This window comes from Pyrgilauda ruficollis, unplaced genomic scaffold (genome assembly GCF_017590135.1).
Source record: "Pyrgilauda ruficollis isolate IOZ18807 unplaced genomic scaffold, ASM1759013v1 scaffold190, whole genome shotgun sequence".
Taxonomy (NCBI): Eukaryota; Metazoa; Chordata; class Aves; order Passeriformes; family Passeridae; genus Pyrgilauda; species Pyrgilauda ruficollis.
Window position 1 is genome coordinate 218,416 of NW_024518096.1, and position 144,179 is coordinate 362,594.

The 144,179-nt window shown below is 40.6% G+C and overlaps 3 protein-coding genes across 9 annotated transcripts in view; 1 reads left to right on the forward strand and 2 right to left on the reverse strand.

The window, feature by feature from the left end:
• Positions 1 to 345: 345 nt before the first annotated feature.
• On the reverse strand, positions 346 to 66,648 carry TMEM255B (transmembrane protein 255B). Its single transcript, XM_041465745.1, has 9 exons — positions 66,587 to 66,648; positions 59,525 to 59,667; positions 54,721 to 54,783; positions 37,748 to 37,837; positions 16,554 to 16,634; positions 12,586 to 12,671; positions 9,715 to 9,874; positions 3,651 to 3,794; positions 346 to 829 (listed from the first exon to the last, which is right to left on the reverse strand). Exons 1-9 carry the CDS (start codon positions 66,645 to 66,647, stop codon positions 662 to 664), a joined length of 996 nt encoding a protein of 331 aa, XP_041321679.1. The 5' UTR covers position 66,648; the 3' UTR covers positions 346 to 661.
• Positions 66,649 to 94,531: 27,883 nt separating this feature from the next.
• On the forward strand, positions 94,532 to 100,799 carry ATP4B (ATPase H+/K+ transporting subunit beta). Its single transcript, XM_041465747.1, has 7 exons — positions 94,532 to 94,643; positions 96,079 to 96,207; positions 97,404 to 97,517; positions 98,325 to 98,524; positions 99,825 to 99,887; positions 100,387 to 100,479; positions 100,641 to 100,799. The coding sequence occupies exons 1-7, from the start codon at positions 94,532 to 94,534 to the stop codon at positions 100,797 to 100,799; spliced, it is 870 nt and encodes a 289-aa protein (XP_041321681.1).
• A 10,153-nt stretch (positions 100,800 to 110,952) lies between these two features.
• TFDP1 (transcription factor Dp-1) overlaps positions 110,953 to 144,179 on the reverse strand; it is a 37,560-nt gene continuing 4,333 nt past the window's right edge. For 6 of the 7 annotated variants that reach the window (XM_041465740.1, XM_041465743.1, XM_041465738.1 and 3 more), the window contains exons 3-12: positions 134,162 to 134,228; positions 123,637 to 123,743; positions 120,593 to 120,714; positions 119,028 to 119,193; positions 118,689 to 118,835; positions 116,500 to 116,568; positions 115,034 to 115,185; positions 114,308 to 114,474; positions 113,662 to 113,743; positions 110,953 to 111,501 (exon numbers count right to left, since the gene is read on the reverse strand). In XM_041465740.1, coding sequence (XP_041321674.1) covers positions 111,354 to 111,501; positions 113,662 to 113,743; positions 114,308 to 114,474; positions 115,034 to 115,185; positions 116,500 to 116,568; positions 118,689 to 118,835; positions 119,028 to 119,193; positions 120,593 to 120,714; positions 123,637 to 123,743; positions 134,162 to 134,228 — 1,227 coding nt within the window. In that variant the 3' untranslated portion in view covers positions 110,953 to 111,353. The remainder of the gene's footprint in view (positions 111,502 to 113,661; positions 113,744 to 114,307; positions 114,475 to 115,033; positions 115,186 to 116,499; positions 116,569 to 118,688; positions 118,836 to 119,027; positions 119,194 to 120,592; positions 120,715 to 123,636; positions 123,744 to 134,161; positions 134,229 to 144,179) is intronic. The other variant, XM_041465744.1, reaches the window with a different exon arrangement.

Below are 144,179 nucleotides of genomic sequence, written 5' to 3' on the forward strand. Positions count from 1 at the left end.
TATGAAAACTAGACTGGCACAAAGTTCAGCTAAAACAGTCCAAATAGAATTAGCCTTTCTATCTGAAACTTGAAAAGGGAAACTATTTGGTAATGCACTTCTTCCTCTATTCTTTTGTTTTCCTTTCCTTCCAAATATACACAGCCTTAGGATAGTATAAATATACACAGTGAACTTTATTGTAAAATAATTGCAACACTTTATTGGTACAACACTTTCACCAGAAGAGTTATTAAACACTACAAGCAAACAAACTCTTGCTACCCGAAATTACTGACTCTGGGAGCTCCCAGCTACCCACTCAGACAACACAGGCTAAAACCCCTCAATACTAGTTCATGAAAGCAGAACTGGAGTGTTTTCTTCATTTTTCCTCTTGAAGAAAATCTATTCTGCAGTGGACTGGGAGGGAAACATCTCAAGCTTACAGCAGCCAGAAAGTTCTGCTACACCTGACTGCAGGCACACTGAGTGGTGGCGTGCCTGCCCTCACAGCTCCAGGGCTCTGCCCTGCTCACAGGGAGATGTGGGTAAAAGCAGAGTGGCAGTAACACTCTGTGCTGGGCTCCTTTGGGAAGTCTAGTGCCTGCACAGCACAGTTTCCAGAGGTTTCTTTAAAACAAAATAAAAGCCTACCAGCTACTAAAATAATTTCTTTGTTCTATGGTGCATATGGTGGAGGCTTTTCTCCAGGCAAGCAGTAAGTTGGTGTGTAGAGGGCTGGAGCATTCGGGGGAAGACCATAGCTGGAGCTGGACTGAGATGGAGGCTGAGTTTCTTCTGATAAGGAAATGTCAGTAGATGATGTTCCTGGAAAATTGCTGGCAGGCTGTATCAGACAAGGAAAAATAACTTCTTCAGTAAAGGATTACAACCCCATTGCAGCTTTGTGTTGTTTGCCATGTGTTACATATAAGCCCCACGATTAAATTTCTCATACATTGCAGCACAACATTGACTTCAGTTCTAAAGCACCTGCTTATGTGTAGCAATGATGGTGTCTAGTGAAACAAGAGATTCCATCTGTAACCCAAGTAATTTTTAATAGACATTGTGCAGACAGCTAGGCAATACAGCAGAACAGGAATTTCTGCAGGAAAAGATGCTTGGCTTCCTGGGTGAGGCACAGCACCTGACTGACTGATTAGGTTATGTGTAGCTGCTCCTTTCCAGGCCTCACTGTGAAATTTAAATTACCTCAGATGTAATTAATCTCAGTTATAATACTTGCATAATTATTTGCCAAATGCAGATCCCTCTTAAGAGAAAATTTTACAGGTGGACACGTGTCTCCCTCTTTGGCAGTCAGCTATGATGGGGATTTGCCTGAAAAAGGCACAATAAATAAACAGAGCTTGGGAAGTGGCCCATTTTCAGGAACAAGCAGGGTTCATGAAAACAAGAATGCATGCAGGGAATAATATTCTGGATAAAATCCTACTACTGCTTTAAATCAAGTTTTGTCACTAATTTCAAGAGGGTGAGGATTTTACTCCTTCTCTCATATGCCAGCATGCACCAGGCTATGGCCTTCAGCTGAAGACTTGGGCTCAGCTCCCCTCAGGTTCAGACTTTTAAGTGACCTTAAAGTGCCTGAAATTTAAAAACAAGATAAAGTAATCATGACATTTTTTTCAAGGAAAATGAAAAATCTGGGCAAGTGATGTTCCCTGCTGCTAAAAAAAATTAATAGCCACAATCTAGAAGGCCAGGGCCAGGGCAGGCCCTTGGATAATGACATTCCAGAGCTGTCCAGGGCTGGCAGACCCCATGCCAAGGTGTTTGCTTCCTCCATGGGGCTCCATGTGAGCAAGGGCTGCTGCCCTGGGTCAAACCCTCCTGGCAAGGAGAATGTTGTCCTGCATTTGTACCACACAGTGACTTAGTGAGTGAGAATGGGGACATCCCAGTGGGAAGGCTCGTTTATGCCCTTTAACTCTCTGAGGCAGTGCAGGTACACTGACAGACCTGCTAGATACATCACCTCCAAAATTAGGTGTTGTGGTTCTGGATTGGCTTGGGGTTTTATTTATTTTGGAGTAGTTGCTTCCCTCCCCTCTCAATCTGCAACCACTGCTTCCATCTGTTTGCCTGGAATTGTTTCTGCAGTGAGTTCTTTAGCAGGAAAAACTGGCAAAACCCATAACTGCTGTCATCACCACCAGTCCCTGCCCAGCTAATCAGGACCATTACCTGCCCAGCTGGCTGGCCTGTTACCAAGACTAGTTGTGGCTGAACTGTACCAGTAAGGGATGTATTATTTTGTTGGCACATGTCACAGTAAACAAAAGAAATGCTGGATGCATCCTTTTAAAATGCACTCTTGCTATCACCATTTCTTTTTGCCATTTTATTTAGAGATTATTTTATATTTATATTTATAGATTTATTTTATAGACTTTGCCTCTCTGGCAAGCATTTATTCAGTGAGATACTGGTTTCAGGACCAGGAATAAATGTCGTATATCTTTAACCTGAGATAATTCACAGGTGACTCTAAAGGGTAGATGAGCTCAGTCAAGGTCTTCTGCTCTGTGGACTGCTAAAACTTAAATTCAGTTTCCCACATCTAAGTGTACAGCCCTTTTGGGATGCCATGGGATATCCCAGATGTCTCTCTGCATGACCTGGGGACAATGGGACCTGAACCTGGACCCTCTCAGAGTAGCAGCAGGCGTCAGGTGGCTACTTGATCTCATTATCAGGCAGTACTAGATCCCTACATGCCAACAGCCCCTGTGTTCAGCCAGATGAATCCCAGACCCAGACTGGGATTAAGGACTACAACCATCTGAGCAGGGCTTGTGAGAGTCTGAATCCAGCAGCTTGAAGCTCTTAGATGGAACATGAAGACCTCGGACCTCCAGCTCCATGGATTCAGCCCACAGCTCCCAAGAAATGGAAGCAGATAACAGTTAAGCTTCTGGCTGTTCCTAATCATTCCTGCTTCCCTCATTCACAATTTGTACCTCTGAATAAGTTTATTATGATTTTTTAAAATTCATACACTGATGCAGAAATTACTTCTCTCCAAACTGCAACATAATGAGTTCATACATACAGGGAGATGGCTTGCTTTGACTTTTTTCCCCAGGAATAGAGTTAAGTTTTCCCATTGTTTCTTAGTAACCATCCCAGTGGATTCCAGTGTTTCTTACTAACATCTCCTGACTTGGGGACAGCTGGTGGTGTCTGCCTCTGAATGTTGTGAAAGTGAAGGAAGATAAAGGAACACACTTATTTGAAAAAGTAGAAATCTAAGAAAATAACAGTGTTTATTTTGGAGTGCAGATAAGAATTTGGGGTAAATGCAATGTATTTCTGTTTCTCAGTGGACACAGGACTGAACAGTCACTATGGATCCTCATGACTACTCACATGAATCTTTTCAGCTTAATTTCATGTGTTTCTACCCCCTTCTCTCTCTAGTCTTGGATATGCTAGCCTCATCAGCAGGTGAGAGTCCAAAGGACAGCCAGAGAAATCCTGAGGTCTGAGAAGAGACCAGAAAACTAGGCACAGACTAAGTCATCCCACAGGCAAACCTGGGAGCTGGGATCCTGTGCAGAGGACCTGCCTCTGCAGAGTTTGTACTGAGTAGCAGCCAATGCTTTTCTGATGGTGTGAGAAGGTGTGTGCCCGTCCTGTACCTGAAGAGGCAGTGGGTAGGACGGATAGGTAGAAATTGTTGCTGCAGAGGGGCAGAACCCAGCGTAGGTCAGGATCTGCTGGGCAGGATTGTACAAGATCTGAGGAGGAGGTGCAGCACTGAAGGCAATTTGGGACAGAGGTACCTGTTGAGCACACAAGATAACAATTTATCAGTCCAGTGTAGAGGAGGCTGGAGCAGGAGCTGCTCCTAACACAAGCAACAAGACATTTTAACAACTTTCTATTTTCCAACACAATACCAGTAGTACAAAAAACCAGCAGACAGAATGAGAGGAGGGTGTATCCGGAATGAATTTTCTGAGTAAAAATACACAGCTATTTTAATCTTCTTCCCTTGGAAAAAGGCTGCTGGTGCTTCCCTAGCAACAGTTACAGAAGCTCTGGCAGGACTCCAGATCCAAGACACCCTGAACTGCACAGTGTACAGCTTTGGCTGCCTCTTCTTATTCATCCAGCACCAAACACCAAGTCCTTCACCAGTTGCTGCAGGCTCCTTCCAATAGTAACAATCTGATGCCCTCAAGACTTTTTTTTCTCTGCTTTCCTACACAGATTTACCTAGATCTCCCTTTCCAGACCAGCTGCTCCTCTTTCACAGCTCACTCTCACTTGGGAAATGGAGTTCACTGCTGGCTCTCCAGCATCACTCACAATGTGCTTACCTCATTCCTACTGCAGAAAATCCTTCTCTCATGGCTTTATTGGCATGTCTTTTAATTACAAGGCAAAATGAAGTTTGAATGAAGAAGTAACAGCTCACATTAAAACAGCTAAAAAATCTTGGTCAGGAAGAAAGATCAAAACCTGAATGTGAAAGAGGGTTTGTGTTAAACTCTAAAACCCTGTGCCCTGTGCTATATAACAATTTGTGAAGGACAGCAGAGCAACAGAGCTCTGTGAAATATTTTCATGAGATAAATCCAGTGGTTTCTTTTATTTCCTTTGTTTTTGTTAGCAGATTCCTCCACATGAGAGAATGGAATTTTCACTGAAATAATAAAATATGGTAGTTGCCAGACAAATGCTGAAAGCAGCAGCTAGGATTTTTTTTTCACTTCCTTTCAAATTTATCAGTGGGAGATATAAACTACTGCACCCTCTGGAGACACTGTGAGATCTCTCTGTGATTGAGAAAGAAGTATAATAATTGTGTTTGTACATGGAAAACATCATCTAGGTCACTCATGTACCACATAAGGTTACTGAAAAATCTAGGCTTTAGTTTCCTGGGGAAATCTGGCATTTCAGGAGCTGGCATGGAGAAAGGCTGGGATCAAAACAGAGAGCTTATTTCATGAGAGAAGGCAAGTCTCTTATCTTCAAGGCACCCTCCTCAAAACGCTCTCATCTGCAAGGTACTCACCTTTCTACCTGCCCTGCTGGGTGGATAAGGTGGGGAGACATGAAAAGACACTGCCTCAGGAGCAGGGAGGAGCAGGTAACCTGCTTGCTTCAGACCCAAAGGTTTGGGGCCAGTGCACAGTGCGCCCTTCCTCCCTCAGAAGAGGGACAAAATCAGATCCCTCTGACATAAATGAGTCAAGAAACTTTACCCACAGATGTGAAATATAGATGCCTATTCTGCATCTGTCACCAAATTTCTGGTGTGGTCTCTTTGGATGCTGCTGTGTGACCCCCTTTGGCTTCTTCTCTTAAGAACCTCTCTCAGTCCTCTCACATTCCATCACCCCACAGAGCAATGCTCTCTAATTGCTAAGGATGAACATCTCAACAGTCCTAGAAGACAAATTTGGGGAGTCATCCACACCACACCTACTAATTCCAAGCACCTTATAATCATCCTATCTGGTCTCAGCCCAGGGCCAGCAACAATTTGTGGTTCCTGAAGCTGGTTGGATGCTTTTATCAAGTATTCCAGTAACTCTGTGTTAAATTACTCACCTAAAATACAGGGGTGGGTTGAGACATTCTAAACTGCATCAACACCCAAGTCAAAGAGATAAGGAGCTATGAACTAGCCAGGGAGTGCTTACAGTGCCAGCTCACTGGCCTCACACAGACCTGCCAGAGCATTTATGTCTGAGCTCCAGCTTCTTTTCACATCACCTGTAGCTGCATGAGTGCTAAGACATAAACCCATGGCAAGTAGCTCAGTAATTAGGGGCTCATTTTGCTTTCCTTTTTAGAGCAGGGTGAAGGAAGAGTAGAGGGGATAAAGCAATGCCATTTAATCTGTTGAGATTCCTTTAAGGACTGCAAGAAGGAGACTAATTAACAAATTTTAAAAGGCATCCCCTTCCCGCCCCCCCATTCTCCCCTCAGGACTATCAGTAGTTCAGATTAATGCAGCCCTAAACTTAGGGCAGGCAGATTCCTTGGCAAGGTGTGTCAGAAAAACATCCAGAAGTCATCAAATGAACACCAGGACAGAGAAGGGAGCTTCTAGATTAACTCCTCATCAGCAAGTGAAATTTTCTATGTAATTTTCTATGTAATTCTTTACCTGCAACTTCTGTAAGAAATAATCACATTATGTTATCATTTTGGGTATCTCAACTACATCTCTTGATGTAATATCTTGATCAGGTTTTTTTGTTAGAGGTGACTTTAAGGTAACTGCCTCCATGTCCTATATCCTAGCATGCTGTAGATCTTAAAAGGCTATCAGGGGAGTGTGCCAGGGTCTGCAGGGAATTTGTCACAAGGAAGAAAAGCCGAAATAACCAAAACAACACTTTTTTTTCCTGTCCAGGAAATATGATGGGTTTAAAGGAAAGGGCACTGTTTTGCAAACTCTCCCCTTTGTAACGTGGTTTGGCTGCCAGCATTCCCCAGAGATAAACATGATGTTTTTTGTTTGACTAGTCAGCCTGGCCTTGTGTTTTCTGGAAGTCAATCCCAAAGCAATGCTGTGAGGCATTTCAGGGGGCTTTGCAGTTCTCCCTGCAAAATGCCAGTGACCATTTATGTGAGAAGGTGACATCTTAAAGCAAAGTAAATAGTTCTCTCACATACTTTAAAGGGTTTTGGGTTTTTTTTCTCTTTTTATTTCGGTCCCATGCCCCTTTCCTTTCCTCTTCTACTTGATGTTTTCTTGGCCCCTGTCTTCCCCCAAGAATTACTCCTTTTGTAAGGAAAGGGAGCAGCAGATTAGCAAATTATTTCTGGTACTAACTCAAAAGAACCCTGAGAAAGCACAGGCAGGAGCAAGGAGCGGTCATTGCATTTTGGATTGCTGCTTTAGTAAGACTTTCACAAGCATAGCTGAGGTAACTGACACAAACTCATCTTTCCCTTGAACTATGACATCCTTTTCCTGCTCACACTCAGTGGAGATATTGAACAGCTTATTCAGATGAGGTTTTTAGCTGGAGCCCTGACAGACTCACTGCAGCTAAGCCTGGGGTCAAGCTGCACATCCACTGCTGCTGTGATTTCCCTCCATAGTTTTATGCCACCCAGTCAGAGGACCCAGACCACGACCCAGGCTCTGCCTCTCAGCAAGGGAATGTGCAGGATCATGGAGACTGCAGTTCTCCCAGGAACATCTCCTTGGCTTGATGTTCCTCACGAGCAGTGCAGTGATGGCCCTGCAAAGCACAGAGCTGTATCAAAGCATCAGTCCAAATCTCATGTAAGCTTAGGTTTGAGCAAGACAGGTTAGGTGCACTCAGGCTGGCTCTCTGCATGCTTCCCACAGCTGCACTCACACCCATCTGCTAGGCAGGAGAAAACACTTAGCGGTACTAAGCTGCAGTGCTCTCCCAAAAACTTGCTGTAGATGAGAGCTGCCTTCACTCCACATGCAAGCTGCTCTTCCCCTCATTTCATGGTTGTTTCTGTTCCCCTTCTCCTCCTCTCACAGGGAGGGGATGAATTAAGATGGGAAAATTACTTCTACTCCCTTTGGGCAGCTGCAACTCTTCAGTAGCTGGCTGCAATCTGTTACCAATTCCTTGCAGGAGTCCCCTGCACAAAGGAGAGCTCAGCTGCACATTTCTTACATGCTGGACAGAGGAATATTTCCAAGAAACATTGCAACTCTTAACAAAGGTGAATTTCAAACAATTCATACGGTCCTGCTCTACTTTAAACATGGTTTTAAGCACCCAACACATTGTAGATATCCTGGGCATGCTTCCTAAGGAATGCTGGGTGGTCAGAGCTGTCAGACCTGACGGCCTCGAGTCTGACTGGGTCTTTGGCTCCGAGTGGGTGCAAGTTCTGAGCAGCCCCTTCCTGCCAGTCTGCTCCCCCTCCTGTCCTGATGTACATCTCAGCTCTCTTGCCTTCTCTTTCCTGCTCTCTTTCTCTTTTTTTTTCATCTTACCCATCTTTCCATTTTCTTCTCTGCAACAGTGACCAGACACATAATGGATCTAAGATGCCCTGTGCTGCTATCACACCTCCCTTTGGTTGCTGCATTTCACCTCCATCTCCATGCCTCTGCCCATTTAGTTCTACTGCTCTCCTGAGAGCCTAGCAAATCATGAGCCCCTGGCCTGGTCTTCGGGCATTGCTTTAGCAAACAGGGCCACTGACAGTGATGATCCCAGGAACAGCAACTTCACCCTTTAACGTGTCAGTAAGTCCAGTCGAATGAGTGGGCTTTACTCCCACCACACAGTCTCTTCTGAATGCTGTGATGCACATCAACACAACACGGTGGTGTGGCACAGGGAGTAGTTAGAAGGTGGCATTCCTTACTGAAACAAAAGAGGATGTTGAAGTGTCCTGAGCACACAACTGTTTAAATAAAAATTTAACTGGTATTTCAGAATTCATCCCCATTCTTAGGGAAAAGAACTACACAAGGCTGAGCAGTCACACGTAGGACTTGACTTTTACATGTTAGCTACAAACTAGCATCCTCAAACTCCATGCTGCCCCACACATTAGTGGCCACTCACATCAGGGATGAATTAGAAGGGAAAAAAATATGCCACTAAGGGAATTGCCAGCATTTGTTCACACTGTTGTGGTATTTTTCTTCCATTCATGTATTTGACCGGGCTTGACCCACTTAGCTGTGAACAGCTGGCAACAGCTTTGCCTAAAGGTATAAATCCATGAGAGAGGCTGAATCGATGACTCAAAACATTCCCCCATTTGTTGAGACCCCAAGGGGCTCAGCTGAACTGGAGGAGGTGAACTTTTGGGTGTGTAATGGCTAAACCTCTGATCTGATAAGACACAGGGTGAATGATGGGCAGTGAGATAGGAGCTGGATCCTGTGGAGATGGATTGTTCCCATTGTCATGCTAATTTGTGCTCTCTAGCACAAACCACTGGGTTGTGGGGATCCCCCTCCTCCCCCCGGGGAAAGTACCAGGGAATTCAGGACTTTTGCCTGTGACCTCAGCATCTTTGTCTCTGCAGATGGGACATAACTGACTCAACTGCTGCTGGGATGGGCAGCTGTGCTGTCTTAGAAGGTGTCAAGGATTCCCAAAGCACCCCATAATTTACATTATTATGTTAAGCTGTCCGCCTAGTGGGAGGTACCTGAGCATTCCCACCTGAACCAGAGTGAATATAGACCCACTAGATGCTATGTTCTGGGGATTTCTCTCCACCACCAGACAGATGTGATCAGTGACCACCACTTTGACCAAGACTGCGCAGCAACCAAGTCTTGTCTCTTGTGGGTGGTGAGATCCTCACACTCCTGTCCCCCCATTCTCTCTCTCTCTCTCTTCCTTTCTCCTTGTGATGTGGTTGCAGTTTCATATTGCTATGTTTTAATCTTGTATTACAATAGATAATAACCCCCAAAATGGCTCCATAGCTGTTTTCCTTTGCTACCAAACTGGTCTGTAACAAACCCTACATTGTTTATTTAAAAGCAGTGACATTTAGTGTTGTTTCATTCCAATCTGCTCCAAGGGAGCTATTAACAAGAACCTGGGTTATACTCTTGGTACCTTCTGCGGTGGCTCATAACATTCCAGACTCCCACAACACCCAGGAAACACATTTAAAGCATCTCCTTTGTACATTTATACTTCCTTGGTCTTAACTAATTTAATAATGCCAACAAGCAGAAAGCCCTCACATAAGGCAAAAGACTGTGGGCCTTACCATGTCTTTAAATGCCCCGAGAATAGCTGCTGTGATAATCCCCAGGAACAAGCCGATGATGTTGAGGACTGTGGAGGACCACAACAGTCTGTACAGGTGGAGCACGTCCTGACAGCTGCTCACACCAAGAAATTCATAGTAGCTGGAGGACTGGTCTGAACTGAAAGAGAATGCAGACAATGTCACTGCAGTGGGAATGGTTTCACACACAACACAGAGCACTACAGAATCTGACTCCTTCCTGCTGGCTTTCCTCTTTGGCAAAGTACTACACCCATGCTCCCACCAAAAACTGCTCAGAAGAACTGGAGAAAGCCCTGCTGAAAAACTGGCTCTGCTAAGGCCAGTATCAAAGGTAATCCAACTAATACCAACCCTAGTTTGGCAGAGTGGTGATGATTACCAGCATGGACCCTTTATTTTTTTGTTCAGCGTCTCTAAAGAGAGGCATAATCTTGGTATATGGAGGCTGCCCTTTCCATTTAGCTACCAGATAAAGCTTGCTTAGCTTTGCTTTTTTTCCAGCTCACCTAGAAATCTGCTGGCATCTCAAAAATTGGGGAAGGCAAGCTGCTTAAGCATTTATTCAGCTACAGGAAGGGAGATATTGCCAGCTAGCTACATTTGTTTATGGTGTCTGTGGTTCCAAATTAATGTAGCACAGTACAGTATAAAGATGTCTTTACACTCGGGTTTGTACGATCCAGAAATCTTTGTTCATATTTCTACACCACATTGGTTATTGTAAATCAGGCATGTGGTGAAGTTACACCTCACTGTCTTGCCAAAAGCCAGAAATATCCTACTGCAAAATTTGAAACCACAGGTTCCTGTAGTTCTTTCCAGTACCTGCCCTAATTTCAGCCCACTAATGAGCTCCTAGGGCAGCTATTTGAATTGGAAAGATTTTTTAAATGCCAAGCCTGTTTTTCCACTGTTAGGAAATTGCCAAATTGCCATCAGATTATGGTGGAAACCAGAAGTGGGCAGTCTGTGTTCACTCTTCTGTTCCCCCATCCCCAGTGCATGGGCCAGCATGTGCACGTGTGGTTAGGGAAAGCTCTGCAGAGCAGTCCACAACATTTCTGAGAAGAACCAAGCCAGGCACAGTAACTTCTGGAAATATCCAATCAATGGCTTCAGTTCATGGTTCTGGCACTGAAGAACCACTACTGTTGAGATCACCTGGGCCCTGCCATGAGCCCATCTTAACTACTAAACCTACAGCTTCAGCTGCCATGAGGCTGAGGAAATTTGATTTACAATCCTACCTTCATATCAGTCTATTCTATGGCTGATAACAAATCACTTTGTGGGCCTGTGCCTCCTCCTACTTCTCTCTAGCCAGGCTGTGAACTGGAATTGCCAAGTCTCCAGAGCAGCATGACTGCTTGTTTACCCTGGATTCGTCCATGCCAGTGCCATAAGATCTTGCTGTCCACTGTAGAATGTTGACAATAGCAGAACACACACATTTAATATATCATTGGATAACATCACAGCAGTGAACAGTCCCAAGTGTTTCAAACAAACTCAATGTCTTAGAAAAATGGCACTGAGGATCCCCATCTGAAAGGGAAATATGCCTGATCTCTCCTTGTGGTTACTTTAAGCAACTGTTTCAGTCACTTTTTTTGACAACTCCAGATACTTTCACCCCTTTAACTGCCCTGTTCTTTTCTGTGTTGAGTTGGGCTGTTTGGTTCAGTGTTAACGTGCAGGCATTAGCTGTGTACTACAGAAGGAAGCATTCTCACATATTGCATTGCAAATACAATGTTCCATCATCTGTCTGTCACAAAAAAGGTACCAAAATTCAGCAGTCTCTACCTTTCCCAAGACTCTACATAGGATTTTAATCAATTTCATAGACCATTCACTCTGTGTCTCCCATCTGCATAAATCACTTCCCTCTGGCCCCAAATGTTCTTTTACTTCTCTAGCTGGGATATCACCTGGCTAAAAGCTTTTTCATGCAGAAGCCTTGTGTAGAAGCTCGATTGTTCCCACCTTGTTTCCCTACACCTAAAATATTTGTGTCTGGCATCATACAAGCCAAGTCCTACAGAGGACTGGGGTTATTCAGGGCTGCTAGCATGTGAAGAGGAGGCAAAACCAAAATAAAATAGGTGTAGGAAGGAAGAAAGATGAGAAATATACAGGGGGGAAGAAGGAAAAGTGACTGTGGCTGAACTGTAGAGGGTTGCAGAGATTGCACCAGAGTGCATAGCAAAATGATATACAAGGGCAGGTAGAGATAAGACAAGGGAGAATGGTTTGAAACAAAACGAGGGAAGATTTAGATATTAGGAAGAAATTTCTCAGAGTGAGGGTGGTGAGACAGTGGAACAGATTGCCCAGAGAAATTGTGGATGTCCCATTAGTGGAAGTGTTCAAGGCCAGATTGGATGAGGCTCTGAGCAGCCTGGTCCAGTGGAAGGTATCCCAGCCCATGGCAGGGAAGTTGGAACCAGATGGTCTTGAAGGTCCCTTCCAACCCAAACCATTCTGTTATTTTATGACAGTGACATGTGCTAAGGGTGAGCCAAGCAGAAGATTCAGTAAATCTAATGGTAAAAATGCATTGCCAGACCAACAGTATATCTGAACAGGGATGTAACTGAGTGATCAGCTTTGATCACACAGCAAAAAAATTATGGGCATATTCAAAGAAAAAGAAACTGAAATAATATCAGCAGTAATGAACAACTCCTGACATACTTTGTGCTGGCATCAGGACTTCAGTTGCAGAGGAACTGGATTTCTCAGCACACAAGCTCCCTGTGTTACTTCTTCAGGCCCTACCAGTTACAAGTAAGGACAACCAACCAAGAATTTTTCAGAGGCCACAGAATGCACACAGGTACTTACTTCTCACAGTTGTACAGATCACAGCAATAGCATGTGTTACTCTTCACTTTCAGCTGGCACTTGCTGTTTAAGGTATGACATGTAACCTGCCAAAAAAGCAGAAACTTACTTTTATGCTCAATGTTTCAGGGTTGTGTGAATCATCCTACTGTACTGACCGCAAAAAAAAAAAAAAAAAAAAAAAGAAAAAAAAAAAAAAAAAAAAACCCAAAAAAAAAAAAACCAAAAAAAACCAAACCAAACCAAACCGTTTTTTTTTTTTTCCCTGAGAGTTTTACAACATGTGTTTAAAAAAAGATTGTCAAGTTGTATTACCAGTTGTGCAGAAAGATCCTGGGATTCCAAAATTCATGACTGGAAGCCAGAGGCAATCCCTGAGCTCACAGGAGTGAGTCTGAGGGAATTTTCGCTATGGAGCCCAGGGCTCCCAGGACCAGCCTGCAGCCAGGGCTGCCAGAGTTTTCAAGCACTTTGTTGCATTGCCTGGTGCTATTCTGCTGAGACTCAGAGTGTGCAGCCAGGAGACTCAGATCTCTACAGCTGTGACAAGCTGACTGTGGTCTGGAGAGATACACTACAGCAAACACTGGAGTGGATAAGAGAACGACTCTGTTATAGTGGGGAAATGGCAAGGGAGCCAATTTATCTGAACAGCTTCCAATAAATGGGAGCTCTCCCCTTTCAGTGAAACCCTCCTGAAGAAGGAAGTAATTATGGACAACAGCAAGAATAATCTTCAAACCCACAAACAGAATAATTCAGAAAAGACCCAAGCACTCCAGCAAATAAGTCCCATTTATTGCAGGCTCTCGAATTCAAAACTGGAAAGGTTTATTTATGTGAGGAGGAATTGCAGGGATGGACAGATGTTAGAACAATAAAGGCAGGCACACGTAAGCCACTCTCCATCCAGACACAAAATCATTTTAATGACTCCTTAAGTATGGTAAGCATTAATCACTTCTATTTGGCACTACAGACCAATTGAAATACTTTATATATAAGGTTTTGGAGCTGGTTTTTTTTTTTTTCCCTGAGAGTTTTAGCTTATTGACTTTGAAATCCTGGAGAGCTGTCAGGTTTTAAAAGCTAGCAGTCAGAAAATACATTATTTCTACAGCTTTTATTTGATATGAAAAAAATCTCTGTAACCACTGAGAACTATTTTATTCACAAAATGCAATTAAAATATATTATTGAATGGAAAACTCCTCATAGTGAAAAAGTAGAAGGAGCATGCATAGGAATACATGCCTGCTTTTGACAAGTTTATCAGACAGCTCTGGCTTAGCCACGAATGTGTTACTCGTTGGAATAGTCCACAAGAGATGTTAAACTAGATGTTTCTCATTTCCTAAGTCCTGGATCTGTGTATCCTTTTAGTATGAAAACTGCCACTGTTGATAAGCCTGTACTCCTCATGTGCTTGTTCCCAGAAAAAAGGAAAGCCTTAAGCACACACACTCAGCAACAGAGCAAGTTCATCTCACAACCGGTCTCCAACTTGCCACACTTGTCCTTAGCAGGATTTGATCAAGCAGTGGAAGATGGGTGACAAAACTAATGTCAGAAGAAGATTTAAATGATTCCTTGGAACTGCTTTGCTGCTCAGGACAAGGCTGTACCTGTGGTTAGTGTCTCATACAAATCAGCTCTTCTATCCCAAAATGGTAGGTTATAACAGGACAGTCTCAGTCTAGGATGCCATCTGGAAATGGAGCTCACAGTTTGATACAGACACATCCCACTTGTCACAAGGACATCTCACCCTGAGACAGGACCTTGTTTCACCACCATTGCTCTGCAGAAGAGGAGCACTTACTGACACTGACAGCTTAATCAAGGCAGTGACTGAACCATCCCACATGGCTACTTCTCAAAGCAGGTTGAAAACCAATCCTGGAGCACAGCCTGGAGCAAATCCCTCAGCCATTTTGTTGGATGCCCTATACTTTTGCATTCAGTGGATCTTCAGACTTTGGTTTTGACCTCCTGTATGCAGTGAAAATGGCCCAGGACCCACAGAGTTAAAACACCCTTTTCCCATCACATATGCATGATTGGGATAGGAGGGCTTTATAAGATGGAATGGGCTGCAAAGAAGTGGTTTGATCTGATGCATGGTTTGGGGACCACTTCTGATAGGAAATAAAAGTAGTTTTCTCTCTCCAAGCAATAATAAAGCCAGTCTGCCTGTTCTAATGGAGAAGGCTAGAAGTACAAAACAGGGAGATCAGCATGACCTTAAACATGTTTTTGGCTGCTTCTACACTATCAGACACATATTATTGGCCAAGGAAGTTACTGTAGTTATCTATTTTTATCACTGCATTTTTAAAACATGCATAGCACAAGACACTCCTTTTTAGGAGAGCAGTGAATAAACCAAAATAAACAAATTAGTGTGTGGTGTGAGCAAGGGTGGTGGAAACAGGCCGTTTGTGGGTGTTCTGCATGTCAAGACCTATTATTTCATTTCAGTGACCAGACACACAGCTTTTTCATGTCCTGGACATTTGTTTGTGATTTATTCTCTCCTCAACACCAACTGAAGATATGTTCTCTTGTAATGGTAATTGCCAGTAAATCAAATTCTTTCTGCTTTGAGCAAAGAGAACAGAAACAGGCAGACCAAATGAGCTAGAGATGGTTTACAGGTGAGAGATGTCAATCAAAAGGAAACTTGCAGTCAGTAAACAATCTGCTTTCCTAGTTAAATGTTTGCCTGGCATGCAGAGCATGTCCCCTGCTCACTACCTGGCAACCTCTGGAAAAGCAAAAGCTAAGTATAAATGCTATGAATTCTTAACTCTGAATTAGTATGCACTGACTCTAAATCAGTGAACAACCAGACAAGAATGTTATTACAAACTACCTACGCTTCTAAAAGATACGGGGTTTGGTTTTTTTCCAGAATAGAGGAAGGAGCTCTGGGTGGCCCAAGTTTAGACATTCCCAGAACCAGCAGAGCTGTGGAAAACCATCTGGCCAGAAGCCTGAAGCTGGGGTCACCTGCAAGGAATTGTGGTCAGTGGGGCACCAACCACATTCTCATTACAGGAATCAGAAGCATTTCTCAGGCCATGTCTGAGTCTGAGTGTGCATGCACACTTTAGAAGAGGAAGGAGTAAATCTTACAGGAAAGGGTGCTGTCACACTTAAGAACTTTGTCTGGGTCGGTCTTCTACATGAGATCAGTGAAATATTTTTGCCATACATTTTCTGGAATCGACAGCAGAATGCCCTAGCAGCAAGACTTAAGGAGTTGCTTAACCTGGTAGCATATTTTGCTAAGCTTTCTAGAAATATTAGTGGTACCATTCCCCATACACCTTTTGCTAGCCTTTGCAGGAATGGTGACAAAAAACTAAAAGTTATACCACTGTTTAGCTGTTCTCCATTTCGCTTTTCTACTCACTTCCACCAATTTACCACAATAATAAAATAGGAAAAGAAACTAAATCTGGACTTCTCAGGAAGCTGGCCATTTGGATATGGGCACTTTCCTGACCATGTTAATGTCATTGAGATAATAAAAATGCTGCATTCAAATACTAATGTTTTTGACCTATGCTGGATAAATACAGAGATTTGAAGTCTTCTGGATGATACGAATGGATTAATTTAGATATTTCCTATTCCACTTGGAGTCTATAAAAGCCTTCTTAGAGGAAGATGCCAATGTGACAAACACATTCCAGACAGTTATTCTACAGCATGGATGGACTAGGAATCATTCCAACCCCAGAGTAAAGTACTGGATACAAACACTGATGATGACTCAAAACTGCACTGACTAGTGATTTTAAATCATCAGAAGCTTGGACAAGCAGGGAGTAATTCGTAGGAGAAAAACAATGGCATTTCTATCTATCCATGATCTACATGCATGAACATGCTCTCAAACATCTCCCTTGCTCCTCTCCAGCACAGCAGAAATGAACACATGATGAGGTGAATTTGTTTACCTCAGTCTGGTAGGCATCATATAGGAATCCTATTCCACTTGAATAAAACTGGCATCTTTTGTTATACAGAGGTCTGGGTTCCTGTAAAGAGAAAAACAGCCAAAAAAGTGATTGGTTTGGAGGAAGTGGAAGGCACTATGTCCCATGTCCCCATGAAGATGCTTACAGCTCTGTGGAGCTGAAGCAATTGCAGTCACTTGGGTAAAAGGCCCACACCCCCTGTGTTGACTTTCTTTTTGGAATGGCTCTCCTCAGGGCTACATTTTCCATCCTCACTCCACCACTAAGCTATGTGAGTATCATCTATTTTTCTCTCAAAGACATCACCTCTGGCATTTAACCACTTGACGTCATTTAACCACACTCAACGTCAAATAGTACTGCTCGGACAATGGTCCAGTCATTCTTTTTTCTGTAACAGCTTCTTACCTAAGAACCAAGATCAATTTTGCAGGTTGTTTTCAAGATATGGGACTTTCTTTTTAAAGAATTTCAACAAAGTCCATGAAAACAAAGTAAAGTAGATAATAGTTTGAGTAATCCACTTATAATACACACCTCAAACCCCAGAAGTAAAAAAAAGAATAATGAAGAAATTGAGGCATAAAGGGAAAGCAATTTACATTGTTTGGTTTTGCCTTATTTTCCATTTATGCTATTGTAAAAGATGCATTCACTGCTCATATTTCATATTTTGCTTGTAACAGTTCCCACAAACTGATACAAAGGAAGAAAAAATGAAATATCCTCAGCCAGATGGAAAATGTGTGCTTCTGACCTTGGCAAACAGCCACTTTGAAGCCTGGAGGGTGCATACCAGGCTCAGTCAGTTTCAGGACTAGACCATATTTGTTTTGGGAGGATTTGACAACTTGAGTCCTCCGTGATCCAATATCTATCCCAAAGCAGTGTCGGAATTACTTATGTTTGAAAAAAAACCCAAACTTTTTCAACTTTCCATCACTTATCTAGTCCTGGTCTGTGCCTTCAAAGATGTGAAGAGCTGGGAGTGTGTGTCAGTCTGTTGGAAGGTAGGAGGGCTCTGCAGAGAGACCAGGAATGTTTGGATGGATGGGCAGAGTCCAATAAGTTTAACAAGTCCCAGTGCCGAGTCCTGCATTTTGGCCACAATAACCCCCTGCAGCAAGAAGGTGGTGGAGTCACCATCCCTGGATGTGTTTAAAAAAAGATTTGATGTGGCACTCAGTGCCATGGTTTAGTTGGGCTGTTAGGGCATGGGTTGGACTGATGATCTTGAAGGTCTCTTCCAACCTAGTGATTCTGTGATTCTGTGATTCTGTGATTCTGTGGAAGCACTCAAGTGCTCATTGATCCTCGGTAAGTCAGTCAGACCAGATCCAAGACAGAAGATGCAAACCCACTATCTGCCATCCCCTCTTTCCATGCCAACTTACAAGCAAAGGACTATTTCAGTTGTTAGCAGAAATCTTCACTGATTAACTTATACTGCATTTTAAAGCTTTAAAATCCATCCAGGAATAACCCAGATTTTGCATAAAGATCTGCACTACTTCAGCTCACAAGCAGAGTATTCTTTGCTTGTTGGATAATGAAGTGTGAACTGTATAAATCTGCTGATCCAAAATACATAATTAGTTAAAATGCAGAGCTAGGCAGGAATGCAGAGAGATCAATGAAAAAAGCCCTCCATCAGCTTGTTTGTCTTTCTGATTACTCCAGCGAACTTAAGCAAGTTTGGACACCAACTCTCTAGGGTTAAAGAAAGGTTAGCTTCCTGCATCCAAAAATATTTATTTATACTACACAAGTGTAAGGAAAAAAGCTTCAGTAAATCTTCTTCTCTAGAGGAAAAGCAAATACCACACGAACAGCATGCCATGTCTTGAACTAGGTCAACATTCTTCCACAGTCCTGGGAAAGCATTAGCCTTTAGCCATGACTTCCAGGGACAAATCTGGTTGGGAGGTCTAAGAGAATTGCAGTTCCTCTGCCAGAACAAGGAGCTGACAAGGAGAGGAGCTCTGCTGGACTTCATAGTTACAAACAAGGAAAGATTGCTCAGGGATGTGAAGGTCAAGGGCAGCCTTTTCCCTAATGTTATGAAATCTGGAAAGGATGAAGCATGATTCCCACTCTGGACTTGAAGAAAGGAGACTTTGGCTTACTCAGTGATATGTTTGGAAGAATCCTATGGGATACCATCCTGGAAAGCAATGAGGCCCAGGAAAGTGGGTTGATATTCAAGGTTCATCTCCTCCAAAATGAGAAACAGTTCATTCTCTCTAACAGGAAATCAAGCAAAGGCAGCATGAGGCCTGTGTGGACAAACAAGGAGTTCCAGATGTATCTCGGACATGAAAAGGAAGTCTACAAGAAGTGCAATAAAGGGGAAATCACCAGGGAGGAAAATAGAAAAATTATATGAGAATGCACGGATGGGGTATAAGAAAGCCAAAGCTCTCTTGGAATTCTGTCCAGCAAGGACAGGAAGAAGGGCTTCTATTGGGTGTATTAGCAGCAAAAGGGAAATCAGGAAAATATGTGCACATTACTGAATAAGGCAGACAACATAGTACAAAGACGTGGTAAAGATCAAAGTATTCAGTGCCTTCTTTGCCTTGGTCCACAGTGGAGACCTGTGGAAAAAATTGGCATAAGAAAGAATTACCCTTGCTAAAGGGGGATCAGTATACAGAACCTTTAAGCAGACTGGAGATACATCCTGTCTTCAAGGATGACAAGAAAGACAATCAAGGGAACTACACCCTGATGGGAAGGGATGGAGCAAATAATCTTGGAAACTATTTCCAAACATCTCAAGGACATGAAGGCAATTTGGAGTAGTCAGCATGGATTTACAAAGGGAGAGTCACGTCTGACCCACCTGTTGACCTTCTACAAGAATGTGACTAGCTTGGTGGATGAGTAGAGCCTCTTGCTCACCTGCTTCTGGATCTTTATCTTCACTAATCCCTCTGGCAGTCTCTCATTCTCACAAACAAGCTGATTAAATAAGGGCTAATTAACTGGAGAGTGAGGCGGACTGAAAGCTGGCAGAACTGCTGAGGTCATCGTGCTGGGAGCAGTGACATGAAGTCCAGCTGGAGGTGACTTGATAGTTGTCTACCCCTAGGGTCCGTGCTAGGACAATATTGTGTAGGACCTCAATTACTGAACTGGGTGATGGGTAGAGTGCAGCCTCTGCTAGCTGGCGGATGATACAAAACTGGGATGAGTGGCTGAAACACCACAGGACAGTGTCATTATTCAGAGAGACCTGGGCTGGAGAACTGACCCACAGGAACCTCAACAAGTACAGTACAGGAAAATGTCAAATCCTGCACGTGGGGAGGAATAATCCCATGCACCAGAAAAGAGTGGGGCCTGACTGTCTGGAGAGCAGCTTTACAGAGGGTCCTGGTGGGTAGCAAGTTAAACATGAGCCGGCAATGTGTCCTTGTGGCAAGAAAAGCCAGCAGTATTCATGACTGCATTACAAAGAGCACCACCAGCAGGCTCAGGAAGGTGATCCCTCCTCTTAACACTGGTGAGACACATCTGGAATACTGGGTAAAGCGCTGGGCTCCCCAGTATGATAGAGGCCACAGACATGGTCTGTGAATTAACAGACTGGAGTATCTGTCACAAGAGAAGCAGAGTTGGGACTGTTCAGCCTAGAGAAGAGAAGGTTCCCATGTACCTTATCAATATGGATCAATACTTGATGGGGAAGTTAAGAAGATGGAGCCACATTTCTCTCAGTAATGTCCAGAAAAATGACAAGATGCAGTGGGCACAAACTGAAATATGGGAAATTCCATTTAAACATAGGAAGAACCTTTTTTTATTCTGTGGGTGATTAAACACTGGAACGAGTTTCCCAGAGTGGTTGTGGAGTCTCCATCCTTGGAGATGCTCAAACTGGACACAGTTCTGAGCCACCTGTGCTAGGTGACACTTCTCTAAGCACAGGTGGTTGGATTAGAAATCTCCAGAGGTTCTGCCCAGTCTCAGCAACTCTGATTCTGTGAAGAGGGTCAGAGTCTATGTCAGGCTATGAGCAGACTAATAAGTTCTCTCAAAGTATCATAGGTTATGAGTTTAGCACCTGGAGACATGCTCCCTGGCCTTACCTTTGGGTCATTCACATCTTACTACAGGTTGTTGATGAGTGACACCACCACATCACACTATGAGGCTGAGTCTGACCCTGAATGCTAAGATACTCCCCTCAGACACCTCTGTCTATTCTTAAAGGCAGTGAGAGAGCTGTCTAGTCTCCCTCCATTAAATACAGAAAGATCCTCACTTTTGACCCTGATCTCTTGGCTTACACAGTTTTTCTACCTCTTACACTTTCTTCCTCTTAAAAAATAAATTGGTCCTTTTATTGGTTTGGTTTTCAATGGAGAAGACAAGCACACTTTTCACCCAAGTGTGCTTGTGACTGGAGGCAACACTGTTCTCTGAGGAAAGAGGTGATTGATTAATCCATACCAGCTATTATGGCTTGATATTGCTGTGCAGCAAAGGGTGAGAGCTGTGACTTGGAAGCAACCACAGTGAATACATTTATTACATTTGCTTGCACAATCATGGCAAACGAATACCTTCCTTCGTGCACCTAATTTTGAACAGCAAGCCTGCTGCACTAGTACAGCCAGTCTTCTGCATTCAGTCCATTCTCTAAATGCACCCCCATGTGCAATGAAATAAATGAGTGATGATCAAGTGTACAAAAATAACAAAGATTAGATAGCATTGGCCTTGTCCAGACACCTACAGAATTTAACACCTAAAGCACACAGCTTTTAAGTAAAGGCACCCTGGAGATGCCAAAAGGTTGCATTGGTAAAAGCTTCCATTTTCGTGCTACAGACGTGCTGTGGTCTGTCTGTCTGCTAAGGTATTTATATGAATAAGGCACCACACAGATATTAAAAAGTGCTTAAAAGTTATCCAACAGTAGGTAACACCACATAAGTGGACTTTATAGGCGTGTCTCTTACCAAAGGCAAATGAGGCATACTTTAAAGCTATAAAAGTTTTCCTGACAGACTGGTCTTAAAATACCTCACATTGCTCACAACAGACTGTGCATGAATATGCATATACCTACCAGTCCTTGATTCTTCTTGATTCTACTGCTCACAGCAATAGTGGTTGAGACAGCTACTTTTAAATACTATATATGTGTGTGTATGTACATATACATTTCATCTATTAAGAGTAACTCTAAAGTATATAGCAACAATATTCTTTTTAATTTAGTATCATTTGATACCAAGAACTTCCTCAACCACTATTATTGAGACAGAGCCATGCAATACCTCTCACTAATGTGTAATATTAATATATAATAAATAATGCATTCCTTTTCTCTGCCTCTTTGAGTAAGTCCCTTTCAGTGGAAATGGGCAGATGGGAAATTTCTGCTGGTTAAAGCTCTGCTGATACACACAGAGGACAAAATATGTAGGCTGATAAAGAAAGGAAGAATTCTCTACAAAAATGTAGTTGTTGGGTTTGTTTATTTATTGATGCAAAAGGAAAATGGGCAGGTTTTATTCAATCCTTCTGAGCACTGGAAAAGATTGTTTCTTAGCTAACTACATTTGAGTGTGTTTGTGTATACTGAGCAGGTACAGTCAGAACGCCATCCAAGCTAAGTTTAGAAAATTTTCAGATGTGTCAAAAAACCCCCAAAACCCAGGACACCCAGTACTTCCCTTCAATTTCGGACAAATCAGAACTGCTCAGCCTTGAACCCTACACGGCAAACTAGTTTCCTCTTCTTGAATTTTTAATTTCAGTAGTTTTCTAGTATGTATACTAAAACCTGAGAGTGACAGTCAGACAAGCTTTATGCTAAGGAAGAGAAGATTTGGTCCAAATATAGAGGGTTTTGGTTTGGCTGATTGCTTTATTTTAAGAGCACACAACAGAAACCCCACATTCTCTTTGATGGTAGGAGCATTGCAGTACATTTTTTGTGTAAGAAAAGTATTCTTTTAACAGTATCTGTGGTGGATTTGATAAAATGCCTGTGGGGAGGTTGAAGGGCTCTAGGTTGAGGTATGGAAAGAAGCTTTTTCTATGTCAGTTTTTGTTTCCTTGGAGAACAGATATATTTTGGATAACATAGGGAAAATTCCATCTTCCTTATGTGTAAGCTTACTTTCAGAAAATGGAGATATAGCTTAAACTGTATTGACTGAAATGTATGCCATACTTTGCAAAACACGGCAAATAATTTATTGAAATAATCATACAGTGAGGGCTCTTTTTTTCCAATTACAGTATTTATTTATTCTTAGCTGCCATAGCTGCATCAAGAGAGGTGTAGATTGATCAGTGCCAGGGAATGTTCCCAAGGCTGAAACTCGAGCATCAAGCCCATTAAATTATTAGAACTGTGCTTGCTGGTGATGGCTTTGGCCTGGGCAAACTATCACTCTTCCAAAATATTTTCTGGGCATGGTTTGTAAATTAGTATGGGCCAAGAACCATTCCCAGCAAGTAATTTGGACATTGCCATTTATATTTCAAGAGACTTTGAGAGTGAGGACGTGGGCTTCACTATGCCAGATGGCCTGGGGAGCAAGGAACCATCCTGGTCACATGAAAGAGATGAATACAGATAAAATTGAGGGGTCCAAAACCAGAATAATGTTTTCAGTGTCTCACTAGCGTCAAGTTTTAATTCTCTGTTTTTGGTTGTTTTCATCTACAGCAAAGCTAGCAATGAATAGGAGAGGGATAGCTGCCAAGATTTTTCAAGTTTAATCCTAAAAACAAACTGAAACATCACCCTTCAGTGCCAGCTCAGCCTTGTGCCAACAGCTGGGTGTTCTGGAGATTATCATTCCCTTCAAGATCACACTCTCTGCTAACTTCCTCAAAACAGGCATGCAAATATGAACAAATAGAAGTTATTAGTAATTAGCTTTGATGCTTCTCTGGAGGGCTAGATGGAGCACAGGTATCTGTGTCTGCCCCACACTGGCTGACAGCACACGGCACACAGGAGCATACAAACCTGAGAGCTTTCAGACCAAAGATAAAGAAGCTCCTAAAAGAGGGGGCCAGCACATTAGGAGCCTGGGAAAGCAGGCAGACTGGATCACTGTCTGGGGGCCCAAGCTAAAGTTGGTTGGATCCTACCCTGTACAAACAATGAGAGGAAATGCTACAGGTCTTTTGTAATTCCTGTCTCTCTCTGACCAAGGGCTATTTCTCCATCTTTTTCAACAGCATTCCCAATGAGAAGGGTTTCTCCTGAGGAAGACTGCTAGAAAATCCTAGGCATTCACAGGATTAATAATAATATTAATAAATAATTGCTTTCAATCACAAACAAATGAAATATGTCAATTTAAAAAAAAATTAATGAACAGTTGCCATATTAGCTCTGGTGAGTTTGATATTAGGAACTTCTGAGTCCAAGGCCAGTATCATCAACACTGCAGTGAGGGGGCATAGCATTGAAGAACAAAACATTTTATAGCTTAGTTTGCTCCCCAGCCTTGTGACTCCCACATAGAGCACATGACCATACCCCTCCAGAATCAGAAACAAGGGTGGGTTTTTTTCAAAAGTGTTTTGGGCTTTTATTTACTGGCAGATAAACCTGCAATTCAGTTTTCAGTTTGTAATTTCTGAAGCAGAAATGGCTTTCAGAGAACAATTTATCTTGCAGAATTTCACTGTTATATGGAAAAATAAGAAACAATACCCCCTGAAATCTCCAAGTCCATATTTCCAATTATTGAACCCACAACTGCCAGAAAAGGAAGTAATTAAAATAACAATTTTAAAACTGCTAGTTTCCTAAAGATCTTCTCTTGTGTAGTAAAAAAATCTTTAACTACCTGGTAGTCCAACAGAATGCCTTATTCAAAATTCCCGAGACATGAAATTTTTGTATACATATAGTTACATACAGTTTGTTTGGTAAACTATTTGTTTACATATAGTCATTAACGTAGTATTCCTCACATGCCTCATTAAAACTTATTTCTGTAACTAATACCATTATTTTCAAACCTCTCTATTTCAGACAGCAGCTGGACAGAGGAAGAGAGGGGTCATTGCTCACTGTGTGCCAGGAGCCTCTGGGCAGGACAGATCATGTGCTCCCACAGGAAATGTTGCCTCCTTGGACAGGCCAGTGGCTGCCCACCACCACCATGGGGCTCAGAGGGCTTCTCTTCCCTCCCTTCAATATCTGGGACAGCTCTTATGGAAGTGCCAGGCATCAGCTCCTGCCCTCTTCCAGGATGTGATCTTACAGTCAGTGCCAGGGATTCTAAAGAGGCTGCCATTGCATATCCATCTCTCTTATTCTCAAAGAAATTCAACCCACAAAATAAATTGGCTGGCATTTGGCTGGCAGATATCTGGAATGCTGTGGTTGCTATAAAACCTCAGGTTTAAAAACCACTGTGACCCTGAAAGGAAGTCCAGGTGCTAGAAAATAAAATTATGGACATCATGGAGAGATGATTGAAAGACAGAAATTGTAAAACAAAAACAAACAAACAATTTATTTTTTTTAATTAAGGAAGTTGGGAAAGTACAGTTATGGTCGGAAAATTAAATGTACTACAGGATTTGGCAATATTAAGTTTACATTGAACTTGATCATCTTAAAGGTCTTTTCCAACCTAAATCATTCTACCATTCTATGATAATCCCTTCCTATTTCACCTTTTGGCCACGCAATAAGACAGTTTTCTGGAATTATTAACATAGCCACCAAGATCATAATCAGCTTTTGCATCCAAATGTGTCAGTTCAGTTTCACTTCATCAAGTGGGCCTCCAGGCCTTTCCATTTCTTCATTTCAGCCGTTCTCCTCTTCTGTGATACCAGTGATTGTTCCCTACTTTTTCTGATGTTTTGCACTCTTGCTACCATCACGTTGACTATTGACAAGGGAAGTCCTAGGCTGTCAGGGTGTGCACAAGGCATGCTGGGTGGGATTTGGAAGGGGGAGTGCTAAAAAAAAAGTGAGCCATTTCTGGATTCCCACAGTCCTGTTTGAGTGCAGCAGCCCAGCCCCAAGGCCATGCTACTGCCAAGGGCTGCAATGGACCATCAGGAACAGAATCTTATCAAATTTCTGGGTATTTTTTTCAAAATTTATCCAAAAATTAGGAAAGCATATTAAAAAACTTTAAGGCCCAGAATTAGGTTTCCAAGTGTTCTATTTACCTAAGCTGCAGACACAGCTAGTATGTGTTAATTCAGCTTCTACACATATTGCCCATGCCTTAGGAGTCAAGGACTCCCAAGTGTACAGTTGATCAAACGCTTCAAAGCAAGGCAGACTGAGACAGAGACATGCTTCTGTCCGTGCCATACTGCTTCTGTAACTACTGCACTTTAGTGATCCCCTGGTGCAAATAATACATCCCTGTGTTGTTTAAGCACTTCAGAGGCAGCCGCCAGGGTATCTGGTTACATTCTTTGGGCGAGGTCACGCCATGAGAGCAATGCCACTGCAGACTGCAGACAGCACTTGCCCTTCTTGCGCTTCTACATCTGCCTTGCATGAATTTAAGAGCTAATCTTCTTCCAGAAATGCTGCACTCCAGGCTAGAGACCCTGCCTATTTTGTCTGCTATGCTGAAACGACCCAACTTCAGTGCTGAAAATAGGAAAAGCAGCTGGTGGGGCTTAAAACTTTACTCTCACAAACCAGATTTACTTCACGTTTCCAGAGGTTCTTTTTAGAATTTCTATTTAATCTGAAAGACTGGATTGTACCAAATCCTCTTCTCTTAATATTTGGTAGCAGCACATACTCATTTCAGGTCTTTCAAATCAGTAAATATTCAGAATACCTGTAAACTGTCATGGCTGAAAAACACACATATGCTTGTGTCTCACTTTATATTTCCTCACAGATTTTTTTAAATTTATACTTTGTAGTGGTAGCCTTAGTCTTACTCTTTATTTTGGTGAGGTTTGTGCTCTTGTAGTACTGCTACAGTCAAATGAAAAGCCTCCAGATGCTGGAGCTGCCCCATTGTTGGACAATGGGCACAGAGAGAATACTTCCTGATGTGGACTGACAGGTGTGTTCTCAGATGGATACAGATCTATTACGAGAGGTTAAGACCTCTTCAAACAGGTGATTTTCTCTCATTGACTTTTGGCCACACTCTCCTTGGCACGAAGGTGGGAGGAAAGGCCTGTCAGCCCTCACAAGCGGATGGAGTGCAGTGGAACAGGAAAAAGAAATGGGAGCTGACTCCCCTGCACATTCCCAAGGAGGTTCAGTGGCTGCAGTGCCTTTAGCTGAGCAGGCTTAGGTGGTGGCAGGAAGGAAAGATGTGTGTGCAGAGATGCTGTCACTATGAGTGACACGGTGTGTGTCTGCTTGGGGGCTGCTCTGGGGATAAGGCCACCCAAGGCTCCAGTGAGGAAGCCTACTCCTGCCTTAACCCAGCAAATCCAAGCCTGGCTCAGGAATGGGTCTGCTTTTCTTTAGTCAAGTCTTGCTGGCCAGTGTCTCAGGATGAGGCTATAGACCTTCTCATATCACCTGCAATAGCTGTGTTGTGTAGTTAAAAACTTAGACTTACCACTGGCTTTTACACAAGTTTTTAATGATGCAATTAGCTGATACTATTCAAGGCTGTCATTTTAGTTATTGCTTGATGCAGTTAGGTATTTAATTGCTTATTATAGTTGATTACTGACATTGATTACATTACTTTGATTATAGGGTTTGTTATATGAACTGATTGCTCTGTCTTGATTGTAATGATGTTGTGCCGTGTGAGTAATTAACGTTTCCACAAGAATGCAAGAACTGTTGATTCTGTTTCTGGTAATGTGACTCAAATACATGAAAAACTGCTCCATCTCCTTCCTATTGCCTTAATGCTATCAGAATATGTAAGAAATCACTGAACCACGGAGTATTCTGCATTGGAAGGTACCCACAAGGATCACCAAGTCCAACACTTAAGTGAATGGAATGATCCCACACAGGGATCAAACCTGCAACCTTGGCATTATGAGCACCATGCTTTAACCAACTACACTAATCTCATATAAATCTCTAAGTATACTACTGCAAGAAGTGTCATTTTGGAAGACATTAGCCTTTAGACATCTGAAATACTGAATATCCTGCTGACTGAAATGTACAGGGGTTTAAATTATAATGCTCTTTTGGATTTATTTTATAGCAAAGGGAAGGAAGAGAGGCTGCACTAAGTACACCTAATTGAGCAATATATAAATATATTGAATATCTACATCTACAAATAAAACACTGGAGGCTTAATAAACATTGCTGTGTTGGTTTTAATTTTCAGGGCATGGCACAATATATCCCTATTATAATTTAATTAATGTAATAACAACTTTATGCATGACACTTTTATGTTAGGTATTAAGCAGAAAACAGCCAGAAAGCAGGTGTTTGTGCCCAGCAATTTGCCATGAAAGCTCCCTATCATCCCTGTAACAGGGAGACCCCCCTGACATGTCAGCCAGGCTGACAGACCTCATCCAAATGGGAGGAACTGAAGGACTGGGACCCAAAATGTAAGAGAGAAAAAAGCCCATGAGAGAAACCTCAAAAAAATGAAAAGACAGGAGTTTTAAAAGTAAAATAGTCTAAACAATTAGTGAAATGGTTCATGAATGCCTGGACTGCTCAGGCACAATTAGCTTTTCTCCATCTCCACTGGCTTGCCATTTTGAAGCTCACATGCACCTCAGAAGATCTTAGAAATGTTGAAATACATGGTGCTCAGTGCTCCAGAGGCAAAGAAGTTACTGGATATACTGATGAATGTGGAGAGAACTGCACTGAGCCATACAAGAAAACTCCAGGCAGATTAGGTAAAAAAAAAATTCTTAAGTATGTTACCTTCTTTGAATTCATCATAAAAGACTAAATAAATATATTACAAGTGTGAAGTTCCATAATCTAGCAGCAGTGATGCAACACATTTTAAAAAGCTCTTAACAGAGTCATAAATAATCATAAATCAAAACTGTGTTGAATACCTGGGAACATACTTTCCATGGACATTGAATAATCATCCACCCACAGAGAGAAATTCCTGCTCCATGATATGATTATTCATACTAATTGTGGTTTCTTCTTAAAGGTGAAGCAAATAAAACCTTTTGCTAGGGCAAATTGCAGCATAGTGCAACACCCTTAATTACACCCTTAATTTTTACTCTAGTAGAATTTAAGGACTTCAGATCCATGTGAATAAACAGTGCCTTTACTTTTTTTAAAAATTTTTTTAACTCCACTAGTTCTGCACTGGGCAACTGAAAACAATGTTTTTCCTTTGAGAAATGATGAAAAAGCTATGAAGTATTTTTGCTGCAATCTGAAGTCTGCAGGTGGTTACTTTCTCTCCCTCTATATGTCTGTGTAGAAGCTTTGAATTTTTTTCATAGAAAAAAAAAATCTGTTGTTAATCTAGAAACATTTCTGAGAATAGGAAACAATAAAGGAAATTATCTTCTGCTGGCAGCCCATCAGAGTGGGGCAGATCATGCTTTTCAGAACAGACTGCAAGCTCTTTGCCCCAGTCGCCCACCTTTCTGAGGATTAAAGTGTAATTAACTTGCTTTGTACCCTTTGCATAAATTCCATCATGGCCCGTGCTTTGCAAAGTAACAAAGTAAAGATGGAAGTAGACAATAAATCTCCCCTGACCCACGCTGCTATTCTGCATTGCTGAACAAGTTACACCATCTCTGCAACTCACCTGATTTTTGGATGTATAGAAGCCACAGAGATGCAGAAGCCAGTATCTATGTACAAATGCAGAAAACTATAATCCATGAGAACTAAAATACCAGTGTAATTTTAAATTTGGATAAAATCCTTCTCATTTTCTCATATTATTTCTTGCATTAATAATATGATTATTAATATCAGTCAAATGTGTAGAATTTCCCTATCCTACTTCCTTATTTCTGGAGCTGATTTACAATATACTCAATGGAATTCATGCCTATCTAAGTACACTAGAAGCAAAGCTAAAAGAAAATAATTGAATTTTCAGAGCTAAAGAGATTGGAAATGCCAGATTTGCTACAACCCCAATGCACTAAGAATTCTGCTCAGTTGTACACTGACATTGTGGTTTCTGTGCAACAGGATCATGCAATTAAATGGCAGTGGCATTTAACTATTAGCTTTCAAATATTCAAATGTGCGGGTCATTCCCTTGACATTTTCCCACAGTACAATCTCCCAATTTAAAATAAAAGAGTCGTCTTCCTCCCTTGTGGTAAGATGGTCTTCCCTCCTTATAGTAAGACGGTCTTAGTGCATCTTCACAGAACTCTTCCCCCAAAGCTGCCCTGCTGCAGTTTGAATGACCAAAGCAATGACATTAGTGAGAGATCTCAGTTTGGGCTGTTGCATCTCAAAGAGGGAAGCCAATGGACCAGTATTTATGTCAGGGGGCCAGGGAATCCTGGACCAATCCTTGGTTTTGTCAGCAGTGAAGGCATTTGTTCTACAGTGGGGCAGATGGGAAAGGAGCTCGAACCCCTCTTTTCCCTTGTCATCAACTAGTGAATTCCTCTTTGGTATCCAAACACAGTATGTGTGCTGCCTAATGGTTTAGACATTTCTGTTTGGTTGGCACAATACCAGCCCTTTTCCCTCAGGAGAACAAGTCACAGCAGGAAAGGGGAAAAAAAAAGGATTTTAAAGAATTTGCAATTTGGCTAAACCTGAAAGGAATTTCAGGGATAAAAAAAAAAAAAAAAAAAAGCATTGTATAAACTGGAAACTTCGTCCCTGCCAGCGTGAGAGGCTCTGCAAACTCAAGGGGGAATCATAAGAGGTTCTCCAAAAAAAAAATGGTTGCCATTATTTTTCTTACTGCAAAATAACTGGCAAACTACCAGCTCCTATGTTCCTATGTAATGTCAGTATATTCAGGCTGTATAAATAATACTTACCTGTCTGGAAACAAAGGAATATCAGATTGCAGATCTGTGGGTACAAAAACCCTGCATCTGTGCCCTAGACCAGAAAAAATTAGCAAGATGGCAGTTTTGGTGACAAGTCCCTGGATACATCCAATATATGCAATATACATGTACTCATATATATATTAATATATTGAATGTATTCATCACTGGCTTTTCTTGTATGTTATCCAGCACATGAGGAAGAGTGGTTTTAGTAGAGATAATTTTTAAGTTATGTTCATGTTAAAGACTGCATTTCCTCTGTTGATTTGAAGACCAGCAAACCTAGATCAGAAATCTTGAAAAATGGTTTTCAAGTGTTTTTGATCTATCAATTCCTAAACATTTTCCAGCAGAGAACAGGTCCTGGCACCACACAGACAGGTTTTAGAAGAGGTAATAGAGTTTCTACCTGACTGTAAAAATAGTTCACAAGAGCCTTCCTTGAAGACCCTTCTCTAGAATGACCTCCTGAATAACAAAGCCTAAATAATTTCATTCCAAGGCATAGGCTTCAAGTTCATAACCTCTGGATATGCTTCATAAGATTACACAAAAATAAGCTTAGATTTTTCAGTGATGGAGAATTATCCATAACCTTGACAAAGCTGCTTCCATAATTCATTATTGTCAAAACCATGTCTGCTCCATGATTTGAATCTCTTTAGCATTGACTTCAACTCATTGCATTTCTTTTGTTTTTGTCTGAGAGACTAAAAGCCCTCTGCTATCAGATAACCTTTGACTACACAGATACCTTAGAAAGGCCATGATCAATTTACCTGTCAACCTTTTCTATGTTAAATGAAATGAATCAAACTTCTGAGTACTTTTTCTAAAAGCTACCACTTCAGATTTCAGATTTTTCTTCTCCAAACTCTTTTCAAGTCAATCAGATCTTTGTCAAAGCACCAAGAAATACCAGAGCTGGAATCAATAATCTAGCAGTGGTTCTACAGGCTATTCCTATACTGCCAAATAAAAACCAGAGACCAAACTCCACACAGTCCCACGACTTTACTCACACCAACACACCTTGGCATTATATGTCTAGTTCAGTTCAAAATAGCCTGTGGGGGTGGTCTGAAACTCTTCTGTGATGTCAGCACCTTCTCTTCTATTATATGTCCTTCTGACTTGTGTGGCTTTTGCTTATGTACCTCTGACGAATTTACCTTTCACAGGAGTGGGCACTCCCAAGATATAATGTGCTTCACAGGGATGTCCTTCTGACTTGTGTTGTGAGGCTTTTGCTTATGTACCTCTGACTAATTTACCTTTCACAGGAGTGGGCACTCCCAAGATATAATGTGCTTCACAGGGAAAATACATCTGAGTAACAGGAACAAAAATGATAGTACAACAGGCTCCAAACTCTTCAGGCCCTCCAGGAAAATTCTTTTTCAAATATTTGCCCTTTGATTAAAAGTATAGTCAACTGCATTTGGATGTGTGAATGGGATTGTCTTGCAGCACAGCTCTTCAGGCCCTCCAGGAAAATTATTTTTCAAATTATTTGCCCTTTGATTAAAAGTATCGTCAACTGCATTTGGATGTGTGAATGGGATTGTCTTGCAGCACAAAAGAGAACTCTTGGCAGATGGGCTTAAGCTGGTTGCAAGAATCCTCCTTTGTTCCAACCCTTGAATTAAGTCCATAAAAAAGAATTAATCCCACCCTGTAAATGGCTGGTACTCTAAGAATGCAATCTGTGCTTCAGTGTCAGATGCAAGGTCCAATACTAGAATTAATACTGTGGGATAGTTGACCATTGGCATCAAAATGTACTGGTTGCAAACTTAAGCACTCTGTATTTAGGAAGTTCAATGAAACAATTTTATCTAGGTGGACCATCAACATAAAAATCACTACTGAACTAGTGGTAGTTTTCAGTTAAAAAGGTTTAGTACTCACTCTGCTAAAAAAAAGAAAAATACAATTGCAAAGCCTTTCAGAGAATCACAGAATAGTTTAGGTAGGAAGAGACATTTAAAGCCCATCAAATAGCAATGAACATCTTCAGCCAGACCAGGCTGCTCAGAGTCCAGCCTGACCTTGAATGTTTGCAGGGACGGGGCACCTACCACCTCTCTGTGCAATCTATTTCAGTCTTTTACCACCCTCGTTGTAAAAAACTTGTTCCTTATATCTAACCTAAATCAGGCCTCTTTTAGTTTAAAACCTTGTCCTGTCACAACAGGCCCTGCTAAAAATTTTGTCCCTATCTTTCTTATAGGCCCCTTTAGGTACTGGATGGCCCCAGTCTGGTTTCCATGGAGCCTTCTCCTCTCCAGGCTAAACAACGCCAGCTATCTCGGCCTGTCTTCACAAGAATGGTGCTCCATCTCTCTGATCATCTTTGTGGCCCTTCTCTGGACTTGCTCCAAGGGCTCCGTGTCCTTTCTCTGCCGATGAGGACTCCACAGCTGGATGCAGCACTCCAGGTGGGGTCTCACTGAGCAGAGCAGAGGGGCAGATCACCTCCCCTGACCTGCTGGATGTGCTGCTTTTGATGCTTTTTATGGTATATGCTATGCCATGCTATTACATTAATGAGTCATACAGGATGGAAATGGAATTAAAAGTAATTAGGTGTAATTTTGTCTCATGTGGCAACATGGAGAACACAAAATGCATTTAGTGTTGTTCTCCAGAGAATCTACCTAATTTAATTCCAGTGAGAAATTATTCTTTGAGTTGTGTTAGACGTGGAATACAACTATTTGTTTTTTTCTTCAATGGGAAAGCCAACAGGTTTGCTCAGAACATTTTCAAATGGCTTTTTAGAACATTTTCAAATGGCTCAGAACATTTTTCAAATGGCTGTAGTGTGCAAGACTGTGGCCTGTGTTACATGCCATGGGCATATGAAACCCCCCTGTAGTAAAATGCAGCAGTGGCCTGCCAAGCTGCCAGTCACCCCTGCTGCTGTCCTTGCCCGGGTGTCTGCAACCTGCATGAGAAGCTCCAGAGATGGGAAGGGGATTGACATCCTCGGTCACCGCACGTGCAACACCGCACGTGGCTGCCAGCTCCTGAGGGCACACGGGCAGCAGCACCGGCACCCCTGCACTTAGGGAGCAGCTGGAGCACACAGGCACAGCTGGGAGCACACAGGCACAGCTGGGAGCACACAGGCACAGCTGGGAGCACACAGGCACAGCTCCACTGCTGGGCAGGGGTCTCTGCATCTCTGCTGGGGAACTGCTCTTAACACAGAAATCAGCAGATCTTCATCACACAGAATGTGTTTATAATGTAGCTATTTGTTCGCTAGGTCAGGGCTGCCAACTTTACATTGCTTAATACAGCAGCTTTGGAGTTCCACCAACCAGAGCTCAATCTTCATCAGCATCCCCCAGATCAAAGACTCAATTTTCCCATTGCCTTGTCTCTGTGCCTCACAGAAAGTGAGTTTACATAATGTCCATCTTAGCAAACAGTATTTTGAGTTACTATATATAAACAGAAAGCCAATATTTCAAGTTTAATTTCTAAACTCCCACATCAGTAGGTGATTACCCAGCTGATATCCTTCAGCAGTCCACAAGCTGCACTTAAACCATATGGGTGAAGATCCAAATCTAGGAGTCTAGTAGTGTTTCAGTATCCTCTAGTTCAGCTAAGTTTGTTCTCAGGTTCATTTTAGGGCTTATCACCTGATGATATATTCTATTTTAATTAATTCCTTAAGCTACCACTATCAAGAGGAAGAAACTAGGTCAGCTGAAAATTAAATTAAATCACTGTTACACAGAAGTGGCTTTGCAGAAGAGGAGAGGAACAACTTAACACTGCTTGGTTTGGTGTGCATTTTAGATGTCACAATGGACTAGCAACTCTGCCTTCCATAGCATCCAGCTTTTCCATCACAGAATCACAGAATAAACTCAGTTGGAAAAGGCAATTTCTTCACTTCATACCCGGATTTCTTGCTGTTGGCTATTTTAGGTTTCATCTGGAGCACAACTGCAAAGCTGAAGATCATGCGGCAATGGTCAAGGCTTGCAGTCATGAGTAGGAGGGCATAGCTACTGCAGAGAATGTGTACCTGTGGTGGGACAGGGCATCTCCCTGTGCAGTGGGAGAACATTGCTGAATGATCTCCAACAGAAAAACTGGACTATTCTCATCTGCTAAATAACAAAATGTCTCAAGCAAACACAAATGCAGATAAATTCCTTTAATCACGATATTTTTCTGAAATAACATCACTGCACTTGAATTTCAACTTTGATTTATGTCACTTGATTCTGGTTTGGTTGGTTTTGTTGTGTTTTTTTGTTTTTTTAATTGTCTTTTTAAGGTGAAATATATCTGCATTATTTCTTAAATAAGCTACTGCTATTTTAAATCAAGCTACATTTCCTTCAGTGTTTTTAATTTTATAAATGGTGTGACCCAGAGCTTTCTATAAAGCAAAGTAAGTCTTAAATAATTTAAGCATCTCTTTTCTGAAATACATCCATTTCTAGGAAGAATTTTTGTCAATTTCATGCCTCATTGGGAAGGAAATAAAACAGAGAAAACTATTTTATTATTCTATTCACAGTTTTATAAAAGCAGGAGAAAATGTGCAACAATAATTGTCTCCATTCCACTGTAGGCACATACTAAGAAAAATCTGCAATTATGTGATTTGCCCTCTTCACATCCTTTCCAGCTCAAATGAAGCTAAAAATAAAACAAAAAGGGGGACACATTTTTTATTCCAAATTGATGTGAAAGATGTTGTATTTGTAGTCAGTCTGAAGACTGCTTGGCTTCAGCTACCATTTCTCACAAAAAGTCTATGGCTTTAATATAGGCACCTGCTCTGACATTGAATTTGTCCTTTCCCTGCTGGAGGACAGTTTACTCCAACTCTTCAGCAGTTATGCCCCAAAGGCTGTGCACAAAATGGGAAGAGCATAACCCAGGTCTGAAAAAGGCTGGTACAGCCTGTAGAGAGTGGACTGAACGTGATGTTGCTGTTCTTCTGAAGGAAATGAGCTGTGATGCAAAGAGGATGTAACTCCATGGCAGTGACACCGTAGTCTGCATGGCACATGTTCTTCTGATAAGGCCCCACCATTGTTGTAAATTAAACTGGGAGCACACTTACACTATCATCCCTACAGACCTTCCCAGGTGTATTAGTCAGAGAAACTTGGTGATGTGACTTTACTTCACCTGATCCTATCAGGTTCCTTATTAGACAGAGGAGAACGGGTTGAAGTGAGTGTGGTCATGCTGAGATACAAATTAGTTTTCCAACAAATCGTGCTTAATATTTCTTTGCTCTGTCACAGGTGAAGGAGACAGCAAGATACAGATGTGACAAACAGAAGTGAGCCCAAATGTAAACAACTGGTCACGGGTTTCCATGAAGCCTGTCATGATGTGACTGAAGCAGGATCATGTTACTGGCTTGTACAGCACTCCTGGGAATGGATGGATGGTGGCCAGCCCCTTCCAGCCTCCAGCTCTGCACAGGGGATACAGTCATACCCAATCACTCACTTAACCAGTTACAGAACTGCACTCCCCAGATTGTAAGATGCTTTTTTCTTGGGTGTGTGCAATGAACTTTGTGCCTTGGTGTTCTCCTACTGAAAACACCTAGAAAGGTGTGAGGAGCAATGCCTGTGTCTGTGCTTGAGACTGAGCACTCACTGTCCCTGACAGAGGACCTCACCTCAGAGAAGCTGTGTCCACCCTCAGCAGTGGGGGGCTGTGGCTGCACAGCTGCACTGCAGTTACAACGTGTAAGACTGCACAAGTGCCTTCTGAACACTTCCTAATGATCACATTAAAGCAGGACAGAAATAAGTCAGGTTCCTGGGAAACTACAGAATCGTGAAGGTTGGAAGAGACCCTCAGGATCATACAGTCCAACCATCAACCCAAAATCACCTTTACACCATATCCCTAAGTCACACATCCAGACGCCTCTTGAACACTTCCAGAAATGGTGACTCTGCCATCTTCCCGGGCAACTTTCTCCAATGCTTAACTACTCTCTGAGTATCCAATCTGAGCCTCCCCTGGCTCAACTTAAGGCCATTTATTCTCAAGCTCTCAAGGGGGACATAGTAGAAGAGACTGACCTTCACCTCACTATAACCTCCTTTCCTACAAATAACCTCTGCTTCTCCAGACTAAACGACTCCAGTTGCCTCAGCCTCTCCAGGACAGGTCCAAAATTTCAATAAGTGTCAGTGGTTTTCCAGGGCACAGCCACTGAATGTTCTGGAGCAGAGAATCTAAATAGGAATTTGCTCCCCTCTTCTTTTAAGCAGCTCCCTTGGAAAGGCTCCCTGGGCCTTTGCTAATCAGAGACAGTTAAACCAGGTGTCATCCAGACCCACTACAGGGTAAATCCAAGAAAAAGCAGGCCACTGTGGCATCATGCAGGGTCTGTACAACACAAAACATGACTACAATCCAGAGCAGTTATCCATGCTCACATTGCACACCTCTGCTGTTTACACAATAGATGTCTTTTGTCTCGTGCAATGCATATGAAGCTCTGAAACCCACATTTGGTTTAAAGCCCTCTTCAGTAACAGTAAAATATAAATCAGTTTATAACTTTATGCTCCAGGTGATCTAAAGCCTAATTATTCTGAGGTATTTGCTAACAAAAATTCAACAGGGTGTCACTGATGCCAGTGGAGTTATGCTGCCCCTCAATGAACACAAGCAGAAAGATGAGCAGGCTCATGGTATTTCATAGCAGAGAGAGGCTCATATATCATCCTGCTGTATTATTTAGCATACTACATCTGACCTCTAATGTCTGTTAACACATATGACTACTTATTTCCTGATGATTTTGGAAATCAAAGCTCAATTAAAAGCTAGGGTTTAGCCTGATTTTTTAGGCATTCTATCACAAAAGATAGAACAGCAAACAACTCATTTCTCACATATATAAACTAGCATATTCAAATCCCATCAGGTGACGGTGCTCATCATTGGGTGCATTCCAAATCTTTACGGTGCCCACAAAGCCTTTGTACAACAGGAAACAAATGCTGGTAGTGGTTGAAATGTCTTCCTTTTCTAAGCAAATACACCTTTTAGCATGCCTTTCATGACATCATTTTATAATCACCTTTCTATTAGGAATCTCCACCAAGAACTATAAAAAACCCTAATATACTGCTAAACATAAACCAAAAGAAAATACTTTCCTGTTAGAAATGACATAAATAATAAAAATTGAAAGATGACAAAATCGCTGCACTTACTATGTGCCGTGCTGCGAACACTCCGTCAACTATTGCACAACAGAAGGCTGCTACAACACCAAAGCTGATGAACACGATGGAGGCCACCAGCTGGGAAGAGAAAAACAGACTGAGCAATCTTTTCAGTATAATGCTTTAAGTAAAACAATTACACTAGTTTTTCTAGTATTCTGAAACGATGGTTCCCGCTGCTGTAATTCACTTTAGATCAGTGTGTCAGAGTGACAGTCATACACTAGTAAAAAGGCAGAAATTCTTGATGCTGAGTTGACAGACCATCAAGCCTACTAGAAAAGTTTAAATCTTTCAAGAGAAAATTAGGTCAGCTGCAAAAGTTAAATTCAATGGTGATTTCTTCCAAATCAACTCAATAAAACAGCAGTACTTCCATAGGGACATGGTAAAAAGTCATCTTCCTGTTGGCTTACATAAATCTTTGGAGCTTTACTACATGATAGTATTTCACGTCAATAGATAAAGGCATCTGTAGTAAGTTAATAACTAGCCTGTGAATGATCAAAAATCTTTTATCATCCCAAATATCTTATGCCACAACAAGATCAGAGATTCAGAGGACTGGTACCTGTGGAAGGGCTGGGGTGTGCTGCCTTGGCCCCCATCCTTGTTGGGGTTTCCAGCCTGGCCCTCAGTCTCAGAGCGGACAGAGCAGAGACAGCAGAGCCCAGTGAGTGTCCCAGCTGCAGCACAGAGAGCACAATGTCTTCATCAACCTACTAGCCATAGCTTCAGACCTCATTCTACCTCCCAAACTGCTTCATTCATCAAGCACCATTAACTCTCTCTCAACAGGACTGCACATGGTGCACTGCTGGAGCACAGCTCTGGCACAAGCAGTGGTGGTATGGAGGACTTCGGGCAAAGGCTGTGCAAGTTGGGCATGCTGAGCCCCTGCTCTCTGTGCTGCAGCTCTGACAGCAACTGCAGGGCTAGAACAACCCCAGACACCATGAGCTTCCTGCCCAATTCACTCTGGAGAGAGCAACAGGACTTGGAAAGAATGTGGAATGCATCTCCACCAGGGACCAGCCAGTGTGCTGCTGGCACACACTTCTGAGATGACACTGGCTTCTCCTGAGGTGACATCTGAAGGGTGCAGCACTGTGAGCCAGGTGAGATGAAGCCCTGAAAGACCAACTGTACACTTGGCAAGGCACTCCCCTGCGTTTGCTAGCCCCAATGCCATCAGATGAGGGAGAGATGCTGACAGTCCTTCCTCTCCCAGATTAGAGGATTTTGTAATGTTGAGGACTCTGTACTCTCCTTGAAGGAGTGGGTTCTGCAGGGTATAAGGTGAACCTAATGTGCACCATCTGGCCATGCTTTTTTATGTTATGCAATGTGTACTTCTCATGTCTCTTGCATTCTCAGGTAGTCACAAGAGGAAGCCTTTGAAACATCCTATATGTAGATTTTAATTTACAACAGTATTAAGTTATAGTTAACAACAACAACAGATTAAAAAATCTTGAAAACTGACAGAACAGCATTCTTTTATTGATAGAGCACATGGAAAAGGGATTCAGTTAAGAATGTGGAACCTTTTTGTTATTTACTAGTCATTAAATGCTCCTTCATAACACGTATTCCTGAAATGCCCAGGTACAGATGACCAAAATTATATCCATACAGTTCATATATCCTTTTGCCTATATAAAATCTGCATTACCTAGATGCCATTTTCATAAATTTCTAAGGCATCACTAACTCACTTGAAAAACTGACTCTTTAGCTTGCGTTAGGTTAAGAACAGTACAATGTCAATAGTGCTGCCAGGGGATGCAGCATCGGTGATTTTCTCAAAAATGTTTATATTGGGCAAGTAAGAAACTACAACTATATAAACCCACAGCTTGGATGCACAGGTCAAAGCAGTATCACCCACTTGGAGGTAAGAGCTGTTGGAGAATTGGCAAAAAATTACAACTTAAAAGCAGAAGAATCACAATGCTTTCTGACACACTTCTTTAATCTCGCCTTAGCTCATATCTCATGCAATCAGAGATGAGCCAGCACTGCCACAGGGATTGCTGTGGAACTGGAATCCTCAGCATGGGGAGAAAAGGGGCACAAATGTGGCTGAGGTGGATGGTACTGGCTGATCTTGGGAACCTGCTGCATTCCCCCTGCAGCCAGCTCCCTCTTGCTGAAACCCTAGGAAAAACACTGTTGGCTGCATCGCCCTTCAACCTCTGCTATCCCATGGCTCTCCAGGGTGGAAGGTCATGTCTCATGAATGTGCTTGTCTAAAGATCTTGGCATGCAATTCATCAGACTGAGAAGGCTGTGGACTCCTATCACTGCAGAACAGTGGGCTGTGCTGCCCTGTGGCAGCTGCATTTGCTGTAGATCCTGATCTCTTTATTTGAAAAAGCAGCAGTGTTTAAAAGTTCTGATTAAGCCATTATTGCCTGATACCTCTACCTTGTTTTTCAAGTCATAGCAGTCAATCAAATAATTAGTGGGTTAAGCCAGGTGTTTCCAAATTGCCTGAGCTCAAGATGAATTTACTGGAAGCTGACCTCAAGGTGGCTTTTCATTTCACACATGAACAATTTATTGATGATCTACAATCCCCAAACCAACATTTTCCACTCACTGAGATAGCTTAAATTACCTAATGAGTGTGCTGCCTTTCAGTTTCACCATATAGCCTTAGGAGACCACATATAAAGGTGCAGTAAATCACAGTATAGAAAGGAGCTACAGAGCTGGCTTTGCACTCCTCAGTCATGTTGGAGATCATGTACACCTCCAAGGAATTGTGTGCAAATCAAAGGTTTGCAGCCAGAGCCTGCTGTACTTATCCATAACTACTAGCAACTATTTCAATGAGCAGTCCCTTTAGAATCAATTTCATTTCTTGACTGAAGTAATATTTATCATGATGCCAAAGTGGCAGAACATGACACTGAGAGCTTTTTATGACTGAAATCGCCTTATATACATTTGAACGACAAAAGAAGTGGTAGTACAAGAGCACTACAAAAAAAATCTTTAAAATAAAATTACAGATTTATATTCTCTCTCAAATCTCTCATTGCTTATTAAGAATGTGAGAAACATAAAAAAACATGTACAAAATGAATTACTTCTGAAAATTGCCAGGACAACTAAATGAAGAGCTGTTGTAAATTCAAAAGCTAAATTTCATGAGTAGTCTGTGATTGGTGGAGCAGCCAGTTCACAAGCCTAGGACTGTCTAGAAAGAGAAGAAGCACAGTTCATTTAAATACAGAGAATGTTTGCTGACAGGTAAAAGAAATAACACTTTAAAGAAAATAAATACTGATCCATCACATCATCTTATCTCCATTTTCAACAGCATTATGTTTCGTCAGGACAGCTATTCATTATTTATAGCAATGTTTTTGAACAGTTATTCAAGAAACAGTTTTGCTCTTGCTATTCCATTGGTATGCAGCCAGGCTTCTCTACAGTTGTTGCCATCAGAACATGTTTACTCCTGGTTCTTGTATAGAATACAATAATTTGATTATTTACAAGGGAGCCATAAAAGTAGCTATTAAACACTGAAAACTGTACTGTGTGGGCCTAACAATCAAATTCAAAAGGCAGTTGTTTAACTGAGGGGTTTTAGCAAAAGGGAGAACAAAACAGCACATGGAATGAGGGACTTTTGGACACAGTATTAACTGAAGAGCTGTAATCTGTCTTCAGCTGTGTCACAGAACTATGAAAACACTCTAAAAAGTAAAACTAGTGAAAGGCTGGACTGCTAAATTCTTGCATACTGCTTTCTTTCATAAAAGACATTTTTTCTCAGAATTCACCTGTCTTGGACAACCTCCTGTCCTTCAGCAGGCATACAACACCACTGCCTGCACTGTCACCCTCCTGCACAAGTGAGACTAGTGAAGGCAACAGGGGACACACAGTGGCCAGAGATGCTGGTCACAGACCCTTGTCCAGCTGAAATTCAGAAATGCACCTGGCACAGGGAATTGGCAGCTAAGTCTCCCACAAGGATTCCCATTTTTGGAGTTAAGAGCTGGCCAGAGACCAGCCCCAAGAGGCAGTTTGATGAGGCCAGCCCAGCTGCAGCCACCCTCTCATGTACACACTGCACACAAACATTGCACCTCAGCTCGCCAGGCACGCTCCGTGCTGAGTCACACACCGATGGTGCCACGTCCCTGCTGTGACACACAGAGACCTGCAGCCAACATTTGCCAGCAGACCCAGAGAAAACCACATTGCTCCTCAGCATAAGCACCTGCTGGCTACAGGCTGGCACCTCTCTGGCTGTTTCCAACATCTCTGTGGAATACTTCTGGGAGCTAGCTAGACTCTCAATTCTGGCACATCCCTGGTTTCATCATGATTCTAATTTAGCCTGTCCCAATCCTCAACCACAGAGCACAACTTCTCAGATAATGCCAGTCATTACTACATCAGATGCTGTGTGAGATGCTTCATTCTCTTGATCGAGACCAAGTAGATCTGAGAGTGAAAAATGCATGGATTTTTGTTTTTGAAACCACCTCGGTACTGGATGCGAGTTGCATTACATCGAACAGACTCACTTTGCTCATACTAAATGGCTGCTTCTGCATTGCACAGCCTCCAATGTCTCCAAGCATTGTGCTGTTCATCAAGCCTCCCTGGGATACTTTTCTAGGCAGAGAAGGAATCAGAATTACTCTGATTGATGTAAATTGAGAACCACTGTCATTCAATATTTTTTGCTCTAGAAAGTTAAGTCTTTGCAAAAGGGTGTTTAAATGTTATGCCACAAGTCTGTAAAGTCCTTTTTTATTCCCACACAGGTTCAAGTATTTGGAAAAGTAATGCATGGGGCAGTTTGTTGTAGGCTGCCCCTAACATTACATTCCCCAAATTGCAGTTTAATTCCATGGGCCTTTTTACTGGTTTGATTTCCCCATGTCCCCAAGATCAGAATTGTAGTCTTAAATAAATCTGCTGCACTTTTTCAAAGGGGATGATGATGACGGAAGAGTAGAAGTTTACAAAAACTCATTTCACAAATCCAAAACAGAGAATGATTTGTCAACCTGGTGCAACCAGGGAGCTGGAGCAACCAATCTCAGCCAGGAGCTGCATCTGTTACCATGGTACCTCAGCGGGTCTATAGATGAATAGCCCACAAAATTAAGATAATTAAACTCATTGCATTGCATTGTATTTCAGATGCTGCTATCAAATAAGCACTGCCTGTCTTGTGAAATGGGCCTGTATATAAGTACTTTAATTGTGAATTAATTTTCTCTAATTTGGAATGCCCTCTCCTGTGTGGCTGCTTCTCACACAACAGCCAATTCTTTTTCCTGTCCTTGGGACAAATGTTTTGCTGCCGTGATGAAAATGAAGCACAGGCAAGACTCCTACAGTTTTCACAACTGAGCTAATTAGGAGGTTTCTCATTACACCAGGTAATATGCTCCACAGTTTATGGCCTGACAACATATTCTTTCCATAGGCTGGTTCTTAAATAATGTCATGGCTGTAATTGAGGCTCTGCTGGAGGGTTGTCACACCACAGGAGATGGGATGACATCATGTTCGTTATTCATTAATGCCAACTCCAGTCATAGCTGTGCACTGGTTACAATGACAAGGATTCATAATGGTGAAAGACTTACATGACTGCCCAAACTATGTATTCTAGTTCCTAAAGGAACCCCACAAGAAAAACTGGAGAGGAACTTTTTATAAGGGGCATGTAATGAGAGGACAAAGGGGAATGGCTTCAAACTAAAAAAGGGAAAATTTAGATTAGGTATTAGGAAGAAATTCCTTACCTAATCCAGTGAAGGTGGTGAGGCACTGGAATAGGTTGCCCAGAAAACCTGTGGATGTCACAGGATCCCTGGAACTGCCCGAGGCTGGATGGGGTTTGAGCAACTTGGCCTAGCAGAAGGTATGCCAGGGGGGTTGGAACTAGGTGATCTTCTTTTTAGGAAGATCCTTCCCAACCTAACCCATCCTGTGATTCTATGATTGCGTTGTCATATATTTAGATTAAGTCCAATCCTTAGATCAAGTGACCAAATTAGAAAAATATGGCCTTTTCACAGTATAATCACTGTTGAATTCAGCAAGTCCAGTCATATGGTGTTCAATATTATCAGCAAATAACATTGCTCAATATTATCAGCAAAACCAAAGATCGTCGATTCAGATTTCCTTCCCTCCCTCTGTTGTTAAGAGCACCTCGGGGCATAGACTTGAGCCTGTGTGATTGCTTGCTCACTGCAAGCACAAAGGGCATCTTCTTCTCCAATCCTTACTTTGGTTCCCTGCTGTCCAGCCCTTTCTCCTGCTCTCTGTCCCAACTGCATCCCTTCATCCCAGCTCCTGTGCCCACCCAAACACACAGGAAGCCAGTGAAATTCACTCCACAGGCAGAAACTACTTATTCCCTCAAATGAGTTAAATCAGTAGACTGCAGAGAGAGATGAGCACTAGATTCAGTGCAAATGAGAAGGTGACACCATGTAGCCATGGCAGAAGGGAAGGAGGCAGAAGTGCTGACAGCAACTAATAGATTGTTTCACCTGTTCCGTGTAATTTACAGTCCTAGAGATTATCAAAGTAACAGTTGGTTTTAGCTGTAATGAATAAATCATAAGGACTGGGGTTATTTTGTTGTTTGTGGTCAAGGAGACTTTTGTTTTACTGCCTGTGAAGAAGTCTGTTGTTTCCCAGTATCGTGTCAGGTATAATTAGGAAAAATAGCAACATGAAAAGGCCAGTTGGTATAACACAGGCAGGAGAAAGGTCCCATGAGAAATTTAAGCAACCTCACATGCATAAAAAGGTTGAATTAATTAGAAAAACAAAGGGGAAAGAATACAGAAACCACATGAGAGGTATAAATGCCAAAGAGAAAGCCAAGATCAAAATCCACTTTCAAAATCAAAGTAGCACTTGCATTTGGAAAATTTATCTTTTTTTCCCTTGCCCCACATCCTGAAGGGCAAAATTGTGAAAGGCAGGATTTGCAACATCTTTTGCTACACCTTAGGTACTCACAGATAATTTTTATCATATCAGTAGGCATCAGTAAAAAAGCAGGCACGTTGGAAGAGAAAAAAGAGTGAGCAGTGGTACTGCTGCTCAACCTTTGTAGATAATTCATCATTTTGAATGTGAATGGCAGGGGACTGCAGAAGTATCCAAGGATGGGAAATGTGCAACAGGGTGACTGAGCAATCCTGGCTCTCCCCCAGCCCAAGCATGTTTATGCAGCACAGCTTAGTAAGAAAACAAAGGCAGCAGAGGTCCTGAGCCTGCTTACTCCAGCTCCTAAAGGCACACAGAGACATCTTTAGGACAGGAACTACTTTACTGATCAGATGAACAGACTGCTCAAGTTGCTGGGAACTTTCCTTGTGCCATTTGCTGTGGCAGCTTGTTATGGAGATGGGGGAATTCAGCATCTGAGCACACTGACACAGGCCCGGGGTTGTGGGATGGCTGTGCTGGGTCCCAGGGCAGGAGGGCTCAGGCAGGGCAGGAGGCTCAGGCAGGGCAGGAGGGCTCACTCAGCCAGCTTTGCTTGCTATTTCCCTTTAGGGCACAAAAGCCCACAGTTCAAAACTGTCCCTAGAAAAGTAGCACGGAAACATTTTGCCTTAACGTGGTACTGTCCAAATAAAACCTTGTATGCTAGCTCTAATAGTTGCCTGATCTAGGTCTTTCTGTTGTTTCCACCCTCTAGAAATGTTGTCTTGAGCATTAAACCTTAACTTATGCAATGCATTTGCTTTACGCTTTCTGTAATTCATCTTGTCTTTTTTCCTAACTAGAACACATGAAGATAGAGTTTCTGTGAAAAACATTATACGAAATAAAGACAAATTTTCCTATATTTTTATCTTCAAGCAATGAACGATTGGGTAGGAATTAAATCAATAGCCATTACAAAACATGAAACAAAATTACTGGGAAAGTTTACCTGATTAATACGTTCTTTCTTCTCTCATAATCTAATATCAGCTACAAAACCAGACTTAGAATAGCTAGGAAATTATTTCAAATTGTTTTAGCAAAGCAAATCTTTACTAGAATGACCAATCTACAGAACAGAAACCTATATCAAGCAGTTTCTGTGCACTTAAGAATTTGAAACTGGAGTCACCATTACATTGCAATCAGAGAATGAATATGATTTATGTGCAAATGAACACATATTAAATTCAAGATAATTCATTCACTGATGAGTAAAATGCTTGTCTTGATTCAGTTAAAAATGCCACCACTGATGATACACTATCAAGTCTCCTGGGATTTTGGTAGAATCTGAGACTTCACTGGAGTCCAACAGATTATTAAAGCAATTTTCAAAAAATGAAACAGAACTGTACTTGCTTTACATTTTCTAAGACAAGAAACAGAAGGAAACCAAAAAAGGATTTTTTTTTTCCTGGTGCAGTGTTAGCTTTATTATCAGTGCTCTTTTAAGCCTCCACAACATCTAAGAGCCCCAGATCATCCCAGTAACCATTACTGCAGTTCCTGATTTCCTTCTAGCAGCAGCACATCTCAGGTTTACTCAGCTCATTCAGACAGCACTGCTGTATTTTGTCCCAAGTCTGAATTGATCCAACCCCCCTACTGGCTGAACTTCTCTACTTCAAGGAGGTGCAGTTCATATGCTCTGCTCCACCTGTGTTTTCACTCCTTTTAGAGAGATTTTTTTAAAAATAGCTGCTCTACTTTTCTTCCATCCCATTAAATTAGGTGCTGAGTGTGTGATCAGCCCCCTTTCCTCTGTTTCAGACTCCTATTGTTATGTAGGGCAGCACCGGGGCTTCTCAGGGCAGCTCAGTCTAGTGTGCTTTTCCAGACCCTACCACTCTCTGGCCACCCTTACACAGAAAAGAGAAAAAAATTCATCTGGATTCACAGCTGGAGAAATGCTAACGACTTTGGAGCCAGCTTAATCAAGTTTTAGTCCAGTAGGCATTTCAAACTGGTAAGAATTCCTCTTTGCAAACATCAATAAAAGCACTTAGATAAGAACAGTTAAAAATTATTATACATTTAAAGACATCAAATTCACTCTAAAAGAAAAAAGCTAAACACAGCATTACAGGAAAGGGAACAAAAGTGAAGCAAATTTAGATTCACTGTTCAACAGTGCTGACATTATAGGAATTCATCACATATTTCTTTTTATGAATGCTCTTTTATTACCTAAGCTGGAACAAGGTCATTTCATCACTTAAACAGCTGTTCTGAGTGGTATGAGAACGATAAACCTAAAATACATAGCATACCACGTGTCATAAAAGTTTATGCTTCCTGGTAAAAAATGGTGGAATTTACATAGATCGAGACTGTCAGAGCTGTTTGAGCAGCAAGAACTGTTTTTACATCAAAGCCCCTGTTTTCACAAATCCTCTTTCCCTATACAGTGACTTCATTGGCTTCTCAAGACAGAGACACACTCTCTCCATAGAAACGCATAAATTAGAAGGTTTTTTGTAGTGAAATTCTACCTGCAGGATCTGGAAGATTGTATCTGTCCATCAGGGATGTTCAGCTACTTGACTTGAGCTAATTCTTCAACAAGAGGTCCAGAAATTGCCTGTCCTTTTCACAGGGCACATCCCACCTCACCCTCTTCACCATGCACACACCAAAAACTAGATTCCTTACTGAGACTTTCTAGCCTGTGCTCCTGCTTGCTAGGAAGAGTAATTGACATCTTTATTGTTCCACAAACACGTTTCATGGGTCATAAGGTTTACTTTTGTTTTCATCTGTGTGACAGAAACACTTTCATTACATAAAGAGCACAAGAAAACAAACTGGCAGTTAAAAAGTGCCCTATTATGCACATAATCCCATGTGCTGTTCCCAAGCAAGATCTGAAAGGAACCACATCCCAAAAGACTGCCATTTAATAAGACAGAGAACTTAAACTGACTTTGTGCCTTCAGTCTCTGACTCAAAAGCATGGTGACAGCCTTTAAAAACTTCAGTATTGGAAATAAGCTCTGGTGGTGGAAAGACGTATTTTCATTCATATAGGTATGCATCTGCTTTCTGTTTCTATTGAATTTAAGCTTCCAGAAGCAAACTGAAGTAATTCTGGTTGCCAAGGAAGCTCTCCAAATAGAAATCAAAGAATCTCATTCAAACTTTCTCCCCTTTGTAACCAATATTCCATTTCTGTCTTCCAATGAGGTGAGAAACCTGAGGTGGGTAAGACCTGAGCCTGGTACAACCAGTGGACCAGCACAGAGCTGTGTAGGAGGGAAGAACTACAGTGCTGGGCTGCAGGTGGAGGTACTTGGTGGCATCTCTGCAGCTGTGTCAGACAGACAGAGCCCTGGTGATGGAGCACAAAGATTGCTACAGACCTGACTGTGCTACCCATTACAGCTTTGCCAGCTGAAACAACCTGGCAGACACATCTATGAAGAGTGTAAAAACATTTTGCACAATAAAGAGATAATGTCAGTGGCACAGTGGCATAGACTTCTTTGTCATTATTACAGGTATTTGCCAGGACATGTCAGCTGTAAATACATACATGTACATGTGTGAGCATATGTACATGTATGTATTTACAGGTTATGTATTACATGGTTATTATTTCATGGTAGATTTCTATATTAAAATATGTACATATAAATAAATATTTGCATGTCTAGCTGATAAATCTGTGCTGGTAAAATCTGAAAGCATACACCTATAAGCATGTAATATGAAATGCCAGTCCATAAGGAACTAGATCAGGGAAGAGCTGAAACACCTCCCACACTTCCTTTGGTAATTTGCACAGTGAAAGCATCTATTTTTGAGTCCTTGAACTTCAAAATTCTCCAGCACTGTTGGGAAATTTATGCTATCTATCTTGAAGCATTTAACTCGCTGACAACACTTAGATGATGGTTTCACGCCACAGTGAGCTGATATAACAGATTATTCCTGGCAAAAGGGACAAGCCTTGTTCCCTCCTTCCACAGATTCCTCTCTGCCCTTACCCACGCAGCCCCACCAGTTAACTTGTGCTATGTCTGATGCTCACTTGGCTGTGAACCTTTTTACTCACTTAACCAGTGGAGAGTATTTTTAGCCAGGGCAGGGAAGAGCAGCAGAAGGAGTCAGCAAGATAGAGGAAGGAGCAAAGGAGGGAAGAGAAAAGAGCTCTTTGTGTCAGTGGGTATTTACATTTACTATAAATTGGAAACCCTCCCATTAAATGCACAAGGTCAAAGAACTGCATAAAGAAATCCAAAGTATTTTACTTAGTCTTTATTCATGGACTATATAAACTAACAATAGAAAAATGTCTCTCATAATATTATACTATTAGAAAAAATCTTTGCCACTTCTTTACATTTTACTTGCCCACAGAACTTTCTTCTTTTAATTTTACTTGTCTTCATTTTGGAAGATGCTTTCATACCCACCGATATATCACCTATCCCCCTCCTCTGCAGCTGAAATAACTTAGCCTTCAAAACATTTCCAGTTATTAATCTCACTTCTACTCCTGTTTTTGTGGAATATTTTCCTGCATTACAGGGAATAACACAGACTTCCCAGACCTTCCATGGATAGACCACATTCCAAATCCCTTCCAAAAAGGGTTAAAAGGGGTCTCAAAGCTGATTCCCGCAAAATAAGGCTGCTAATACCCAAGACTACTCCAGGCTTATGGGCCATCTATACATAGGCTGCTCTGCTCTCAACTCGAAATTAGACAGAATTATAGTATGATATCTTCTGTAATATCCTCAATATTATAGAAGAGAAATATAATTGTCACTTAACACAGGATTTTTCTTACCACACTTTAGCTAACTACAACTCCAGAATCTAGTGTAAACCACCCTTCAAGGTCTCTTCCAGAACCTAAGAAGAGAACAAGATGTCTCTGAAGAGCACCTCATTACAGTCTTGAAGAACTAGCCATGAGAGCAGGAAGACATTCTCAAAGAATAAGCTGCTTGAACTTAACAGCTAATAAGATGCTGTTATATTTTGAAAAAATGCAGATTCATAAAGAGGAGCCACTCGAGTTCATTCAAGTGTCAGTGGCAATCTATTCTGATTATCTTTATATAAATCTTGTCTGTTTCTGAAATGTGCAGTTAGATCACACCACAAAACCTAGCACACATTTATGCCTGAAAAGGTATTAGTAGGTCTTTTCCATTTCAATAATTTTAAAGCTGCTAAACAAGAGAAGGATGATTACTAATTTCTTCCATTCTTAACGTTTTTACCTCAGCATTAATTGTTTTTCCCTGAACTGTGTGAAATACGAGCATACAGAAAATCAACACTGAAAGAAAAAAGTGCTGTTAACTTTGTCAGAAACTTGAGTTTAGGAGAGAAATAATACCTTGGTAATTACAAAGATTACCTTTACATTTTCTGCATTTCCCCTGCAACAGTAAAGGTTTCTTGCATTTATTTGCACAGAAACATCAAAGATAGTCTCAGGGGATCTGCAGAATTTCAGTGGTCTTTCTTTATCAAAACAAGCTGCTTTAATTAGCCTAATATGTGATATGAAATCAATCAGTAATTAGTATCTTTGATCAAAATCTGCACTAAAGCTCATTTCTTCAGAATGTTTGATTTGCAAACAGCAAATGAAACAGAACATGTTTGAACAGAGCTAATTAGGTGTATATCTAGCAGTATTTTTGAGGGGGTGTATATATTAATAACCATCACCTTTATATAAAATGCCCAGTGGGCATTTTCTGATGGGCATAATTTACAAGATAAATTGGTTTTGAAAAAAGTGAAAGAGGTTTGCCCCTTCTGAAAGCTGGCTCACACGTGTACCTGCTTCAAAAAATCCTCTATTCTGAAACAGATGTAAAGTCCAATGTTAAGAAAATAATCAGAGATGATATGAAAATCCTACCTCACACAATGTCAGTGCAGGACAGGAATGCTTGCACTGTAAGTGAAGTCTATCAACTGAAAACAAAGAGAAAATTATTGCTTTGTTTCTCCAACTTCAGCTATATTGTCTTTTCGACACTTCATTTGTAATCTAACTCTTGTTGACAGAGGTTGGGAAGCAAGCATATTAAGGGATGCTAAACTTAGCATCCCTTGAGAAGCCTGAATAAATAGCTTTGCCTTTTCTGTCTGTGTGCAGAGCTCCATGCCTGTACCTTCCTCATGTTTTCAAATTTGGCTCTGTTGGAAGCTTTGCCTCCATCTCTCTGAATAAGTCAAGGACCAGGCTGAGCACTAGGTTTATATCTGAGTATATCCTGGACATGTCAGTGAGAAAACTAAATGTTTTAGCATGAAGAATACATGAGGAAGACTCAGCAGCGGATGACTTCAGGTGTCAGACCTGCTGCACACAGCTGCTTCCATCCTAATTACCAAGGCTTTTGCTTACTCACCATCCCATGAGGGGTCACTCCTGCTCTAATGACCTCTCCCCATCCTCCCTGTGTCCTTTTTTCTCCTGTACCTCCTCCCATGCCCTTCCTGCCTGCTCTCTGCCACAGCTGTGCTGCTGTTGTTGTAGCTCCCCCAGCCCCAGTGAGGGCTCTTGCAGGCAAACATTCAAACCCTGGCAGCTATAATGCTGCCCTTGAACCTCCCCATGGCTCTTGTAGGCACCACAGCTTCAGTTTGCTCCTTTTCAGCCTTGCAAACAGCACGGCTGGGTGAGGCTGGCACTGGAGGGACGTGTGAGTGGAAGCTGTGAGCCATTGCTCGGTTTATGCATTGGCTTAGCTAAAACTGCACGCATGGTGTCACATCGACGCTGCACATTTAGGGAGTGATTCATTTCTGGCTGCAAGCTTGTGCCACCTCCACATATTTTCTGAGAGAAACTTCTTACAGCGCTCCCTCAGCACTACTCACTGCTCTCAGCTCAGCTCAGCTGCCAGGAGCCCCCTGCACACCCAGCCTTCCCCACTCCTGTATGTAATTTCAGCATCTCACTTCCTAACTGGAAGTACTTTGTACTGTAATGTAAGGAGATGACAACCAAGCAAACAAGCAAGAACACTTTATGTCTTACAATGAAATTCTTTTGATTTGAGCAGTATCATGTTTTTCACCCACCCAGCTGGACTAAGTGTGCCTTTGGAATGAAACAACATCCAGCTATACACTACCTTTCAATCCATAACCTGCCCTGCAGAGTGCAAGAGAGACAAAAAGGGACAGCGACACATTATGCTTGAAATGCCTTCTGTTTGCCAGTTAGAAACATCCCAAATCAGTGCAAATCTTTAGTCAAAGGGAAATTTTGTTCTGCTGGTGCCAAGCTTTGCATAACAGAGCCAAGCACAAATGCTAAGAGCTGAAGTGAAATCATGCTAGTCAATGAGGCAGAGCCTGCTTCTTCAAGCAGCAGTTCCTTTGAATTAAAGCTTATACCTTGGTCAGCACATTGAACTCCCACTGTGGGCTCTGGGATGCCAAGAAGGAGGTCAAAGAAGTGCAACATTATTAATGTCATGTTCTAAGAACAAACCATTGTCCACTCTGCCTAACTGTGCTTTTGTTCTTTCTCAAACTCCGCGTTCATCAGTTACTGAGTGGTGGGGTTTTGCTGCACTGGTTCTGCTAATCATTATATATTTTATGTTGCATTTAGCATTTCATCAACCATGAAAGAATCTGGACTTAAAATGGATGGGTCACAGTGAAATAGAGCTTCAAGACAACAACAGAAATGGTCAATTTGAAATAGATTTTTTTCCCTAGTGCAATTGACTTTGAGTTCATTTTCAATTTAAATAACAAATAAAAAATGAGGTATTGAGTCATTACAGTGGCCAGATAACTGTCAGAGCTACACTGGGTTAAACTCAAATTATACTGCAGAAACTGCTCAGAGGTAGTCTAGTTAAAATAGAATTAATTGAGTAAGCAATTTCTTTTCCTTTCTACTCCCTTTTTTCCTGCTGCAATGCATGTAGTTTTTAGGTACAGGAATATAACATTTATTCTACATTTCTGTGCTTACTTACAATCTTTACAATCTTACTGATAGTTGTAAATTTATTAAAGCTGGCCTAAACCCTTCCAATCAAATATACTCAGTTATGTCCCAGGGAATAACTACTGCCTTCCACTGTAAACCCTTTCCATCTCATTTCTACAACTTTTAAAACCATCAGCTCAGCCTCAGCAAAGACAGTGTTAAAAGACCCACTGTGGATGGTTCTCAAGGCAAGATGCATAATTAAACTTTCTAGTTATTCTCTTAGTCTGTTCTCCAGAAACCCAATCTTCCAACAGCCAAATCATCTGTAAATGCTATAAGCAGAAAGCAGTTTTCCTTGTTCCATGCTGGGAAATGTAAGCAGGCACTAATCCCAAGCATACTGGACACTTCTGTCTCCTCAGTCCTTGTGTAAATGACACAGCATGTCAAGGAATACTTTCTTTAACTGCTGCTCACCCACCTTATGGCTTTTCAGACATTTTACTTTTGCTAAGGACAGAGGTATAGAAAACCACGAGGCAGATTAGAAGAAAAGTGAAAAATCAAACAACCCTAAAATGTTATGCCTGTTATTAAGGTAGTATGAATGCTATGAGAGATAAAGCTATTTTCATCTGCCCAGCATTGAGTCTGCAACTTGGAACCTGCTGTTCATCCTAGTCTCTGACGCAGAAACCAGGAGCAATAGTTCTTAATTAACCTGTTTTGTTAGTAGCAAAATCAGTGATGCCTGAGCTACTGCAGATTTTTGTGTCACAGGTCATGTCCCATTTGGATTCTCCACTTTTAAATAGTGGTGAGCTGACATTGCAGCCTTTACCACTGTGGGGGAGCTAAGTCGTAATTCTCTCCTCTACCCACCTGTGAATTTTCATGAAACTTGATGGAATTTCACACCTTTGAAGTCTCTACCTCCCTCCTGAATTTGCCTGAAATTGGTCAACATATTCAAAAAAGGGAATAGGGAACAGAAAAAGACAGAGACAAATATAACAGCTTTATAAATCTTATTTCTTTGTGAAACCCAGCTAGAAACAGAAGTTAAAAGCAAGGGAATTCTTGCAAATACACTACTGACATTTACAGGTAATGCAAAAAAAGAGTGATATTATGAAGGAGTGATATTATGACTATTTGTAAGTAAAGTAGTTACTTATTAGCAAAATGCAAGCTAAATCCATCAGTTCCTCCTCTGAGCTTAACACCACTCTTGATTTATACCAGAGAAAGCTCTGCATTATGAAACTAATCATATTTCATTATGCTTGGCTATAATCAGTCTACTGTGAGGTGCCCATTGGACCATGCTGTTATTCAACCAAGATTGTTACTTTTTGCAAAGAGAGGAAGGAAATGGTGAAGAACTTCTACAAATTCCTTCCTCCTTCTTACACCTTCCTTTACCCAGATGCCCCAAAGACTTTCTATTACTTCCTTATATGAATAAAATCAAAGTATTTGGGAAGCCAAGCTAAATCTACGTACAAATCACACAGTATCTCAGATCCTGTCTGACATAGCCAGGCAATCTTAACAGCAAGAGCTCTGGGTTTTTTTCTCCTATTTAAGAAATATCATTTCAGGAAAGTGTTCCTGACAAACTTCTTGCACAGGATGAGATTATCTGCTAGGGCGGAGCCGATCATGTAGCTTGTTGCTGCTCAAACTTCTATTTTGCTCTCTTCCCATCCTTTTCCCAGTTACATGGTCCTGGCCAAGCTCTGGCATTTAAGTGATTCTGTCCTTGGTCAGTTCAACTCACTAAACCAGCAGGAAAGTAAATTCAGTAAAACAAAGTAAGCTGCTTTTGTTTTGCCTTGTACAAAGGAACTTACTGGCCATTCATGCTTCTCTAAAGCTTCTCAGAAGTGGTGAAACAAATTACTAACATTTTGAGGCAGATGAAGCAGTTTTAAGTCAACTGGAAATCTCTGCTTTTCATATTTAATACAGTCTGATACAAAAAAAAATTAAAATGTAATCAAACATTAAAATTAATGTTACTTACTATTTGTCTTCTGTTTTCTACCAGGTAGATGCCAACAATCCCTAGGAAAGATCCAAAGCCAAGCTAAGGCAAAGAACAAAACCAACAGAAATGCATGAGGTCAGCTTATCTGGACAACATACCAACACACACAGCGATATCTGAGCTAATGCACCACACAGGTGGGCTAAATGGGGTGGGTCAAGGGAAAAGGTGGAAGTTACTGTTGGACATAAATCATATAATGTAATGGGAAATGGACAGGACTGCAGCTCTTTCATAGCTCAGTGCAAAATTTGTCACGCAGTAAACAGAAGTCTGTATAGACATGCATCTATAACCTAACTACTGTTACCATTGTCATGTACAGTTTTACACACTGTAAAGCAAAAAACTAAGTAGGAGACAAAAACACTTATATTTAGTCCACACATCATAATTTTTGAAAATTGCAAAGCTTTAGGCAATTGCAGACAGTTTTTCTCAAAAAATTTATGTGTTCCCCAAAGTTCAAATCCTTAGAGTTTTACCTGTTTGATTTTAATGATTAGACACTATCACACATGCCAGAGAAAATCCTTGCTAAAATGCTAAAAGGACCAGTACAGTCAGCTGCATCACCAGCAGCCACAGGAAAGAGAGGAGAGGGAGGGACACTGAAGTAAGCTGGCCTTAATGTTCCAGTGTTGTTTCAACATGGGGATGGTAGGAAAAGCCTCCTCCTTATGATGGGCCCATGAAGGTTTGGAGCAGTAGAAACTCCTTGGATTCACAGTTCCAGCCCCTCTCTGTAATGATTCCTCTGAACTGAGCTCAGAGCCTCTCCTCCAAGCACAAATTAAGTTTTTAAGGACTACATGTCCCAGCCAAGGGCTTAAGCAATGCCCGTAAATTCCTTGCTGTTACGCACAGCTGCTCACAGCAGAAAGCAAATCCTCTGCAAGCACTTTAGCCACTCAGTATCACAAGAGGAATCCGTCACTCGCTTTCAAGAAAGTGACTGCAGGGAAAGGAGATTTGTTCTTGAGTGCTTTGGGAAATTTATGTGAAAGGGAGATGCAAGGACTAAAAGCAGAGACTTTGAAAGAGTGGGCAAGTGCACCCATGCTGACAGCTAAATAGTAGAGATACTTGGAACGGTGAGCAAGGACACTCTGTTCAGGGGACAGCAACTTTGCAAATTAAGATAACTACATCAAAATGACATCTGGTTCCAAGCCCCATTTTTCATTCCAACAGGAACAATCCATAAAGCCTCATTTATGGCTGATGCAGGGAACACAAAATGAGTAATATCCATGCAAACAAAAAGAATGACCAAACACAGAACAATAACAATTAAATCAGAAGGAGCAGAATCATAGAGATCATAATGAAAGCCACAGCATTACTGAGATTATTTTAGGGTCATGTGAGCTAGTTTTTTGTCTTTTTAGACAACAGGTTATTTGGGAGCTCTGGGAGTCCAGGCCAGTATGGTGCTGGGGACCCTGTTGAAAGAGTATATAAATAGCAAACAAAAATAATACAGTAAGTAGTCACAGAGAAGTGACATTAAATATTTAAGTATAAACAATATTTATAAAGAAATAAGGCTGAAGCAGTTCCGACTCTGTCTTTGCAGATCATTCCAAAAATGCAAATTCCAAACAGATGCTCAAGCAGTAATCTACTAAATGCAGACAACTTCCAAAGAGTAGCTGTATTAACTCATCTACACACAGAAATATTTTATGTTCAATTACTTTGGATGCATAAGTTCAGGTAATACCTGGCACTATAAAGATGTATTTAGAAAAAAGATTTTTTTTCAAAACAAATTACATATGCAGGGAAATTAAGGCACTTAGCTCTTCTTGAAGCCAGTGGGAACTTGGCAGAAGCCAAAGCATATTATGGATCTAACCCTAAAGACCCGTTCTGTAAATACTTCCAGAAACAAGTAAATCTCTGCCAGTGGATAGTGTTACTCATCTTCATAGGTGTCTTCAAGGCAGGATTAATTCTGCATGGTTTTTAAGACCAAAATTGCTTACCTTAGGTCAGTGGAGGTTTCATCTCATCTACCAGCTGTGAAATTAATATTTTACTACTGAATTTTATGAGAACTAGACCTTATTTTAAATTTAAATTAACACTGTCTGTCCTCATGTTCTTGCTTTTCTCTGAGCCCAGCAGTTAAATATGTAGTGACAAATTCACTCCCCCGGTTTAGGTATCTGAGTCTGGGATCAGGGCTATGCTGGTTTTCTAAGCTCCCTCTGCTGTCAGCAGAGAAGAGAAGCACCTTTTGAGGGCTGTTCAGGTCATTCTGAAGGAGGTGATGGTGAGAGGGGATTCTGCCCCTCTGCTCTGCTGGGATCCCACCTGGAGTGCTGCCTTCAGTGGGGCTCCCAGCATAGCAAGGACATGGACATGTAGGAGTGAGGATAGATAGAGCAGGGCCACAAAGACAATCAGAGGCTGGAGCACCTCTCTTATGAGGGCAGGATGAGAGAGTTTGGGTTGTTCAGCCTGGAGAAGACTCTGAGGAGACCCAATTACTGCCTTCCAATTCCTAGAGGTGCCTTACAAGAAAACATAAAGACATAAGACAAGAGGTAATGCCTTCAAACTGAAAGAAGGTGGGTTTAGATTAGATAGTAGGAAGAAATTCCTTACTGTGAAGAAGGTGGGACTGGAATAGGATGCCCACAGAAGCTGTGAGTGTCCCATCCCTGGAAGTGTACAAGGCCAGGTTGGATGGGACTTTGAGAACCTGGTCTAGTGGAAGATGTCCCTGTCCCTGGCAGAGGAGTTGAGACAACCTTTAAAGTCCCTGCCTTCCCAAAACATTCTATGATTCTGTGACAGTCAGTCTGCCAATGCTGCACTGGAGTCAGTCACTTCTGGCAGTGAGGCAGAAACATAACAGTGCTGTCACACACCTCTGACCAGGCTTTTGGCAAGATACCATGTAAGATTTGCATAGCACTTTTAATTCTTCCTAAATGTTTGTGATATTTAATATCTTGAAGACATTTACATTGGCAGTTACAAAGGAAAATTATTAATAAAAGATTTCATTTTCAAAGTATTCTAATAAATTCTTGCTTTTCTATCTGTTTATTAAGGAAAACAAGATTTTCAAAAAATATTTTAGCAGGTGATGTTTTTCAGATGAATGGGTAGACATTCCATTATTCTTACAAGAAATTACATGCTTAAATAACCTGTTTTGTACCCATGGGTTTATTACTTATTATACTTATTAAAAACAGCAGTTTAAAAATGAAACTTTTGTCTAGGGATGAATGCAGATAATGTGGTCTTAGAAAAGATTTTATGTCAAATTTTGGAAGAAGAGACCTTTATCAGTATTAATCCATCTATTTGAGGTTAACGAAAGAGAAAATCATTCTGTTAAAGTCTTATTCCTGGAACTGCTTTTTGCTCTATTTTTAAAGCACCACTCCTTATAGATCATAATCCTAAAATTATCTTTCTGAAAGTCCTGCTCTCAACATAACACTAAGATGTAAGAGGAATTGTTTAGGAGGAACAGTTCTAACTCACAAATTATTAATGGTATATGCACAGAATTAGAAGATCCATATCCCTCTTCCCTGGGCATTTCATTCCATAGAGAGCAAGAAATTATAGTATCTTATTTTGGCAGTAGTGGAGTGACACACCTGAGTAGTGTCTAACTCTAAATATGTGAATTTCTTTCTTCACCTTGCAGCCTCTACCTCCCCTTGGTTGACTCAGCCCTTCTCTGTTTGCTACCCATATTCCTTGTATTTGAGATTTTTTTTTTTTTTCCCCCCTACTCCACGCATTTACACACTTTGGGATATAACTGATCCCTTCTCCTGAGGTCAGAAAGGGCCTGGGGGTTGAACCAGGAAGGGGCTGGCAGGGTTACTCCTCCCCAGAAGCCACAGAGGCACCACAGGGCAAAGCAGGCAGAACTTGAACCTTGTGCCCACTGCAGAAAGGCTTTTAAGCTGCCTGTTCCCAAGGCAAAATCAACACTAAGGATTTTGTAAACAGGATCTTGTACAAGAGAACTGGCAGCAAGCCTGCAAGAAAGGATGTTAGGAAGAAGTCTCCACATGTCCTTTTGCAGGGCTTTCCCTGCCATGGACACAGCAGAATTCCTGGCACACGGACACAAGAGCGGAGTGGCTTTTCCTCCCATCAAAGCAGTAAACTTCTAAAAGGTTGTTCAAATCCATCCCATGCTACTGTCCAGTCACACAGACACCCACCTCTAATGGAAACCTGTGGGGGTCTAGCACAGGTTTTCACACAGTTCCCTGAGCCCAGCACAGTGCAGTGCAGACTTGAACTCCTTCCATTCCCTAACAGCCTCCCTTTGGGGCACTTCAGAAAAATAATTTACCCCCCTGCCTTACAACACACGGGAACTAGATCAAAACAAAGCAGCATCTCTCTCCCATGAAATGACATGGTACTAATGTTTTATTCTTTATTCTATCAGAGCTTCCCATTTACCGCTGATAATAATTTATTTGGATGTACCTAATATTCTAAAATGGGTATGGGTTTGTTTTACTTACAACAATGCCTGGGTAGTAGCCTCCCACAGTAACATTTTCTGTTCGCGTGGTAGCAGCCAGACCTATGGTGAGTATGAAAACAGACACCACCAGCAGTGCGACTGTGAACCAAAGGGAAGTCTTCTTCCTTTTTGCAAACTGTCCTGTAGGGAGTGAGGTAGGGAGAGAGGAAAAAAAAAGAGCTTTTCATTGCAATCATGGCAGAACAAATACAAAATGATGAAACACCTAATATTCTAAAATGGGGTTTTTTTACTTACAACAATGCCTGGGTAGTAGCCTCCCACAGTAACATTTTCTGTTCGCGTGGTAGCAGCCAGACCTATGGTGAGTATGAAAACAGACACCACCAGCAGTGCGACTGTGAACCAAAGGGAAGTCTTCTTCCTTTTTGCAAACTGTCCTGTAGGGAGTGAGGATGATGAAAGATTTTCTTTTGTTAATCTTCTCTGTAGATAACCCTCTGTTGTTCTCTCACTAAGGAAAATTGCTGCCAGACAACAGAAGGAATTAAAACCCGCAGAGTTAGCTGGAGTATCACTTAATGCACATGCATTGGGTACAGGCATGAGATGAGTTTTTATTAAACTGAACTCTAAGTCAGTGACAATGATAATTATGCCTTGTCTTCAGTAACATTTTTAATTGTTGTTCACGTTGGTAAGTGAGATCCTGCAGGCTTTAAATTCTTACCTGTGTGAAGTGCCAATTTGACTTATCTGGCCTGAACATAAAAATGAAAATTTTAAACAAGATTAGCAGGCGGTCTGCATGCTATCATGAAAATGAATGTGCTCTTCATGTTTACTGGGGTAAGAAATCTGCATCCTTGAAGCAAAGCTGTAACAGAGTTTATCAGGTAATGACGCATGAGATTTTTCTAGCAGAGGCTGCTCAGTGGAATCCTTTCAGTCTCACTAGGATTTGGGTCCAGATACCCCAAAGTGAAAACCAGCACACTCATCTCCAGCTTGCAGCCAGCTCCAAGGCACTTAACCTTGTTACCCAGTGGCAGATCTGAGCTGTAGCCAGAGGTTACTCACACCAGGGCCCCAGCCCATAGCACAGACTTATGTAAGACTAAAAAAGCCATTAATACATGACTCTAACTAGCAAAAGACGCCCAAGTGAATCAAACTGTGGTCCCCATTTTTGGTGTTCTCACTTTGGAGTGCGCAGGATCACCCTGTAACAGTGGGCCATGTGATGCCATGGTACCATACACTGCACCTGGGCAGGATGGAGCTCCTGAGAAAGCAAACCTGGCCACAGCAGGGCCAGTCTCTCTCCCTCTGTGGCCTCAGGAAGCTGCCTGACTGCCCAGCCTCGGGAGAAGGCAGAGTGTGTGATGTGGCACTGAAGCCTGGAGGCAGCAGCCCTCAGCAGCACGGAGGAGGTGAGAGGGGAAGGCAGGCTTGCGTGGGTCAGGCTCCGGGGGCACTGCTGGAACCAAAAGCAGGGGAAATGCAGGAAAGACAAAAAGAAAGCAGAAGCCATTTGCAATGAGTCACTTGAGTTTTGTGGCCATTTTAAAGTCACGTAACTCAGTTAAATGTTTATAGTTCAAAATCCAGACTAGATTAGTGATGTTTGCAAGCCAACTCAAATAATTTCAATCACTAAATAAATGAATTTATAATAACAAACTGTGTTTGCTGACATTTCTCCAGTAGAACAACCAGTCAAAATTATTCCAGTCTTTTAGTATGAAATACAAGCAACTTTCCTAAAGGCAAATACCATCTGTTGAGCTTACAAAAGTCTCTTTCACCTGCATGTACAAAGTCTTCCTGCTAAAGATAAAGAAATAACTCCTAAGACTCGCCAAACACCTCTCCTCCAGCCTATGTCTCTGCCATCTTCCTCTGGCAATTCCTTGTTAATCCATGGAGGGTCACTGGGCACATGGAAGCAGAGAGGTTCTTTGTTAGCAACCAGTTTTTCACCAAGTGTGTGGAGTGAAGATGGTTCTTTCAGAGAAGGCAGTTCACAGGGCCAAGAGGGAAAACTAGATTTCAGATGTACAGCTCCCCAAATCAGCTGTCATCCCTACAAATTAAAATGATTCATTCAATATATCTTCCAGATTGTAAATAATATCTGATGCCCTTGCCATACCTTATCACCTTTGAAAAGTCATGGAGATTAAAGAATCCCGAAAACTGAAGAAAGGCAAATGCTGCACCTGCTCTTAAAAAGGCCAAAATGAAGATTCAGGGGATTATAAACCAACCAACCTCACCTTGGCTCCTGGGATGCTGGGACCAAAAAGGTGGAGTAAGTCTTCTTGTAAGACATTTCTGGGCACAGAAGGAAAAGGTGACTGGCAACAGTCAGGGTGGATTTACCAGAGCCAAGTCATGTCTGACCAGCCCAGGTGCCGGGTATGGCAAAAAGACCGGACTTGAGGAGCACTGGATGTCTTTTGCCTTAATTCTAGCAAGGTTTTTAACATAATGCCAAGTTGTGAGCAAAGGAAGGAACAACGCATTGCAATGATGCAGGTAAGGGACTGCCAGGCTGCAAAGCAGCTCTGCTGGAAAGGAAGGACCTGGGGGTATTGGTAGATGATGAGCTGATTGTGAACCAGCAGTGTGCCCTAGCAGCAGAATCCTAGGCTGTACTAACAGGAGCATCACTAGGGGATCAGAGGAGCAACTACACCCATCTATTCAGCACTTTTTAGATGACGCAATATTGCACTCGGTTTTGGGCCCTCAGTATAGGGAAATACATAAATTAACTGCAATGAATTCAAGAGAGGACTGCAAAGAAGGTCAGGGGCTGGTACTGTCTGTATGAGACAGGCTAAGGGAATGGGGCTTGCTCAGCCTGGAGATGAGATGACTTTTGGCAGGGCTAGTTGCAGTCTTCCAATTCCTTTGAGTTGTTGTCAAGAGAACAGACTCAGGCTTTTCATAATCGTGCACAGCAGGAGGCAAAAAGACAGCAGACAAACTGAAATACAAAAGACTGGGTATAAGGAGGAAAAAAAAAATCAACATTAGGACAGTCAAACATTGGAACAGGTTGCCCAAATAACTTGTGCCCACTCCAACTTTGGAGGTTTTCAAGATTCAAGCAGAAAAAGCACTAAGCAACCTGGCCTGACTTCATAGTTAACCCAGCTTTGAGCAGGAGGCTGGAATTGCAACTGAGGTACCTTCCTACCTGAATTCTTCTATGGTTTCATGGTAGTCAAGACAGCTAGACTAAGAGTGGGTTGGGTGTGTGTGCTCATACCCACTGACATGAAGCTGCAGCTGCAATGTAGACATACTCTAAAGGGACACAGGAACACAAACCTTCCCAAAGCCAGTGGGGCATATGCTCCCCAGCCAAGACTTCTTGAAACCACTGAAAAGTGCCTGAGGAGCCAAGCCTCCACAACTTCCCCAGAGTAGCACCTGTACTGGCAAAGGTTGACAAGACTGGATGGAAATAAACTATGGTTCCAACCCTCCCTCCTGAGTTCTGATTATAAATAATGAATGGCATAAATATGATTGCCCTGACCGAGTTGCTGAAAAATGTCTTAGGAAAAGCATGCTCTTATTTGTAATTGGAATAAATCTGATGTGGATTTAGTAAGACAGAATAGCAAAAGATGTCATTATTTGTAGGGACATTTTTTGTTATGAACTACATTTTGACATTGAAATTTACACATGCTAGAATAAATTTATGAATGCAATACTCTTCAACCCTCATATTTATTGATCTTTTACCACCTGCAGCTCAAAATAGAGGGAAATATCCAATTGTACGTCCCCTTTTTCATAGTCTAGGAAACTCTGATAAATAACCATGCTGCCAGCTATGAACTCCACCCTTAGGAGAGATGACTTATGTGCAGGAGCACAGAAAGGCCCTTTCAGGAGAAGAGACTGGCACATGCAAGGACTTATTCTCAAAGACTTCCACATGCTCAGAGAAGATGGATAGAAATCAGCCTAAATTGGTTTTTATCATGGCTGTTTGGTTTTCCTTAGTCACAACAATAAAAATCTTTGCTCTAGCAAAGTATGTATAATTATATGCATATAAGCCACCAGCATACTGGGAGGCCTATAGCAAAGCAGCTTAATATTTTTAGAAGTTACTGCTGCAAAGGGTTCCCACAATTAAAAGGCTTCCTTTTGCAATTTCAGTCATGTTGGGTCCCACCATTTTTCAAGCCTTTGTTTAGTGCTGTTTGTGGCAGTTGCCATGCAGTTTATTTGGGTCTGTTTTTCATGTACCTGCCAGCCAAAACCCCATGCCAGACTCAGAAGCCCTGTCTCCAGCTCAGCCTGTGTGCCTGGCCCAGCCTTCTTCCCTGACACTCTGTGGCAAGGCTTGGACTGAAGGTTGGCCTTACACAAGAACAGCAGTTAAATTAAGAGCAGAGGAAACATTGCAGTCAATTATTTGTAGCCTGAATTTTCTTCCAACACCAATGTTCCTGGAGTGCAGGAAATGCTTAATGGAGGCTATTCGCTTTCCAATTTTTTTAGTACTGAAGTAACTCTCAGAATAATTTTGACATTTATTACCTTCAACTTCTTCAGCAACGATTTGGTATGAATATTATTAAGCTCCTAGTCAGGACCTTAATGCAATTTAATTATAATTTTAAATTCTTATATTTCATACCAAAAACCAAGCTTGTAGGAAGAAACCTTCTCCTATCCTTATTAGCATTAGCATGGGGTCAGTAGAGGGTGTGAATATGTTATTAACATCTATTGGGAATATTCTTCAGCAGTTTTGGCCAGTGAAGTATTGACTGAGCCTTGGGCACTGAGTTTTTTGCAGTACTAACCGCAGCAATAGGCACTACAGATAAATTAGAGAGGTAACAGAACTTCCACATGACAGGCTTGTGCTTTGCCTGGCGCAGACCTAAACTGCGAACAAAAAGGAACAGCCACAGAAACACTCTCTGCTTTGCTCACTAAACATCTGTCAGGAAAAGTATCTGCTCGATATTTTGGAGAAAATGCCACCAGGAAGGAAGGGAGACACCAGACTGCTGCCTCCTTGGGACTGAGAAAGGCTCGTGAGGAGGGAAACTGAGATCACACTCCAGAGAGCAGAAAGAAAAAGTGCCTGCTGAAAACCACACTCTGCTGCACTCAAAAGAAAAAAACTCTGTCTGTTCATCAGCTGAGAAAACAAAATTGTATTACAATGCTCTGTTTGCAATGGGTGTGGATTAAATTCAATTTATAGGAAACTATGGAAAAATAAATGGTTTTGTGGGGAGGGTATGTATGAGATTGCAAAGTGGTGAGTCTAATCATGAATAGTAGGGTCTGGATTTGAACAAAGCAAAGAGTGAGTTTAGAAGGGGAATGAATTAATTAATGATGAAACATGTCTGTGGCACAGAATGTGTCCAGGGCCCAAGGGAAGGAAAGAATAGAATGAAACAGCATCTCTCCACCTTGGAAAACCCCCATACGATCTGCAACTGAACTAAAAAAGTCTACATTTAGACCAAAGAAATAATATTTTGCTAACTTCACTACTTCTTTTAAAATTTATCTTCAGACATCATAAAGTTAAAAAGTGTGGCATAATTTTTGGTGAGGAAAAAAGTCACTGTAGGATGTAGCGGTTAGCTGGGCTTATAATCACATTTGCTGAATATTAGCACTACATAATTCCATACCTTCTTCTTTGGTCTAGTTATGGTAATCAAAATGGAAACACTTTTTGCAAGTAATGCCCCAGCCCGATGTTTATTTGCATCTTACTATGAGAAAAAGAAGGAAACTTTTGTAACAGGAAAAAAGCAGTGTATTTTTATTATGTAATGGATACTACTAAAAATTGTGACATGTTTCAGAGAGTGGCATTAAGCGCACAGAAAAAGATAATTTAAGTGGAAATTCACCACAGACAAACCTTAGTACCAAATGTATCCACTGTTTTGCTGCTATTGAGAAAATTTTTAGGAGACTTTTGGAGCTAGATTATAAATTTTTAATTGCTGCAACACTCACTTCAGTGCCATATCTCTCTCAGCTACAGTTTTGTGTATTTTAAAAACTGTTTCATGCCAGTGAAATTGAATTAATCCTATATTGCCTCCGAAAATTAAACGTGACGGATTGAGATGCTTAAAAGAGATGCTCACACCTGCTGTTGGTGATTGCTTTCCCTTTTCTGATTAAATGCTTGACTTGTCCAGAGTGCTGAACTAATTAAACCAGATGCAACAGCATTCATTTCAAGCCACAAGACAGCAGCTTTTATCAGGCCCATCTCTTACCTTTTTTATTAATTTGTTGAGTAAGCTCCTACAAGTGCATTATATATTCAAGACCACGGGAAACAGTTTACAATTCTACTACAAAATATCCATACTGAACAAAATGAAAAAGCAATCCCACAAGCCCTGATATACTATGTAGTAGGGCTATAGTAAGCGATACCATGCAGTATCACTATGACCTCATTGTTTTGGCAGCAATTGTTTCACCAATAAATAATTTAACAAGCAGCTAATCACTAGTTTAAAGCTGGCATAGAGATTCTTCTTTTCCAATGACTACCTGAAAATGTTTTTAAGTTACAGCACATCTTCCACGGCCACATTTTCAACACCAACATAATTTTTCTTCCAAGTTTAAGACAAAAATAAGATCTGGTACATTTTTCACTCAGCTGTTACGATCCTTGAGTGCATAGCAAAGTCTCTGCTTATCCTTCCAAATGTTACACAGCGTAATTGCCAACAGTAAGTTCTGTATTTTCTAAACTTTAACAAATTCCTCTGGAATAAGAAAATACTTGACCTTTCTTTTGCCTAGGTGTTTGTATTTCAGGACGTACGCTGTAAACACAAGCCATACAATTAGGAGAACCCTGAGGACGGGAACGAGCCCAAGCCCTGTCCCCAGCCCGCCCCGCACCCGCGGGCACCGCCGCCTGCTCCCGCGCGATGGCTCCTACATTAACCTCCTGTCCGCGTCCCGTACCAAGCTATTCCTCCGAATGTTAAACCTCCAGCAGAGGGATTCGCCCAGCGCAGCTGAAAGCTCTGAAGAAGAGCCGGTGTTTTTAAACACCTCCGCGAGCGAGCGGATGAGCGGCGGCGATCCCGGGCTGAGCCCCCGCTGCACTGCCGCTCTGCGGGGCACAGGCGGGACACAGCCAGGGCACAGTCCCAGCCCTCGCCCTCCCGCTCGTCCCATCCCGTCCCGTCCCGTCCCGTCCCGTCCCGCCGACTGAAGCTCCGGGCAGCGGCGCGGAGCCCGGGGCAGCCCGGCCGTCCAGCCCCGCCGCCCGCGTCCCGGGGCTCACGCAGCCGGCGGGGCAGGCGCCGGGCTCACCTGTGGGGTCCAGCACGGCCAGCGGGCCCGTCACGCCGGCGGCGGACGGCGGGGCCATCATCTCCCGGGGCTCCCCGCCCGGCCCCGCTCCGCTCGGCGCCGCGGCCGGCGCTGCCCGGGGCGCGGCGGGTCCGCCCCGCCGCGGGGGAACCCCCGCACAACCCGAGCGGCCCCGCTCGCCGCAGCCCCCGGGGCCGGTCCTGGGGAGCCACGGACCAGCCGTCAGCTGCTTCATTCATTATGCGTCCTACCCGTGTCTCAGCCTTGGCGTCGCTCCTGGATTTCTTCTTGGCCAATTTGACACCTGGTGGAGATCAGAATTGTCCCAAACTTTCCTTTCAGCTTTCTTCTTCACTTAAAAATATATATTTATATACAAAAAAGCAGAAATAAAATGAAACGGCAATGAGAAATACGAAGTACATTACTAAAGTTGGCATCTGAGAGACATAGGTTAAGGAAGGTGTAGGCTAAGATAGGACATGTCAATAGTCAAGAGATGTCAATAGTCAAGAGAACAGGGCTGTTCTTTTTCTCACATGGTGTCTATCAATTTCTCAAACTCACTGTCTCAGTTTTTATTCTGACTCTTGTCCTGCTGCTTCCCAGGAACTGCCAGCTGTTGCTTCTAGTGCTGCTTACTGCAGGGTTGTGTGAAGTCTGCCTGCAACAGTCTAGCAACAACTGAGAGGAAATAGCCAAAGGCACTGTGCTGTTTTGATGTCTGCTATTCCTTTTGTCTGATTTCCCTATAGCAGAGAACATAATAATTCTTTTTTTGTGGAAAATGTTTTTGATAGGCTGCCAAGTGCTTTGCTTATGTTGTGTTCTCCCACTTGCAAAAAGCACAAGTCTACTTAACATTCTTGTTTTTCTTCTGTTCCAACCTCTAAATGTATATGTATACACAGTCTTCAGTCTTTGGCAGATTTCCCCAGGAAATGGTTAGATAAAAAGAGACAACTTTCTCAGGTACTACCCCTGTAGTGTATAAAGATAAGTAAGCCAGGAGCTACGGCCAAACACAAGTCCACTTTTTTCTCTTTGTCTCCTCTAACCTGAAGAGGTAGAAGAAAGGAGAAAAAATAGGGTGGAGGTAGTATTTGTACTATTAATTACTAGTTTTTAATAGAAATTAATTAAGTAATAATTGAGAAAACAGAGATGGTGATGGTACAAATAACAAATTTGTTTGAAAGTGGTAGTCGATAAGAGTGATACAAATGCCCCAAAATCTGGTAAAGACTCTTGGGTTTGGGGATGGCTATGAATAGAAGTTTTCATCAACAGTAAATAACAGCAAGGTTGGGGAAGACTGCAATTCCCTAGACAGATGCAAAACAAAGACCATACACAGCATTTATTATCAGGTCTGATGGGCAATAAACCTTTTGTTTACCAGCAGTCACTGTTCAGACTCAACAGCCTAAAGGGAAGCTATTCTATAATTCTTTTCAGTAAAATATAAGGATATTATAAATCCTTTAAAAATAATTTGATCATAAAAAAATAATCTTTGATGAATGACTAATATTATTTACTGCAAATTTCTCAAGAACCAAGAATAGATTTACAAGAATATGCTACAGTCCTGGATATCAGAGGGAAAACACTAAGAAACTATGAAAAATGATTGATGAGGCTGCATGGACCTAGCATTTGAGCATGGAAGAATCATGGCCTTACTTTAAATCCAAAATGTAAAATCATGTATAGCACTTACATCCCATAAAAGAGGTTGGAATAAATCAAGAATAATTGTGGAGCTAGTGGATAAGTAAATACCTGAAAATGAATGGACCAACAGGAAACAGGAGAAGTACATTTTGCTGAGTTGGAAAATGCGGGATCAGAGAAAAAAAATTGATAAAAATCTAGCTGAACCAGATGTTGCAAAGAAAAGGATTAACATATAGCAAAGAATTCTTCATCTACATAAATAGAAATTATTTAAAGAAGCAAGATATGTGGTGGTTAAATGCCAGGGATGAGATTAAGGCTGTTCCAAATATTGCCTCAGTTTTCAATTAAAAGAAAAAATTAAGGTGAGAGAGTATTTACAGAGAGCATAAAGTAAGCAAGATAATGTAAAAGATCATATTAGCATAAGTTAGGCTGTTTCTTGTGACAGGTCCTGGAAAATCACACGCCAAATGTTGAAAAATTGGTGTCTGTCTTGTAAAAACCTGAGCAACACTTTTGATAAATCAGTAAAGTTGGGGTTGAAGCACTGTTATTGGAGACTGCTGGAGAATAGGAAACCTGTCTTCTAAAATGGCAGAGGGAGGGAGAGGAACAGCAGCTCCATGCCCTGTTAATTTGACTGAGAAAATTCTTAGAGGTAAGTGAAAAATGAGTTCAGCAACATTATGGTTCATCAAAGCGAGATCATGTCAGACTACCAGGAGGTTTGATAAGGTGATTTCTCAGGCAAAAGCATTGCAGTGAAACAAATCTCTCTGGATGTCTGTGCATTAATAGGGTCCTTTAGAGGAAAACTCTTAACATGGAGAGGACAGCTGCAAGTGTGGGTCACCATCAGGTATGGGGTATGTGTGTTTGTGACATGTTTGTCAAGAAAATGTTGGCATTCTCACCCAAAAAGTACCTGGTTAGCACTAAGCCTGAAGGCCTCCATCATGTCCTTGATGATTTCTCCTGCTTTACTGTGGCACACTAAAGGTTTGAAGGATTTTCGCCTTTTTTCCTACAGTCACCACTATGGTAGTGCATTCTTTGGAAATGAGATTGGTCACTCGTGAAGTTTCGATTCTGTGTGTTCCTGAAGTATTTTCTTCTTTATTTTGAACATGATCAATCTGTTTGATCTTTCTTTTCAGGTCATGTTTTCTAGGCTAACAGACATTCCCTTTGCTTCCCTCCAGCCTCTGTCATCACACTCTTTGTAGGCCACATCTTTCTTTAAGGGTGATGCAAAATGACTGGGCAATATTCACAGAATCACAGGTTGGAAGGGACCACAGTGGATCACCTGGTCCAACCTCCCTGCTCAAGTAGGATCATTTTAGACTACGTTGCACAGGATTGTGTCCAAACAGTTCTTGAATATCTCCAGTGCAAGTCACTCCACAATTAAAAAAATTATTTTTCAAAATAATTTTGAATTGTAAGTCTGTCTACCAGCATAATTCCTCTAAAATACTCAACAGTTTTTCCCAACTCTATATCCTCTGCAAATTTAATGTACTTTATATCCAAGGCCATCAGTGACCATACTGAACAAGGTCAGACAGCACATCTGCACCTTCTGTCTTCCAGGACCATTGACAGGTATGACTGTCCAGCTGCTTACTTCATCTCCTCTGTGCTACTGTAATTTACACTGTTTCTCTGTAAAGGGTCTGGTACAGGCTCAGAAACAGTCACAGAGACAACCAGAGTGAAGCAGCTTAGATGGCCCCAATGCACTTAACTCTTCACCACAGTACTTGGACTACTACTGTATTCCTCAGAAAGTCTGGGAACTGTCTCCTCCTTTCATTATTGGAATGCCCAGCAGAAAGGAAAGCCAGTCATTGCTGAGGCAAAATTCAGGATGTTTGATGCCCAGTCACACAGGGTCATGACAGCAAGGCAAATAAATTTCTTTAGTTCATATAAATAGTATTTATTGACACAGTCTAAATATAAATATACATATTATATAAATATACATATATATATATATATATATATATATATATACACACACACACACATATAAATAGTATTTACTGGTACAGTCCCTTGAGAAGTACATTGCATTAGTTCAGCTGAGCAGTATAAGGGAATCATGCAGGAAGTGAAAGGAACAACAAAATAGCCCTGAAGCTGAGATAAATGGCCACTGAATATTTAACTAAAATATAGCTATTAAAAAACAATTTCTGGGCAATTTTCTTCAAAAAATCTGCTTCCTGGTGCCAGTCAGAATCCAGGGTATGTTTTATTAGCACAATATTTAAAAGACTGCCTGACTTCTTTAAAAGGGACTTGAAAAGGTAAAGCTATTTACAGCAGTGTTCAGAGGCATCGGAAATAAGTGAATGACACATTCATTTGAGATATATGTTTGTCAAAAGCAGGTTTAAATTCTTTAATTGCCTTCAGTACACTTTTCACCTACTAATTTTTGCAGTCAGTTTTTGAATTCTATAAACTTTTAGCATTCACAGCATGTTGTGACAAGGAGCTCCATGTGTGCTGTGTGAAGACATGGGATACCCCAATGGGAACAAGAGGCAAACTGAAAAGAGCAAGATAAAAGTCAAGTTAAATGTCAAGTATATTTAAAGTCACAGGAGAATATACCTGAGGACAGGTACATGGCCCTTACTAAAACACCCCAACAAAACAACAAGCAAACAATTGCCACATGATACCAAAAGACATTGTGTTATTTATATGTTAATAAAGCTAGATAATTAAATGTGTGGACAATGTACTGGAGACCATTCTTGTGCTGCAGCTCATAACCACATCAAGACAACAAATTTCTGAAAACTGAAGTACAGAAAAGGTTTTCAGAGAAGTACCTGTTTTTGAAATATTGTCATACTGATAGAGCCTAAGTTTATATGAGCTGCATATGTACCTCTCGAATATGGTTAATAAAGGTGTGTTTGAAAGGTATCAACAATAGCCCATCAGAAGCATGACTGAAGAAGAAAACAATGTAGAAATGTCTACACAGTCCAACCAGTCCAAACAGGAACAGATCATCAATTTTTGGAATGCATTAGGAAACTCCTCTGGAAAATGCCTCTTAAATTTCAAAATTATGCCATCACCAAGAGAATAAATCAATCTGGAATGCAGATGTAGTAATGAAATTTTTATAACAGGCATAATTTCAATTATACTTCCCAACAGTTAACTTAAACTTTGATTAATTATTTTTCCTAGCTCAAAGCATCTTAAAAAAATTCCTTTGATAGCATAGTGAATTATACTATCCCTTCAAATTAAGTTTTTTGAAGCCCAGAAGTAAGCGAGACACCCTGTACATTTTCTCATGTCAGTTGGTGCCTTATTTAGCCAGGTGCCCTCCATCCATGTCTGCTGTAGTGACACCAAGTCAAGGACAATGTGTAGTACAATCTCAGTGAGGGAAAAGAGCTCCTCATGCCTCACTTCTCCCACCCAGGCAAGGTCGTTTCCACCATATATTCTGAGCAGCTTTGCTTGGTTGAGTTTTAAGTCTCGCTTATGAAGTTCTCCTTTCCCTTGACAGGCAGTTTTACAAGTTTAATGGAAAATGAGGGGACTCAAGAGCCAAGTTCCACACTGACAACCCCTCAAGAGCTGTAATGTACCACAACATTTGTCAAAGTGATCTCCTAATTGTTTTACTGATGTACTCCTTTAACTTCAAGAACTCACCGTACTCTTCATAAATTCTGGACAATGAATTATAGAATTAGAGCCATATTCTGACATGCACTGCAGTTTCCTCTGAATCAGAAACATCTTGTAATGTCTGTAGAATGTGGTAGAGTGGCTCAGCTGGGAAGAAGAGAGAAGAGGCAGAGGGTGAGCAGAGAGATGTGGGCCAGCCTTGGAAGCTTGTTCTAGAAGAAAATCTACCAGCCATGGAGAGGTATCCATGGAAAGAGGGATCCAGTAATTGAGTGAGTCTCTTTCTCCCTCTCAGAGGGTCCTAAGGAACCACCTACCTATTCAAAAGGGAATAAGATGGCAGGCTTTTACTGCAGTCCAGTGTTTCAGCATTTTCACAGCGCTTACATCCATTGAAAATATCACAACTGCAGCATTTCTTTCATGTATGAGAGAAGCAGCTTGCCAATTCTTAAAATTGTGCTTCTGTTTAGGAATTAATAAAAATGTGAAGGTGTAGCAGAAGAAAGACCATAAAACCTGACTTGGAGGCTGGGTCCTCCTGAAGGACATTGTGTGATGGTGAGGGGATGAGGATTCCTGGTCACTTGACAGAATAAGGCAGTGAATGAGATGAATCACTGGAATTTAGCTGGAGACAGCACAGGACATGCAAACAGCAGGAGGGTTCTGAGTGTCAGATCCAAGGTTGTTCAGCTAGAACAGTGATTTACAGTGGCCACTGCTTTAGCTCAGCTGCCTTGAGCCCTGTAAGAGTCACCTCTACACCATCCCACTTGTGACTGTTCCCATGCTGGCTCAAAACCACCTGAGGAACTCTGCCTTTGCGTTTAAAGGGGAGGATGAACCTTGTTCCCTGTTGATACTTCTGTGAGAAAGAAATTCTTCCATTAAAACTTAAAATGTCAGCACTCTGTCTTCCCCATGCTTGGTTCATTATGGCAGCACAAAGGAAGGGCTACAGCCTAGTTTATTTCTTCTGCTTGATTTGAAAGTACCAGAATTAATGGTGCATATGGTGACATGGGCTGCTTGTGGAGATAAAGAGGAGATGTAGGGTTGAATTTAAAAAAGGTGACAGGTTTTAAAATGCAATCTCTAGTGTCAGGACTAAGACACTTTCAGCAGCAGTTCAGAGTCTTACATGTACTTTGTTTTGTAAAATGCTATGTTGCCAATAAAGAAAAAAGAGTTAAAAGTAGCTGGTGGAAAATGACTTGCTGCCAAGGAGATTTAACTGGCCAGGAGAGGGACTATGGCTTGCTGCCATGGATGTTTAGACATACAAGAAGATGACAAAAGATGTAGAGCTTGCAGCCCAAAGTGTTTCACAAAGGAGAAAAGCATAACAGAAAACTTTATTTGAAGATTTTTAATAGTGTTCTCCTTCCCTGGCCCTTCCCCATCCTTTTTTTACCACTCTGGGACCCTCATATTCAGAGTGGTTAAGTGAAACATGTTACATATCTTCCTCTAATGCCTTTTGATCTCATTGTCCGAAGTGTTCTGTGAAATTATCACATTTTGATGCTAATAATAGAAATAAACTCATTCTAGGAAGCACTGATCACTTCTATGTTTCTTCTGCCCCTATTTTTTTGTTTCCTTTGGGTGTCAGTCATAAACACTTCCCTTGACCACAGAGCTGTCACTTAAGCAGCAGAGTCTCTGTGTCTTGTGTGGTTAGACCACAAAAACAGTATTTTCAACTGGACAGGATACCACACACAAGAAACCAAGAGAAATCTCTCTAAGCTGAGATTTAAGCCAACAATAGATGTTGAGACTGGATTAAAATGACCAAGAGTTAGACTGGTGTTTGCAAGGCTTGCATCCTCAGTAATATACCCCTTTCCTGTCTGTGCATCCCCACAGATGGAGCCCTCAAGTCACCAGATGTATTTTATGCAGAGGTGAAGAGGGTGCTCCTGAAGGAGCAGGACAAAATCAAAGCTCTTCAGTCTTGCTTGGCCTCCATGGAGAACTTTCTGCTGCCCTGGAATAAAGCTCTGCACAGAGGAGTGGGAGGGTCAGCTCGAAATGCGACAAAATGCCGTGGCGTAGGAGGAGTTGTGGACTCTCCACGTGCAGCCACTGAAGAGAGCCCGGTGTTAGTGAGCTGTTCTGCTCCTCCTCAGCACACAAACTGCAGCACTGGGTACAAAACAAGAGATATTCATTGTCTCTGGATGTATGAAAGCAGATACATAAGAGGAATAGAATGAGAGCAGGAAATCAGTCTCCCTAACATGTTTTTTCAGTGTCAATTGAAAAAAAGTCACTGAAATATGGGTGGGGAAAAAGTAGAGTGAGAGGTGAAACTGTGTGGGCTGGATACACTGAAGTACCTGTGAACATAAACGTGCAAATGGAGCCCAGATTCCTGCTTGATTTCATAGCCTTCTAAAGGAAAAAATACATTGCATTTGGAGATGAGGTGACTGTTTGTAGCAAACAGATTCCATGATAAATGAGGCAAATCCTTTTGCCTCACAGATCATGTATGGTGGTTTACATCTGATGTCTCATTAACTTTGTCCACTCACATGACAGTTCCTTCAAACAAGTGGGGACTTAATGTAGTAAGTAGCCATTATGGGTTTACCTCCAGGGTCCCTTACAGGTCCCTCCCAGACTTTGATCAAGGCATCATTCCCAGGCTGATTCCCTTAGACACTGCATCTGCTTGATTCCAGGATAAATGCAACAGCAACAGATGATTCACAGATTTCTGGCCCTTTTTCCTGAGGGTCTACAAGACCATGATTGTTTATCTGTGAATTGAGATTTTGTGTATGTTGATAAGGAAAATAAAGCTACAATAAATCTATTTTTTTATAAGTCATCTTCAAACATATTTTCGTTTTTTTCCTAGTGGATTTGTTGTGCAAATAATGGAAGGAACTTTTAGAAATATATGCTGGCCACATTCAGAAGAATACAGCACTGTATATTTATTTATCATATGCATATCATATACATATCATTCCCTTTCCAAGACCAACATAGATATTATCCAGTTTTCATAAATAACTGTTATACCATGACAGCAGCATGTCTTTATTACTATGTATTGCTGTATCTTTCCAGCCTCTGTGAAACTCTGAATTGATAAAACAGAGAATATCTCTTATCACACAGGACTGTAACATCTTGATTTCCTATATATATTTTTCAGGTCACATTTGAAAGTGTTATTTTTTAAAGTATTTTTGTTATCAATGAAGCCATTGAAATAGATACTGAAAACTCTTGATACAGCAACCTAGTAGACATCTGCTTGATGTCCTGCCCTACAATTCAACCTTTGACTTCCATGGACACCCCCCCCACCCACTCTACTGTACTGTGAGGAAAGCAGATCCCTCAAACTAAGTGGCAAATTCTTCTGACTTCAAGTGGCCAGTGGGCTTCAGAGGATGTGTAAAGTGTATAAATGCCCCTTGAATCCAGCTCTGCAGAATTGGGTCCTCTAATCATCTAAGGTTTTTATTTTCACTATCTGTACGGAAAGGACTGTCTAAAGTGAAGTAATAAAGTTTTATTAGCGTGACAGGGCAAATGCCTGAGCTACTGGTCTGTAGCAAAGGCCTGGAGGCATCCAGGCAGGTCATCCAGAACATGAACCATCTCCCAGCACTATCTAAAGGGTATGGTATACATAGCAGGTGGGGGTAGGAAAAGGCACTTCTTTGCAAAGACACTTAAACTACGCTAAGGACAGTTTTCTCTGCCTTACTACAGAGGTACCAGAACACAAAAGAGTCTGGAAGCTAACCAGGAAGTTTTTGACTTCCCTGACGATTATTTATAGCTGCTGTTCCATGAGCAGTAGTACCTTGGTGTTAGGGGCTGTGCCATCTGTCAGAAGATCAGCTATAAAGGTGGGAATCTCCATTTCCATTTGCACAGAGCCTTCAGTCCTGGCTTTGTAGCATGCTGTGATTCCAAGGCAAGGACACTGTATTGCCTTGCTGCCTGAGTCGCTGGCAGGGATGGGGAAGGCTATGAAGGCAGGCAGAAAAGCATTGTGGAGATGGAGTCAGTGAAAAATCTGTCCTTGGAAAAGGAACATTTGCTGAGAGCTCATGATAATAAGAGGTCTTTGCTTGTTCAGCCTCTATGGCAGCAGCAGTTTGGAAGTGTCAGGAGTTTACAGTGTCCACACTAGACCATAAGGATACTGATAAGTGGGACTGGCTGCAGATGAGGCTTCAAAAATGAAATGTAATTTCACAAAGCTAAAACTGTCACATTGCCATAAATCCCTTATATAGGCATATCTGTTTCTATTTAAATATGTGTACAGGCATGCTCACGTGTCCCATTAAAATGTGCTGTTGCATTCATAAAAACATGAGCCATAAGTCCTTAGCTGGCCTCACAGCAAATACAATTTCTTTTAACTGTAAAACTTTGAATTTACTTTGACTTTTTCTTCATTAGTTGATCCTAAGTTCTACACACATATTTGTTTACCATAATTAATACTAAGGATACAATTTAATATGAAAAATAATCTGATGGCTTCCAAACCCAAGGTTTCAGCCTGCATTGCACAAACATACCTGCTCCTGCCCCTGTGCCTCTGCACCTTGCCCAGGAAAATAAAAATTTGAAGGCTAACTCAAATAAAAATTGGACATACCCCTTATGCTATTCTTTGCCTATCAATCTCTGTGTCTATTGAGAAAGTAGGCATTTCTTGAGCACCTGGGAAAACCAAAACCTCACCCAAACAAAAATTACAAACAGGTCACAGAAGATAGACATTGAGCAGTTAAGAAGAACAAACCAGCCAATCTTGAAAATGGAACCTTGCAGTAATCCTGAATTAGAATCACAGAATCATTTAGGACGGAAAAGACCACTAAGATCATCAAGTTCAACTGAATTGCCTCAATCTTTACAAAAATGAGCTCTGATTTTGGGTAAGGGTGCAGTTTTATGGTTCTCTGCATCTGTCGGGCTGCAGAAGATAGAAAGGGGACTGAACCTAGTTTAAAATAGCTGCTTTCTGCATTTGAATAGCCAAATTTCAAACATGCCTTCATTTGAAATACTTACACAAAGGTCCAAATTAGTCAGTAGATGTGACCACAGCTGTCTATATATACCAGCTTATTTCAAGTGCAACAGGTTCTTAGTGCTTTGTCCTTTCATGAAATTTTCAAAAGAGCCTTCATTTCACCATTAAATTTAGATATATGTTCTTTCAACTTAAAGGCATTCTTCTCTCAGCACAACTCCTTTAGTAATAACCAAGTTTACTGATTCACTTGGCTCTTGTCCCTGGAGGGCTTCCTGATCATAGGTTGAAGATGCACATTTCCAATGTCACTTTTTAGTGACTCAAGAACATTTATGTCCTAAACCAAGTCTGCTTTTATTTTTCATTTCCTTTGCATCGAAATTCCTGCTAAGATGGCATGCAGCAGGGGAGTGGCATAAGTTCCAAGGGCTCTCTATTCTGACAGTACACTTAGGAGAATTCAAAATTTTGATTCTGGCCCTCTCTCTGTACTAGAGCTTTTATACATGATGTCAGAATTTGGCACACTTCAGATTAGCAGAATGAAATGAGGTAAGCCTAAAGCTTTGGAAACCAGAACTTCACACAGGTCAGAAGAAAACGATGGAGGTATTGATGGTGTTCAGGGTTCAGACTGAATGCAGGTGTCCTGAATGCATCAGAGACATCTAAGCTGGAACACCAACAGAAGTCACTCATAAACTGTGGTATTAATGTGAAAGTTATTTAACATCAGCAGATGGGAAAACCTCTCTGCAAGCTGCGGGCAATTATTTCCTCAAATCTTAGACTTATCTTCTCATGAGCAGATATCTGAGAGCAACAGGACAATGGTTTGTCCATTAATAGCAGGCACACACTGGTTCAGGTCCTCAGTAACCCTTGGCTGTGGTGAGATGCAGAAATACAAGAGCTTCTCTGTCCTGGATGCCTTTGGAACATGTCTCTGGCACAAGCATCACTGGGCAGAAACTCAGCCCCATTTTCATTCATCTGTAGTACAAGAGAGGAGAAATATTAGAGCATGTCCAGAGGACAGTGATCAAAAGTGGTGAAAGGCCTTGGGTGCCAGACTCAGGAGGAGTGGCTGAGGTCACTTGGTTTGTTCAGCTGGGAGAAGATAAGGCTGAGGGGTGACCTCATCACAGTCCAAAACTTCCTCAAGGGATCAGCAGAGGAGGAGGTGCTGATCTCCTCTTCCTGATGCTCAACTATAGGACACAAGGAAATGGAGTGAAGCTGTCAGGGAAGCTCAGATTAGGAAAAGTTTCTTCAATGAGAGGATGGTCAGGCCCTGGAACAGACCCCCCAGTAGTGTGAGCAGCAAGCCTGCCAAAGGTCAAGCAACATCTGTTCTTGGTCATATGGCTTGGTTTTAGGGAGTCCTGCAAGGAGCAGGGAGTTGCAGCTGGGGATCCTTATGGGTCCCTTCCAGTTTGAGATGTCTCTGTGTTACATCTGAAATGGTGACTGCAAAATCCAACCTGCAAAGACAAATTCCTTCTGTTCCTTTGGCTGTTTTAAGTTGGTCTTGAGTGCTCAGTATCAAATGCCATAGTCTTTTGGGGTGAGGAGAATCAGCTTAAGGACTGGAACTGAAACTACATTGTGGGGTATAAACCACTCTACATGGTCCCTCCTCGGTGTGCTCAACATTTGAAATGCCATGGGGGAAGGTCTAACTCCACATACTCTGCACAAAACGCCCTGGACTGCCTCTCTTTCAGATGTCTGAATTAAATTTGGGCAGAATTTGAAGGATCTTCAGTTCATGGAGAAACCTCTGGTTTACTATGGTTTGAGCTAGAATTTAAATTTTATATGTGTATCAGATTCCTGACCTGTTCATGTATGTATTTGTTATCTAAGATAAACACAAGGTCTTTCCAGCTCACTGGGGAAAAAAAACCACTTAATTTGAAAAATTACATTAAAGAAATATGAACTAAAGGAATAAAACAAGACACGAGACCAAGGTTCCAGCTATAATGCAAATAGCTTTTGGAAGAAGTCAAATAAAAATATAAAATGTTCAGATTTATTTATATAGTTCTTTCTGAACACAAACATTCAATGCTTTTAATTACTACAGAATCCTTATAAATCTAGAGGACTTCCATACATTTTAATAAAACTGCCTTCATCAGTCTGGAAGATTATGATTACCTGTTGGCAGCAAAGCTTATCCTAACCCAGCCTTCAGAGACTTTTAATTACGAGCAATTTCTTCTTGTGCGTGCATTTGGGTATTCAGCTCTGCTTTGGACATCTGTGTCTTCCTTTTTATTGTCCTTTCAGCTATAGTGGACATAAATAAAAATATGAAGCATTTAACATGAAAAATTTCCTTCCTAGAATATTTTGTTACATGTTTTACTTCTTACTTAGACTTTAAGTTTTTAACTAGAAGCTTTCAGTTTTTAACTAGAAGCTGCTTATTGATTTATAAGACACAATTTTCTTATTCTACTACACAGCATCCTGCATTTCTCCTACCAAGCAATGATGCCAGGTTTTTAATCTAAATATTACACCTTCATCTATTTATATATGACAGCTGTTTCTGGAAATTTCTTTTCACATAGAATTAGTCTGCTGCTTATTTGCTGCACATGCAGCACCCAACATGTACTGATTTCTCATGTGAGGATAAAAGGACCAGATTCTGCTTTAGAAAGCCTAAACCCAAAGAGAAACACAAATGGAAAGAAAGGAAATGGGACATGAAAATCTTAACAGACAATGTGTGAGGGCAGGCACAGACATGAGGGACCAAGTGTCATATGGGACAAGAGGCCAAGACAAGACCTTGGCAGGGAAGGAGAATGCTAGAGGAATGATTGAGGAAGAGGCAGGTGGGAGACAGGTAATAAATGCTCTGCAGTTTTAACTCCTCAAATAGCAACTGTGCTTTCAGCAAGACATGAATTGACAGCAACCTCACAGTGACTTTGCAAGTAAAAGATAACTTTTTAATTAATTGCGCAGTGAATGAAAGATAAATAAGTGCTTCTTTCTATAATGATGATGTGTGTTTGGTAGTGCTGTCCTGCTGTCTAAATAAAGGGAAGGCAGAGTGTTGTGGTGCTCTGGCAGTGCTACCGGAATTGGATTATCTCCCTTCCTCCACTTGGCATCACAGAACAGTCACTCTTAATTGTACCTTCTATCTGATTATCAACTGATTCTGATCATGCTCCATCTCTTCCCTTATGTGCTTTTCATCTTCTGCATTGCTTCTTTGTAATTGCAACTGACCTGCCTCAAGGTCCCAAATTATTTCCTATCGTCTTTGAGTGCAACAGATAGTTTGGGGGATTTTGGTGGCTCCACCCATCATAGTGCTGCTCACCTCTTGCCTGAAACTGACTTTGTTGCAATCCAGCACTGGCCAAGAGCAGAAGCAGTTCCTACAGGCACTGGTGATAGCGGATGAGGTTTCTGAGCCAGCATGACCTTCATGTGGTGGCAGTCTTCAAACAGCTGGGCAGGCCCAACAGCAAAGTTACTGCGAGCTAAGGGATGAGAATCATTGCCCTGCCTGTCCTCAACACGGCAAATACAAAAATGTAGTGGTGGCTGCCAGCCTACAGATGTTACTTGAAACAATGATTTTGAATTGTGGTCCAGAGGTTCTGGCATAGTGTAAGCAGTGCATGCCACAGGTTATGAAATCCACTCTTAAGAAATGCTTCATATATGCAGTTAGTGTCTTCTGAAAACCCTCACATCAACTCTCCACACAGCCAGACAGGAATCGCCTTAACGTCATTGAAGTAAATACATTTCTCTTTTAAAATCCTAGGAGACAGACAGCTCTTCTTGCCAGGAAAATCATTAGAACATCACTTGGAGTCTGGAGCTGAGTAAAGGAATAAATGAAAGAGATAATAAATCCCTCTATTCATATTACAGATCATGAAAGGGGGAAAACTGGCAAGCATCTGCCGTGTAAGAAACTGGTGTGGAAGTTGGGAAACAAGCAAGAAAGACTGGAGCAAGACTTCTCCAGAGGAGCAAAAATACCTCAAATCCCTAAGTACTGCCAGTATGCTACACAAATAGACAGCAAATACTCAGTGGAAATAAAATTAATATTGCTTATTAGATCACTAAATACCCTGTGGCAGCCAGCTTTGAGTTGCAGTGCTGAGTACAGCAATGCCAGAAATTTCAGACAGAGAAACTGAATACCAAGTCTGTATTGCTGCTATCAATTACTTTGCTTTCATTTATAAATAATGCTGGCTTGCTTAGGTTGCCAGTTAGGAGCTCTAGGGCTATCTGGGGCGATATCTCATTCCTTTAGAAAACCTTAGTTTAATACATTATATGCTCTAAAGGGCGTCACTGAAGAAAGAGGCTCCAAGGCCTCAAAGCCAGAATCAGCTGCACGGAAAAAATTAGTCTTCATCCTGTATCAGAAGAAACCTGAGATCTTCCTCCCTTTTCCCTGGGTGAAAACAGACACCTACCTCCCAGAATGCCAGTCACTGAGAAGCTGAGCTCACATGTGGAAATGCTCTGGTCTCTTGGACCCTGGTTGCAGGCTCACGTTGACTGAACAGAGAAAGCAAAGCCATGCATTTTAAGAGGCCTGACATCCCCCCTGGGAGGAGCCCTCAGGGATAGGACTACATGGCACATCAGCCCCTACAGGCCTGCCTGCACTATGTAGGGGTTGAGGGCTGGTGGGCTTGGGTTAGGTGAGATAAACAAAGTACAGGGATTTGCATGTGCAGCTACAAATGAAACTCCTCCATGCAGCCGATTTGCCTGTGGAAACCTGGGAGAGATTTGGCTCCTTTGAAATTGATGTCCCACTAAGTGATATGCCTACCATTCTTTTGCACTCCAAAACCGACATCAGAGGCACCAAACACATGTTTTTTAAAAGTCTCTGTGTAATGAATAATTGTTAGGCCCTTTTCTTTTGCAGGTTATTAGCTGGTATTTGGATAACACATCTGTTAATACAACATCTGAAGGTCTAGACCAGTGTGATAACTCTGTCTTCAATGCAGAGATGTTCTTCCACTCCTTTAAGTGGAATTTGCTTGGGAAGGCTCTGATTTTAACCAATGAATGCATGGAGGTTTCTTAAATGAAGTTATTTTTCCCCTTTTTGTTCTCTCCAGGGGATTTTTATGCTTGATTCTCCTGAGGCTAGAACTTATGCAGTTGTGCTGCCTAACAATCCCCTGTAAGAACACTTGAACCCAGTGGCCAAACGTAATCAGACTTCACAGAGGGCTGGCAGTCTCAAGGTTAACATAGCTGGGGGAAAAAGCAACCGGACAATAAAGGGAAAGGGAGTAAATGCATTCCCTGCAGAAGGGTTTCAAGGAGAGGTCAATCACACTGGGAAGCACCAGAGATGTTATACAGGGAGAGAAACATGGGAAACAGCCACTGCTGACTCGGCTCATCATGGAGCAGCTTGTCCAAGCAGTGTTACCTTCAAAAACCCAGAGGGACCATTCACACAGACACATCAAGTCTGCACGTAGATGAACTTCCTGTCCAGCTTTCCAATCAGCTCACAAACAGATGGGTGTTCTGGAGTAGTTCAGTTCTGCTCAGTTTTCTTTTATCTGCAAAATCAGTTTTGATCTTCTGTGAACAACACAGACAGTGCTCAGAAGGCAACCCTGGCACTGATCCCTACAAAAATCAGTTGCTGACAACCAAGCACTTCCAGAAAAAGAGATATCTAGTAAAAAGTAAGTCAGTTTCCTTCCCCTCTTTTCATGGATTGTGTTTCTCAGTTTATCCCACTATACAGAAGAGGATGGCTTTTCTTCTCTACACAGTCCATACAGCACATGTTGATGAAAAGTGGTGGCATAATGGGTGGTTTCCTGAATAGAAAGCAAATATGCTGATTCGTGTCACAATATTTCATCAATGTCCTGAAAAAATTGTAACTCATCCAGAGAAATCATGGAGGTATAGGAAGGGAGAGGTGAAGTTTCCCATCAGAACCCAGCAAAGTGACACACAGCAGCTGGTGATACCTCCCAGGCATGTTAGTGCTGCTTGCAGGGGGCCCTCCTCCCAGCAGAGAGAAGGCTTTACACTCCCTTATAATGAAAGGACATCTGATAGCCCAGATTGCTTTGCTAGGCAATGTATCATTTATTTATTGGGATTTAATGGGATTGAATATCTGTCTGCCCCTCCTGGATGCATCCTGCTTTCTGCTCTGTACATGACCAATAGGCACCAGTAATAATGCAGTGAGCAGAAACATTGATTTTAGGGGCAGACCTTTCTAAAGCTGGACACTCTGTGCTTCTCCCCACATCCGGAAAGCTACAGCAGAACTGGAAAAGATGCTGTGAAGATGCTTCTGATGCACCAGTGCATCATCAATGAGGATAATCAAAGGTACTGAAAGGCCTCCAACCCAGAAACCAATAAATCCAGGAGGGCTCTTCTGTTTGAAGAGAAGATGAGAGGGGTGGCTTGTGGGAGATCAATAAGAGCATGAATGGCAGAAAGAAAGCCACGGAACAGTTGCCAGCTGTCTCTTCTAATCCAAGCAGCACAGGGCAGCAAGTGATCCTGTCAGGCAGAAGCTTCAAAGGGTAGAAAAATACCTATACACACAATATGCAGATAATTTGCAGGCTGCCTTGGCAGAGACCTTTCGTTTGTAGGCTCCAAGGTCACCTGGGCTCAGAAAGACACAGACCAGGTGAAAAGAGGGTCATCACCACTGGTTCAGATGATGAAAGTGTCTGTCTGGCTGCTTATCCCTTGGAGTCATTTGGGTCCACATCTTATGCCCAGACATGCTGCCTCTCACCCCCAGCCCAGCCTGCAGTGGCTGCTTGAGCTTAGGGATTGAGCAACCAGCTCCAGATCTTCCAACCCCATGGAACATAGTGGGGCTTAATGAGACCAGAGGGGTCCCCTCTTGTTTCTTACTGGAAGAGTGGTCTCAGGATGCAGAGCAGTTCCCTGTCTGGGGGGTGTTAGATCAAGAATCCCCACACGGCTCAGCTGCCTGAGCTGGGGAAAAATCCACTGTGCTGTTATGAGATTTCCTGCAAACCATTGGTACAAAAAAACCCTAAAGGTAATTTGTATGCAAAGTATGTGTGCTGGGAAGACTGTCCCTTCATCCCAGCCTCCAAGCCCCCCTCCTGGCATCCAAAGGACATATGATCATGTTCAGCTCATTTGGCACCCCATACGGGCTCTGGTGACACCTTATATGCCCTGCTCAGGTTGCTCCTCAAATAGTCAGATTGACATTATTTACTGATTGTATTGGCTTGGTTTGGCAACAGGAAAGTCTGCTCAGGATCAGCCCTGAGAGCCAAAAGGGAGGGATGCTGAGAGGCTGTGCTTTCAGTACTGTCCCTGAAAAGCTCTTCCTTCCCCATTCCATATGGCTTCACACTGCTGCTGGAAGCTAGAGAAAGCCACCCTGGTTCCCCCTATCCTTGCTGTACAACACACTCCAAGAAACTCTGCCCAGTCTTTGACAGTGAGCTCACAGCTTACAGTTTCAGAAGCTATCTGCAAATGAATGGAAAAACTGTGGATAAAGTTCCCAAAGAAGGTGTAAGCACATAATATCTTATACTCAGTACTTCACACCTAGCTCCAGAGAAATTCAATTTCCCTAGCTTTAAGACAGTAAAGTCCCCTATGTAGCAGTAAAAGCAGCTTCACTGTAAAAAAAAAGGACTGTACAATTTTTAATAAGTATACAGATATTTTTTCTATTAATCATGTGCTTTCTATGAGGTGACTATTAATTAAGGGTCAAACACACCAGTACCAAAAAGCTGTTTTCTTCTCCCTGTTCTGTGCTGAGGTCACCTGTACAGGCAAGCCCTCGTGTCCAGAAGCAGGTCTGATTTTGCTGGTGGGTTTTCCCACAGCAGCTGTGACTCTCATGTTGAAAAAAATTACCTGGCAAGTTTCTCCATCTGCTTTTCTTCACCCTGAACCTTCTCACTAATGCTGTTGGTCTGGAAGTACAATACCAGGTAACAGATGTGACAGTAGGTTACAACCTGCTATCTCATCCACTCTCACTGTCTAGGAGGAAGGTATACTATATATATATGTGTATACATATATATATATACAGCTGTATTCACCAAGTTACCCCTTAATCCTTCAGATCAGTGCAATTGCACATGTACATCCTTAAAGCACACAGCTTGAAAGCTTCTAACAGCTGCCACACATGCTCAGCTTTTAGTGTCTATTGTGCAGGTATGAGGGGGATCAATGCTGTTCAGGATACTGAGGGAGAGTGAATATTGATTGTCTTGTCTGTCTGGCTGAAATGACATCGATTTATAAATGTACTTGCAGAAATGTTTAGGAAGGTCCAGACACATGTGCATGCATTCCTTGTGGACATAAATAGAGAAGTGATGTCAGCCTAATTCCATAATCCCCTCCCATACCTCCAGCAATATAGAATCCAAACAGCTAGATTTTGGCATTTCAATGGAATGACACCACACAGGAATCAGCAGTGGATGTGTAGGTATACACACAGCTACCTGCTTCTGTCCAGTATAACCAGGGGTTGCAGCAGCTCTGGATGAGTGTTGGTATCTGTAAGTGAGTCCTGCAGTGCACTGTTGGGGATATAAATAGATATTCAACTAGGAACATTCTGGAAACTTCCAAAAATTATTTTAGATTGCTTTCTAAATAAGAAAAAGTTTCAGTGAGCCCACATTTTTCAGGCACTTACACAAGAAAGAGTTTCCATCATAAGCATAGCAAGCATTTTCTCACTTGCTGAGCACAGGCACATCCTCTGTGCAGAGCTTTTGGCAGCTTATGGGGAACATTGCCCACTGAACAACAACGTGTGATGTGAAGATGGTTGCTGTGTCCAGGAACAAGGCCAGCTGCCCCTGTCAGAAGCATCCACTGGCAGCAGCACAAGGCACAGCTGGAGGCAGGCAAAGACCAGTGGGATATGTGGTGGGAGCGAACACTTGGTGACCAGCAGGACCTCTGAGCAGCTGTAAAAGCAGCAGGAAGAAGCAAGGAAGAAGAAGATGAAATGCAGGAGAGAAACAGAGCAACAGAAAGAGAAGTGAAGAGAAAGCATAAGCAACTTCATCAGGCAGCAAAACTGCATTCTTTGCTATCCTCAAGATGCATTGAAAGATTTCCTTCCTCTTTCAAAACTCACCAGCTTCATCCAGGTCTCAGTGCCAGAGTTCAGGGTTCCTGAGCATATGTGTGAAATCAGAAATAATCCACATTTCCCCAATTCTTTTTGGCCACATAGGTGTAACGTGATCATTGTAATCAGGGTGCCTCTTGCTGCAAGGGGGCCCTGGGACGTGTCCCTGTGGCTCTGCACTGCCTGAAGGACAGGCATGTGAGGAAATGCTGCAGCCCCAGCACTGCCCCTACAGCTCCAGTCAGGGCTGCAGGCCAGGTTGCTGCCCCAAAGGTCAGGGGAACCTTCTTTCCATCTACTCAGCAATGGCCAGATACTGCCTCCCCCAGTCCAGCAGCAGAAACACCTCTGTGGAAATGATCCAAAGTCAGGAAAAAGCGCTGATTATGTGCATTGAGGTAAATGGGGTCACTGGGACATAAGCGGGCTTGGAAACAGCCTCAGGTGCAGTAGTTCCGGGAGACTGGAGGGGAGCAGCAAAATACTGTGGAGCTTCAGACCCCAGGCATCCTTTGCAGGAGTAGCTGACAGCCTTTGCACGCACCCAGCTGCATCCCACACACAGCCTTGGAGCCCAGCAGGCAACCACAGTGCTGTGTGTCCCCAAGAGTGCCATGGCCTCAGGTCAGGTCCTGTGACCTCTTCCTGAAAGTCTCATATCATGTTACCCATCCTCAGAGCCACCTGCTAATGATTCGTATATTGACATCTCATTTTGCAATATTGGCATTTACAGTGACTTTGCTGAGTCAAGAAAAAGCAGCTGTTTACAGGGGCACAGAAATCAAAGACCATCAGTGAGCCCTTCTGCCCTGTCCCCTCCACTTAAGAGGGTGCTGCTGTCCTGGGGCCATGGGAAAGAATATCCTGCTCAGCTCTGTTGGCCTGGTGCACTGAATGATGCTATTGTTGTCGCAGCTGAAGAAGGGAGATTGGAATTGAACTTTAGAACATTATGAAAATCTGGCCAGGGAGGAAAGTAAAAATACTAGATAAAATCTGTTTTCTGTGCATGTGTGTTTTAGGGCTGGAAAAACTATTTCTAGAATTATCAAACACAACCCTGTCCGAATAAGTTTTTGATGAGTCTCATGAATGCTCTCTGTGTCCGTGTCATCCTCCCCATCCCACGTAAACCTGCCACATCTCTGTGTGCCTCTGGTTGATTGCAGTATGTATAAACTACTTAAAAAGATAAATTAGGCTCCTTTGTTTAAAAGATGCCCATGAACAATTCTGTGATTTCTCTTTCTGAGAGCTGTCATTATGCAGGTGTCTCTCACTTCACTGAACGCCTTCAGCAAGAAGAGTCCTACCCAGCAGGAGTGGAGGATGAGTGGTGGGGAGAGTGGGATTTTTACTGAACTCTGTGGCATGAGTGTCAAACAGGGTCTTTGAAGCCATTGGGGTAGATTGAAGGCAGAATCGGTTGTTTTCTCTCTTCAGCTGAGGGTTTCAGGTTCGAGTTTGGCTTTCTGGCAATGCTGTAGATCAGAAGCAGGTTCAATGTTTTTGAGGTGGTCAGTGATCTTTGCCATGTACCCTGCCAAACCCACCAATCTTAATACTTATTTCTAGGAAGTAATTAATCTACCTACACATTCACAGCAACTTATAAATGCAATGAATACATCTTTGAGCCAGTATTAGAGCTGAGGTACAGAACAAGTCCTTTATAACAACTGGAATATTTTTGAGACCGAGGCCTGGCATTCACAAGTGTCTCCATAATTTCTGCTTATAGCAGTAGAAAATGCTAAATAGTGGTCTTTCATAAGGGTGACTTGGGCTCATAAGCCTCCTCATCCATTATGGATGCTGATCCCAGGCATTCAGATCAATATAAAGATGCACTGATACTGAAATTCTAATGCATAGCCATATCCTGAAATGTTCCAATCCCAGCAGGATGATAGCTAAACAAACATAAAAGTATTGTAAATGCTCATAACTTGTTTTAGTGAAACACTTAGTTTTATAGTAATTTTTCTATAATTTCTATATAATTTTTCTAATTTCTGGCCTTCCTTTGAATTCAGACAACATTTGAATTAACAGTATCTCCATTAAAACTGTACACCTTGTTTCTCTGAAGACCCATTTTTTAAAGTCCTGTACCTAAGTAGCCAAAAGTAGAAGTATTTAATCTTTAACCATGTACTTTTTAATGCCAGGTTGCTATAGATAAGATTTTCTCAGAATACAGGGTAGCTTAGGCTGGTGGTTTAATGGTTGTACAAGCAGGTACAACACAGAGATAAATTGATACCAAAATCTGCTTGTTCTCAGCCCTTGTCCTCAAATTTCTCTCACTTCCTTTACTCTTGGGGATCTTAGCATTTACAGTCACTCTATCAGGAAAAGTCTCCATCATCTTTTCCCACTTACCAACATTTACTGAAACCAGAGAAATATTTCTGTGCCTGGATGAGGACTGAATGCATTATTTTTGCTGTTTCCTGAATAATTTAGACACCATTTAAAAATGGCCCTTAGCATTAGAAATGCCCCTGCTCTGGAGAAGTGCAGAGTCAGGCTGGCCACGGTCTCTAGAGCTGTGCAGTGACGTGCAGGTCACCACGGACGACCCTGGGGGCTGATCCCCCTGCTCTCCATCCTCATGGGCAGCCCCCAAGGATGCTGTGGTGGCTGCCCACGCCAGCACCCCACTGCTGCTGCTTGTAGGGGTGCAGGACAGCACCACACAGCCCCACTGTCACCCCTGCTGTAGTGAGAGGCAGTGAGAGTTGAGTCTTTGGGGAAAAAAAGAGTTTGGGGTCCTTTATGGCATAGCACCATTCCATATGCTTTTTGATAGCTCAGAATACTTTGTTCAACCAAATATCTTTTTATGCAGCAACAGGAGCCACATCAATAAAAAGAGCATTGGTTTGTTGTAACAAAGCCAGGAGGACAACTGAGCAGCTCCAGGGGGACAAGGACTGTAAAAGGATGTGTGCATGCTAAAGTGAGCTCATTAACAGCCACTGAACGGCCACTGAACGGCCACTGTGATTGTACTGGAAGATAATTCTACACTTTCTAGCCCTTGCTTCCTGATATCAGCCTGGAAAAAACAAAATTATATATACGTATTTAAAAAAATCTGTTAAATATTTATATACTTGATAACTTGATTGTTATCTGTAGTGGAAATAAGGCCTATGGGGATTTATCTCTTAACAAATATGGTATTAATCAGACTGACATCAATGGAGGAATCAGCCATGCATATTTGAGGGATATTTTCAATGAAGTGGGGCATCTGTAAAAGCAGATTTTCCCAGTGGCATTTTAACACCCACAGCTTGAGACAATGCTTTCCACTGGTATTGATTTTTCACCTGCTTGGAGCTGACCTTTCCCTGCACAGTCTGATGCGGAGTGGAGGTGCAAACCAACACAGCCAAAGGCTTTGCAAACCTGCTGTGTGCAGGGAAACCCTGACAGCTCCAGGCTTCCTTACCTTAGTTGGGTTCCTTGTGGTATTGGGCGGGGCAGGAGCTTTTCATGCCTGCTGGGGACCAGGTTCTGAATATGTGACCAAAAAAACAGTTATCTTCTCACCAGGACCTGGCAAGGCTCCACCATGGTCAGGGAGTGTCCACTTTGGCTGACACTAGGTTATATCCCCTAAATACAACTTAATAGGGTTGTGTCACAAAAAAAAAATTAAAAATCCATATGTAATTTTGAGTGGCTCATTCTGAGACATGATGCTACCCAGATGACAAAGCAGTATTCTTCTCTTTAGGCCGGATCCCAAAATAAACTTAAGCCAGCAGGCACATTGCCATGGGTTTTAGAGGATTTGAGGTTGGTGAGGCCACATCTTGAACACCATTCAATTTTGGACAACTTTTTACCCTCAAGCCACAAACAAGCTGGGAGGAGTTCAAAAGACAATGTCAGTAACATAGTTTAAGGCAAGTAGCTTAGGGAGTAAGACTGAAGAGTTATTAAATTATTAATAGCTTGGCTAAGCAGTATCACAACAGTCTTTGAAGTAGGGAGGCATATAGGAAGGAGCAAAAGAGGGGAGGGGAGCCATATCTCACAAGGTGACAGTGCCACAGCAGCCACAGTGAGGTCAGGCTGGGAGAAGTCCAGGCTTGAAGGCTGAGCCACTTGAGGGATGTCTCTGGATGTCCCTGCCTCTGGCTGTCCCTGCCGCCCACAACGCCCCACCACCTTAGCACCCCAAGAAGCAGTGGACAGGGGAATGTAAAATCAAGAAAAAAGTGCAGAGGCTGAAAATGTGTGTATGGTTTTTATGTGTTATTCTTTCCTGTAGCAGCTAGATTTTGAGTAATAATGATTAGAGTATTAAAATTTCATTTATGTTATCAATAAATCCTTGGCTTTACTTGATGAGCATCCCTTTTGTCCACAAACACAATGTTGAGTGTAATAAGAGCTAGGGTGCAGCTTTGCAGATGGGCATTCAGGCTTATTTTCTTGCAACACCACCTGAAACTGTATGGCCTGTGATAGCCTGTGCAGACAGAGATACCCCTTCAGTGGAAGGTGATGAGGTCAAACTGCTGGAAATGTTTCATGGGATGTTTAATGTTCCCAAGGACCCTGTTATTTGCCATCATCTGAAATACACCACAAGCAGTGGTAAGTTGGCCCAAAACAGCAGGCTTTGGCATTAAACCATGTCTGAAAGAAACACCACTGGGCTTTGCTAGGTTTATTTTTGCAGTCAGTTTAGCAGTTTTTCACAGCAGTAATTTCCTTAGGATTGCCAGGAGGCAGAGGGTGAGCAGAGGGATATGGCTAGGCTCATGGTGGGGTCTTGACAAACAAGAGCAGGACAGAAAAGCAGAGAGCAACCAAGCCCTGAAGAGAGGCTGCTTTGCCTTTTCCACTGCCTGACCATGCTGTGCTATCATAAACCCAGCACAGCACTATTGCCAATACCCCTCCTTGCTGTTATTGCTTTCTCTGAGGCTGAAAACAGTGGGAGCATCAGTTCAGTTCAACTCCAAGATGTTTTCCCTGTTTTGCTTCCCTGAATTGCTCAGGCTGCAGATCAGACGTTTTTATTTCAAACACAGAATAACTGTGCTCTCTAGCTTGAAAAAATGCCAGTGTGTTTTCTTCTGTCAAACTGCAAAATACAGGAGAGAGGCAAATGAGAGGGATTATTAGTGAAACACAATTCAGCAAAGGAGAAAACATAACACACACACACACAAAAAAAAAAAAAAAATCACACCTCAAACTCTGAAACTAGATAGAAAGCTGGATGCAAAGAATGGTCCTTCACTGTGCCATGTTGTCTGAAGGACTGGGATTCTCTTAGATACTAAACATCTTTCAGGGGAAATTTTTGCTCTCTCCATGAGAAAGGCAGAGAAAACCTGACATGTCCAGTCACCTTCTGACTTTTTAATACGGAAGACAGACCTGGGACAAAGGCAAAGGCATAAACCTCATTTCTACCATGGAAGGAAGATGAACTTCCAATGCTAGCCTACTGTACAACCCCCAGGTACACGAGGGAGGGAGCCCATGGATCCTCCCCCACATCTTGCTATACCAGGATGGACTCTGCTCCCAGCTGATGCACTCCATGCTGCACACTGGAGCGTCACCCAGGCATCAGAGGATGCACATCTCCTTCAGGAGACAGGCTGAAATCATGGTGCCTGGGGAGGCAGTGCCACGGATCCCCCCTGCAGGCTGAGCCCACCGCAGTGCTGGCAGGGAGGCTGCAGGCAGTGACCTGTCTCTCCTGGTATTCCCCACCACCAGCACCTCCTGCCCAGTCTCCGCAAGAGGGAGGAATCTGTAAGTGCCTTATCGTGAGTAAACAAAGTTAATGTTTTATTAACATTGACACCGAGTTCCCAGTCAGCGCTGGGTGAACTTAGAGCAGCTCAAGCTGGTGTGGCATATAAGGAGCCTGGGATAAAGCCAGGCCTGGAGTGCCAAGGAGTGCTAGCACACAGGTCTGCTCAGGACAACATCTCCGAGGGATAACATCTCAGCCTTTTAGGCACAGTGCTGCAGAAGTGGCCTTCAGGCTTATTACTCTTTTTGCTAATTGTGTAAACCACAGAAAGAGGAAGGGGCTTCACCTCCCTGTTTGAACATATCATTCAGCTACCTCTGGTCACAGCAGTGTGACCCTTGCAAACACATCCTCCATGGTTTGTTTTGGAGCCTCTTGGTCTCCCTGAGCCCAGGCTTTGTCTTGCTGGTGCCTTGGTCAGCAAGAGAGAAAAAGTGCAATGGATCCTGCCTAGCCCTGCCCACCACCATGCCTGGGGGGAAGCCAGGCCAAGTCTCACCTCCAGCCTTGTGCCACTCCAGGCTCCTGAGCAACCTTCCCTCTCTCCTGTGTGACCTTCCCTCTCCGCTGTCCTTCCCTTTGCTGGCCAGCCCAAGGTCAGTGGTGCAGGCAATTAAAAACAGCCAAGGAAAGCAAACATTAGTCCCTCTCCGAGCAGTTTGGGGTACATTAAGCACAACAAAAGACTCTGGGTCAAGGGATTGGCACTGCAATGGGACCAGGGCTGGCTGCTGTGGCCACAAGGCCAGGGCACTGTGGCAGGGATGGACACTGATGGACAGTCCTGCAGGGACAGGGGAGGAAAGGGGGCACTGGATGAATCCTAATGGATTATAAAGCAAGAATGAGCTTAGACCAGCCCTCCTGTGGGGCCATGAAGAGTTGCCCACTGGTCAGTAACCAGTGTCCTGACAAATTACTGCAGTGTGCAGGAGCCCTTCAACAGAGCCCATGGAATAGCAATAGCTCCATCCTATTGATAGACCCCTTCAGGCAGGCAGCATTCATTTTCACTCATGCACAAACTTTCCAGGAGAATCCTAGATTTGTCACAGCTGCACATGGATGCTGCCCATGGCTCAGCCATGCCAAGCATCTGGCAATTCACCAAGTTCCAAGTCAGCTTGTTTGTAAGGTGGTGGAAAATACACAGGTTCCCAATGGGAAACTTCTACACTCAGAACTCCTGTACTTATGAAGGTTCTGCCCTTGATGGCCCTTTTCTCTTCATGGTCTTCATTGCTGCAAAACAGGAGGAGGGAGAGGGGACCAGGCCATGAAGGAGACATGGCTTGGGAGCAGGCTGTACACATACACAGCATGCAGCACACAGCCCAGTGTCCCCTCCAAGCCCCTCATGCCGCCACTTGGATCTCACTGAAGACATATTTAATATTTTTGCATGCATTCCCAGGTCTGTGTCTTGGAAGAGGGGAGGACAACTCATCAGGGACTTTTGTGATATGAAACAGGGGAGATCTATTGCATGCTCAGGGACAAGTGGTAATGGCCTTAAGCTGAAGGAGAGCAGATGCAGATCAGATGCTAGGAAGAAATTATTTGCTGTGAAGGTGGTGAGACAATGAAACTGATTGCCCAGAGAAGCTGTGGGAGTGTTTGAGGCCAGGTCAGATGGATCTCTGAGCAAGACTAGTGGACATGTCCCTGTCCATGGCAAGGTGGGTGGAAATAAATAATCTTTATGGTCCCTTCCCACCCAAACCATTATGTGATTCTGAGCTGGGCTGTGTCCCAGTGTCAGTACTGGCCCCTCAGGGATGCCACTCCATACTGGTTGCAGCTGGATGTCCACGTGCTGAGTGCTGCACTGTGGTTCCAGCTGTGGTCCAGTTGCCATCTATCCCCCTGCTCTTCCCAAGCCAAAGCACAGCTCCCCACCTGGCTGCTGTGTCACCAACTCTGCTGAGGTCAAACTGGGTGATGTGGAATTGGAAAGCCTCCATGTTTGCTGACCAGTCCACTTGTCTTACAGACTGGTGGATATGGTGCACCCTTAGTAAATCCCAACCACCTTGTCTTCCATCTGCTCGCAAAGAGCTCCCGAAAGGAGTTGCATATTTAACAAGTAATTACTTATTTTGTAACCATCCACCCTGCAATACCCTATGTCCCAACAAATGGCTATACATTGTAGTAGGAGAACTGTATCTACTACTTGCAGGTTACTCAGAAAAAAAAGGGAAAAAAAGAAAACCCAGAAAGAAACAAGTCCTCCATTGCTTTATCTGCCCTGATAACAGCTATCACACAGAGCATATCGCAAACCCTACGGGCACCTGGCAAAATGCGTAACTCTGCTGACCTGCTAAGGCAGTCAAGAGAAAGGAGAAGGGCATTTGATAGGAACAAACTTTCCCTTGCCAGCGCTATCAACACCCTTTATAAAGGTTGATAGTGGTGAGCAGGGGCTTTCATTGGCACAGGAAGCAATCTCGGTGACCTTCAGTGGAAAAGAAGGTATAAAACCCAAAGTGTTTTTCTTGGTCGGCTGTCTGGGCGCTGGTTGAATTTCTTAGTTTCCACGGAAGACACATTTTTGGGAACTTTTCTGAGAAAATGGCAACTTTAAATGAGAAGAAGACCTGCAGTGAACGTATGGCAGATTTCCGTCGTTTTGTCTGGAATCCAGAAACAAAGCTCTTCATGGGAAGGTCTTTAATTAACTGGGGTAGGTTTTCACGTGCAAGATTCTTCTCCTCCTTCTGGTATACTTAAAAACTGTGGTGGGGGGACACAATGTAGATGTGTTGAAGCCAGCAGTTCTCTGTGTGCTTCTAAGCCACTTTTTGGGCAGCTCTATAAGCTGGATCAAGTAGACTGAAACATTGATCCTGCATTAGAACATGTAGTTCCAGCAAAAGTATTACTTCAAAGTGGTTTTGAACCAAATATTTCAAAAGGAGAAAAATTAACACATTAACAGGAAACTTATTAGTAGCTATGGGTGATGGTTACAGGGTGTTTTTGACATTGTTAATGAAAAGGGGGTTCAGGTACATGGAGAAATTTGCTTAATCTGTGAGTTTGTCCAATTCTTTGGAAACAAGTGTTGTTTTTCTGAAATTCCTTTCCGAATTATTGTCTGCTCAGTAGATCTTGTTTCTTAACACTGCATGCTAGCATGTATTTCATACCAGCATGTATTTCATGCCAACATGTATTTCATACTAGCAGATATTTCATACCAGCATGTATTTTATACTAGCAAGTGTTTCAGCTGAGCCTCCCTTCCCACAGCCAAACTTGGGTTTACAATGATGATCTGTATTATGATCTACATTCTGGAAAAGGCAGCCAGGACCATTGTAAGGAAGATCCATACTCTTCCCACAGACTGTAGGAGTAGCTGCAAGTTTCCAGGTGATTTTTTCCTGCCTGTGCATGTAGTTTATTGGCCACTCCTAAAACCAGAATTTTACAGATGATGCAACCGGAATGTGAGCCTTTCCAGTTGGTAGAGAAGAAGGTGATACAAGGCACCTATGATTACAAGTAGAGGTTTCTAATAGCACCCCTCTGAAACAAACACTGATACAGCACCAGCCATGTGTAAGACACTTTATGCACATACAGACAGAAACACAACATTAATCTTGTATTATCTCACAGCAGAATAAAGTAGCAAGATGGCACATTTTGCTGTTGGTGATTTCAGCTGTAAAAGGCAGTGAAATTATACAGGTCTAAAACCAACATGCCTGAAGTATTGTCATCTGTCATCCAAATAACACAAGGAGCAACTTGGGTTTGTCAAAGAAACACCTCATCATCTCTGTTGCTTAGTCCATGTGTAATAAGCAGATAAATGGTCTTAATATGTGAAATCACTTCAAGACGCCACATAACCTTTAAGCTTTAAATAATCTGAGCTCAGCACCAACTCCTCCAAAAATCCTTGTAGAACTATACAATTGTTTTCTAGATTAATATTTTTTGAGTGTAGAGAAAATACTCCAAAGCACCTGTCCCTTTACAGGGAGAACTTCCCTGGGGACAAGGGTGGAAAGGCGACAGCAGCTGCTGCCAGGATCATCCTGGCTGCAGAGAGAGCACTGCACAGCCTTGCTCAAGATTTGAAATTCTGCTCTTATTCTTTTCCACAGTGTGGATCAGCCTCTACTACCTGGCTTTCTACGTGGTGATGTCTGGGCTGTTCGCCCTCTCCATTTATTCTTTAATGAGGACCATTAATCCCTACGAGCCGGATTACCAAGACCAGCTGAAATCCCCAGGTACTGCCAGGGTCCCTCGGCAGCTGCTTAGGGCTGGGCTGGGCTGAGAGGCACTGGCAGAGCCCAGGGCTGAGGGGAGACCAATGTGGAATACATCAGCTCAATTCTGCCCAGATGATCCCTGCAAAGTTTAACTCTGCCTGAAAACACTTTCAGGCTTAAAAAAAAATAATCTGGCACATTTATTTACATATTGATACATGGATATACTTATATATCCATATATTTATGAACATATAATATGAAAAATGAATATATATATATTATATATATATATATATATATATGTATTATATATATACACACATTCATTTCATCTTGCTATTGGGATGATCAGTGCCTGCCAGTAGCAGGTCACCTTCTCTCCCCATGGGCAGGGATCAGTTCCTGGGGAAGTCCTTGGTTCTACTCCAAACCCCCAGGCACCACAGAGGGCTTTGGAGTGCCCAGCAAGATGTAGAGGCGATGGGGTGAGCAGCCTGCGGTGGGTATTTCCATGCTTGCCAGCACCATGGGAAGTCCCTGGGAGAAAAGGAATACCTTGCCAGCAGGATGTGCTGTGCCAGTACTCAAGAATGCAAAAATAAAATGAAGATGTGGGATTAGGAATTCAGATTTGTGGGACATGAAATGAGATAGGGGAGATGATCAGAGACCACAAATGCATACTGCTAAAACTTCACACCCCAATGCCTTGTTTCCACAATGGGAGGGGAAAAAAATTGCCCTAAAAATTATTCTGTCAGATGCTTTTGTATTTTGAAATTTCCACTCCCAGTATTTAGCAAGTTTGGTGTTTGCTGGGAAAATAATTCCTGTGACATATTATGTGTGGCTTTTTCAAAAGCTGCTTCTCATGCTGCTGTATGATCTGTTTCTTTAACCCAACGTGACTGTTACTGCTAAGAAGTCCTGGGGAAATCCAGTGCAATTGCTAGAATGATTTTAAAAGCTGTTCTTGTAACAGCACGTGAAAAGAAAATAATTCAGCAGCAGCACAGGCTTTAGGGTTTTGGTTGAACAACTCACTGCTGAAGTAGTTTCTGAACATGGTTAAATCCTCCCCAAAAAGGCTGGAGGATTTTATACACTTAGAATGAGTCTTGATGCAGCATAATTGGTACTGTCAATTTAAATAAACAAATTGTGCCTGGCACCTCTCCTCTGCTCTGTCTTCCCCTTTCTTCCTCCTGAAGGTGTAACCTTACGGCCGGATGTTTATGGGGATAGAGGACTACAAATTTATTACAACGTATCGGACAACAAAACCTGGGAAGGTTTAGTGACAACTCTTCACACTTTTCTGACAGGTAAAAATGAAGTTTCTTGCATAATACTGAACAAAGGTGCTGCCTTATTTCCAATATTACATCTGAGGACCTTAAGTCAGTGCTTCCATTTTACATTTGTCCTTCTCAAATCACAGATTTTGAGTCAAAGCGCATCTTCTGAAAGGAATGAGCAAATCACCTAATGAATCTATAAATCAAACACATCTATTAAAATCCAGGCTCTGCTTTAGGGCTTTTATTTTGTTTAATCCTAAACAGCCTTAATAAAATAGACCAATAGAAAATCTGAAGGAAGAGGGAGGACAAAAGGTCTTCAAAATTAGTCTCATCTAAATTAATCTAATTAATTTGTCTATGGCTACAAACATCAAAGTGCCATAATATATCCCATAAAGCATGGCGTCTTCAGGGAATACAGTCAAAGTAGGTTATGTTCTCCATTGGCCTGTTCATGTCTTAGCATGTTTACATTCCTATTGAGCCTTAATATAATAATTCTTCATGTTTCTCACACACATATTGAGAAAAAAATTATATTTGAGATTGACTTTATATGATGCTGTCAACACAAACTGCCAGTCTTAATTCGATCTCTTTTATTTTGCTTTGCTTGGATATTAAAAAAAAAAAAAAAAAACACCAAAAACCACAACAAAACTGAACCAAACCCCTAAGCAGTTTAAACTTTCCTTGCTCCATCTAATCCCAACTTCACTTGAAGTACAGTCTCCCATGACAGAATCTCCAGCCTGATGTTGTGATGTACAATTTGCATATGAAAAGCTTCAGAGGGGATTTTTTTTCTTTCTTCCTTCACACATCTAGCATATACACCAGCTGCTCAGCATCTGAACATCAACTGCACCAATAATACCTACTTCATCCAGGACACCTTTGATGGCCCAAATAAAACAAAACTTTCCTGCAAATTCACCTCAGACATGCTTCAAAACTGCTCTGGCATCACAGATCCATCTTTTGGGTATCCAGAAGGAAAACCCTGTTTTATCATAAAAATGAACCGGGTAAGTACAAGTTCAAGGTGCTGAGCAGAAAAAATTAAGAGTAGTTTGAGCTGGGGAGCTGCTGTGTCTCTGCTACCATGGGTTCTAAACTTTGCTTTCTACTGGGAACCAAAAATACCACGCTGTTCCCTGACAGACCACTCGAGTTACCAGGGAAATCCTCAGACTTTTTCACCATTCCTACGAAAGTAACATAGGGCAGGGATCTCTGAACTGACTCTCTACATCTTAGATTAGTTTAGTTCAGATTGTGCCTCTGTAGGGCTCTCATCCCACAAACTAGCACAGAAAAGTTTCCTCCTGCAGCACCACACAGCCCTGTGCCTTCAGCTGAGACACCAGGACGTGACAGTAACTGATGTGGCTTCAGAGAGACAATATCTTATTTCTCCAGGTGGCAAAGAAAAGCTTTAGAAGAACCTATAAAACCAAAATTCAAATCTGGTGGATATTTTTCCCAGGGAAAACCACCAACATATTTTTTGGAAAGGAATAAAGGGAATTTTCAATGCTTTCATTTTTTTCAGGATATAGACAAAGGCATAAGCACTTTATATTTCTTTTTGGGTGAAATTTTGAGCCTTCTGATTCCGTTTCAGTAGAAACTGAAGAGCTCAAGTTTCCTTCCAGTTTCTGATACACAAAACCACTGTATTTTTTGTATGGCTTGCACCTTAGGCATTTCCAAAAATCTGTGCAAGCCCTAACCGAGAGGGGAGCTGCACCCTGACTCTGGCTGGTGAAACAAGCATTTTCCAGAAATGCCTTCTTTAGCAAGACTGGGTGCCATGCCCAGCAGGGAAAAGACGTGGATAGTGACCAGGGGGCTTCACCTCCTTTACTTTTGCCTCTCCAGGATGCAACCACACTAGTTTTGTAGCATCGAACCAACCCAAGGATATTTCTGCCAAAACCAAGGTTTTCTAAGAAGTTAAGATCAAAAGCATGGATATTCAGCTTTTCCTTTACTGACACACAATTAACTGCTTTAAGAGACCCTGGCTGCAAGGGCAGGTGGTATATAGGGTGGGTAAATGAGCTGGACTCAGAGGAGGTGCAGTGCTACTTGTTCTGGCCAGGTCGAGCCTGTCAGAAGTGCTCATTCCAGGTAAAGCTGAGTCCTACTTCCTAAATATCCAGCCACAACAGCTTCTCACCTACATGTATTAGATTATTTGTTGGAGCTAGTCTTACACAGGGACATATTAAACATCCTTTGAAGCCCAGCTCTCAAATAATTGATTGCCCAGTTTTATCTCAAAACAATTTCCAAGATGACCAAAGGTGTTTTCTTTTTCAGATCATCAAGTTTTACCCTGGCAATGGCACTGCACCAAGGGTGAACTGCACATATGTGGTAAGGGTATGAGGGCTGGGTCTCACACATGGCAAGCTCTGCAGCTTTGAGAGCAAGCAAGTGCACTAGTGAGCAGAAAAAAACCCTTGCAGCTCTATAAATCAGATCCCAAATACTTGGAATATGCTCAGTTCTGTGCCAGTTCTTGCACCAGCTGACATGCTAAGGAAAAAACCTCCAAGTCTGCTTTATTTTACATCACCTGAAAATTCGCATTTTCGGGCTGCAGAGAACATTTGCCATTTGCTTTCAGCTCCCTGTAGTGCCGCTCACACCTCAGCAGCTCCAACTCACTGAATTCCCAGCTGCTATCCAGGACACCTGCCTGCTTTTCTTGGCAATAGTAACAGCGGGAGATTCCCACTTTTATTTGAAGAATAAGACTGGTGCTAAACAGCCTGCTGAATTTGAGCTTTAACACACGCTTAGCAGCCCTGAAACTCTTGCCTGGGGCTGGCCAGTGATTTCCTCACCACGGAGCTTCTTCCTCTGGTTGTACACACAGGGTGAGGAGTCTCGCCCGCTGGACGTGGACTACTACCCTGTGAATGGCACCTTCAACCTGCACTACTTCCCCTACTACGGGAAAAAGGCCCAGGTGGGTGCTTCTGTACTTAACTTCTCTTTCTGTCAGGTGAAACACATGGAGCGCCTTCGCAATCCTATGAGAACCTGAGAGGCTATTTTCAAACTGGTAGAGTAAAATTTAAGTATTTTCTTTTTAATTTTTTTTTAATTTTTTTTTATTTCTCATCCTAGCCCAGCTACAGCAATCCCTTGGTAGCTGTGAAATTTCTCAACATTACAAGGAATGTAGAGCTTAGAATAGTCTGCAAAATCATTGGAGCTGGAATTACATTCAATGTTCATGATCCGTATGAAGGCAAAGTGGAATTTAAACTGAAAATAGAAGACTGAGCAGCAACAGAGACACTTCTGGAAAATGCATGAACAGTAAACTTAACTATTATCACACTCATCGATATTTATTTTCTCACTATGGTTCCCGTATAAATTACAGTGCAAAGAGACATTTTATACTGCAAGATGGCCTATAGAGCTAAAAATCAAGATCCTGCCCTTGGTGTGTAAAGATGAAGATTTTCTCAATGTACATAGCTTAATATTTCAAGGCTACAGGATGCTGCTGCCTTCATGCAAATAATTGTACAAAATAAGTTTCCCCCATAGGGTTCAGCTGTGCCTTCAAAGAACACAAGTACAGACTCAAACAATCATTTTCGGTCACTTTTCAAACCATAATAAATAATTGATGTAAGATAGTAAATCTTGGTTATTGAGAAATTAGATAGCTTGAAAGGAAATCAATACTTGAAAATACTAGCAAGTAATTAAATTTTCAATCTCTCTTGTATAGGATATTTAAAAATGTATTAAAATGATCTGTATCCCAATGCATTGGCTTTTTTCAATAGTCAGCTGAGCCAGATTTTTTTAGCTGAAAAATCAATGACTGCAAAAGAAGTAAACTTGAAATCTGTCCTCTAGCTCACAGATTTCACTGTACCACTTACCTCTATGTATATAACCTAATAAAAATTACTGGTAAGACTGTAACATCCAGTTACATCCAGGAAACTGTTCATTTAACTAGAGGCTGTAATTTGTTGGGTTTTTGTTTGTTTGGTGTTTTGTTGTTGTTTAGTGTTTGTTGTTTTTGTGGTTTTATTTGTTTTATCCAGTAGAATAGCCCCTTATTGTAATTATCGACTTTGTGTTACTTGAAGTAATCTGGAAGATGCTGAAATAACACTAAATCTTTAAGTGAATCTAAACTTTGAGAAGCCCAACTTTATCTCATATAATACAAAGAGACAGAATTGCTGTGTCTGTACAGTAGGTTTATGTTACCTGAAGCCCAGGATGCCCCAGCCAGAAAATAAACACTGCACACAAAAAAAACCCAAAAAACCAAACAAAACAAAACAAAACAAAAAAACACCCCAAAAAAAACCCCACCAAAACCTTCAAGAGCAGAAATCATTTTACACCTTCACTGCCTGGACATTTCAGAAAGCAGGAAGATGTAACAGATTACCTCCTGTACCACAGGAACATTCAGCCAGCCAGCTTGTAGACAGAATCCAGTTGGAGGGGAATATTTCATCTTCAAAGCCACAAATGATATTTGAGCCTTTCTTAGAAAAATTCTGCATTTCAAAAACAGTAAGAAAATGCTTCCTCATATAAAAACTTTTTTCCCCTGGCCTTTTCTGTTTCAATTTTTACAGTGCGGCTTTGCCTTTCTTCTGAGAGACAATGGAAATCAATTTTATGTCCTTTTTGGAACACAGGTCTCCCCCTGAGCATCTTTCCAAAATGACATGGAAAACAATAAAATACTTTTGACAACAAAACAGTAACTCATGTTCAAGACGGGTTAAATGTTGTCTACAAACAGAACATTTAAGTATTTCCAAGAAAACCAAGAACCCTTCCCTTGATGCTCTAACAAGGGCAGACTCTCTGCTTGACTGTTTTTAGCATCTACAGCTTGCACTCAGCTGGGCAATGCAGTGGCACAAGGTCACAGTCCAGTCAGCCCTACAGCCACAGCACAGGAATATGCTGAACAAATTCCCTATGGATTGTGTGCCTGCAAAGCTACAGCTTCAGAGCAACAGCCTAGGCCAGCTTCACACAAAGTCCTGTGACGGGATAAATGGAGAAAGGGAAGTGTCCCTGTGTTGACCAAACGATGATTTGTTCTGAAATCAAAAAAAGATCCACCAAATCTGGTTCTCTAAGTACGAATACTGCCATCCTGAAGTTAAATGTTTCTTGAACTTCCAGCAATCTGAGATTATTCCCTTTCTCTACTGAAACTGGAAATAATAACAAAGAGCAAGGCTTGTGGCTAGTGCAGCTGAAGTAGAAAAGCGTAGTTAGAACTAGCCTGCCCAAACCCCAAATGCAAGCACACTATAGTAGCAGAATGCCCATCATGCAAATACTTTGTAATACTAATTACTGCAGGCACAGCCCAACACTACGTACAAGCACGTCATCTAGTGAGCACAGCTGCACTTTGGAGGCATACAAATGACAGAAGTTACAAGATACAGATGAAAATAAGCACATGGGAAGGAAAACAGGCAGGGCATCCTGCCCAAGGCACAAGAAGCATGACTGGCAAAAGCTAAACAAGCTAGAAAGCAGCTGAATCCAGGGGAAGGAGGCCAAAAAGCAGGAAACACCAGCAATGAGAGGGAAGAAATTAAGAGAGACATTTCCTCTCTCTAAGAGCCCTCCAGCCTCATCACCTTCACCCAGAGACTGAGAGGACCTCGGCCACCAGTGCCAGCTGTACAGCAGCAGCTGCAAGTTACTGTGCAGTCACAGAGAATTTAGTGTTAGAAACTGAGAAGTGTTACAGATTAACAGTTGTATACATACAGCAATAATTATTGCTGTGCAGGACCTAACATTAGCACAAAGTGTGTTAAGGAATTAATTTAAAAGCTTTGTTTTCAAATTTGAAACCAGACACATTTATCAGTCTTTTGAGCACTTTCACTGCCAGAGTCCAATTCCCTGAGAAATACACGTGCATTCAAAAACATATATAAATATATACATATGTGTATCTAGGTATATGTAGATACAATCATATACACAGCTTATACATAAATTCAGCTGCAATAGTAGCAGTATTTTATTAGACCAAACAATATAAATAGGGTAAAAAAACATCATCAGGCTACATGGGAAACTGAAGCAGCAGATTTAAGAATGAATTGCAAGCAAATGCAGATTCCTGAGTTTAGTTAGATGCAGATCAACTAGGATGGGGATGGGTGGTTAGTCCATGCCTCTGGAGCAGTGCAGGAGCCAGGAAGGCAGTACAGAAACCACACAGTGGCTCCCAGAGTAATTTTTTTATCCTACCACCTCTGAAACAGCAAGGTTAGCCAGGAGAAAAGACATGGGGAAGGCAAAATAGGCCATGAAACTAATACATTAGCACCATGAATTTTTATATCCAATAAATTTTAGTTTCCAGACTTATCTGCTAAAGGTGTTAAATAAAACTCTCAAAGATCAGTGCGAACAGAAACACAGCAGTTGCTTGGAGATGCACTTTCCACACCTCCTTCTTATCAATATTCATGGCAGTAGTAAATTATTGAAGTGTAAAATCCTAATGTCTGTTATTAAAATAATTAGTGGAGAAAAACACTGAATACAAGCACCGTGATGCTTAAAGGACTTTGTGCTATGGCTGTGAGACTACAGCAAGTTCAAAGCCTCCTCTACCTTTCAGAACTAGATATTAATAATTGAGTCTTTTCTTAATGGTCTCATATGATGTCATTGCTATTGCACTTGGGAATTCCTCCCACCATTTCACAGAGCGGTTTTTAATCTCTTACCTGTAATAAAAGTCAAGCAGAAATTGATTCTGCAACAAATAAAGCTGTCTAACCATGTGCTATTTTCAGTAATTGGATGTAAAGTAACAGCTACATCAATAATGCTTGCAGAAAGTATTTTCTGCTGTGCACCTGAACTCCCTTCACAAGCTTCATTTCTTTCAGGCACAAAAGCTCAAGCTCCAACAAGATTATTTTGTTTAAAGTAAAATAAATATGTGCATGAAAGAAAAGGTGCCCTTTTCTTCAATTTGATTGGAAAGACTCTTCTCATTGGGGATGAAGACTTATCACTTTTCTTCCAACGTTTTTTACCAGAGTGATAACAATGGATGCACTGAACTTCTCATTATTTTAAGAGCAGAAATTGGGCTGAAAATTCCCTTTTTGGGATCCTGCTACACCTCTGAGAAAGAACTGGATTCTGGAGAAACAGCTGGCATAACGCTATTCATTAATGTGTATATTTGCACGTAATCATACTATTAGCAGTGTGGGAATGTGATCATTCCAATAAAAATATGTTCCAGGAGTTTATTACTATCATCAACTAGGTAACTCATTTTAATTACTCTGATTTCAAGTTCCAATTCTTAAATCTTTTGTCACTTTTTCACCAAATACTGATGAGGCTGTTGAAATGGTATCTTTTGTGTGACCTGACACAAATCCAAAAATTTCTGCATTTCCCCCCTTTTTATTAAACAAGACAAGACTTCCTTAAATCTCATAGTAATAGATCTTGACCTTATGAATCAAATAACTGGGGGAAGGGTTTTTTTCCTGAGTATCTCCTGATTTTCCAACATCCTTTTGAAATGATGATGCTAACAAATATGCTGCTGCTCACTGCTGGTCTCACTGAATGCATCTGGATTTAACACCATTTTCCAATCCATTATTAGTTTTACCTACACATCCAAATTCAGATTAGCTAGTTCCTAACAAAACAGTGTAGGACATATGTGGAGTTATAATCTACCTTGATGCCCTGGATCATTTTTAGGATCATACATTTCCAGCATAGTCTTTCCTCCTGTGTAACTTGAGTTACACTTGTAAGTGTAACTTGAATTCTTTCTTCACAAGATGTGGAGTTTAACCACAACATTTCTGGACATGACCTCCTTGCCAAACAATTCACATTAATCTCTCCTCTTCATTGTTTACTTCTTTTCTAACCACTGCTACTTTAGAGTATTTTTAAATTTTCTTCTAGGTTATTGAAGAAATTGTTAAACAGGAGTACAATCTTACTTGCTGCAGCTGTTCAGTCAGTGATAATGCCACAAAAAATGATACAGCAATAAATAGTTCATAACCCCTTAACATACAATCTGGAGATATTGCAAAATGTATTTAAAATCAGAATGCAATGAAATTAAAAACGCTTAAATATGCTGAAGAACAGCCATTGTTTCCTTAATCAGCTAAACATTTGCAATCTCCTCCTATATTCATTTGATATGACCTATTCTGTACTTTGTCATTAACAATTAATCTTCCATGCTTCTTATTTTCTTCTAGCTGCTTCCTTCAACAGTTTTTCTAATACATGATTCAGGAATGATCTCAAGCTGTCTAGACCATACACATTTGGACAGGACTTCCTCACATCTTTGACGCTTTTTACTTTTTCACACTTCAAAAACTGGCACTCTAGCATAATTTTAGTCTTTAAGAACTATTCTAAGGTTCATTAAAAATCAGCATCAGAAGTTGCCCAACTTGAGTTACTGGAGCTGCCTGTTTTAAGAGTATGTGCTTAATGTTCTGCTTTATTTTTAATAAATTCTCTCAAGTTTACATGAATAAAGAACAGGAATCTGCCTGAAGTCCGCAAGCTTGCTGTCTTTTTAACATGCTACAATGCAGATGCTCTGACCAGGTAGGGCTGATGAAAATGCACTATTTATAGCAATGGACCATGTGCACACAGCAACCTGATAAAAGGAAATCAAGATTTTCAGCCTAAGTTTGAATTTCAACATGTTGAAAACATCCAACAATTTAACCAAAGGTCATGGCAGAACAAAGAAAAGCACTTGTAATGGTATTACAGGGGTGACTTTCAATTAACACCAGCCTCTCCTCTTTATTTTCTTCCACATCAGAACATTCTTTACCACAGCTAAGCTGTGCGTCAATAATCATCACAATTTTCTCCAATTGTTGTTTCACAAAGTGCTGACATTCACTGAATGTGAGGACAGCAGGTCCCAACTGAGTGCGAGGCAGATGGTGCCAGGTGAGAACCATCACCACGCCAGACAGGAATTTCCAGTGTAACCAAATGCTTGAAGTCAAACACCCATGCATTGCTGCTTGCTGCCCTTCCTCATTCTGCTCTCAGCATCAATCTTAGAAGCTTCATCTTGAAGACAGTCTTCACTTCTACCTGCACATTTGACCACCTTTTCCATTAGTTTGGTACCTTTTGACAGCTTCTGAAGATGAGCTGAGCTTCCTGTCATTTTCTGACGAGTCTGGCAAGCCAGATGACCCACTTGCTAGTCTGTTCCAAACACTGACATTTTCTAACATGCATCTTCTTTTCTTTCCCTCTCTGTTATGGGATCCATAAGGTAATTCAAGCTGGAAGGCATCTCAGGTTGTCTCCTGTCCAATCTCTGCTCAAAGCATGCTCAGCCATGAGGTCAGACTCTACATTGCTTAGGGCTTCTCTCCTGCCTGGTCTTGAAAACCCTAAGGATTGAGTCAGCACAACCTCTCTGGGCAGCCTGTTCCACAGCTTGACCATCCCAAGTTGCTCCTCATATTCAGCTGGAAACTCTCCCATTTCTGCTCGTGTGTGTTGTCTGTCCATCCTGTCCTCACACACCCCTGCGCACCGGCTCCAGCTTTGCAAAAACTTTCCTCCAGCACTGCAAGGCTGCCATTAGGTCTCCCAAGGCTGCCTCTTCTCCAGGCTGAACAAGCTGCTCTCCTCCCCTCAGTCTCTCCTCATACAACAGCTGCCCCAGCCCACTGAACATTTTAGTAACCCACCAGAATCCATGGAAACTCAAGGAAAAACCAAAGGTCAGGAAAAACCCTGGAATAACCTTAAATCCTAAATTTAGAAAATAACTACAGGAAAAGGCTGCTCTCAATGTGCTGGCTCATCTTTGCTTTTCCTGGTAAATGGATGACAATTAAGGCTTCAACAATAAAGTGTGTGTGATAGTAGACTCATGTTTCTGGAAGTAGACAGGGCTGAGAAGTGGTGACAAGTTGTTAACTCAATGTAGTTGTAAAGACAAATGGCCAACACACTTCTCACAAGCAGACGAGAGAAAGAAAATCCCTACAGTAAACAATTACCTGTCTGGGAAAAACTGAGTATACTGTCCTTTGTACTGGTGATCATTCCAGTAGTGTTACGCCATGTTGGTTGGTTTTGGTTTTTCAGGTTTTTAACTTTTGCCCTTTCTATATTAAAGCAGCATCCAATTTTCAGATTTCTCATTCATATGAAGATTTTACAACCTATGTATTCACTGATTAAGGAATGAGGAGATTTGTGACAGTACATCCTTTCATTAAATATTCATCCTTTAATTCAAATAAATAAATGGGCATCTGTCTACCCCATCTGCTACATTTATGTTTTTCCCTGCAACAGTTGCCACCTTTCATTGAAGGAAGGTTCAAGTGAAAAACCAAAACCCATCAAGTTTCTGAAGCCGTAACTGCTTCTCTTTGGTTAAGACAAATTCTTATGGGAAAAGCAAAGCAGATTATTTGTGAAACAGTTAAAAAAATCCTTAACTTGTTACACATACCAAAATAGACAGTCTTTCACAGCTCAGGAACACTTCAGAAAGTGCAAAAGATACACACAGCTCCCAGGACTTAACTGCAGGACCATTTCAGAGGCATAAATACACACTTTGCAACTCTTCTTCTTTTTCTCTTCTTCACATCACAAGAAAGTGCTGGCTAAGTAAAGGAATTAAAAGTACCTTCCTTTCCTGCCATATTTTATCCCAAACAGAACCCTTATAACAATTCTCATTCCCTTTACCATCATTTAATCTTTCTTAAACTGAATTTCAGTTTTTATCTCCTTATAGTGTTTTCTCCCACAGATTTCCTCAACAATTTCCTGTCACAATTTCCTGTTATGTTCTGTTCCTGCTCTTAATCTTCATTTTCCATCTGTACATGTGCAAGCCCTTTTTTCAGAGATTAGAGCCATACAGTTTAAAGTTATCTTCCACTTTCCAGTTCTTTTCATGCTACACCTGACATTATTAAACACTTATACTCTCTACCTTTCTTTTTCTGAAATAAGTTTCTACTACTACTCTTTTTTGTAGTCTTTGACTAGTCTTCTCTTGTTTTCTCATTCTTTCCAGCTTACACCTTTTTCTCTTACTATGTTCCTCTGCAATGACCCTGCTACAATCTGTTCTTTCTTTACTGCTTCCCTCCACCTACTTCTTTACATTTCCTTTCCTCATCTCATCCTGGCCCCTCACCACTGGTCTCTTTTGTCTTTCTTTTTTTCTCCTCTTTCACCTGAACACTGTAACCAAGTGACTGCTAGAAATCAAGCAGCTATATAAAGAGTTTATAGACGTTCTCTCATTATTGATTACTGCCTTTACTAGAAAGCTCTCCCAAAACAAAGGTTATACAGAATCACAGAATTGTTTAGAAGAAAATATTTAAGATCATCGAGTTCAAACAGAAATATAATAAAAAAATATTTCCCCAAAAGCACTCCAATGTTTTAACTATCAAATTTAATTTCAGATTCATCACACAGCAAAAGAAAGAAAAAAAGTGACATCTTAAAAATGTATGTTTTGTCACATTTTCACTCCCACCGTGACCTTTTCTTATCTGAGGACTATTCCACCAATAAGAACCAAAAGAAAAGTGTCAGATTCTTTTCCTAACATCCCTCTACTCACTCTTTGCAGGTAAATCTTGGATCATACACTAGAGAATGCCAGGGAAAAGTGGAATAATCGAAGTTCCTCTGCAAACTGAATGGTCATTCAACATCAAAGACAATTTGAATCAACTGTGTCACTCACAAAAAGAACTTTGTGTTTAGCATTAGCACTGCAGAGAATGGCCTCTTCACTAAGAAGCAAAACTTCAATTAGCCTCCTCTCCTCCAGATTTTTCCCCAGTCCCACAAAGTAATTTGCTTGGTTCACTCATGTTACAAAGTCTGATACCATTTGAAATCCTCCAGTGTATATCAGCTGTTCTATGTTAATAACACATATCCCCACACAGATCTGTCTATGCATAATCCCTTCAAGAAAAAAACCAATGTAACACACTTCACATTTACCCCAGGCTCCCAGTGCATCCAGGAGCCCCTACCACAGTGAGCACAGTTATTAATACTTTGCAGGGACTCCTTGGACTTTGTGGAAGTATCAAATCCTGACTGTGAGAGTAGCCTACAGTGACTGAGCCAGCTCAGCACGCTCTTGCAGGTGAGAGCAGAGGATGTGATCTGACAAAATGGTTTAAAAAGGAAGTATATGAAAAGCAGATTAAAACCTTTTTTGAGGACATAGGACTAGATGACAAAGTTAGGACTGAGGAATATGGGATGAGAAGTTAGGACATTAGGCATGGGATTTTAGACAGAAGCTAGATGGGAGTACTAAGATGGACCTGTCATGCTGAGGAGCAACATGGATGAAACAAGGAGGTGTGAAAGAAGAGAATATACCGGGTAAGTTATTGCCTTTTGCACCGTAAGTCATCAAGAGCTCTAAGGGCAAAGTACTAAATCAAAGCAAAAACTCTGGGCCCTCTGTAGCACAGATGCAGCATCCCAAGACAGCTAATTCTAGGTCTTGTGGCGAGAAGTGGAATGTTCTAAAATAATCCTAGAATTAGAAAAACCACAGAGCTTGTTAAAAATGCCCATGCGCGTTTTATTAATAAAAACTAACAGTGCCAAGGTTAAACAAGTCAAACAATTATAGTCTCTTTATATTTCATAAAATATTACAGAAAAGTTTATTTGTGTTTCAATAAAAAGACTACTGTCTTAGAATAGGCAGCTGACAGTATTTGTGCAGTTAATTGTTTGTGAATAAATTTAAAAAGACTACCACCTGCCCTGAAATTCCTTTTATAAAAATGAACTATTAAAAATGATTGACAAATTTTGAGTTAAAAAACTTAAAACATTCTCTATATTTAATTTCAACTTTATAATAGATTACAGGAAGATGCTTATGAAACAAATACAAACATTTGTTTCAGTACATGTCTTTATATGATAGACTTATAAGTATGTAAACAACTATATAATAAAAAGTTTCCAAAGACTGCCTGTAAGAAATCAGGCAAATTTTACCATAAGCAATAAATCATTCCAAACCTTCAAGACATTTTATATAGCTGCACCAACTGGCAGTAAACATTTGCCAAAAACTTTTTAATTCGTATGTCCCAACATACAGTGAAAAGTATATAAACTTGATGGAATCATAATGTTAGATATAATTTAAGGGAAAATAAGTTCACAACAACATTCCTGGAATTTAACATGTAAAAAAGTAGGACGTATCTTTCTTGTTTGGTTCTTTGGACACTGCATGATTAACAAAAAACACTACTACATTAGCTCACTATCCCTCAAAAAGTGGCATAATCAAAATACACTCCAAATAAATTGCCATTCAGTGTATTCATTTTCCACAGAAGGATAGTATTTTATTTCTCAATGATGTGTCTACATTTTCTTTAGCAAACTTTGAAAGAACATTTGGGGCAAAATTCTTTTTCCTTCAAGTAAAAAAGAAATCCCAAACAAAAAACAACCAACAAACCAAAAACCCCTAAAACAAGAGTAAATAAAGGCTCTGCATTAACACACTGGTATCAAAAACACACATCCACACCACATTTAAAAATATCCTACATAAAACAATCCTTGTTTGCTTATCAGAGGTGCAATTTCTAAACTCAGAACTGCTTACCAATATTCTCCTTGGGGGATGGGGCAAAGTAATTTGAGACACTTCTCCCTAGAACAATTTATTCCTGAAGCCTGCTGAATTTTAACAAAAAAATAGTCTACAAGCAAAGGGCATCAGTCGTCATCATCATTTTCATTAAAATCATCGTCATCATCATCGTCATCCCCAACATAAGAAACCGGTGTTTCAACTCTGGAGCCACTATACTGAGATCCATTGGAACTTGTAGCCAACATCCCATCTCCACCATTGGAAAAGTCACTGCAAAAAAAAAAAAAAAAAAAAAAAAAAGCCAGTTGGCATTGCTTCATGATTTCTCCCATACCTAGTCCATTCCTTTAATGAATCTGCCACAGCCACTTTATAAACTGTCTTTAGTGTATGTCCAAAAAGAAGTGCTGTCTCCAAAAAGATGAAACAGTCTCAAGTAATTTTGAAGTGGTTCTTATTAGGTTTCTTCCTTTAGTTTTTAATATAAAGATTAAACTTTCTCACAGGCACTTTATAAATATGTTTTTCAAGTTTCTTCTAAAGTACATTTAGTGTTAAGGCTACAAAGCTAAGCTCTTTAGTATTTTTGTGCAGCACTGAACACTTCCAAGTGAATCATATCTTTCAGAGTCACTAATCTTGATTCAAAGACCTGGAAAACTGAGGAATTAATAGCTTTTCCTTAACTCCTTGACACTACATAGCAAACTGTCATCTACTGTATTTTTAATTTGAAACTTCTTCTTCTCACTGTGCACTATTTTGTTTTAACAGAGCCAGAAAATTCCTGCCTCCATTATTAATTGCTACTTTGCCAATCTATTTAATTTTTGACTTTCTAAATAGTTTAGTAAACTATTAGCCACAAATTCATGATGAAATGTTTTTTTTTAAATTCACAATAATATCTCCCTTGAAAGACATGCATCATTAAAAAACTGCTTTCAAAAATATGTTTGCTAGTAATTTTTAAGATGCTGATCCAGCTAATGCACACACACAATCATGTGTGCTTGTTGCTGTATGGAGCCAATTCAATGGTCTATTATCACACAGAATCAAACTGCCAGGGTACACCCTATAAGCTCACAGGAAAAACATATCCAGTGAGACACTTTCAAGTATTTCTGCTGCTCTGCAAACTTATTCAGCAGCAAGACACTAAGATATCTGTCTAGCTGTAGTCAGATGACCTACAACAGGTCTGCCATAATTATCTGCAAAGGCAGTTTCAAAAGCAAAGAAAACAAAACAAAACAGAGATTATTCTTCTGCTTTTGTAAACTTTGAAAGTACAAACCCAAAATCTGTTCCCCTCTCTTTTTGATAAAAACAACTGGATTTCATAACCCAAGTATCCTAGCAAGTAAGGCAAAGAAACTGGAATGAAGGTATTGGTAGCAGCACCTTCAGACTTCTTCAAACTTTCTTTAGCAACCTTGTTAAATAAATGTACAGCCTTCATTTGCCTTGGCAGCACAACTTGTATTGCCATGAATGTTCGTTGCTATTGTCATGAATATTCATATATCCTATAATTAAATATAAGTTGTCGCAGTCTTTTTCCAAACTCCTAAGAAATGGTAATGGTTGAAGTTCTTGTACTCTCACCGAGATAATGAACCCCAGTCAGCCTCTGGTTCTCTACTGGCCTCTGGCTAACAGTGGCCTATTCAAATTTCAGTCTTAAAAACACATGGTGGCTTTTTTCACTACCCCATGCTCATTACCACAGAAGGAAACTTATTGAAAACAGAGATTTTAGGTACTGTTCAGCACCTCTAAAGATATTTTGGCAGAATTCTCACTCAAGCTTCAGCTCCCTTCCACAAAACATGCAGAACTTAATTCAAGCATTTGTTACGAATGTCAAGCATTTCAATGATCATAGAATCAATTAGGTTAGAAAAGACCTCAGAGATCACAGAATCCAACTGCTGAACATTTTACAACCTTGTGGAGCTCATAGAAGGTCATATTTTTGATTAATACAGTAATAAGAAAGTAGCGAGTAACAGAGTTGAATACTAGTTACAGTTTATCATGCTACCAGCTTCTGTGATTGCTGTTTAAAACCCAAAGATCAAAATCTTTTTTTAAGTTAGACACTAATGAACAAGGAGTAATCTTTCCAATACTCTACCATTAAAGAAGTATCTGTTTTCTTGTCACAAACTCTAAACTAGAAAAAAACCCCAAACAAACAACACATTCAAGAATAACATCACTCTAACACCTTTCCACTATACAGGAAAGGATTTCCTTAATGACACCGCCAAGAACCACCATAGAAGTGATGTCTGAGAATAAACTTAAAACACATATCCATAGCACATTTAATCAAAACAGAATTTGTTTCATGAAGCATTTAATATCCAAATTTCTTTGATGAACACAGATTTTAAAAACTAACTGAAAATTTCATCTCACCTGGCTGAAAACCTTGTGCCGTTTGACGCAGAACCCGATGAAGATGTGACATATACACTGCTGATTGATCCCTGAGCCATTTCTGCAAAGCAAACAACATGCTTTTCAGGAATCCCTCCAAACACACCCATCTAATTCAGTGGAAATGCTTAATCCTTTAAAGTCCAGAAAAGGAGTCTTGCAGCCCAAACAACAAAACACATTTATGTACTATATCCAAAACAGCATAATTTAAAAAAAGGTTAGTGCAAGCAACAATAACATTTCAAAATACATTTTAAAAACCCATTTGTTTTGAAGTGAGCAAGACAGATGACTTCAGTATTTATCATATGGTTGCACTTACTACCTTCTGCCCTTGCAAGTGAATCAAGCATTAAATACTGTTCTCTTAAAAGAATTACACACTGCAAAGATCTACTTGTGTGGCTTGATGCAAAATTTTTTGCAGAGCAACACTCCACTCTTTATGAATCACTATGTTATTTGCTCCCTAAGACACACTAAAAAGCACACAAATTTGAGAACTTGACAGAAATCTTTACCATAAACCAGTGGAAATCAACTATTTAAGATATTTTCATGTTTTTTCTTAGAGTCCTATATTAAGGAGGAAAAAAAATCAACTCTTTTTGGAGTAACTAACCTGTCACATATGGTTCCAGAGCTTTAGGAACCAAACTCCTTGCAATTTTTAGGTCCTCTGCTGAACAGCTTCCAGATTCTAGCCCACAAGCCATTCCCATTCGTTTTAGTACTTCTATATCATCATGAATTTCAAAAGTATTGTCAAAATTAAATAGATATTCAAACCTGGAGAGGAAAAAAATGTCTCAATTAACTTTAGTAACTTTAACTACCTTTCAATTTTCAGGAATTTGCAGCATTTCAAAAGCTTTACACACAGTGTTAAGTGTGCTATTGACACATCACATTAAGCAATCGAATTTTTCAAGATTTATATATTTGCTCATGACTGCTTACATTCAGTTTTTATTTAGCTGATGAAAAATACAGCTTTTTGAACCAAAAGTGGAGAACAGCAGTCCTGAAAGCAAAATTCATTTTCAGTTCCGCTGGCTGCATTTCATGGTGTTAAAGACAAAGGAAAACACTGCTTGGTTAAGTATGACATAGAATGTCAAGAGAGATGCCTAGTGTCTCTACATAGCAAGTCTTAAATAAGTTATGAAATGTGAATCAACTAGTCTATTTATTAAAAGAGTATATAAAACAGCTGTCTGAAATGCATGTTCTCAATTTACAAAAGGCACAAGTAAATTAAGTTTGTATTTAAAAAAAAAATCTACATGACCATTTATATGAACTCAAAGCTCTGCCAAAGGCCAAATGTAAAACTTTGTTAGCTTACTTGTCATTTGAGATACTGCAGTCTATCACTGTCTTTTTGCTGGTGTTCACAATGATAAAAGGCAAATGGATGACAGAATTGGAAGGGGGAGGTCGGTTTGCCTGCTGTTCTGCGTGACGGTTTCGCTGGACGAGGTTCTTAAAGGCAATTTGCTAGAAAAAGCAACAGCAATATCAAAGCATGAATGAAGCTCTTAGAATCACGTTAACAAAATTCCTAAGGATTCCAGCAATGGTTGCAACAAGTAAATGCAGAAAAGGACAGAGTGTTTACCATATTCCTGCATGTTAAGATGCAAGAAGAGTCACCAATCTCCAGTATTAAAAAAGGCAATGCAGTAAAACTTTACTGAGAAAAACAAAAAAGAACATTCCACTAACTACACCAGCACAGCTCCTTGGACAGATCCCTGGCAGAATGGAACAATGACTGGAAAAATTAATTTTCTCATAGCATCCTATCTCCTCTCCATTTCTTCTTCCCTACTAGCTGCTGCACTCCAAAAAAATGTTAATACTGAAATTAATTATATGCAAAAAAAGTTAATGTTTGGGATTTGAATATCTGGTATTAGGTTTCTGAATTACTCATTTAAGATTAGTGACTTTAACATCTTACCAAAATTGCTTTTTACAATGGAAAGTTCCTATTTTAAAAACTAGCAATTTGAATAATTAAAACCATAGAAACTCAGGTTATAAATCATACAGTAAGCTACTGAACAAAGCTACTGAAAAATATTTTTCTGGTCACAAAATCAAATTAAATAAACAAGAATGAAGACCAAAACCCAAAGCAAACACAGAGACTGATAGAAATCAGGCAGCTGTCCCACAGCTGTCTGTACTTTCATTCTGCATCCCTGAAATTCTCATTTCTACTGTGTAGGCAACACAGCTACCCAGGAATACATTTCTTGGACCAGCAGCACAGTGACTTGGGAAATAAGACTTGCTTCCCCAAGTGTAGTAAGGGAAATCTGGGAAGGAGTTCAGCCACTGTTTTACAGTGGTCCAGCCACTTACACACCAGTGGCAGAGAGTCTCCAGGGAAGCACAATGCAGAGCATTACGACAGACAACTTTTACAGTCACATAATTTTATCTATGGATGCTAACAGAGAAGAAAATTCTAGATACCTGTATCTAGTTCAGTTCCTGAACTGAACTGGAAAATTCAAAGGGTATGGTATGAAATACTTCTCCTATCAACATAAACCCTGTTTAAACATACTTGGAACTCCAAATAAATTCATCATAACTGATGGAAAGTTGATGGCATCCCCAATAGAAATGGCAAACAGCATGGTCCCAGCTAAACTACAGTGTTAAATAAAGCTGCATACACCTTCTCCTGAAATTCACCTCTAGTCTTCCTAGAAGTCCCCATCCCTCAGACTGGGATAAAACAAGAAGAATACAGATATAAGTTACCTTGCCCTATAGACAAGAGTACCTTGACTGTACCTGTAGAATGAGTTCTTGTAGCTGAGACTGTTTTTGCTTTATTCTTTCAATTCTTCTCTGTTTCTCCACCTTAAGACAGACAAAAAGGACTGGTCAGTTTGTTGGTTTTAAGCAGCATTTTATGCCAATGTTTTCTCCCTTTAAAATCATTTCAATAGCAGAGAACTGGAGGTAGGAAATATAGCAATCAATCATTAAGATTCTACATATAATTTAGAGACTTAACATTTTCTCCCTTTAAAATCATTCCAATAACAGAGAACTGGAGGTAGGGAAATACAGCAATCAATCATTAAGATTCTACATATAATTTAGAGACTTAACTATCAAGACACATCAGTACTACCTATGGAAACTAACAAAAAGCAGAATTAGAACCCTGGGGAATAAAATACAACAACCTGTGAAGAAAATAAAAACATCTTTGCAAACAGAAGTTATGCCTTAAAGGGTTACTGGAATTCTCTCAAAGAGGCAAAGATAGACAAGAATAATCTATTTGACATAGGGTTTATTGATATTGGAGGTATTGGAGAAGATCCATCAAAGATAGTTAAAGACATGAAGTGCTATGGAGCCCAAGGTTAAGACCTCACAGTATTTAATATGCACTAAATAATAACAAAATAGGCAAGAGACAAAAAGGTAGGAAATGCACAGCTTTCCTAGTGGAAGAAGCTCCCCAGCAGATTCCCACGGGGATTAAACTGAGAGACTGCTACTCTAACAGCAGACAATCTGATTGGTGACAAGGTGACAGAATCTGCTGGCAATGCTGGGTTACCTTGCGTAGTAAAAGGAGAGTTTATCATAAAGCAAACTCACAAGTGTCTTACAGCATTTTGTGATTACATCACCTAAATTATTTCTGGTAAATATAGTGCGGTATGTGTGAGAAACAATCTAATCCATGCATACTTTAGAAATAAAATGACATTCAGTAGAGATCTAAAATTGCAGTATCTGCAAAATCCATCAGCTCACTATACTGTGACAGCCAAAAATCCAAATTATTAGGCACGAAACAGAGTACCAAACAGGAATTATCACTACATTACTCTAAGAAGCAGAATGTTTACATCTTGTATTCTGTAGGTCTGATGGTTCTATTTCAAGACAAGCATACAGAAGAGCAATCAGGATCATCAGTGATACAGAATAGACTTTACACAAGAGAATAATGAATAAATTAGAACTGTACTGAAAGGAGAAGGAAATAATGGGAGAGAACATCAGAGATCCCTATACAACAATGAACAGGATGGAGAAAGTGAATAAGGAATGACTAGGTCATCATCACTCCCAATTAAAAAAAATATTCAGCAGGTATCAACATATCAAGACGTTCAAAACCAAACAAAAGGTATTTCATAAGAAGCTTCTCATGCACCTGAAACTCACTGCCACAAAATTAATTTAAAAAAATAAATGAAAAATCAATTATCAGTATCAAACAAAAATTAGATTTGTAGATAAGGCTCCCTAACACTTTTGCTCCACTTTCCCCCTAACTTGGGAACCCTCTCACTGATTTTTTTTTGTCCTGCTGAAGGAATTTACACTTATTAAGAATAAATACAACATCTCATTCCATCCAGATGAAGTGAAATTACTTCAGTAAACCTCAGTAACTTTATCATTCTTCAAATCTCAGGACAGTAAAAAAATCCTGTCAGAACTTACGGATCTCTTTCAGTATAAAGCATTTCACTTCCTCCCCGTGACATGCAATAAGAAAGTCTGACATACTCACTTAAGAGAATTGTCACAAAAAGATAAGATCTGCAGCAATGGAGATGCCTATATGAACTGACCTACATGCAACATCTATCATCACAGATCTACTGTCTGTTTGTGGAGGAAACAAATCTTCCCAACTCCTGAGTACCACGACTGCAATGTTGGAAATACACATAAATTTTTTACTACCTTCCACTCAGAACCACTTCACATGTACTTTTAAAAGCTGTATTTTTGACATAAAAGAATTATACAAAGACACATTTGAACAATCTGGAAGTTGAAGAGTGTGTGTTCAGTACACAAAAGTAAAATAAAGACGCAAAGAGGATCATACTGTTCTCTGTTGGTATCTCAGAAGATTATAGGCACATACTGTATCAGAACATACTAAAGCTGTAAACATTTGCTCAAACACAAAGCCATTGTGAAGTTGCAAATGCATATACCTCCAAATTCTGACATTCCTGAGCCGAGTTAGTAGGTAGACCAATCCATTTGATTTCCTTTTTCTCCTTAGAGATAATATTCATGGCCATAAGGACATTTAAGGCATCATAGACACGTCGTCTAATATTCTTCTGGTCATAAGCCTGCTGTAGACATAGTGCATTAATCAAAAATATACCTGTGTCAAAAATATTTGAAAATAAACATATTACAGCAAATGGGTAAACTCAGTTAATATCTGAACTGTTTCATTTAGCAGTAGGAAAACCAGAAAAATCTCAAGAGAAATTTCTCTTCCCCCATTCAGTTCACATGTAATTCACTCCCCATATACTTACTGATTCATTTGGTGAAATGTGATTATCAGTGGTAGTGAATTCTGCAACCAACTCGTCTGCCACCTCATTGTATGAGGTGGTTCCTTTTCTTTGTACCTTCTCACAAACCTTCATAGAGAAATGACGTAAACCCTTGCCATTCTTCTCGCCTTTTTTGTTCCGCTTCCTAAATATATGTACAATATATATTTTAAGAAGATTTAAACTTTGGAATATTTGATGTCTTTTTTTCAAATACAGGCACACTGCTGTCAAAAACCCAAGCCTTCCCTTTTCTTCTGCTTCTTATCCCTTACCAACCTTCTCTCTTACATTTTACAATATTTATAAACAATTCTAGTATCTTGATGCTGAAACACAATATAAATTTATTCTTTGGCCAACTTTTCTAGCTTCAGTAGAATCACAAAATCATAGAATAGTTTGGGTTGGAAGCAATCTTTAAGTGTCTTCCAGTCCAACCCCCCTGCACTGAGCCAGGGTATCTTCAACTCAGCGAGGTTGCCGGAAGCTCTATCCAACCTGGCCTGAAATTTTTCTAGTAGCAGACAAAAAAATTAACAATAGGGATATTACTTGAAGAAGTCAATAAAGAAAACCTTAAAAACTTCAAGACAAGAAGAGATAAGGGCATAAATACTAAAACATGAAACTGAGTCAGAGGAGAGAACTTTTTTGTCCTTTTTTACAATTTTTATTTTTAAGTAGCACATAGATTGAGCATTTTCTATGCAACGTGATACTGATACTGACTGAACAGACAAAGTCTGGTATTGGTTGAACTCACTGAACATTACACTATTACTATATCACAGATTTGAAGTTATACAGTATATGAAATTGCTATTAGAACTTCAAAGTTACAAGATACAAGCAGTATAACAAAGTTTTCTGCTTTGCAAAGTTTTAATATATAAATTTCCTTGTAACTAGAGGAAAAATACAAGTATCAAAAAAACTAGTTTCATCAAGGGGAAGTCTCAATTCTTACATCTCATTTCACTGTATAATTCCAAAGTAGAAATCTATTTATAAGTAACAGGCCACCGAAAATAAATTTAGTCTTAAAGCAACTACATTTAACAAAATGCCCTTAAAAACAAGCTTGCATGAAAAAAACACACCAAAAGAATGCATTACTTGTATTTAATACTTTTTCTCAAAAAGGACTACATTCTTATTTCAAAGGACACTCTGGGATACCCTTGTTCAATCAGAAATACACCGTATTTTTCTGAAAATACACCAGCATAAGAGAAATCATAGAATCAAGTCAGACAAATTCCTGTGTCCTTTTAGGACCTAAATTCTCTAATTATTAGTAATGTCAGAACATCTACCAGAGCTTACAGAAAATATTCTGCATTCTTTTACAAGAAATGAAGAGGTACTCATGGTGTGACTACTCCCTGTTTTAGTACAACAAACTTCAGTGGTGAAGTGCTCTTCATGAAAAGGAAAATACTTTGGCACACTGCTAGTCTGAAGAGTACATACACTATCACAACACTTAAAACAGAAGTCCCAACACTTTATTAAACCTTTCTAGCTTTCGTTTTGCTCACCCAGCAGACCAAGGTGAAGAATCTCCAGTCTGGTTCTGTGATGCAAAATGTGTGTTAGGCGTATGCGGACTTCCTACCAGGATGGTATTTTGCGCTGAAGGTCTCTGAGGTGTACCGATAACCTACAGTGAAGATAAAATCATTTGGAAAATGGTAAGAATTCCGAAACATTTGTAAGTGACACCACTGAAATGATGCATTATCCAAACACAAGTATTTTACATACTTCTCTTAGATGCGTCTAATTGATACACACTTGCTTAAAAACTTCTGACTACAGTTAATATAGATAGAGCACACCCTAAGATACCAGCATTTATATTTTAACCTCCTTAAATCAGGTTTTCATGCTTGCTGGATTTCTTAATACTGCTCAACACTTAGACAATATCAAAACACACACACACAGTCTCTCCAAGGAAAATGGTGGGGAAAAAGGAGGGAAAAAACCCCCCTACCCTACCAAATTATGTATAAGGAGGCTGCAGTAATTACAGTTAAAATACAAATGTAAGAAAATCTGAAAATCAGTAAAACCACAGAGAAAATGCAGAGCTTTTGCAAGAACCCTCTCTCCTGGTGTCAGCATCTAGCACTAGAGTCAAAACTACTGTGTTAGAGGTGAAAAAGAATAAGGGTGAACTTTCCTCATCACTGCAGTGAGTGACATCAAATCAGGCAAATCCATTCCCTTGCAAACATGTTAGGAGCACACACTTGGCTAAGCACAATCTTCCAACCTCCATGTGAACTGTCCAGAAGATGTGGTAATTTGACCATAAATAATAAGACATACATTAGCACATAGAACCGTGCCCTCTGAAACTAGCTAAACATAAAATACCCACTTTTGCAGGTGAAGTTTTTTATTTCTGAAATGTTTAAAATGTAACTGTCTAGAAAATATGGATTATGGGGAAAAAATTAAACCATATAGATTACTCTTCTGTAGAAAGATATGCCTACTTTTTTGGGGTATATTTACCTCCGAGTGGAAACAGCTGGTTGTATCCCTGACATCAGGTAAATGAAAAAAAAACTCAAACAAACCTGAACCCATCACCATCCACAAGCTTGACATATATTCCTGCAGCTACATTCTGTCTGAACAGCAAAACTTAATTTTTCTTCCTCAGGCCAGCTTCAACAGTTTAGTCTCAACAAGAGTAAAAACAAAAACTGAAAATGAAACGTTTCATGCGTGAAAGTTACATAGATGGTGCCAAAGGTAGTCTAGTGACTGTAGGATGTCCATGATTTCAGCTGTCTGGAAAGACAAACAGCTCTATTTTTTCCCAAATATTCTCTTTAAATTATGCCATCTCTCTGACCAGTTAACATATAAATTTGTTATATCACGGAATCACAAGTTTGGAAGAGAGACCTTCAAGATCATCAAATCCAACCCATGCCCTAAACATCTTAACTAAACCAGGGCACCAAGTGCCATATCCAGTCTTTTTCTTAACACATCCAGGGATGGTGACTCCACCACCTCCCCAGGCAGGCCATTCCAACATTTTATCACTCTTCCTGTAAAAAACTTCTTCCTTATATCCAACCTAGATTTCCCGTGACACAGCTTGAGACTGTGTCCCATATCCACTTCTGACAGCTAGAATATCTTTAGTACTCCCTTCCAGGAGCATTGTGCCACATTGAAATGTTTCTCTCTTATGAAAAGCCGAATAATCTGCTCTAGTGCTTTTCATAAACAAAACTTACGATTGTAGGAAATGGCATGAGGGTGGGAAATGCTGGCACAGGACATGTGAACCTGCTCACTTTATCCCCACGAAAAAAAAATATTATCAGTTCTGATACCAACTGGTCTGCTCACCAAATGTCTCCAAAGAGAGTGAAAACCACCCGCGTGCTATTCAAGTAAACAGATTATATGGAGAACTGAAGAAAACTGCAAGCTGGTTTCTATTCCCTAGGATGAAGAAGACTTCAAGAGATGATTTAACACCTTGCTTGCAGAGAGTCCTGCTCTCTAATGCCCTGCTTTACATTTACAATTCCACAAGCAGCCCCACCACTGTACCTCTAGAATTTTTATCACTCTCCAAGATGTAAGCCAAACAAGAACAGGGGCAGGGGGTGAGGAGGAGAGGAATTACAGCTGGAAAAAAAAAAACTGGCAGCAGCAAACCCTGAACCACTACTGCACTCAGTCCTGAAATACTCAACTCTACACAGGAAGAAATGAAGTGTGCACAAATTCACAGGTTTATTTCTAGAGGGGGACAGAGAAGTCTGACTAACATCTACTCTACATTCAAAATCTACTCTACTGCTTTCATACAAAGAAGAACATCAAATATAAATAATAAATAAGACACTAGTTCAGATGTCTACATGTTACAGTTGCTTTCCAGAAGATTGAGACCAAACCTACTCAGATCACTGAATTCTAATTATGATTAGTGAAAGAATTACTATAATCTATGTATTACCCAATGCATTGTAAGATTCCTTAGAACATCTAATTTCATATATCTCATACAAAGCTCAAAATAAGTATTTCAGCAAATGAATATTTCAATTAAGTACTAAAATATAGTTATGCTTTCAATTTTATTCCACTTAGCTCAAATCTCTGTAAAAATGTTTTTATGGACTTAAATTTACATTTCCCTATGCCAGATTTCAGAGCAGAATCTGAAAGACACACTGATTTTAAATGGCAAGACTAACAAAATATAAAGCCACCTGAACAGTAAGGTAACTTCATGTTGATTTGAGCGTCACCTTTGAACTTCTTTACACAATACGTTTTGTTTTTTTTTTGTAACCTAAGTCTATTAAAATTAGAAACAAACTTAGATTATCTGCCCATGACAAGTGATACAGACTGCCAGGCTATGTCGGATATGCTGTATGTGTAAACAATAGGACAAGCAATAAAAACAAATAAATAACCAAACAAACAAAATACACAAACAAAAATCCCAAAACAAACAAAAAAACCCCAACAACCCAAAAAAACCCCACATCCCACAAACAAAGAAACCAACAAAAAAACCCCACAGTCTCCTTACCACTTGTTGTGCAATGTTGACGTTAGACTGTCCAAATGTTTTTGGCAGGAGCTGTTTTCCAATTGTATTTACTGTGGAAGGATGAACAGCCAATAGAGAAACAACCCCTAAAACAAATACAAGTAGAGAGCTTCAGGTCAGCACATTGTATTATTTTAGCAAATAGTCTCATCTGTACTACCAATGCATATTAATGGAAACTGGCCCTGACACACATAATATAAAGTGTCTCACTATAAATGTAGCATTTACACATTTGAAGAATAAAAATAAATTAAAATTCACAGTATGTGCTCTCAAACTTTCTTCTACGAATCCTTACAGGTCACTGTTTTAATATGTTTTAATTCCTTGTACTCCAATTTTTTTTCTTAAAGCAGAGTAATACAGGCAACCAGCATTTAACAAAAAGCATAATCCTCTCTCTTCTTCTACCCTTACACTTTATGGCTATTGAAATAATTTTCAGTACCACCTGACAAACATGCCCAATGGCACAGCACATGGCATAGCCTCCTGAGACATGCTGGCCTACAGGAGATAAAATTTGGCTGGAACAGGCCTTTGCAAGAGAATATTCCCAACTTCCCTCTAAGTGTCCCCTCCATTTGAAGGCAGGGAATTAAAGAACAAGCAACCCCAAGAATCCATTATTTCAGAAAAATACATGCAACTCAGCAGATTGACCCTGGAGGAAAGGTTCTCTCTCTTCCTGTTCATAACCTATACACAATCAGCACTGGTAGGTAAAGCAAGTCTTAAGCCTTGTAAAAGATAAATGAACTACAAAAACAACAACGCAGGTATCTGCTAGCAGTTTCATGTTCCACTATATAGTTTAGAGGAAAGAATCACAAACTCACCTATTTAAAACAAACAAAAAACTCCCCAACCAACAACAAAACAGAGCAAAGAAAAAAAGAAGCAACAAAGAGTGACAACAGTAAGAAAATTATGAACAAACCAGTCTTAAAATACTGGAGACTGTTTTTTGCCAAATCAATTGTCAAGTGGTTGTCAGGTTTAGCAGTTGTTTCTCTGAGATAAATTTTAAAGAGGCCAATGGGGTCAGAAGGAGTTGGTACACCTCTCATTCCTCTCTTCTTCCCATTGTCCAATACAGAAGCAATAAATAAGCATTTTTACAAGGGTCTTATCAGGAGGGCTGTGACTGGTCCTTGATGCCTATCATCCCTCTATACATTCAGGATGTCTACAGTAAATGTGAGGACAAATCAAATCTTCTTTAAGCCCTTGCTTTCCAGAAGGCTTACATTTCCCAGCTGCTATTACTACACCATGCCAAAATGATAGCTTCACATAAGAATTTACTCTCAGAGATCAATCTATTCCCAAACAGGATGCAGCAGCATGTCCTTCTTCCATTACTAACCAGCTTTCCAGAGCTCTTTCAGCAAGTCAGCAGCTACCCAGTTTGTAAAGTAAGTCTGTTATATCTTCCTGTCCCTCCAAGTACACTCATCGCTATCATGACCGGAATTGTGTTTGTTCTTCCTCTCTGTGGAATACAATAAATCAATATGAACTACCCTGGCTACTAGTGCTTGTGTAGCTTCTCCTCAGCTTCCTGAAGTTTTTTTTTTTAAACTTCTCCTCACTGCTTTAAAAAATTCAGTGCAATCTGAAGACTGTATTTCCAGTATAAAAGAGGAGTTGTAACTGCTTTCCAAGGTTAAGACACCATCTATTTGATCATCTTCTCAGAATCACTGAATATTTTGAGTTGGAAGGGATTCACAAGTATCATCAATTCCAACTCTTGAGAGAATAGCCTATACAGGAATCCAACTCCCAACCATGGCATTATGAGCACCATGCTGTAACCAACCCCCCCTTACCTCTGATCTCATAGTTGCCCATGCTTTCTAGTTCCCCTGTCCTTTCTTTTGCAGATGACAGGCATCCATACAGTATTCATGACTAAAGAATGCATTATGTTATTTATAGCTCGTTTACTATTTTATTCCCTGTTCCTTTCCAAGTAATTCTCAAAATTCCCCACCAAACACTGATACCACATTTTCATTAACACGACGACTTCAAGACCTTTCTTCAGTGCTAACAGTTCACTTTGGATACTCATGGTACCAAGTTCAGTTTTCACCAATTATTAACCCATGGGAGGACCATCCCATTCTATCACACCTTAGCTTAACAGGCTGATTAAGGACCTTGATAATCAATTTTTTAAATTATTTTTAAGAAATCCAAGGACATTGCTCTGATTAGATAATCCTTATCCACATGGTTGTTGACTCTTTCAAAGCATGACTTTGACAAGAAGTAACTGCAGACCCTGCCTTTTTGCCTCCCTCTAGAAAAGCCCTGTTGAAGGCCACTATCACATCTATCCACACATGCATTTCTTCTCTGTTACCTGCTCAACCGGGCTGCCACAGAAGTCTGACTTACTCATCTGCCATTATTGGAGCCCTTCACAAATCAGTGCAGGCCATGCTGCTCTCTTTCCTTTTGGTACTATATAAATTATACACATACTGAGTTACAAGGACAGAAGTACCACTGCTAGCTCCTTTCAGAATTCAGAGGTAGACAGTTTTGTACAATGAGTGCTACCCGTTCACATTGAGTTTTTTCCTACGACAACTTCCAAATATTACTTCAGTAGGACAACTTCATAAAGAACAATACTCCCGTAAGACCCTCTAATCTTCAGATTCACTCAAGAGACTTAATTATTCTGATATGTTTAAAAAGAAGAAATTCTTTATGCTATCACATTAATTAAAAAAATTTACTCAATCAACAAAGACAAAAATGTGCCAATATAAGTCGACACAAGAGCAGAGGTCGGGTCAGTGGTTAGGAAGCAGATGCTCCCCGAGGTGCTCTCCCATGCTAACAAAGACTTAAACACATCCTGGGCTGCATTTGGAAGCATACAAGAACAAGCGATTATTCCTTTTCTTTCAGCACTCTTACACTGTCCCTGGATGACTCTGTTCCGTTTCGGGGGCCAAGGTGCAAACGAGGCAGTAGCAAACAGGAGAGAGCAGCAGGAAGACACCAGTGTGCCTCGGGTACTGGAGTACATCCTGCACAAGGAGAAGCTCAAGGAGAGGCAGTAGCAAACAGGAGAGAGAGCAGCAGGAAGACACCAGCGTGCCTCGGGTACTGGAGTACATCCTGCACAAGGAGAAGCTCAAGGAGCTTGGGGCATTCAGCCTCTGGAAGAGGATAAAGTGGAGCAAGGGGTGTTATATGCAGAAATCACTGCCTTCAACTATTAAAGGGAAGTACAGAGATGACAGAGGACACAACAAAAGGAAAAGAGGGAATAGTCACAAGTTGTTGCGTGGCAAATTCCAGCCAGGGAAATTGCTAAAGGTAGTTTACAGCAACAGGCTGAGTAGGAGATTCCTTGGTGATGGACAGCAAAATTCAAGAACTGAAGGCTCTGTGCACCAAAGCTGATCCTGCTTTGAAGGTAAGGTTTATTAGATAGCCTCCAGCCTCCTGCTATTAATAATTTTATTTTCTGAAAAGAAATCGCTATCTTGTAACTAAAACATCCATAGTGTGAAAGAATGAGCACACACACTGTTTCTTTAAATTTTTTAATTACGCTAACATTTCCTGTAGTGCTGTGCCAGAGTTAACTCATGCAACTGAACCAACCTGGCTCTAAACAGAAACTACAAGGTTCATCTTTCTGTACAGCACAAACTGACTGACAAGGAAACAGAAATGTAAGTGAAAGAATACTAACGCAATCATCACCATTCAAAGCAAAGTCAAAGTCAACTTATCATGAGTATAACTGCTCAAGTATACAGAAAACTTTTAAGAGGATATTTTCAATGTCTCTGTCCAAGTGCATTCTATTTTCTCATTTGCCTCACATGCAAACATTTTACTCATATTCATCTGCATTTTTCAAAGGCTCATAACATGTGGGAGGTTTTTGTTTGTTAAATACAAGCAGAAGTAATTTTATCAACTTTGATTTGCAAGTGACTGACAGCTCAGTTTCTCAAACAAATCTTACGACTAATTTCTTAATTACTGTTAGTCAGCAATCACTGCAATCCCAACAATCCTGTATTTTGTAGACAATGTACAGTGTACATAACAGCATGTAAAAATTAAAACCACAAGTTTGCAAACAGTTGTACTGGCATCAACACTTCTTCCTTTTCAAAACAAATTATTAATACTGCTAGTAATGACACATCTTTTTTTCCCCCTTTAAGACTTTGAGAACCACAGGAAAATGCCATTTAGAGCAGAAAAAACAATGTATACAGAAGGATATAACTACTACTACTACTTACATTCACAGCGTCACAAATGTTTGGAAAACTACTTTTAGTAACTTATATGCAATCATTAAACCTAAAGGGAAGTAGAACTTCACCAGTATGATGTTCCAGCATACCTCCAAATACAAGATAACTATGCAGGTGGCATGAAGGAATAATGGCATAAAAAAATTGCAGATCAAAAGAAGCAGCACTGCAACAAAACCTGATTTATCTGTCTACAAACAAGTAAGTGCTCTCCTTGGTTACTGCTCAACTGGACCTTTGCTTGCATATAAAAACAAACTAGAGAGTTTTACCAAAAAGTAGTACCCTGCAGAATTTTGACAGCTTAAAAGACTGGTGATGCAGTTAATGAAGAACATTTAAGAAAACTGAAGATGACACAGAAAAAAGACAGTATCAAAGAAATGAGTGCCCTCTGCAGACAGCGAGGTGGATCTCCTGAAAAGCTGACTGCTCCAGTCCTGGAAACAATAGTGACTTTGAATTTGGTGTTCAGGATAGAGAGGATGGGCTGAAGTACTCCTTGCCTCAGGAGCAGAAATCTCATTCATTCTAGATACTCTACCATTTTCTGAAGTAATCTGCCTTTGTGTTTTCTTTACTTGAGAAGAAGAGAGCAGTCAACAGAAAAGCAATTTACTTCCCCTGTAATGCAGGCTCTAACAAACTAAGTTCTGTCATAAGACAGAGATGACAATTATATCCTGGGACCTGATTCCTCATATATCACTCCTGTGACATTGCAGTTGTTAACATCTCTGTCAGGAACATCATAGATATTTCATATTATTTTATTAGTTACTTATATGCTAATTTTCAGAAAACACAGAATTCTTTTTAAGGGTCTCTGTGTGACAACAGACAGATGATTGTCTCCAGCTGTGTGCCCAAGACAAGTAAAAGCACCCCTACTTACTGAACAAGCCACACCATCCTGTTACAACAACAAACATGCTTATACAGCAATTCAGAGCTTTTGTGCAGACATCCATGTCTCCCAGTGTATAGTACTCACTTACAACTCAGACTTTTATGTGATTCTTACCATCTTTATATATGACTAGTAATAGTTCAGCTATTACAAACCAGTTTTTCCAAGTCTGTGTTGAAATAAACTGGGGTCTACTTTTAGACTTCCCATAATTCCACTTCTACTTCCAGAAATAGTTTTATTTCCTTAGCTTGACTTTAGACAGTATTAATTGGAATTACCTCAGCTGCAGTAATACAGATTTTATAACCAATTTCAAGCATCTGTTTGTGGAAGCATAATTCATGGGGTTCTGAAATTAATCTCTTGTTCTATTCCAGAGGAACAATTCCAGTCACTGTTAAAAATCAAGGAGTACGAATTTTCAAGTAAAAGTAACAATAACATTACTCTGCAAGTTTCTTGTCATATAAATAAAAAGAACAAAACAATCTTATAGTTAGGCAGTGTTGAAATACAGTCTAAACACACCTTAAAATGTTACATGTTTGACGTTGATTTTTTCAAACCTGAAATGTAAGTATAATCAGCCTGTAAAATGTGAAACCTTTTTTTAAAGTGTAAACAGTGAAAGGAGCTAGAAACATTCCAATAATGCCACCTACTGGCAAAAGAGAAGACCCATCTTTTCTTTCTGAGTAACTTTTAAACTAAGAGCTTTAATTTCAATACAATATTAATACCACTGGTGACCTTTTCCCTCGCACTCATCTGAAGCAAGTAATTTCTTTCATCCAAATTTCCCCACAAGTGAGGGGCATGATTAGACTTAAAAAGTGTTCTATTTAACATTTAAATATCAACACTCATCTGAATATGGCAAGGACCAGAATGTAACAGTTTTCTTTAAAATGTAACATCCAGAAACAGGAAAATTTCTCAGTTTTTAAAATTCACTGCCAAATCACCAATAGAAAACACAAACTCATAAGGAAGTTTTACTAGTTCAGCCCCTATTAAAAATTCTTTCTATCCTTCCAAACCATATGTATTTGTTAACTCTCAAAATTAATTAGCCAGTTGGAAACCACCTTCCTGGTTACCAAGTAAAACAAACTTTTCACAGTAATACTGTTTTTTCAGGGCTATATGGAGTGTTACACTCCAGTAACAGAAATACACAGGGGTAACGGAAAACATGGGCAAATTTACAGGCAACAACTTCTGGAGTTTGCACAAGCACTGGAGGAAACACAAGCTGCCATCTCATCTCTACCACAAACACGGTGATACCTCTTACTTCACACTAGAGATGGTTCTGAAGCAATAAATTTTTAGAGCATTTTCTAGAAAGGTATTTTATGTGCATGACTAATTTATTCAAAATTGCATGCATTACTCATTATAAACAAACCTTCGTGGGGTTGTTGTTTGGGGGTTTGGTGCTTGTTGTGTTTTTGTCTGGGGTTTTTTACATACTGTTTTCTCCTCTTAAATAAAGTCTGTCTCTGCTTTCAAACACAAATCCTAATCTGGAGCTCATGGCTGAGACCAGTCTTGGAGATCAGTCTCTCCATGAGATACTGGATGCATGTCCCCATTTGCTGAAGTAAAAAGCTTGTCTACACTGGCAGCCTGTTTCTGTCAGCAGACATTAATGAACAGTCATAGAATGAGTGTATGGATAAGACTTGCATGCAGAGATTGTTCTGTAACATACCCTCTCTATCTGATTCCAAATCTTTTGGACTTTTTGAGCAAGAGGTTGTTCAGCATAACTCTTCAGCAAGATAGTGATGTCCCTTCTTTACTATTCATCTAAGAAACAACAGCAACACCCTACCACCAAAATTCAAGTCTGAAAAGAACTTATCCAGTTACCATATTAAATATGATTAAAAATTTACAGAAGCTCATTCACACCCATTTCAAAAGCATTGCAACAAATCTGTTCAGGCTGTGAGAACTTTTGCATCATAACTGGTTTTGGCCCGAAGAGCCAATCTTTGCTCATCTTTCATACTTGAGTCATATACTACCACTTAGTCACATACCTTATAGACTGCTGACGACGATGTTATAGAACCGTTTCAGCAACAATATTCTGTTCTCTTTAACCCTGTTTTTTAAAGCATGTCCTTATGACCCAGCACACAAGTAATTTTTTGTCCTCTACCATCCCCCTAAAACCTTTATTCCTCTGACAGCTGAACTTCTCTTTTCACATCTGGCCAGCAACAAGTAGAAACTGAAGCAAGTGATAGATTTCTCATTGGGTTTTCTTCTCAATTCACTGAGTTTCAAAGTTGGACTTTTCCAAAACTATGATGGAATGCACTCTCTGGTATTACTAATCCAATGACTTTGAGTGCTGTAGGAGCATAAGAAGAATGAACTTCAAAAAGTAGCCAGGTTCCTGCATTTTCCCTCAAGAGCCTGCCCCATTACTGTTGTCAAGGGCAGCAGATGGGGCTAAACAAACCACTCATCTGACAAGGGAGATTCAACCCCACAACCAATAGCACTCATGGAATGAATGTACTCTCAATCCCTTCTTGTGATTGACTTGCAACTTCCAGAAAAGAAATATAAAGAAAAATATAATTTTTTTTTTCCTTAAAAGAAATACAAATCCAAAGGGGAAGATGGAGTAAAAAAAAAAAAAAACCAAAAAAAAACACCAAACAAAAAATCCAAACAAACAAAAACACCAAAAAAACCTTTTAATGATGACCACCAGATAAGAACATAAAGATTTTTTTCCCTAACCACCTTAAACTCACCCTAAAAAGTATACCAGATACATTTCTGCTACCCTATGGAAAGCTTACTCCATTATTTTCTAGACTGAATCCTCTCCATCATGAAATTAAGAGAAATTTTGCACAGATTTTAAGAAATAGCAGAAGACAGCACTTTGTTGATATAATGGCATGCAATGCAGACAGCTACTTTTAGAGACAGCGTAGTATTTTTGTGTGTAGTTGTCAAAGTCAACATTTAAAGACTGCACAAAACCCCCTAAAAATTTTAAGTGCCAAGGAATAAAAGTACTACTTCAGTGAATACATTCTGATACATATCTGAGTACTTCAGTGACAAATATTTGCAAGATTAAGCTCTGATTAAGACTACAGAGCCTGCATATAAAACACAGGCAAGCTAGAGACAAAATCCACAAACTGATGAAGCGAAGAGAAATAGCTGTTTCTTCTCAATATTAAGAATTAGTTACTGTCTATTAACTTCACGGAACTCCCCTAAAAGCAATGAGCTACAGAAATGGGCTGAGGATAGCTCAGTTTGCTGTGTTATACATTGAGAGTAGAGAGGTCGACTCTCAAACTGGACAAAGTGCAGGGCTATAATAAACTATTTAATAACTTGGATTTATTTACAAAATTCTATAAGCAATAAAATGTCCTCCAATTTGACCAGTTCTACTTAAAGAGCTATGTAATAATGGAAGAGTCATATTTCCAGTTCTTGCTGTCTAGACTGCACTGTTTTGACTAGATCTCCACTGACTGCAACAGGGTCTAGACTCCTATGTGGGTGTAAAATATACCCTCCTAAAGTACCTGCCCTGGAAAAAAAAATCACTTTTACTGCCCAGAGGATTAGGACATATGGTACAGCTGTTAAGGATCAGGTACCTACTTGCACACTTCTCTAGCTCAGCGGAGTGTGACTGTGTTTACAGAAATACACCTCTGCCAGTTAATACACGTCTTTACTCCCCCCTCAGTGCCCTCTCCGACAAATGCAGAGCAGGACAGATTAGTGGCACACCCCCCTTCTGTAAAGCAATGTATATTTTAGACAAGGAAATGTCCAAGACAGAGTCTAGTAAGATGCTAATAAAATACTTGCTGTACTTAGTGGTGGTGACAGAAGTTAAATGGTTTCCTGGAATGGAACATAAAATACTAGAGCAGTAATACTAAAGAAGTTCACCAAAACTGGACTACAGGCTAATCTGGGAGTACTGGAGTATTCCAACAATGCTTAAAGCCAGTAGATTAGTCAACAGTAAAGTTTACAGACAGTAAGCAGATGATTATGCTAATATAAATTTCACCTTACTTCATACAGCCTATCAAAGGACACCATCTGTCACACACAACAATAAAGCAGACTGTCATTATTTGGAAGCAACAACAAAGGAAAATGGCTATTTCACCAAAATATATTGTGAGTTGCCTATGAACCAAACATGATGTTGCATAGAAAAATTACGGATCTCTCCACACTAAAATGACTAATACTTCACTTGAGAGACACACATATACTGTTTTAGTCACTTGTATTCAAGAAAGTTGATGAAAGCAATCAAACAGGCTCAAAGGATACAATAAAGAAAACACAGGGGACAAAGAGCACATCTAATGAGATGTCTAGGAAACAGTGACTAGATTGCTGTCAAACTAGTAAAGACTATTAAGATACTCAGTTGTTATTTACAAAGAGTACGTAAACATGCTGAAGAAAATGATTAACCTGATAAACAATTGTCACCAGCAGAATGCATAAACTGACAAGAATATGCTTTACTGGAATTAGAGTTCTACAGTCTCACTTTGGAAACAGCCTTCCTGTAAGAATACATGAAATGCAGTCTTCAAATGTAGCGTAATCAGTTTACAGAAGAGGTTACATGCCATAGCTGTCCAGAACTGCAGGTGGCTGGAACTCAAGTGTCCCTTCTGGTTTTCCCCCAACTATGCTAACTGGGAAAGTGCACCTCCTAACTCCCCAAATGCTTAAGGTACTCTCAGTTTTTTAGCTCACGTATCAAATTCAAGTTCAAATGTATATCTTGTGTTTTATTAAACTGCTTAATGACATTACATTATCATACATGCACAGGCATTATCTGCAAGACCAAAACAGTTCTGTTCACAATATATTTTCAGATAAGCTTGCAGGAGAGTGGATGCACTATCATAAAAACTGTCATAACCCATTTTAAACTTCTACCCCCCTGCATTTTTTTTTCCATTTGCTAAAACACAGTGCCCCAAAGATGCTTCAGAACATCCTGGTCTTTATACTTCAACACAAGCTACACTAAGGAGATCACATGTAGGACAAACCACTGCTGAACTGCACCTGTAGTTTTAAGACAATTATAAACCACAGCAAATCTACAGTTTGCTTACTGATCATGTAACTTAAGAAAAACTTTACAAAAACTATGCTAAGAAAGTAGTTTAAAGCCAGTAAAATGCATAACAACTGAAAATCAAGAAATGGAGAGTTTTACTAAGAATTGTGTTCTTACCTTTTCCAGGACTTAGGTTTTGGTCTATAAACACCTTAAGCTCTCCATTGGCTTCAATTAGTCCAGCCTGTTAAAGAAAGCAACTTTTATTAATTTTACAAACACAGACAGCCTTTTAATTGGTAAAGACGAAAGGTATCTTACGAGTCTCCTCTACTGCTACCGTTCATTTTGCCACAAACCTGACACTACGAACTGTTTGGGGTATAGTGCTTGTCGAATTTTCAGGTCTTGATTTTATAAATGCCATATTCTTTGAGAGCAAGCATAAAATCAGTTTACACATACTTTGCTATTTGTGTCCTAAGCTCTTACAGCGTGTATGCACTGTTTTAACAGGCAACTGCATCTATACCTTTCTCTCTCTGGATACTACTCACCTAACACACAAGGTAAAAACGTTGCAGCAAAACCAGCACAGGCAGTGGAGAGCACCTGGGTCATTTTAGTCAGGAAAAATATCATTAATAAGAAATGTATTGAGCCTTTCAATTATTATTTTTTTAAGATCAGAATACAAACCTCTAAAATGAAAAAAGCTATAGGGCGTCGTAAGGTTTACAAAGTCATCACCATCCTTTGAGACACCTCACAGTAGTGGATTACTCTCAAAATACTATTAACTGAATAGAGAACAGGATGCACTAATTTCTTTGTACCTGCAGACAGAACAGTTCTGAAAAAAGAAATATAATAAACACAGGACACACTGTTTCCATTTAGAAACAACAGCAAGAAAGTCAATACCTGTACTTAACCACAGTGTAGCATATGGTGTTCCAGAGGCTGAAAAGTCCTGAGCTGCATTTTGTGCACTGCGGGTACACGCAGGCTTACTGACATCCCTGAGCAAGAGTCAAGTGCTTTGCTGTCAGTCAAAGCAGCAAAACCTTCTCCATTACAAGTCTACCTGAAGAGCCCTACTTGAGATCTGCCAGAAGTTTGGGACAACAAGGAAGCCACTAGATGATGCTGTGGAGCCATTATTATCCAGGTATATCAGACCAAGGGTTTCTTACCGAAGACAGGGAACTTTAAGAAACAGGAAACTTTCTCTCCTCAGTGAATGCGGAGAGAAGATGATGGAGCACAGGAGACAAGCGGGAATAAAGGCATAAAGAGTAGTAGCCTGTAATGGCATGGCAGCTATGAGGACCTGGACGCACAGAATGGTAAGCGGGCAGACAGCAGAAGTGATGGACAGAATGAAGAGTCTGCGGCTGTTCTGTCCACCATTCCCCCCTCCTAAAAAGTAACACAACAGCAGAGTTTTTGAGAAGCTGCAACAACTTTTCAGTGGTTTCAGGACACTGCCTGTCCTCCTTGCCCACAGCAGGGATTTCTAAGACCCACTCAAACAAAGGACGGTTTTACCACCCTGTTCCCAGGCACCAGACCTCTTTATAAGCCTCACTCTTTATCACACTTAACCACACAATTCAGAAAGGCAACAGACTACATCAGACACCTCCAAAGAAAAAGGTGTACTCATCAATATGAGACCAGTATTGTGTACAAAGATGTTATTAGGGCTACAATACGGCAGCATGACATTCCAGAACACTGGAACTCCACGGGAAAACACGAAGGAGAATTTTTGGCTAAGTGTTACCTTATACTCCCATTCTAACTAAATTTCGAAAGAGAAGTGTTAAACCACGCAGGAAGTGCAGTCTCATTGTCACAATTTCTTTCAATGCAGTACTTAAGTTTGTATTCCACAGCAGAAAGAGGCTTGTACTCAGGACACCTGCAAATTCTTTTTTCCATGAGAATAAATAACAATTATAAATGAGACTGGAAAAGCATTTAATATTGTGGTTTTGATCAGAAAACCACCAAGGAAATTGCTATTTTAATCTGTAATGTCTTTCTTTTAAGCATATGAATTTAATAATTTTGAATTATTAAATCCATTCATTGGTTTAATATGCAAAGGCAAACCTGCACCAAGTGCACGTCAGTTACAGTGATATTCCAAAACCAAATATTTAAGCTGTGATATTCAGCAAATTCAAGTATTAATGCAAATCACTATTTCAGTAATTGGAAAATTAGGCAATTCAGTAATCAACTACTTAATGGTCCCTTCCATTTTCTATATTTTAAAAATTTGAATGTCTCCAGTAGAATCTTTTCGATTCATTTTAAGTAAACAAACCGACATCACAGTATCAAATAATCTCATAAGCATCAAGTCTTCTTCTGCATAATTAAAACATACAGTGAAAAAATATTACCCAAAACAATATGCAACTCCAAAAACGGTAATTTAATGTAGCATTACAAAGGTTCAGGTTAATGATGCATACATACCCTATACCATACTTTTCTAAGACTGAAAGTACAAAAGTCACTGAAAAACTAGAGGACATTTGGAAGAAAACACCACACTTAATCAATAAAAGAAAACAATTTGGGAAAATTCAGAGAAAAGCAATCACTGAATAACAAGCAGAATCTCCTCAGGGACCACAGTACTAATGACCAATATAGAAATTACAGTTTCACCACCTTTATACCAGTGTCTTAGTAAAGGTTCACCTCTAGCAGTTAAAATGGCACATATTCAACTCATTTGTAAGCATATACCCAGAAATACTCCAGAAAGCTATTTGGAAAGAAAACCATGAATCCCACAGCAAAACAGAACCCCCAGCTGTTATTATTCGTAGTGAAAACTCATTTCTAGTGAAAATTCTGTTATTTCAGCCCCAGTATGCTCTTCACACTTCTGGATACACTTTTAACTCTAAGGTGAGCAAAACTTATCCCTGGTTGAAGGGACAAGTTTTGGTCAAAGAAAGTGAAAAACAAAACTTCCATCCCATACAGAATTCAGGTGTCTCTGTTCTGAAATAGAAGCACTAGACAAAACATCTCTCAGTATGCATTTTGAGGACATTCTCCCTGTTTTTCAAGCCAGGTTATTTTGGAGGAAGCACCAGGATTACTCCTCTGGGACCTATGCAGCACAGCGCCCAAAAGAAAGAAAATAGAGGAGAACGTGACTGTAGCTCCCATTCTGTATATTATAATTGTAGATTCAAAATGAACCAAAAGAAAAAAAAAACCCAAAACACCACCAAAAACAACTCTGTGCCCCCCACCCCACCCCCACCCCCAAAAAAAAGCCACCCAAGAAAAAGTATTGGATTTTCCCCAATGGAAAGGTAACTTTCTGTCAGGAAGGGTTTAGATGTCAAGGAAATTCTATTTTCTGATGAGAAAACACACTTAGTTTTTAGGCCTTATCAAGTTACTTGTAACAAGGTATTTGGATTTTTACTATTTTCCTATGTATTCTTTTTGTATTCCACAGTTTCTTTTTATCTTCTCACGAATCTCAATCTCAAGATGTGTTATATCCTTTGATGGTGATCCTGGGGCTGCTTGAAATAATAATGCTCTTTACATCTGATTTTGAAAGCTTATTAAGTGTGTTCAACTTCACAATTCAGCAAAGTTTTTCTCTTTGAAGACACATGTTGGCTATGTCTACCTCTCTACAGCTACAAAAAGAAATCCCTGAAATCCTAAACAGGCAACAGATACAGCCTTCATCCTTCATACACCACAACAAAGCCAACAATGATTTTAAAAAATAGCTTTTGACATCCAACACAGCATCTAAGCTGTAATAACTTAGTCTCTTCCCACAGAGGAAAGGTGGGTAAAGCCCACTGGACAAAGCACTAATCTGGTAATTTGAGTTGCCAAAGTTGTGGTGGAGCAGAGATCCCAACCAGCACCAAGGTTTGGTCTCAGCTCATTGTTCAGCGCTCCTGAGGAAAAGAAATTAACTGAAGGGCTAAACATGTTAAAAAAATCAACTAAAGTTAGCCTTAGCCTGCTATGGGATCATTGGCAGTCCTGAGGACTGGGAAGTCTATTTTTGTTTTGTTTACAAGTGAAAACTGAAAGGCAGTACAAGTGCCCTCAGCCTGAAAATCAGTAAACTGATTTGCTTTTTTGTTGGGACTGAAGTTAAACCGAAAAAAAAAATTTCTGAAGATGCAGACATTTTCAGTTATTAAAAAATCCCTAAAGATTACAAGAGAATAATTTAGTATATTACTAACAAGCTACTATTTGCAGCCTCTGAAGTTATGCACTAGAAAATCAACATCCTTACAACAAAAATATAATTTCTTCCACAGCTTTCCAGCCTTGCAATTCAATTTGTTAATAAAAACTGGCATCAAATTATTCACTAAACCTTTAAACTAAACAGGAAAATATGCAAGGTGAATTTGGACTGAAGGACAAAGAACCTATAAAAGCAATAAGTTTATCTGACAAAAACAAGTGCATGTGCTATGTATATCAGATTTAACCAGAGGGGCACATTGCCCCACACTACTTGAAATAAGTATGGGGAAGAGAAGGGTGCTTTTGTGCCACAGATATACCCCCTCTACCTTGCTTCCACGTAATGAGCCCATTTTAAGAACGCTACCTGAAAAAGTGCTGAAAGAAGAGCAAAAAGGGTAGAGATACATCAAAACAGAGGTATCTGCTACAAGACTGATTTCCAGAACAGAAATTTTTAGTTGTTAACAGCAGATTAAACCCATAGAGCCTGGAGGCACAGGACGGGGTTTCACAAAGAGATACAAATGCCAAAGATACAAGAATGGTTAAAGAATGGGAGTCAGAATGGGACAGTCTGAAAAAGAGACAATTTTGGGACTGGCTGGAAAAGACACAGAAAATGAGCTAGAAAATCAGATGGAAAATGGCAGAATTAGGAGTTGAGATAGAGAAACTCTAAGTCACTGAAAAAGTACAGGCAATACAACTGAGAAGAGAGCTTTAATGGAACAATGAGATCAAATCCTGTGAAAAGAAGGGAAGAACACAGGAAGTGGGAAAAGAACACAATCTAAACTACAACGGAAAGGGGAAACAAGATAGAACTCGGACAGCGAAGTTAAAAATAAATTAGGAAAGAAGTAGCGATGACAGAATCAGAAAATGGAGGAATTGGAAAAGAAAAGCATTTCCACCCAGAGCTTTTCAAGGCATTTGGTGCTGTTGGATTGATGGTTGGACTTGATCTTGGAGGTCTTTTCCAACCATAACAATTCCATGACCAGGATGATGTCTCTGCTGTCTACAGGCATTTGCAAAGCCAACTAGGAAACAACCACCCATCTTGTGCAAAACTGCAACTAACTCCATCCATAATGATCCCCAGTCATTTGAAAGGCAACACATCCAAAGGCTCCATGCTATGCCATGCCATTTTACAATGAGCCACTTTAAAGACAATGCAGGGTTCCTTTTTTTTTTTTTGGCCTTATTTCAGTATCAGGAAGCAACAGAAAATAAGCAAAGTTACAAAGTGGAACTGGAATAAAGCTTATAATCAGAAATAAACAACCTTATTTTAAGACTGCTTAAACAACCTTTATTCTTCTTTCATCCCTATCCATATGCAAATGTCATTTATAAGAAGATGATAATGAACTACTTTCCCCATTGGTTTCTCATCTCATGCAGGGACCAGAGCAAACATGCTCTGGGAATGAATTATTAAGCAATTGCAAAATATTATTATGAGACATCCATTTCATGTTTTTTGCAAAAAATTAAAGGGCAATCAAGATATCAAGTAGAGGAATATTGTATAAAAGGGCAAAAAGTTCTTAAATTTAAAACATTTAGATTTCATTTTGAAAATGAAGCCAGTGAGAACTACTCTTTACTGTATAAATTACACAAAAACTTTTGAAGTTGGGCTACAGGAGTCTGACTGTTCAAAATTCTCCAGTGTGTTGTTTTACTGTGTTTTAGTAGCCTTTTCTGGAACAGAGACAATCATATCACATCCTCAGATCATGGCAGTATCTTCAAGATAAATGTGTCTGCCAAGCACTCAGCAATGAGCTACACCATAGAAATGAGCTTTCCGATGAGTACTTTTGCATTTTTTAGCACCTTAACTAACAAGGCATAGCCAAAGCACTAAAACAAAGGTCTGGACACCACAGAATTGTGAAGGCACAAAGCTAAATACAGGTGAAAAGTTCAGTCAAGCATTGTCGATAACGGCTCTGCTGATACTGTGGGTAAGCTGGACACTGAGCAGTACACAAAATGACACCCAAGGTCTCCTATTTTGCAGAATATGTTAAGACCATTAGCTTCTTGGCTTTTCCTTTGACAAGAGCAACACATCCAGAATGCAGAAAAAATTAAATTAAGAATTCATTTTGAAGACAAGTCAAATGGTGGTCCTGTCTAAACAGCCAACAGATCAAAAACACCTCAAGAGTGAAAAGTCACTCCATGGTGTTGCTTCTTACAGTTATTCAATTGCTCAAGTGATACAACCCTTGCAAAATTGAAAGTTGATGTCCCCAAAACTAACTGTGAAGCTGTAAGAATGAAGCAGAACTGAATATGAGACTCGTAGCGGTGAATATGACATCAAAGCACCGTTTTTCCATTTCTACATATAAATTAACCAGAAAATAAAATCATCATTAGTATCCTCTTGGACTAAACAACCACATGTGGAGATACCAGCAGCAGCCACTTCCACAACTACATCCTGCAAACATTCTAGGTTTGACCAAAAGAGACTGTTGTTTTCCCAGCCAAACCAAGGCTTTAGAGCAGCTTCTTCATCAGCACCTGAACCTCAGCCGAAATCCACAAATAACATTACACAGGACCCTTCCAGAACCATTTGCCTCACCAACCTCCTTATCAGTGTATTACAAGGCTAGAGTGGCCCACAGTGCAACTTTCAACCAAGTCTGTGTAACCAATAATGCAATACTGGAACCCTTAGCAAAAGTAATGGAACACAAGACAAACAGCCAGAAGCATTTCTGGGGAACATGGACCACTGTCCATCTTTAAAATCAAGTTGTCTGCTACCTGAGAACTGTTTCAATATAGACAACATTTAGCAAAGATTGATCCATTCTTGTTCCCACTCCTAATTAGCCATAATAAATCTCCATTAATAGATAATCACGCTATCAAATGCAAATATTAAAAGAACTGATCCCCAGCGTAACCTAACTTCTAAAATCTGCATTTTTGTTGAGCCTGTTGCCATCACAGTGTAGTTATTCAGTAAACTACTGCAACATACCTATATAAAGCCACTATCATTAACTGGCACATACAATTAATAAAGTTTAACACTTACAGGCTACAAGAAAATGCTTCATTTAGACAAATAAATTGGCAAGGTGACAAGCAACTTCTGAGCTGCCATTTCCTGATTTTATAATACAAACCAACAAAGGAAAAAAACAGCTCTGACTGTGTGCCTGGAATGTATAAAAGAGAGCTTAAAGATAACTTTCCTTTTGCCTTCTTTGAAAAGGCAAATTTAAAAAATTAGCAACATTCAAAATTCCAAACAGAGATGCTTTTTTAGATGACCTAATTTCGTAATATTAATTGATCACTAGTTTGCAAACTTCTGAACATGTTAGAACTCACTGAAGGCAAACAGAAGTAAATCAAGCTACTGAACTAAAATGGTATCAAAGAAGGTGCATGACTGCTTGAGATTCCTCAAAGACTTAATTTCTCCAGTCCGCCTCAACAAAATTTCCAGTACATAACCCAAAAATAAACATAAAAGGAAAAATGCATTCTGGTATTTTAAGAAAAGTCTGAAAAATGTTCTGAAGACTTCTCAATACTTTCTAGGGATTGAAAGTGCATGATGTAAAAAAGGTCCAAAATAAAGTGGTTTTCCTACTTCCATTGGGTTCTTGTTTTCGATCCATCTCACACTTAACTTTTTTAGACTTGCTCAGGATTGATGCAGAAACATCACATTGAAGTTATTAAAAAGTACAACTTCTGTGGTGTTCTGGCAAAAAATTAATACAAAAGCAGATTTTGACTTTCCACAAAAACAGCAGCCCTATTAACCTATCCAGTAAAATTGTGTGAAGAAACCAGTTTGCTGTGGGTTTTTAAAAATATTCTTTGAGCAAAATATTTAGTAATACTGTGAAATAAATCCACTAGATTAAGCTACATACCTGAATGTATTCTGAATAGTTAACTAAAATAAACCACCAGTGTTAATTCCCACATCTGTACATCTCTTAAACAGTAATGTTAGATCAGGTGATAAACTTTTTGTACTTTTTATGGTCCTCATATTTCCACATGTTCACAGGGCTTCCTTTGCAGAACTGGATATATGTGCCATATCTACTACTCAGTAAGATTCATGAAAGTACCATAAAAAACTAAAGAGACACAGTAATTGTTATGCAAACTAGGGATCAAGAGAAAAATCCCTTATAAAATAATTCAAGCAGAAAATGACAGTAGAACATAATTTTTAAGAATAAATTTTAAAAATCTAATTTTAGAACAAGCAGTTCCAAAGCCAACACCACTGTCAGGTACCTATGAAACAGTAACTCAAGAACAATTCTCAAGAAAGGTATTTTAGTCTGTAAGAAATTCTGAAGGCTAACAGTGGTATGTCAGTTTCAAAAGCTTTTGGAAGTTTTTTTCCAACTTCAAGTTCTCTGTGTATTTTTTACATGGCTTGAAGCAGTCCATCCACTAATGGTGAACAACATAAAGAATCACAAACAAAAGGACTAGATAAGCATATTTCATTTACATGACTCATCCATTCTGATAAGTGTAATTTTGGAGATCAGAAGGAACCATACTCATTCCTTTTGTCTAGCCCCTTTCTCTTCAATATTCACTATAACACCATGCATTAGACTGTCCTCAATAACAGATCCAGTTCCTGCAAATGGTTGTATTAAAAGTACAGAAAGTCGGCAGAAAATAAACCCCGCTGTTCCTGCGTTTTTTCTCCTATGTAACAGAGTTTTGGAGAAAAGATCCACAAGCTTCTCTTTCCTCCTTGAGAGGCCTCAACAGTTTAGCAGTGACAGAAGTAACAGAGGGGAGAAACACGGTGGCCACAAGTAGGATCTTCAGCCATGCTACAGAAGCTGGTACTTTAATAGTGGAAAGTACATTAACCAATGCTACTAAAAAAAGTATTCATCATCTTAATTTACAGATAATTCTCAGCATATAACTGAATATAAAAGTGGCCAGCAAGCAGTGTGTCAGCTGGAAAAAAATTAGTGTATCAAATTTGCTTTCTTGCTACAGTAATTCCTTCTACTTAATTCAGTGCAGCATCCTGGCTAGTTTTAGGCACGCCAAGGGTGGACAGGTGACCACTGCACACAGGGACCGCTTTCCCCCCACACTATTACCCCCATGAATCCAGTAAGGAGAACAAGTAGACTGAGGGTCTTGGCTGTGCATTTGGCTCCTTCAGCTCCTGCCTGGAAGGTGCCACACTTGTAAGTAGTAGAAGAGTTCACAGTAGATGAGGCAAACTCAGAGCAATGCTGATTAACCAGAAAGAGGAGTTCTGGCTAAGATGAAGTTTCTGGAGACTGCCCATATGCAATGACCAAGAAATTTCCCACACAGTGCAAATGTAGGTGTAAAACTGTACCAAAAACTACTGACCTCAACTCGTCATCCAGACTCTGAAAAGCAATGCAATGATCCTACTCTCAAGGTATCCAAGTCCTTGAGACATGTCAATTGCTGCTCTCCTGTCCACACCTATTTTTTCATTGTTTTTTTTTTTTAATTGCACAAACAATAAAGTCTTTCTAGGAACTAAGATGTCCTGAATTGAACTGAATTCTAAGAGAATCTGTCTGATTCTGTTAGAATTGCTTCTCAGCTTCACCAGTGCTCATATACTCAAAAATGGCTGCTCTTATTGCTATTACTAGATCACGCTGGAAAATGAGTGCTTCTTTTTTTTTGCTCTTTATCTTTACTGCACTTCAGATCCCCTACCCAAAACATAAATTGATATACTCCTGGATACTTGAACCTTCACAAGCTAGTATTTCTTTTTACATTACAATTTTTCAAGTTATCCAGCTATAACATTGTGATTATGCACTTATACTCCACCTGCAGGCTCTTAATTAAGGTGCTATGAATGAATGAATCCTTTTCCCCCCACCTC

Excerpts from the sequence above, each read along its gene's own strand:
- TMEM255B (XM_041465745.1), bottom strand. The coding sequence starts at position 66,647 with ATGATGGCCCCGCCGTCCGCCGCCGGCGTGACGGGCCCGCTGGCCGTG. Across the intron at positions 16,635-37,747 it reads TGTTCGCAGCACGGCACATA|GAACCCAGACCTCTGTATAA; the intron begins GTAAGTGCAGCG and ends TTCTCTTTACAG. Across the intron at positions 12,672-16,553 it reads ATGATGCCTACCAGACTGAG|GTTACATGTCATACCTTAAA; the intron begins GTAAACAAATTC and ends CTTTTTTGGCAG.
- ATP4B (XM_041465747.1), top strand. The coding sequence starts at position 94,532 with ATGGCAACTTTAAATGAGAAGAAGACCTGCAGTGAACGTATGGCAGAT. Across the intron at positions 99,888-100,386 it reads ACTGCACATATGTGGTAAGG|GGTGAGGAGTCTCGCCCGCT; the intron begins GTATGAGGGCTG and ends TTGTACACACAG. Across the intron at positions 100,480-100,640 it reads ACTACGGGAAAAAGGCCCAG|CCCAGCTACAGCAATCCCTT; the intron begins GTGGGTGCTTCT and ends TTCTCATCCTAG.